We start from the raw sequence: 144179 nt of genomic DNA on the forward strand, positions 1-144179 counted from the left end.
ACAGAAGCCCTTTGTTTCTGTAGATTTTTGTAAAAGTAGTTTTGCTCCTCGAAATTACCCATTAAAATTAATTTGCTGGAGCTTTAGGTATAATTCTGGCCACACTGAGTGAAAGAGGGAAAATTTCATCCACTTGGATAATCCTTTATCTGGGAGTTAAGCTTCCCTGTTGCAAGGAGAAGGACATATCGCTGCAGTCAATCACGGATGAGTGAGCTTTTAGATAAGGCCTTTCCTATAATACACCCACAACACTTCATTTTCCTCTTGCAGCACCGGGACTGACCTCCCCACTTGGATGAGGCAGAGATAGGGACCGTGCCGTGCTGCTTGGCTGACACGCATTTCGGAGCAACACATTCCAGCAGATGAACCCATTTGCACAGTTGAGTGATCTAAACTTAGAAAGCTAATTTCTCTAATTACAAAGTGAGACTGAACTCCTGTAAAGCTTTTCATCACCTGAGTGGAATGGGAATTGCGCTTCCATAATCATTTAATGTTTAGAAACTAATTAGGAAGCATTTCGTGGGGAGGCCACGCCCCACGTTAGGCTGTTTCACAAATGGATCAGGAGGGAAAACTACCTCTGCTGAGAAAGTTGAGCAAGTGGCAGAGGTGAGGAGAAAGAGCACAGTTTACCCAATGCTACTTCCATAAAAGCTTCCATTTCTTCCAAGTCAGGCAATTTCTTAAAGCTGTATCTCCAGGCAAGCTTTTCAAACGTGACAAAAGATTTTGGAGAAGACGCTTTAGTGACCAGATACCCAAATCCAGTTTGCTGCTACAAGCACTTACCTCTTTCCCTGGAGTGTGTTGCTTGAACTAAAATTTCATAACTGTGTTGTGTTTATTGTGCATGTCTTAGGAATTCCCACCTTAGTTTTTCTGTGTATTAGCTCCCAGGAATTAAAGTGAGGCACTAAATCTCTTTGAGAAGATACTCTGAGAACAATAATAAAAAAAAAAAAGACTGGGGTACTCAGAAATTACTGCATTCAGAACCATTAAAGTCCCTGAAAGAGTTAAAGTTGTAGAGCCAAAAAATACATCTATTGTAGAGCTTTTAAGTTCTATCCAGCTGTAATTAAGTGAATCCATAACACTATTGCTTTCTGTCGCAGCTTAAAATTGAGAGCTTACTCCATTCCAGAGAACAGTGCTGTTTCTCCTTCAGTTTCCTTTATTTGTATGCACATAAAACCTGCTTTCTGCTTGTTTCTCTGTTAACCCTTCAAGGATTGGATGCCTCCCCATTAACCTGGCTTTGTCCTTCACTTATCCTCCCCAGTGGTGGGGTTCCTGTGCACCGGTGATTTGATCTCAAATCCCTGCTTTCTAAAAACAGGGGAGAGCTGAGGCTGCAGTTTAAGGTCTGAGCAGGGGTACAGCTTATCAAGCTGGAGTAGCTTCCAGTAGGTGCAAAGACTGTGACACTGAGCAGTGCTGGCACCTCTGTCACAGACAAGATGACACTTTCCTTTGATAAGCAGCAACCTCAGCTATTCCTGTCAGTCCTGGAAGAAGCTGCAGTGAAACCTGGGCTGAGCCCTGTCTCCAGTGAACAACGGGTGCTTCCAACAGAGGTCCAAGTTTCCAGCAGGGTTCCCCTCACAGCTTTCTGCAAAGGTGCTTCTTTGAGTCCATTTTTTTTCAGTAAGTGCTCAGACCAAGGTTCATTTTCTTGTTATGGCAGCATCAAAATGCCTGAAGTTTTCTTTTCATGCAGATCGTTTCCTCCTCATTGTTAATTGCATGTGACAATATGTGTTCAATACGTTCCCAATCACAAACTATCCTGAGGGTGCAAGACTGAAGTACACAGGGGTGTCATTTAGCTAAGGAAATGACTAAAACGAACAGATTAACACATTTAAATTTGAGTGTACAGTATGTAACTTCTTGCCTTTGCCTGCCATTATTCCATGGCTGATCTAATATTCTGGGCCTTGATTTTAGTTGTTCCTCTGGGGGAGATATAGAGGGAGTTGCTTCGTTTGGCCTGAAGAAACATTTGGAGACATTAAAGATGCTAAAATCCAGATTCAGCCCGAAATATAAATGTGCCTAAATCAAGGAACAAAAAACTTTCAGTTAGGGATGTGTATCAACATCCATAGTTAATCACTTGAGACTCTCCAAGTCCCACTCTGGAGGTAGCTATGGAAAAAGTGCCTGCAGCTTCTAGCAGGGCAGTGGGAACAAGGGTAAATGAGAAGGAATGCAGTAGGAATAGGCTTGGGGCCCCATGGAGAGGTGGCAAATAGAGGGCCTTACTCTTGGGGGTATGAGCAAAACGCTCTGTCACCCTGCCTCTCTGGTTAAAGGTTTGTCTTTGCTCTTTCCACAGTACCTGGAGGGTGTTACATTCCTGCCTCCCTGACACCTGTTTTGTCTCACAGCATTTTCAAACACCCTGGAGATGATTTGCTCTTCGATTGCTCCTGATGTCAGGCTGTGAGTCATGGACCACTCCACGTGTGGTGAAGGACACCCCCGATCTGTGGCACTGTGGCAGCTTGGTGAAGACCCAAAAGAAAAAGAGCCTGACTGTAGAACTGGACCCTTAAAACCAACTGATTTCTTTGAAGGTAATGGCATTACCCAGTGTGCATCAGCTTTATGTCTGAAAGGAGCAATAGACTCTCGCAGATCCACAATCTGTGTGTTGCCCTGAATTGCTGGGGGGAGTTTATATATATTTAATGATGATTTTTTTTTACTGTGGCAGAGGGGAACGAATCGGGATCTGCCACAACTTGAATAGGAGCAATTCTACACCTGTCCCTTTAACTGCACGTTTGTGGTTGGGTGCCTTTTATTGTCCTGCCTCCTCTGGGGCTCTGCGTGTGTGTGTTTGTGTGTGTGTGTAAGGATTTCCCAGCCTAGCGGGTGACCCCTCATCTTGCTGCTCCAAGCAGTGGCTTTCCTCCCCTCCTTTCTTTGCAATATTTATTGGAAGCACGTGCTAAGGAATCTGTGAGCCTGGGATGCTAATGAGTGCATGGCACAGAGCAGAGCAGGGCAGCAGATGCAAAGGGCCAGGCACGTTTCCTAATGAGGGAGTCTCGAGACCCATCTGTTGAGTCTCGTGGGCCCTCAATGAAGTTTGCTGCACAAGGTTGCCAGTGGAGGGTTTTTTTTTTTTCCCCCTAATGCTTTTGGTTCTCAACAAGTGCAATCCTGTATAGAGCAGCATGTCATGGGGTTAGGTTTTGTTGTTACTAGCAGATAATGTGACTTTGAAAAGAACGCCCCTGCCCCAGCTGAAAGGAGGATAACCCTCCTCTACCCCCTTCCTTCCCATCCTTCTTGCTCGGATCAATAACAGGTCCCCAGGCACAAAGCCTGCATTCTTTTATTCTCAAATTAGAGCAGCTGCAGCAGCAACACCACAGCTCATTGGAAACCTATTAGCTTTTGAAAGACTTAATCCAGTTTGAAAATAAGTAGTGTTTCTCAATCCTTCACGCACCCATTCCTGTAAGAGGCAATAATCTTAGGATGCATTGAGGGTGGACTGGGCTTATTATTATAACCTGCATCTCTCTCGGTGTCCCAAAGGGGCAACAAAGAAGGCAAAATGTCCTTTTCCCAGCTTCACAGGGCCTAAGAACATTGGATTTACTCTGCCATATCACACCCTATCACTGAGGTCTGCCGCCTCCCATCCTGCCTTCAATGGTGACCGAAATCGTGGGATTCACTCTCCAATTTCATAGTTTTTAAGGCCAGAAGGGACTATTATGATAATCTATTTGACCTCCTGCACAACACAGACATTAGAATTTCATCCTAGGTGGGATAAAAGCTGGGAGCAGCTGCATTCTTTGATGCTGCTCTGCTGGGCAGCAGTGGAAATGTGGGAGATTTTGGGGGGTACTTTTTCTATAAGGGGAATTTGTTCTTTTAAGCACATGAAGCACAGAGCTTTGCAAATGGGAGCCTTGTGCATACTCAGCAAATGCCTTGCTTTGGACTTAGGAGACCTGATTTTAGGTAGAAAAGGTTTTCTCCCCTGTCTGTGTTTCTTGTTTAGCTTTTCTGTCACCCCTTCACTGAGGCTCTCCCTGCAGCAGCCCTGTGAGCTAATTACTCCCATTTTAAAGGTGAGAGTCTGAACTTCAGCAATTGCTCTGCCCTTCAGAGACTTTTAGGTCATAAATGCCTTGTGAAGACCACAGCAATGGGGAAATAAAGTTTTCATGAGCAGGATCCTGTCTCCTGCCCCAAGTCACACTGGAAATCTGCAGATGATCAGGGAGCTTCTTTTCCCATTTTTTTTTTGAGTTCCAGCCTACTGTGTTTGCTGGGACATCTTTCTCTGCTCAGACTTTTCCTGTACTGTGCCAGTCCTAAACCTTTCCTTCATGTGCTGCCAACTGCTATTGTTAGTTTTGGTACAAATATTTTGCCAGAGGTAAGTGGGGTGGGACCACCAGCTGACTTCCCAAAGGCCACTGAACAGCAACAGCTTTTGATTTCTGCTGACCTGGACCAGATTCAGTGTGGTGACCTAGAGCTAAGGGGCTCAGGATCTCATTACTAATCCCTTGAGCTAGCCAATTCCTTCCACCAAGTCAATGTTTTCTAAAGTGTTAAAAGACTTTTCCTGCCTGCCTGCCCATTAAATCCTGCTCTCCTGTCCGTGTCCTTGGATCAGCCTAATCACTGAAGTGGATCAGTTGGAAGTCTTAAGGGTGCAAGCTGTGGGCCTGGCAATGCAGAAGATGGCAGGCAGCACAGCTGAGGCAGCCACTGCTTTGGGGTGACCCTCATGTGCTGCTTTTGTAGTGCATTGCCAGCTGGGATGTGGGGTGTTTTGCTGCTTTTAGCTAATTTATCTGAGGTTTACAATTTGTATATGTTTCTAGATACTTTAAGTATAGAAAAAAAAAAGAAACCAAGTGTTTTCCTGGATCATCCATTGGCATTGCTTTTTGGATGCCTCAAGTAATAATAATTCTTTTCTGGGTTATTTTAATCTTCTCACTTCCTTAGATGTATCACAGAAAGAAACACATAGAGCACCGTCACCGTGTTCTAATGTATCTTTACTATTAAAACCTTATATTTTAAAGATAGAGAGAAATGTGTTTCAAGAGAGCATGTGGAGAAAACCACTGTGTTTTACATTAAAAGCTGCACTGGCCTCATCCACATGCACTTAGCAGGAAACAGCTTCCATTTGCTTTATTTTAGATTGAATACAGAGTAATTTACAAGTTCTATATATGTAAAATATACATATATTTTACATATATATATATATATATGTAAATATGAAGGAGCTTCCAGCAAAGCTTCTTCATAATTAATATCTGCTTACAAGGGTGGGTATATACATTGCACATGCACATATATTGCTCCATGTATTTGCTTTTATCCCCCCTTACACATATACATATTTATATGGAAAAGGGAAGTTATTCTCAGATGTTTCAGTTACTCATCCTTGATAACCGTTTCCTTAATATTTGCTCTGGTGAAGTGGCCATAGCTGTGTTTTTGTGAGGAATGTTTTTCTCCTTGCAAAGTAGGAACACTTGCCCCCATTCTTTGTGCAGCTCTACATGTGGCAGTGCCTGTGTGTGCACGTGCACTCAAATACTAATTTCCCTCACCATTTTTTTCTAAAAACAAAACTTAATCATAGAGAGCACGTCTGCTTTTGACTGCATTTGATAGGCCAGGTTGCAGGTGAGAAGAAGATGAATCTCCAGGTTTTGCCCTCTTATAAAAGCAGTTGGGTATCTATTAAGCACTAAGCACATTTGCCCTTACTTTTGGTCAGTGGATGAGGATGCTCTAATTCTAGGCTGTCTCATTAAGAATCATCTCACAACAGGTAATTAGCCTCCAGAATCATAGGTTGCTTCATTCCAATACTGGTGATGTCAGTTCATGCTCTGTTACCACTTGAAACTAAGTTCTTAATGTGGAGCTTGACATGAAGGCCTGTGTCTGGCAAAGACACAGGAGCAAAATCTCACAGTGTCCTTCCTCTTGCCAGTGCTTTGTTTATCTGAATTGTTTCCCAAGTTAACTCCTGTGGCCTAACCCCATAGAAGAGAAGATCTAATCTCTAGTTGTCCTCTGGGACCATTCCTGCAAGGTCCTTGAAGAATATATCCTGTTTCCCAGTCAGAGAGTCAATCCAAGGATGTGTCCCGTCTTCTCTTCTCATTTGAAGATTGTTTACCTGTTATTTATGAACTGTGTTTTGTCTATGGGCTATTCCTACTGTGGGGGCATTGTGATGCTTCTTAGAGTAGGAGGAAGGATTAAAATGGCTCAGACTTTACGTTCAACATCACATATTGCCTGCAGAAGGATTTACAGTCATATACACAAACACCCCAAAGCCCAGCCAACCCTTGGAGGAAGCAGGAATTCTGCCATGAAGGTAGATTGAGTCTGTAATAAAGAAATACTGAGAGAATCCTTAATTACGTGCTCTGATGGTGTTTTAGAGCAGCATGGTACATGTTGTTGGGTATCAGATGTAGAATAAAATATCGACCGTTTCAGGATGGTGCTAAAATCAAAGCAATTCAAGGATCAAATTGTGCCTGAGTGTCAATACTCCAACTCATCTGTAGCAAACTGAATGCTCTCGTTTATGCCAGCTAGAATTACAGTTTGGGCATTTTATTAAAGCATGAAGAGGTCACTTTTTGTTCAAAGAGGGTTTTCCTGAAAGGAAGGCAACCAGTGCTGAAGAGCTGAAAGCACCGAGCTGTGTTCATTTGGATTAAAAATAGGTGTTTTGGGCCAGCAGAGCTTCAAAATAAGCAAATTCTCAAACCAAACAGTTTTCCTTTTGGTAGCCGAAAAGGAAACCGCACATCCAGGAGGAATGTAGATCAAAGCAAGCTCTGCAAATGATGCAGAAACACATAAAATAACAAACAAGGCTGGTGGGAAGAGGGGAGCTTTTGTAAGTAGATAGGTCTGTTCATGTTACACTGAAACCAAAGGCAAGATTGCTAAAGAAGATACTGGAGAGGGATATATAAGGCTATACATTTTTCTCCTCAGAGGAATTTTTCCAGCCTGTTTTTGCATTTCCATTGTGTTTGCAAAGTAAGGTATAAGGGGCATACTCAGCACCAGATCTCACTGATACCAACTTTTGCCTCTTATCTCTTACTTTCCTTCTCTCTCTGGTTTCCCTGAGCCTCCCTCTGCCTAAGTTGCAGCAAAACATGTTTGTTTTACTGCTTGCCCATAATGCTGTTAAAGCACATCATCCAGTCATTTTCCATAACTAAACTTTCAGTATTTAGGTAGTTTAACTTTCGTACTTTGTTCATACTTGTAGAACAAAACAATTCAGAATGTTTATAGTATTAGCTGTTTGAATTGGAATTCATTTGTTTAGTGTGTTATATATGAGAATACAAATCTACCTCAGAACTGTTTTTAAGGGAAAACATAATACTGCTAGATATTTTTAAACTTGTTGCTTTACTTATATTGAAGTGAATATGTTGCTGCAATGATTAATTGTAAATACTGAATTGATAAGGATTTGGTAATTGTTGCAGTGAAGTCACTCTTTAGCTTAATGACTTGTCCAGTCCTTTCCTGAATGCATCTTCATGAAGTGATGGGCCTGTAATTCCTGAACTCCTCAGGGTCTTGATCCACAGAATTCTCTACACAAGAGGATGGACCTTGCAGAAGGGAGAAGGGTCTTTTGTCCAACAGTGGGATTTTGGGGATAACTGTATTCCCTCCTGTGGGTCCTGCAGACCTCTCCCTTTCTCCTTTGTCCTGCTGGCTCCTTCCATGTGCCTCTCCAGCTGGCCTGTACCTCACCTTTGGCAGGAAACAACCCTTTTCTTGTGCAGAAAGAAGGTACTTTATTTCCTCTAGCCAACAAGTGGAAAGGCAACACTTCTTTATAAGCCACGTTTCTTCACACAGAACTGAATGTGGCTCTTACCTCTCATCCCCCCTCTCTTACTCCTGCACCTTTTGGAAGCACCCTGGTCCATACTGCTGGAGTAGAACGGGTTCCCAGGGCTCTGTAGATTCAAGGACAGGACACAAGCTGGATTGACACTGTCAGGTCACAGGATAATATGCATTGCACCTTCTCATCTTCCCCTGGTCTGTGCCTGCTCCTTGTGTGGAGGACAGGGGACTGTAGGAACTGTCACTGGGATAGCTTGGAGTGGGTGGAAAACAATGCTTTCCCACTGTACCAACAGAGATTTCCTCCAGCATTTTTTTATTTCTCTGGGACTCTGGAATTGTTTGCCGGTTCTTTGAACTTTTTTTTAACGTGGCCACTTTTAGCCTGAATGGAGACCAGTGAAAGTTTGAGCTCTGTATCCTGGGAAGCTCCTCTCTGTGTGAGCACTGGGCCAGTCAATAGGCTCCAAGTGCAGGGCTGTTAGACAAAGGGACAGCCTGCAGCAAAAGGGATGTTTGTACTGTGGCCAGAGTAGGCTTCCTTAAAAATAATAGCCAAGGGTAAACACTATCAATTCCCAAGTTAGATGCTTGGAAAAATCCACCATCCCGTTTGCTAAGCCATTAGGAAGGGAAATAGGACTTGACAGTTCTCTCTGCTGTGATTCTAAGCATGTTGTTTCCCTGAGAAAGAGCGCCTGTGTTGCTGTCAGTGCTCTGCAGTCACTGGTGGCAAGGGATTGGGAAGATTTGCTGCTGCACAGAAGTTTGTGCATGGCTTGGTTTTAGGTTGTTTCAACCTATCCACATCAAGTGACAAAATACAAAGCTGTCAGGCCTGACCTGGGAAAATAGAGGTGGCATTCCAAAAGGGGTATGTCCATACAGTGGCTTCTGTTTTTCTACTCAAACATGGTCTTTATTTTTGGGATTTCAGGTAGCGAAAAATGGGGGGCTGGAGGGTTGTTAAAAGAGGATTATCACAATCCCAACCTAACTTTGCTAAGGGAAACTTGCTATTAGAGGAAGATTTTTGCGAAATTTATTTCCAAGGCGATGCCTTCCAAAAGCAGAATGGATTTACACGTGTGACCTGCTTCATTTTTGGTAGATAAATGGCCAGCAGATCTGAAATTCAGTCAGCACTCTGCATCCAGTGGCTAGCTGGGTGATCCTCATCACCAGAGGAGAAGATGCTGGGCTTGCAGAATTTGGGAAGTTCATTGGTGGTAGAAAGGTTGAAGAGGTCTTGATGAAAGGCATGGAGTAGACCAGCTCTAAGGCAGGCTGGACAACTTCTGGGCAATTTTATACAGAGTATTTCAAAGTTCCTAGAAAATCTCTCATTGAGTCCAAGAGGTTTTATACTGTCCCACAGTGTTTAGCTGGCCTCAGAAATATGGGAAGTCATCTTGGAATCTTTTTAAGACAGCAAACAAACAGCTCCCAGTATGATTGTGGTGGTTGTGCTTTGCACTGATAACTGGTATCAGAAATCAGCTATATTAATTGGGAGAAAATACCTAGTCCATAAAACTGAGTTTAAGCAATTGGGACAGCAAAATGGCACAGAGACATAAAGTGAATTCAAGTGAGTGAGAAAACCTACTTAGGAACAAGCACTTAGCCCAGACCCTACACAAAAACAACCCAGGCAGGAAATGAAATATATACTTCAACATGAAACAGAAGACATCAGTTGTCTGAGCTTCTTTTGCTGAAGTACCTTGCTGTGTGCAAGGCTTTCAAGGCTGGTCTTTCATTCTGGTGACTCAAACAGTGTTGATAAACATAGTTTGAAAACTGATCTAAAAGGACCTGTGGGGGTCTTTATTTTACACATTTTTTGTCAGGACCCAGCTTTCTAAATCACATGATTAAATATTTGATAACTTTGACCACAGTTAAAACTGATTAGCCTTTAATTCAAGGTTTTCAAAAAGTAAATAAACAGTTTACCCCATACTTACAGAAGCTCAAAAGCCTGTAAAGAAGATCCTTAAACATTAGGACCAGCTGCTTTTACATAACTGTTAATTCAGCTATTGCTTTTATTGCAGTGTGGTTCCTTCACAGTATCTCTTACACTTAGCTATGTCAGCACAAGAGTTGTGTTCTCACTCAAAACACTCATTGGCTTTTTGGCAACAAAAAGCTGTAATCACAATAATTTTTGTATAAGCAGCACTTTCACAATTCAAGTCCTGCATTCAAGAGATTTCTAACAACTCTGAGCTGGAAAGGGACAGTTTTTAAGCAAGGAAAATGCTGTTAGTATCACAATATTATAGAGAAGTCAGTGACATAGGAAGGAAAGCACGTCCAGTGTCATGCCAGATAAGATATCCAGTTGGTATTGGTCAGTATAAGGAGCAAAGAAATTAAAAAGCAATACATTATTTGCCTGAATGAAAAAATATCCATTCATTATTGTTAGTCTTTTGGATCAGCATCACAGGGCTCGATAACCCTGTGGTTGTAACTTGTCATAAATAACACTAATTCGTTTTGAAACACAACATTTGTGATTTCTTGGTTGGTTTTCTGGCAGAGACTTCCACGGATTAATTATTCATATTGAGACTTCTCTTAAATCACTTTTACATATTATCTTTCTACTTCATTGGCAGAACCTTTGTCTGATGTTAGGAGAGAGGCTGAAGAGGACACAGCTTACTTGCTGAGTGTTTGATCTGCAATGTACATCTCTGCATGTAACTCTCATATCATTTTCTTTAATAATGATAATCAGTGTGTTTCCAGCCTGTTTTTCCCAGACATTTCTTTAAGCTTCCTGGGCACTTCACTTGCCAATCTCCAGACCCGTCTTGTTTCTGCTCTCTTCTCTCCTTCCTGTGGGTTCAGTATTTTGGACAAGGAACTTACATAGGGACACTATTGTAATAAGGGAGTAATAAAATTTATGCTAAATGCCCACATATTACAAACAACTGTCTAGACAAGATTTTTACAACACTTATCTCATCCATGGCTCTTATTTTTTAGGTTTTAGGCTATCAAAGTGGAAATACATTGAATCCTGCTGCTAAGAAAGCAATGGCTTGGCTAAGCCAGGAAGGCATTCTCTGCTTTTACTGCTTAAAAATCATGGCTGAGTGAAAAATAAAGGTATTTAAATGACAGAGGAGCTGCAGCACCGAATGTGACTTTTCAGCCTGATCTTTCACATTGCTGCTGGAGGTCAGTTCACAGTGAGTCATAGCATGGTGGTACTGGAAATCTGTTGGTTCAGGGCCTGTGGTCTTCCTACAGGATGATCACATTACAATTTTCAAGTCTCCTGTGTGTTTTGGGTGTCTTTAATTCTGGAGTACGTGTTTTAGGAAGGCTTTCACTCTCCATATTGCAGAGTGTCTTGCTGCTGACACTGAGCACCAGGCAGTGTCAATGGCTCATTTCAAGGGATCTTGGTCTGTGGTGAAAAGAGCAGGAACAAGTCCAGTACACACAGAACAACTGGCTTTTGTTTACTGAGTCAAAGCTGTAAAACCATGGAGGGAGCAAAAGCTGAAATCAAGGGACATAGAAATAATGGAGTGGGGATGGAAAAGGAGAATCAGCGTTTGAGGGTTCTCCTGTATGAAGCAGAGATTTGGGGTCCAGCAATGGGGGAAAGACACAAGTCATTCTTCCAAAACTGCCTGATGCAAGGACCTCTTACTTTAAGTTTGGATTTGGGGCTCTTGGAGGGGAAAAGATTATTTATCAGCAAGAATTCCCCAACACCTTCCCTCCCTCTCAACTTTCAGCCTCGTTCATCAAAGCCAAAAAGTAGCTTTACAGGATGAGAAATATACTCTCAGACTGCCTTGCTGAAGGCAGAGTCCTCCCTTGTAAGATGCAGGAAAAGCTTCCTTAAATTTTATTCTTAAAAAAAAAAAAAATGCTTTCAGCGTTCCTGGTGGGGACTTCCCACTCCTTGGAAGCTACTGCTTCCCTGAAAAACCTTTGGTCTTTTAGAGCATTTTAAAACAGATACTCTTAGGAAATGCTGTACTGCTGTGGGGCATCTGGCTTGTAATCAGTCAATCCTTTCCGAGCAACTCTTCCGTCATGACACCGACCCAGAGCATGCCTGGTGTGGTCCTGGGGAGCCATGTGCCTTATATGTCCATTGCAACTTGCAGGAGGTCAAGTAGGGGGAAGCCAAAGGATTTGTGCAAATGGTGGAGCCAAGCAGAAGGTCAGGGATGGCATTTTGTGGCCATGGGAAAGAGACAGCTCCTTCTCCTGGGTCGGGATGAGTCTCCGTCAGTGCCGAGTCTCAAAGAATCATGGGGCTTCCAGGGCTGGCACCCAGTGTTCTTAATTTTGTGGTGAATAAGAGCCCTGAAAGCACATAATTTAACCCTCCTGAAGATAATTGTTGAAATAAATCATCCTCTTGTTTAAAGAGTAAATCTTCAGCAAGTTTCAAGAGAGCCCACAGCACTGCTGATTTTAATCATTGCTCTGCATAGGGAAGTGTCTCTACTGCTCAGTGTTTCCAAACCAGCACTGCTGCTATTAAAAAGTCAGGCCTGGATTTAGAAGCTGTCACAACTCAAACTAAACCTTTTTTTGAGGGGGATTCCTGAAATCCCAGCTGAAAGAGAAGAGGGCTGGTGAGCAGAGACCCTGCTTTCCTCTCCGGGTTTAAGTAACCAGGAATTCTGCAGTGCCCTTTGGTGCCTCAGTTTCCATGTCCAAACGTGGGGGCCTGTAGCCAACACTCTGCAGTGCATTGCCATTCTGGAGGGGAGAAACGCTTCAGGAAACATGGGTATTTTTGTTTTTCTGGTGTTGATGGGATGTTGCTGGAATAGGGGTTGTGTATGACAGGAAATGTGCCGTGGTGTGTCAGACTGTACCACAGAGAGCACTTCCAGTCAGCCACGGGTGATTTTCACTCCACTTCCCTGTGGTCACCCAGTGGGCTCCCCACTGCTCTGCTGGGCAGTTGCTTTTTCTACAGCATGTCCTGCTTTGGCTGAAATTTTTCAGGGTTTGGCTGGTCCACAAGGGATTTTTTGTTAGGGGTGTGAAAAGGATGGGTTTGGGGGAGACGCATTCGAGCAAAGTAGAAATTACAGTGGTCAGCTGAGGTCTGGAGAGCTGTGCTTCCTAAACCTCCCTGGCCTTCCTCTGGGAGCTGGGCTGTGGCAGAGATGGTTCACTGCAGAGGCAGGATGTGGGCTGGAATGACTAGCCAAGGTGTTCCAACCATGGGTGAGGTAGGGCTTGGATACACTACAGCTTCTTTTGAGGCTGGAGTGTTCAATTAGCACTTGGCAGCTCAGTTGCTCTATGACAGCACTCTCCATTCCCTGGCTGTCTGGTTAAAGGGAGTCCTTCTGCTAATTTATGATACTTAAAATAGCAGAGAATTTGGGTCATTTGTACATGAATCCATGATGGATTTCAGGCAGGTTCCTGCCACTTACCTGTTTTTTCCTGACCACTAGTTGGAACACCAGAGAAGGTTGATCTTGATATTCTCTCGTATTTTTGTTAATTTTTTCCTTTTCTTGGAGAGCACTTGGAGATTTTGTTTCTGGAGTTTTCTGGGGGTAGTGGGCACTGCTGTGGTCTTCTAATCCCATTTCTCCTTGTCTTCCAAACCGGGAAGTCCTTACTGCTCTTCTGAAGTTGATTGTAGTGCTAAAAATTAAATTCATACAGCTTTTGGCACAGCACCATTTGAGCAATTTTAAGTTGTTGGGATTTAATTAACACTGTGCCATTTAAGCTACTTTGAAGAAGAAGAGATACATTTTATTTTGGTTGTATTTTGTATGAAATGTGTGGAGTTATTGGAACCAGATATATTAACTTTGTGCTAGGCTGATGTACACCAGTTAAAAATGTATCCCCTGGCATATGGAATCAAAAACTGAGGGTTTTCTCAGGCACAGATGCCACCCAGCCCCCTGGATGCCACCCAGCCCCTGGGTTTGTTACTGTGTCTAATAGATCTGAAAACACTGGGTTCCAGTGCCACTTCCATCAAGTCATCCATTTTAGAGGTCTTAGAACTTGCTTTTGTCTGAAGCAAAATATTTGTCACATGTTATTAGAAAGGACCTCACTGTGGAGTAAATCAGGGTTTGTTAAATGGTTAAATATCATAGAATCAAAGAATGATTTGGGTTGGGAGGGGGCCTTTAAAGGTCACCCAGTGCAACCCCCCTGCAATGAGCAGGGACACCTTCGACCAGCCCAGGCCGCTCAGAGCCCCATCCAGCCTCACCCTGAATGTTTCCAGGGCTGGAGCATCCACAGCCTCCCTGGACAACCTGTGCCAGTGTTTCACCGCCCTCATTTTTAAAAATGTCTTCCTTATATCTGGTCCAAATGTGCCCTCCTTTAGTTTATATGCAAGTGAGGGATCTGTTTAGCTCCAAAAGTGGGATGGGTGTATGTCAGGAATCATTCTGTCATGTCTGACTTATAATAGCATACAGAAATCATACACGTATCATGCCATAAGCACAAGGTTTCATTGGCAATCATCCTTACAAATTTTGATTTGCAGAAAATCTTGGGAGCCCTTGTCTTTTTCCAGAGTTTTTTTTTTTTTTTTTTTAAATAGTAATCTACTTGGAGTATTTGTAAATCAGCCTCTGAAGAATAAATTGTAAAAGAAACAGTGTGACATTTCCAGCTCTCTTTAGAGGGAGGTCTGTTCAACAATACACTTCAGGTGACAAAACACAAATATGATGCACAGTGCCAAATGGAAAGGAAGAATAGACCCTCTGCTGCTGGGAATAAAAGAAGACTATAGTAATGTGATTATGGTAATGGTCAACAAGTCATAGTCTCGTGCTTTTGTTCACTGTAATTAACTTCTCGGAATGGCACAGTCGCTTTCTCTGTGCTCATCAGATGGCCCTGCCTTTGTGTCCCAGTCTGTTATTCCTCCTGCAGGGACTGCAGGCCTCCAAGTGCATTACTAAATGAATTCATTGCTGGGACAAAGATCCAGTGGCAGAATAGAGATTGATATCTTTTGTTGTCAGACATTCAATACCATATAGCAATCCAATTACTTAAGCTGTTTCTATCAGTCTTATTACGGCTCGCTATTGAGGCATGCTTTAAAGCTGGATAATTCTGTCTTGCAAGAATGTAGTGGAACAGATTAGGGCTTTAATGAGAAGGCTTTCTGTGGGCTGGGGCACTTCCATTGTATGTGTTGGGATTGAGGAATCATACCTAGGCAAAGGCCCGGAGTCATTGTTACAGAGACCGATCAAAGGGAAGCCTGAAATCCATACAATTGCTCGGAGAAATTTTATGGGTTACAAAAAAAATAAAATAAAAACTGGCCAAGTTTCTGTCTTGTTATTGCCTATCTGATGAGAATCTGTGGTGCAACAGTGGGAAAAGGAAATTACTTATTGGAATTCAGATTGTGGAATGGATATCTCGTTTTGTGTTTGAACTTTCCCTCCGCTGTGCTATAGGTCAAATTCTGTGCTTAGCTGGAGCATTTTAGGAATGCTGGCAGCATGGATCCAACACAAGGCTCATTCTGCATACAGCTGCCCAGAGTAGATGTTGGGAGAGGAGGGTTTCTAATGCACAGTAAAACAGCAGGAAAGAAGGCTTTGATAACTGCAGGTAGACTGCCAGGTTTGCATCCATGCTCTGTAGCACAAAGCAGGTGTGGAGAATCCAGAGGCAACAAAAAGCTGGAATCAGTAAAACCTCCAGACTGAGGCTGAAGTGTAGAAGTGGAAAACAGTTATTTTTCTGTGAGGGGAAAAAAAAAAGTCAACAGTGTAAATATAAACAAGTTATCTACTTTGCAAATATTTTATATATGGAAAAGACACCTGAGTTTATTGTGTGAAACACAAGCAGAGGCAGAGGCTTGAGAGGTGCCAGACTGAATTTGTTTGTTCAGCAAGTCAATTTGACTGCTCCTTGAATGCAGGATTTCAGAGGGACTTCTAAACTGTGATAAAGCTGTCCCTCTCTCTTCTAGGCCTCGACCAGAAACATCTGCACTTTAACAATTTGAACAGAAGCACCTCGGAATTACTGAGGTTGAAGTAAACTGGAAACCCAGATTAGAGTGCTTTTGTATGGAATACATAGAGGTTGGAGCCATATATGAAAACAAGTGTTTCTAAACCTGTCTGAAATTCCACCTCTCCAGGTCACTACCCTTAAATAACTGAGGGCATGTTTTATTTTTTGGTATGATAAATGCACCAAAAGCAAACACTCACTTGGTGTGAGTAGCAAAGCTGTGTAACTTCTGCAGGGCAACACTGATTTCCAACAATTTGAGGATATGGCCTATTTTTCCTGGATGCAGAGAACTGTATAATTTATAATTTCATTATAATAAGGCTGATTTTCCACTTCTTAGGGTTGTTTTACACTATCAACAGCTAAATATTTCCTCATCAGGGACAAAGTCATAAACTCTTGCCAATGCACACATGTTGTCTGACTGTAATATTTCCAAAGTATTATTTGGAAGAACAGCAATTATAAAGACATTTTCCAAAGGAAATTGTATTTGAGTTAGGATAAGGATGTGAGGGTGTGAACCTAAGTCTAAGGAACACCTGAAAGTTTATCTATGCATTTAGATTTGTTTCCAGAAAGTGTTTGCATTCCTGTCTATAGAACACAAACACTGATTTTCTTCAGCACTAAAGGTATGACCCAGTTCTGGACAGAAGCTAAACTTTATTTTGTGGCTTCAGTTGCCTGGTGGTGATTGAAGTTAATGTTTCATGAGGCAAAGGAGAGCACCTGTTCATTCCAGGAACAGCTACTGCTAAGATATTTGCTTTGGGTCAGAGTTAAGGTGATTTTGTGCTGAATTATCAGTTTCTCTCTCGCTCAGGAGTGTAAGGAGCAATTAAAGATTTCGGGTGGCCTGACCTTTATTCTGCTCATCGTTGACTTGTAACGAGTGATGTCTGCAGTAACTGCTTTCTTGTAATTTATTTACTCTGTTTAGGAGTGAGGGCTTTGGACTTGGGATCTTCCAAGGGGATCTTTTTATGTGCATTTTCATTTATTTTGTCTAAATACATTGAAACCTCCAGGACAGATACTCAGCTGGTGTAAATCAGCTTAGTCCCATTGACGTCAGTGGAGCAGTGCCAGCAGCAGATCTGACCCACTTCTTTAATCTGATCACTTGTCCATCCCATTTATTTCAGATTACATCAGAGTGAGCAGAGCCTTACCTCACTCACCATGAACTTGAGATAGGTACAACCTTGCAAGTTTTGGCAGAGGACTGTCATCAGTGAGAAACATGCAAAAAACAAGAGTAGCATCCAGTCCTCTGCCCTACAGAAAGTCCTTGGAGCCTGTGCCTGACACACCAAGCTTGTCTTAATATGAAATTCCAACTTTCTCAGAAGAAATTATGTTAGTTTACTACAAAACATTAACCTAACACTGCATTATTTTTTTTTATGTCTAAATATCCATTAACTAATTAGCAATATTCATTGAGTGTTCAGAATGCTCTGTGCCACTTCAGCGCTCTGTGAGTCTTCAGAAACCTCAGCACCTCAGCTGCCAAGGCCACGCTGGTGCCCCCTTGGAAATTTCCAAGGGAAATCAGATTGAAGTTTGCAGTCACATCTTGGGTCTGGCACCTCTAACTTGTCCCTTCAGCTTTTCCTGGTTTTCAAATGTTAATTTGCCCTGTGTCTCTTCCCTGCCATTGTCCTCTCAGATCATCGTTGGATGTTTGAGCATTGTCTTCATGCCCCACACTACTCTGCCAGTGGATCTCTCTATCTGATCTCTTCCAGTGGTTGAGTGAGTTTATATTTCCCTGGTAAAGGGAAGAGTTTTACCTCTTTGTTGGCTGTTTTCTATGGTAGTTTCTAATATTGAATAGCAGCATGAGTAGCACAGCTACTGCTTTTTGTGGCATTGAACTGTCTTGCACATTTCTGTCCAATTTGAATGAAGCAATTTTCCCAGCAACCAGCTGATCCTCTGCAGTGTTATCCAATGTCCTACGACCCCTTTGGAACTCGTCACGCAGTGGCCATTGACTCTGTACTGGACTTTCTCCAGTACCTCCCTTCAAGAGTTTGCAAATGCCAAAATGATGGGAGCCATTGCAGTTCTGGTATCTTTTCCCAAGCACCAGATGTTGTCTAGGCTTCTCTTGTTCACAAACTCTGTCTTCTTTTTGCAGACTCTGGTTTTTTTGCCACAGGTCTCTATCAGTGTGTTGTCTCTTACATCTGTCAGAACTGTCCCTGCCCTCTAAGTTTGGATAGAGTGGCTTCCTTTTCTTGGCAAGTTCTGGTTGGGTTAGTCCTAAATCTTTTAACAGTATTTCTCTCTCTCTCCCCCCTCATCTTCACTATAGTATCAGCTTGACCCTCATACCAGCTTGTTTTCACCTATCAATTAATAGCAGAACATTTCCATTTTTTTTCTGTACTGTCTCAGTGTAGTACTCCTGCACATTTAATAGTCTGCCTCCCCTGCCTCGGTGAACTAAGCTCTATAAATCATCCATGGCTCCAGAATCAGACACTCTCTGGAAGGGGAACACGGTCCTGTTGGCTGGGAAGTTGCTGCTTAAGCTTCCCTTATCTCTACTCTGTCTCTCTGAAGGGCTTTGACTTTGATGGGATTTTTAAATCCTTCTTTCTTCCACACAGAATATTGGTTTTATTCACTTTTTTCCTTGTGGATGGCCCATCCCTGGACATGTCCCAAGGCCAAGTTGGATAGCAACCTGGGCAACCTGGTCCAGTGGAAAGTGTCCTTGTTCATGGCAGAGGAGTTGGAATGAGATGATCATTAAGGCCCCTTTCAACCCAAACCATTCTCTGATTTCATGATTCTATTACTCTTCTCCTTGAAGAAGAAACATAAAGCCCAGTTCACCTCCTTTATGTCTCTCTCCAACAAGCTTTTCTCTTCCCTGCAGTTACTGGTGCAGTCCCCACTGTGCCCAGAGAAGCCAAGCTGGAGGGCAGGTTTGCTCTTAGAGGGGGTATCATTGCTAGTGTAGAAAGGGAAATCCATTTTAATGAGAACCCCTAAATGTACTGGGAAAGGAAACCTCAGTGAGTACACAGAAAAGAAGACCAAAAAAAAAAATCCCAGCTGTGAGGGTGAGGTTCAAGGGGTTCTTTTTCCTACAGAAGGCTGTACATTTTGTGGAGTATATGCTTAGGAGCTTTGCTGGGTGAGGGCCTTATTAAATTTGAGTCAACTAAATAAACAGAGCAAATGCAAAAATGAATTAATTTTTACGATATACTTGAGGGAAAAGCAAGCAGGCAGCTTTTCTCTTACTTTCAAGGAAAAAAACTGAGGCAGAAAAATGAAGTAACCCAGCTCTTGGGAGCAAGTAGCAAAGCAGACCCAAAATTCAGATTTTTTTTCTGGGCTTTGTCTACTGCACTGACATTTTACTTTTTAAATGTTTTGCATAAGATGTAGTAGTTATTTTATTAATTTTTTTGTTTGTTTTCATAAATGGAAAGAAGTAAATCACAGTGAAGTTAGTCCAAAGTTGGGAAAATATTGAGTTCAAGAGGTACAGCAGAAATTTAGGGAAGATGCAAATATATCTGCGTCCTGCCAAAAGCTGCTCTTTCGTTTACCAAGAAAACTTCACTAAATTAATGGATTTTAGATGAGAAGGAAACTTAAGATTATCTAATATGACCATATGTATTTTGCATGCCATAGAATTCCACTCAGTTATCTCTGCAAAACTATTTCCTGCCAGATATTGGGCCAGATCACCTCTGCTAACATTAACTACTTCAGGCTCAAAGCACTCTCCAAAGACATCCCCTGATGGCCTGTTGTAGGTTTACTGGAGAAAGACCTAATGATTCCTAAGTCCATGGAATATGAAATGTATGTACTCTTTGTAATCCCACGATCCGAGAGATTGCTCAAGACAGGAGTGAAAGGAAGCAAAGGAAAATCAATGTTTAACTTGGAAATATTTGTCAGTTAACAAGTCACAAGGAAGTGAGTGCCTTTAGGGCCTAGGACAGTCAAAGTAGGAATTTATTTTAATTCTTCATATTAATACTTTTAATTTATACCTTTTTTGGGTTTTTTGGGGGGTTGTGGGGTTGTATTTAAAAAACAAGTGAGCCCAGACAAAACAGAAAAAATCTTCCTTTGGTGTTTTGTTACCACTGAACTTCCTAAGGTCAGGAATATTCTCTAAAATGTATTTGAACATATTTCTTTTGTAGAAGGCTGACTATCTGGACTCTGACCACGCTTAAACACGTACTGAAATCCATCCTTCTTTTGGACAACATGTAATTAATTGTGTGCATTCTGTATAGGGAATGCTTTCCTGAACTGGAGATACAGCTTGTGTGCTTTAATTATTTTAAGGGATCTATTTTCTGGCATCTTGCTGCTTTTCTCCTTTTTTCCCCCCTTCAAAAACAAGTCTGTTGTTGAGTTTCTGGGACCTGGAATTCCTTATACAAGGAAATCCGCTGGAACTATAAAAACTCTAGGTACAATGAATAGGATGCCCACTTCAGCCTCTATTTCTGGAGCTCAGGTCTTTGTCATACTGCAGAAGTGTAAACATCTTAATCCCTGTGAGGGAGGAGTCCCTCAGGTATTTCCTTATGGATCAGTCCCATAAAGAGTTGATCCCTGTCTCGGGGGCTCATCGATCTGTCTTGTCTGCGGGAGCTGAAGGGACTTTATGCATTGAATTTTCTCGGTGGTGCTATAAAATAACACGTCCTGCCAAGTGAAGCCAGCCCGTTAATGCGTGGATTTTCTGCCTTGAGTGATTTCTTAAAATCAATAACTCATTAAAAAGAAAAAAAAAAAAAAAAAGCTCAATTCTCACAATTCATAACCATGCAAATGACAGGCTGCCTTCAGGAACAGCAGCTGGCTGAGTTGGAGCAGTGGGTTTGGAGGGTGGTGTGTTTGGTGTTTGTTCGCTTGCCCTGACTGCAGTTTCATTTTTCCTTCATGAGAAAAACGATTTTAACAACACTATTCATTCATTAATTCTTAAGAGTAATGCTCTGCTGGCAGAATGGTTAACCAGTTGCTAAAAATAGGGTCTGCTGGTGAATCCCTTAAAAATATGACCACATCTCTCTTTTAGCAAAGAGTAAAAGTGTAAATCTTCTTCAAAATCACAATCTCTAGGAATCCTTTATGCACATTGTAATTCCTCAGCAAAGTGTCAGATAACTTGGAAGGGGAGGAAGCTTTCCATTCCAAGTGTGTAAAGCATCACAGTCATTAATTTATTGACTGAATCGATCTGACTTTTAAAAGACTCCCTGGCTTGGCATCAGTGTTCTGTTTATCTCACAAGCAATGAATGTCTTCTTCCTCCCTATGTGTAAATACTTAATAGCTGTAAACTTCAGAGGTCAGACCTTGCTGGATCTGTAAGTATTGTACTTCAAAGTACATTTGGATTGAAGTTTTCTTTTTCTCCTGCTTAGATCTCAAGTTGCTGCACTATCTGCTCTATTTGACTTTCTTGGTGGCTTGGAAACCGTGTCAAATGTTTTTCAGAGCACTAGTCCTTTTTTCAGGGTGATTTTTCTCGCACCCAGACATATTAATTTAAAATATTTAGGGTTTTTTTTTTAAGTGCACCGACAGGATTTAGAATGCTCCACAGGATGCTAAAGTCAGCCTCTTTCCCAAAATTTTTCCATATGATGCATGTCAGCAGCACAGCCTCAAGGAGTGTCTTCTCATCTTGCTTTCCACTCAGCATGAGTTTAACAGGTGTCTGGAACGCCCCAGAGTAGGGCAGGATTAGTGCCTGGGATCTGGGAATAACGAGAGAAAGCCGTGGGGTGTGGGGGGAAGGAAGGTGACTGCAGAAAATGAACTGGTTCCAAAGGACACCCTCAAGCAAAGGATGGCAAAAGAATAAAATTAGGTAGATTTAACTTTAGTGTGAGAAAGAGCAAACCTTGCATGACAGCAGGGACTTATATGGTTTAATGAATTACCGAAGGTTGGGAGAATAAGACATGCCCTCTCTAGAAGAGGCTCGGGAAGGGCTGAGGGAATCCTGATCCCAGTAATAAATTTCTCTATCTCAAATGAAAAATGCAGCCAGTAGTATGACCAAGCATTCCTGAATGCCTGTGCCCTGGATTCCGAGCCCTTGGAGGCCAGTGGAAGAACTGACAGAGCAGGGATAGTCCAGCCAAGGGAATTAAAATCAGATATTATCCTATTTGTTTTGTGAGAGAATTATAAGGAGCTGTTCCAGGAGCAGCAGAAGCTCCGTTTTCCATGGAACCATATCCTTGGTCTCCCCTGCACTTCCTGGGGACCTTCATGAGCCCCCCAGGTCCACTCATGGCCAGAAGGGCAAGAGGCAGCTCCCACTGCACCTGCTGTGGAGCCCCACATGTGCTGATTGGAAGGCTGGAAATAAGCTGTTTGTACTGCCTGGACAAGTAGCCATTGATCCCACACCTTCCAGGAGGTTTTCCTCAGCTGGGGGCACTGATTTAGGTCTCTGTCCTCTGTGCAGTGACAAGAGCTGTAGGAACATAATTATCTCCAAACCTTTTGCTTCTCCCCTGACAACTTGCATTGCAATGGGGCAGTGGGTTTGAATGTTGTCAGGGGCAGACAGGAACAGCCAGCCAGCGTGGCTGCATAAGCCCTATTTCCCTAGGAAATCAAGTGGAAAAGTTTGTATAGTTTTTATACAACACAACACGGTTTGTGTCTGTCCTGTTACCTTGAAGGTTGTTGCTGTAATTCTGTGTTCCATTCTGGTGCTTCATCTCATCTAGAGTTTGTAAAAATACCGCTTTGGACCTTTTGTGATTCGTTTTCCTGCAATCTCAGAGGGATGTAGGACTGGAAGGGGCGTCCTGGGTCAGCGTTCCCAGGCTCCTGCCGAGGTACATGAACTGTAAAAGTTAAAAAGAGAAAAATACTGTATCATAAACTTCTGATTGGTACAGTGGGAAAGTTAATGAGACAAATGAAACCTTCCGTGTGGCCTTTGCAAAGCTGAAAGTCACAGCATGGGGCAGTCCCCTGGCAAATCTTGGGTCATTACCTTATCTCCTGCAGTAACTGCCGCGGGTAAATGTCACAGGATGAAGGAATTTTCCCCTTTACAGCACCAGAGTAGGAAGAATTCACATCTTTCTTCAGCCTGGGGTAAAGATTGTCAGATTTTTTTCATGTGTAAAAGGACATATGAAAACGTTAAACATATTTACAGGGGAAAGATTATCTGATCTGGGGAGAGGAGATAACGTCCCTTAGCTTTTAAATGTGCTTGAGTCACAGTAAGGCATGTTCAGCATCCTGTAGGATTTTCCTAAACAAAACAAGAACCCAGAGGAAAACAAGACAATAGTTAAAAGAAGGTTGGCAGATTCTCCTATACAGGTCTCGTGGGAACAATAGTATCAGTACTTTCTGAAGCTGTATTATAATGATTGAAAGAGAACCTGATGATGTAAAAGCAAAAACCATAAATGCCTGTGTTTCAGAATTTGTGCTGTTCACCTTTAGCTGTGAACTGATTGTCAGTGTTAAATGCACTTCTTTACTATATGTAGGTACTTGCAGATTGCTCAGGACACTTCTAGAATATTTATATTCCAGAATATCTAGATTGTTTCAAATCTCAGTGGTAAAATTCCCTCTACATAGAGTTATAAATGGTCCAGGTGATCAGAGAAAGGTACAACCTGAGAGAAGGAGGAGAAGCACAATAGTTTATTTGACAGTTCCCAGAAAATAAACAGAAAACAAAACAACACTTTGAAAAATCTCACTTTTGCACTTTTTAAACTGTGTTCGAAAATAGAAAGATAATTTTGAAATTGTTTTGGATCATTTCTCTTTTTGAAAGTAAAGTCAATACGTAATTCAAGCATTGACATTTTTAATGTTTTCTGTGGAATAGCTTTAGGATGAACTGGGAAATCCACTGACTGCCTTCAGTGCTGCTTTTGGCTTGATTTTTTAATTTTACGTCTTTGCCCTTTCATCAGAGTTTGATCCAGCAAACCAGGGGCTACTTTAGGCTCTTCCATCGAAATGCTGGAAGCTGTGAGTAGTTTTAAGCCTTCAAACAGACTCTTTGACTTTGGTTTCACTGTTTGCATCCTCGAGCATGAAGTGTACGTTAAATACTTCCTTGGGTTGTCCTGTGCTTCAAACCTGAGCTCTGAGCACTGGTAGGACTGGAGGTGATAAACTGAGCTCCCTGTTCAGAGATACCCAGACCTGAAGAGTGCAGTGAACTCCATTCTGTGAGCAGTCCATGAAATCATGATAAGAAAGATGAAATTTGCAGCTTTATTTCAGAAAAGCCCATTCGCTATAAAAAATTGCATGCTTTAGTAGAATTAGGCAGCTTTAAAAAGTCATTCCAGGGTCTGAATCATTAAACTTTGGACCTTTAAAGGTATTTAACTGTTAAACTCCTGACTGAATGGAAACCTATTTCTGGAATGTTGTAGTTATTTTGTTTTAAAGTGTTCAGAATGAGCCCAGTCTTTTAAACACTGTGTTAATGCTTGCGGTACGTTAATTTTTAACAAAGAGGTTTTCTTCATGAAAAGCACATTTTCTGCCCAACAGAATTTGATAGTGTTTTCCATTAAAACTCTGAAGACCGGTAAATTTGATATTGCTGCTAAGTTTGCTCAGTCAGGCTCAGCCTTCAGAAAAAGGCTTTCTTGTGGAAGGGAGGAAAGGGCTATTTAAAATCTATCACCCAATGGAGGGATCCCGACTGCTTTCCATTAGTGGGTTGCCCTTCATGGCTCTGTGGGAATGGTTTTAGGCAGGTGTGACTCATTTGTGTGACTCTGCTTTGGGGAACCAGCTCACCAGCTGGTTTGGGGCTTAGTGCTCTGCTCTAAGCCTCACCAGGACCCTTTTCTAAGCCCACCTTACCCTTAACTCATCCCATCTTAAATTGCATCCCTCACACCATGACTGATGATCCCAGCCTGTCGCTGCTCCTCTTTGTCCAGCCACCAGCAGCTAAATCCCTTTCCCCAGGAGCCTCTGCAGAACCAGGGCTTTGTCACTACAACTGGGCAGGCAGGTTAAGATTTTTGTCCCAGTTCTTCTTTGGGTAAGTGCATTATCTCCCATCCTTCTGCTGGATCAAGATCAACAAGAAAAAAATATATGTGCCAGTCCTGCTTGCCTCACCTCAGGGTAGAACTGAGTTGACTTGGGTAGAACTAGTAAAAAAGATGGAAGCCAGTTGGCCAAATCCTGTTTTCAGTCAGCATTATATTAACTACTTTTGCTCTGTTGAATTCAGCAGAGGAAACCCAGCACAAATAGTTTATATTGACTTCTGGAATAAGTGCAAAAGCAATTAAAAATTCTTTTTATCGTTAGGTGTTCTAATGCCATATAAAAGCACTTACATTAGGCATCACCAGCTTTTGAAGGAACCAAGTCCCCAAAACAGGTCCATGGTCTGTAGTGTGCCAGAGCTACAGCTGAAAATTCCTGTTTCCCTAAAAATGCCTTTACCTACTGCATTCCATTGCTTTTTGGGAGAAATACTTGCCTAAAGAAGGACCTGAAAAAGTAGTTGTGTGTATGCATCACACTCAGAGCAGGGGAAATTCCTACTGAAGTTTTGTCACCCACGTTTTGGACACTTAAATTATGACAAATAGCAAGAGAACATCACCTTCAGTTTTATCCTTATGTTAATAATTAACAGCCCTATCCCCCACATGGTGTTTAATATAGGCAATACACGGAGGGGAAAAAAGTATATTCACTTAAAATTCAATACTGTATTTACAGTACTGCTTTCCCATGCTTATTTTAGGGTCATTTGGGAAAAAAGCTTGAACTCCAAAAAAAAAAAAAAAAAAAAAAGAATGGATTGCTATTCTGGGAGTTAGATTGTCACTTAATAAATATATTTCTGATAATAAAAATCGGTGTCGTTTTCCTTGCAGGGACTTATTCGGAAGAAAGTTAATAAAAACTGCATGGAAAAACCAGCATCACAGCTATTTTTTTTTTTTTTGCTGCCTGAAATTCCTACAGGGAAGTTAGCTGAATGCAAAAAGTATGGAGAAAGAGAGAAACATTCCATTGGTCCTTAAAGCCCAAAGGTAAGATTCTCTTCCTAAAGATGCTATTAAGCAAGGTAGCTCCCTGTTAAATACCTGTTAAATACCTTTTTTTTTTTAAGAACAAAGACTTAACTGGCCCTGCTGATGGAAAAGTCATAATGTGGCTTTTTTTTCCTGATGGCTTTCTATTTGCATGTATGACAGATGTCAATGAAGTTGAAAAGTGTCCATTTCCCAGCGGGATGCTGGCTGTTCCCCAAAATGCCTGGGCAGTTTATAGAGGCCCTAATATCTCCTGATGGTGATGGAAGGATTTGTAGGGCAAGATTCCTGCCGGGCAGGGGCCTGCTGCCTTTGAATAGAAGGCAGCCAGCAGCTCTACAGGCCCCAGCAAGAGATGCCACTGCACCATCAGGAAACTTTGATTTATTATCTGAGAAATTCACCATCCATCTGCATGAAGGGGTCACAGAAGCAACTTTCCTAATGGGAATCTGAGACCCCCATTATTTCCCACTTATTGCTACAAGCATGAAAAATTGCTCCAACTGAGAGAGTTGGACTTTCAGGACTTGTTGCCATGGTTGGATTTATAGGAATATTTAGGAGCAATGCTTAGTGGTTTTTTGGTGGTTTTGTTGTTTTTGTTTTTTTTTTTTTTTGAACCTATAAACTCCAACAATTTTCACAGGTTTTTGCTAATTAATGCCACCACTGTGGAAATGGGAGCAGTTCTGCAAACAAGCTGCGACAAATGGGATTTTTATTGCCAGTGGAAAAGCCCAGGGAATAATTAGCAGGTCCACAGAGATCTCCTGATTACAGACATCTGCACTGGTAATGTCCAGACACAAAGATCCCAGAGGGAAATGTTTCGGGATTTTCACCTTAGGGCACATTTATGTTGTCAGCTACACCCTTCAAAATGCAGTCGGACATATGTGGGAAAATATTTTGTGAAATGTTAGACCAGGGAACCTGATGTTGACTAATCTGGACTGGGGAAACTGGCTTTGCTTTCCAAAGTACTGTCCAGCAGCCAAGACTTGCAGATGTAATATTTTGATATCTCATTAAGCCCGATTTCACAGAGATATTTCTCAGTGCTGCATCTGAGTTGCCTGAGATGCTTTTGCAGTTATCGCTGCTTTGGTGAATAGGATGAAGAGGAAACAACAAGACTGATTATTAAAACACCACATGACTCCTTGAAAATGAAGCACTGAGAAAAAGAAGTCATGTCAAGACAGGATTTATTAGTTCAGGTTGAAGAGTAACTTGATTTGGGATTTTCCTCTTGCCAAAGTGATTCACAATATAAATTATGGATCTACTTATAGAAGCGGTCGAGGTTTTGTCTTTTTTTTAAGACAGCACACTTTTAAACTGGCTAATAAAATATTAATTTCAGGCCTTTGAAGCAGAACTTTAAGCTAAAGGTTTTTTAAAAACCACAGTTATTTTCATTTGTATGGCATTAGAGCACAGTTGCCCCAGTCCTAGACCGGTTCATGTTGTATTAAATACCATATAAATCCCAAACAAAACTCATTCCTTTCCTGAAGAACTTACAGCAGAAAGGTTTGCTTGCTTTTACCAATTGCGTTTGTATATAGAATTTAAAAATAAATTAAATTTATAATGCCTATGATTCTAAAATATCCATGACAGAAAGTAGACCTGTCTTGCTTAGAATCTCTCTGTGATGGGATCTTCAATCCCACAAGCCTTGCAGCAGAAAATGCCCTTAAATTTGTATTAAAGCCCATCCTTCTCCAGGAAAGCCATTAAGCAAATGATTAATTTTAAGATACATTTCAGTCCCAGTGGCATCATTTATCCTACTCACTGGTCAGGCAGTCACTTACAACAAAGTTAAGTACTGAGCAGACCTAATTGTGAATCGAGGCTGCCCTTCAAAGTGTCATGAGAAGCAAGAATAATTTTCCTGGCTTTTAAGCCACTACATACACAATACACAGTGAGAGCTACATCCAGTAATGCACCAACATATCAGATATTTCCACAGATCTCTCTTGGCTTAGCTTTTCTGCTCTCTCTGGGATGAGGGGTGGGGGTAGAAGGAATGAAAGGTCGGGAAAGAAGGAGAATTCAGAATTGCTGGGGATAGTTTTGCTCCCAGATAACCCCTATGACAAGTACATGTATATTCATGGGCACTGAATATACAGGCTGGAGCCTGTATTTGTTGCTGTCTGACCCAGGATATTTACAGAGATATGAAGCAACCTCAGAATGAGGTTTTTAATAACCTTACTCTGAGTCCTTATGAAGTCTTTCCAGAAGTCCCCAGAGATGCCTGTGATCACATGTTATCTTATTGTCACCGCCTTGGACAGATGGGAAAGTCCCCAGAGGAATTGCTTCAGAGTGATGTTTACTGCTCAGGATGTGGGCTGCAATGACACTGGTTTTGTGGAACATTTGCACTGGTTTTGGGGTGCAGGTGAAAGAACACTGTAGTTTACAGTGCCCTGCAAACAGGATTTGCATTTATTCTGGACAGTCTTCCAAAGCACAGGCTATTTACATGCACGGTCCAGGATGACTTTGAGCTCCAAGTTGGTCCGTTTTTCAGCTGCATTTAAGGAAATGCTTGGCACTGGTTAAAGGGATGAGTGTGTGGCATGTGTATCTGCTGTTCAGAAATATGATATGAATTCCTGTAAATAAGGTATTTAAACATAAATGTGTTTGACTGTTTTCTAATGAGCCTTGTTCACAGGCCCTGCAGGGTTAATTAGGTTCCTAGATCTTATCTTTACTCTATTACACTAAAGGCAAAAACCTCTATACAGGAACTGAATCCACTCAGAAAGAGCAAATAAACTGGCTCTAAATGATCACAAACTGACCAAGCTTTTCTGCTTCAGCTCCCTGTATGCCTTCAGGCAACTGGGATTTAAAAGCACCGAGATTACAGGACCATAAAAAATACACATTTACATTTACGTGTGGTCACATGCAAAATTTAAGATTTAGAGAAAGCCACAAAGGGAATGTTTAACATAAGTAGCGAGGCACAAGCTGAATTAATGACACAGCAGCCCCAGCAGAAACACAAGAAAAACATGTAAACCTTCATCTATTATTAGTTGCTGTAGCCCACACTCCAGAGCACAAGGACTCGTGGTCATTAAAGCCTGTTGTTTTCCAGGAGATCTTTTAGCTGCCTCATGAATGGGAGCTGGGCAAGCCCTGAAGTGGAGTGAATTCACTTGAGAGAGAGTCCTTGCTTTGAATTTTGTTCATTCGTTGGATGATTAAATCACTAATAACGTTAAAAGAGTAGCCAGAACCCTCTCCCCACCACTGCCAGGGTGGGGGCACTCTGCAGGAGGGCTCTCCAGCCTGTCTGTGCTGGACATCCTGGGATGGCAGAAGGATGCAGACAGTGCTCCCAGGATGTGCATCACCTCCTCTAGCACTGACAGGGGTTTGCATTCCTGCAGCCCCTGGCCATGCAGGCAGACCTTTTGTCCCAAGCCTTGCACATCTGCTACAGGCAATTCAGGAGCTTGTAGCAACTACAAGAGCATGTAGTGAATGGCTTCAAACTGACAGGGAGTAGGTTTAGATAAGATATTAGAAAAATCTCTTCCCTGTGAGGGTGGTGAGGCCCTGGCACAGGTTTCCCAGAGAAGCTGTGGCTGCCCCATCCCTGGAAGTGTTTAAGACCAGGTTGGATGGGGCTCTGAGCAACCTGCTCTAGTGGATGTTGTCCCTGTCTGCCTTTGGGAGGGTTGGAATGAGATGGTCTTTAAGGTTCCTTCCAACCCAAACCATTCTGTGATTCTATATTCTGTTCCCTCAAGAGTCCTGTGATGTAATGTAATGCAGACACATTCTGATGGAAAGCTTCAGGAGTAGATTCTGTCTGTTTTTCCACATGTTGGTACCACACCTAGCAAACTGGCTTTCAGTCTGACACGTTGGCTTCCCAATGCAGCTGCAGCACAAGTAAATGTTAAAGATGAAGAGAAACAAATTTGCTTTTAAATTTTTCTTTTTCCTTCCCTTGACACCGATGTCTTTGCAGGAAATATGTATTTTTTTCACAGGAGTGTCCTGTCAGGGAATAAAAGCTAGGCTGGTTCATTTTAAGCAAATCTGAGTTCTGGTTGTGTAATTATGGATCTGCTCACATGAACATGCACTAGGAGAACATGGAGGAGTTCCCAGGGGAAAAGTAATGAAGTCTGTTTGTCTTGCAAAAGCTATGTTGTATTATAATATAACAAAGGATAGCATGAGAATTTCTCATGCAAGTCATTCTTCAGAAATAAAACTTAACTGTCAGATGAGTTTCAGAAACAAGTTGTCCTGTTGGAAATTGTTCCTCCTGGAAAAAGTTTATTTGTTTAGTTCCTTTGCATATTGCAAACTACTCACCACCTTAAGCAGAGTCTGCTCCTCAGCTGGTCCAGCTCAGCACAATAATGGAGATCCATAGTGCTGCTACTTAATACCAGCCCTGAATTTAGAATGCTAATGTTTAACCTTGCCAAGTGGAATGTGGTGTATTTTTGACACCACAGTGGTAGGGAGCTCAAGCTGTAGAGAGGATCCCACCACATCAGGCACTGCATGAGCAAAGGGGGAAAAGGACATTCTCTTATGCATGCACTTATTTTTTTTTGCACCTAATTAGACTAATTGAAACCTGTGGGCCTCCTGATGTAGCGAAAGTTAAGCATTTGCAGAAATGCTTACAGGATGAAGGAATAAAGACATGGATTGTAAGACTGAGAAAAGAAGAAAAATCAGAAGGTCATGTTGTTTTATCTCTCAGTGGAGTTTTCTCCTAGGATTTGTTATGATTTACTGTCATTACATATTATGTAAACAGTCACTGTTTCCATGAAGTGGGAGGTCCTGGTAATCTCCTGTAGCTATTCAGCATTGTTTGTGAATTTAACCAGAAATGTACCTCCTTACTGCACTGGAATGATCAGGGATCTGTACACCCTGTAGCCTCGGGTTATGGCTGTGACCCCATTAAATGTGTAGGTGGAGTCTCCCTATTAAGTCAGTAAAGCCAAGGGAAGTCTGAGATGATTTCCATGCTTCCTGCTGCTGTTGCCTCCTTAGTGGATGCTCTTGACTCATCCAGATTAGCAACTGCCTTGCCTCAGGGCCCATGAAAATACTCTGGAAGGATACTTTCTTTTTGAACTTTAGGGAATGACTGAGTGGCAGGTGTGTTTTTTAAAAAAGCAAATAAAGAATCAAGCCTCCCTTTTTTCCCCCTGTTTTCTTCTAAATCCATTACTAAACTGCATCTTTACTTCATCCCTTTCCAGCAGAACCTGTATCACTTAGTCATACAGGCTGTCCACACTTTCTTCAACAGCAAAGGCAAAGCAATTCTAGCAAATCCCTTGCTCATAGTCTTGTGTTCCTCCTGTTGCAAATCCCTGCCTTCTGGAGTTTGTTCCCTCACCTGTGCCCAAAGTTCCACTGACATCAGTGAGAGACTTCCCAGGACATCTGAGAGTAATTTATTAATTCCTCTTTGCAGGAGTGATTCCTTCAGTGCTGCCATTCCAGTGGAGATTGCAGCAAGGTCTCCTTCCATACCAGTTGCTGCCCTGGTGTAGATCCTCTGGCACCGATTCCTGTCCCTGGGAGTTGCCCCAGCTTGATGCCTGCAAGGATGTGGTAAGAACTGCACTTCAGTCCTGTGCTTGCTCACTGGGCTGCCCAAACATGCACACTTCACTGGGCTCTGGAGAACATTGCTGTTGTGGGAATGTGATCCACCTGACTAGGTAGGCCAGCAGCTGTGGGATTGTCCATCTGCTGGTCCTCCAGATTAAACATTAGCCCTCAGCAAGGAATTTTCTCCAAATAAGCTTCTTAAAGAACATTTCTTCCTTCTCTTCTACACCAGCAATACTGTGAGACAGGTGATCCAGGTGGGCAGGGGGGGAACTTAAGCACGCAACTATCAAAAAATAGAGCTTATTCTTTGGGTGGATTTTTAAATGTAATTGCTCTTCAGTGGTGAATGAAACAAAGCACACAGTTACAGCAAGATGACTACACAGTGTTAGAAGGGGAATCCTGTCACATCTACAGGGTGAAGGCTTCTGGGCTGTGAGCTGGTGAGATCTCCCCAGGAGGCAAATGCTTCACAGAGAACCTCTTCCACGAGAAATCTTTTATCTTCTTATGGCTTTGTTGCTACTTCTGCTCTACACTGACCATAAATATTTATTTATCAATGCTGCTAGAATTTTTAATTTCTGTAGATGGGGATGTTTGAGCTGACTGGGGGGGGGGGGGGTTCCAGCTGTCATAGAAAGAAATATTTGAAATAGATTTAAGAAATAGAGTCATTATTAATTTGTTTCTTTAGGGCTCCATTTTCCTCATGCAAGTTATTCGTAGCTCCCACTGAAGCCAATAATTTCCTAGTCCTTCAAGGCAGGAAAGACACTGAAGTCAATAGGAATTAGTTGTATCCTGCAGTGGGGGAATAAGCCTCCTGGGAAACTGTGGATCTCCTGTTTGCCACAAGCAATCCATAACTGCATTGTCAGTAGTAAGTCATTCCAGGATTTGTAGGAATCACTATTATTATTTACATGTACCTGTGCTGTCATTCTCACTTCTTTCTGATATAAAAGTAACTGATGCAAGTTATGAAATTGCCTTTAATATATAGATTTCTGCTGACACTCAGTTTATGGCTTATCTTTAATTGCCTCTATTAAAGCACTTGTTGCCCTGAGATTCAGTGGTGTGTCCAGGCCTGCTGCAGATCTCTTCTCCTCAGAATTTCACCCATTGCTCGTGAGAATTTCAACTTCTGGATAAATAAATATTTTGGGTCAGGTCTTAAAAACACAGAAGTCCTTATTCACATGTTGTTTTTGGAACGTGCCCATGTCTTAGTGGAACTCTCATACCACAATAGCTGATGGAAGAAATAGAGAAATGTAACTTCATGTCTCAGCTTCGAGGGTCAGAGGGGAGGGGAGGGGATGGGAGAAGGAGTCGACAGATCCAGTGACTGAGCTTTTCTCTGCAGGGGAATAAAAAGAGTTTAGCAGTGACAGAAAGTAGAACAAGCACAGTGTCAAATGCATCTTCCAAAGAGAGCGAAAAATCAGATCAGGCTAAAACAAAGTTATGTGGCAGCTCAGGGGGAGCTGCAACTAGCTGAACTCCCCCCCTCCTGTCCCTCTTGGCCTTTTGTTCTAGGAACAGATGTCCCTTCTCCCCCAACTGTCTTCTAGTTTCAGAATTAAGAACTTGGGCTCTGAACTTTTAATTCGTGATTGCCTTCGTAAGCTTCTCTATTCCTGGATTTTGAGATTCTTTGTTATTCTTCTAATTATCAATCCCTTCCTGTATTGCTTGTATAAAAGAATAAAAAAAGACTGGGCTTTGCTGACTTGTTGGGCCTGTTCTGTACAATCCCCACTGCCCAGATGTTTAACCCTTTATCCAATTTCCAACAGTACACAAGCAGAAGAGGTTTCTGGAGCAGGATACTTCCTGTCTTCAAGAAGAAAAATTATGTGGTACTTTACAGACAGAAACAGTTTGAAACCATCTTTAAATAGCAGAATTGAAAATTGATCCAGAAAAAAAAAAAATGAGAGGAGAGAAAATCTTTGGGATAAAGTGCCTAGTGTTTCATGCCACCAAGAGAGATAAGGTTTTGTTAAATATGTTCATTTTAACAGCTGTTTTTGACAGTGCCAAAGACATTTTCCACACTCATGCTAGTGAACTATGTCTCTGTTATTCTTAATTCTCTTCCAGACCTCTTAAAAGAAGGAGGTACAGACTGAGTGATCAGACACCCAGAACAGGCTTGTGGGACTTGGAAAATGGATGGGAAAAGTCAGATGTGGTTGGTGGGCAAGCAGAGGGTGTCTGGATAGATCTGTGGTCACTGTGGGCTCGGGTTTGGCACTTTCACCCCACGAGTGGGTGCCTTGGTGAAGTCCCACTGGAGAGAGGAACAGAGGTTCATAATCACAGGTGGGACAGGCTGCTCAAGGTGGAGGTTTTTTTGGCTTATCAGCAGAGCATCACAGGATTTTAATGAAGTCAGGCAGAAAGACTTGAAGAAGAGAAACCCTTGAAAACCTTCCAGTTGTACAGGCAGACAAATAGAGAATCATTGCCTGGCAACTGAATACAAAATTATTATAAAACATAGCCAGGTTTAGGTCACATGATTTATAAAGAGAGAGCACAATTATGAAACACCTTGCAATGACTTTAATCATGGGATTTATACACCATTGTGTCTTTTAAAAATACCAAATGAGAGTCAGACATCTGATCATGTCCTTATGTGACATAAACAGCTATGAGCTGATTGAAGAGATTCACTGGAGTTCTTTGGCTCTCTCATCTTGTGATCAGATGCTTCATTTCATAGGACAGTGTGATTTTTCAGCATATGTTTTGTGCAATTATTGTTATTATTTTCCTTCAGGCCCCCTTCTAAACGCTTGCAGGAGGGGATTGTGGCACTATGGAACCTGGCAGTGCCCTGGAGATTCCACACGTGTTGCTTCCCCCCGTGTTATCTCCTGTGAAACACTAACTTGTTCATGGGGATGCTGTAGAATATTGATCAGAGCAGAAAATCATTAACACAAAGTAGTTTTCCACATCCTGCCACATAGCCATTCATGCAGTTGATGTTCAACTTTGGCAGTGCAATGTTGGGGATGTGGAAGCCTTTTTTAATCAAATATTTCAAAACAAGGGCCAAATCTCTCCAAATCTGCCTTGGCATTTGCTAATTTCTGTCCAACTGCATTGATTTTTCACCCCTCTATAGAACCTTGCCCTGTGAAACTTCTAAATTGAGATAAATACTGTCTTACTACAGAGCTTTCCAGTGATCAGCTGGAAGCCTGAGGTCCCCTGGCTCCATCTGGATAATAAACTGCAGATGCTGGATGCCTCTCTCCACCTGATGAGCTGTCAATGTGCTGGATAGATGAGCTGTCAGGAAAGGAGAGAGGTTTCAGGTTGAAACAATTCTTCTTTTTTTTTTTTTTTCTTCTTCATAAAGAAAAAAAGAAGCAAAAATGATTCTGTGGAACGTCTTGATTTCACCAAATCAGCATTTTTTCCAATGAGTATTGGTTCTGAGGGAAGCCAGAGGCCCTACAAGTCCAGCTGAATTTTAGAACCCTGCTACTGTACCGCTTTTGAGTGAGGAGGGTTTTGGGACTCAACAGCTTGAGCTTGGTTTGCTGCATTGCACGGGCAGAATGGTTCAGCAGTGAGTCATGAGGCAGCAGAGAAACAGGGGGAGAGTTCAGTGGGTAGGGTAAAGGCCTGGAGGGTGGAAAAGTTAGTGCTAGCAGGGACTCATTTCAGGATCCCTGAAACGCTTGGCCCTGTGGGATTTTAATGTAGATAGTTCCGAGGTGGGTGTTACCTGGACATCAATGAGTGTGGTGGCTGGTGTAAGGACAGAATGCCAATGTCACAGACTGGGTGTGGGTTTTGGAGTTTCCATTAAGGGAATGATAGTGGAAAATGTGGCACAGAGTAATCTTTGTGTGAGAGGTAATAATTTCAAATGCTTTGCTCCACTTTGATTTCTATCTGTTGTGTTCAGTTAGGAGCATTCCTGGGAAGAACCCTAAGTAGGTGGAACTGAATCCTGCCTTTCTACATGCAATGGGACCTGTGCTGTTCATTTCATTAAGAGTTAGATTGGGCCTTTAGGAAGAGAGAGTTTAATTACTACTAAAATGGAATGGATCCAGCTCACAGATTCTTTCCTCAGCTTTGAAAACCTCTCCGGTAAAGGCGAAGACATTTTAAAACAGAACCAAACATCCACAAAAAGATTAAAAACTCCATCTCCCAACCTCTCCTTCCAGCACAAAGGTGGCCTTAGCAGATATGTTTAATATTAAGGCTGCCCAGGACATGGTCAGTCTCACAGGCAGGCTTTTGGGCCAGTTGACAGCAGAGGAGAGTTCCCGTGTGAATGCTGAGCGCTCCGGCTCTGCCGAGCCAATCCATTTCTTCAAAGACCAGACAGTGCTGAACTTAGTAACGTGAAAAATGCGACTTTTAAAAATTCTATTTTAAGTCCACAGCTGGATTTTCAGTCAATTAGGATGTTTCTTTTCTTGTGCTTTCTGGTTAAAATATTACCTTAAGTCAACCAACTAATGTTTCAGCCCGCTCTTAAAATACGGAAAGTCAAGGTTGCACTTTTTTTGAATTTTCAAGAGCAAACTTTCCCTTCTGATCTTTTAGCATAATTGCTGCAAATGGATGATGATCAAGATCTGAGGTTTCTCTTCTAAAGATTTGCTGTTTCCTGATAGGATGGAATACTCAGCCAAAGTATCAGTTTTAATGTCAGTGAGATATTGAAAGTCCTCCGAATAACTGGAAGCTGCAGGTCAGGTTGTACCTCCACCTAAAATGGTCCTGACTTAGCAAAAAAATTATTAGCATTATGAAAGAGCTCAAAAAAGCTTTTGGGGTCAGAATTAGCCTCTAGAACTATATTTTGATTTTCTATTACAGGGCACATAGTGTTGGTCTGGTTTTCCCAGGGTTTCAGTCAGACTGTTTGCCAGCAGGCAGTTTGAGTTAGACTGCATTGCAAATCACTGCATTACCTTATAAAGCACTGAGGGAAATGTTGTGTCTTCTGCCACAAACTATTATGTCCTAACAATTTTCTAACAGCAGTTGGTTTTTCCCTGAGTGAAAATTAAGGATGAAAAAGAGGAAGATGCCTTGGTAACACTGGGTTCATGTTCTAGTGAGATTGCCCAAGTCCCTTAGGCAGGTCATGCTCCTCACACTCCTCACCTGAGCAGTTGTAGAACTAAGGTTAAAAATCCACCTTCTGCCACTTCTGAAGCAAAGACCCTGTCACTGCCTTCCTTCTCTACTGTTATCTGGGATTTTATTTGGGATATACCTATGGTGTCCTCTCCAGGTCTAGGGCTCCCTGACTTCACTGACATCAGTTTTTTCTTTCATTAATCAGAGGTTATTGCCTGTGCTGAGACTTTGGTGCTCCAGATGACTGTATTTTGGCAGTTTGTTTACACATCCTGCCTGGGACAGTTCTATTACTGATAGCTGAGTGACAGATGGAAGGGTAGCACAGCCTTGGGCTTGAACTATTTAGGTTCTGGTCTACAGAGACTGACACACATTTTGGTGTGTCACACAGGGTTACAGAAAAGGAACTATATTCTGTGGCACTCTGAAGTGATAGTTTGGGGTATTGAGACTGACACTTGCTAGACAACTTTGCTTTGTTTCCTCTTTCTCTGTACATGCCTAGAAATCACACAGTATTTTACCAGAAGCATGAAAGCTAATAGATATTTCAATATCCAGTTACTCCCATGTTAGTTCATGTCCCACAGTCAAGAAACCAAGACAAAGAGAGATAAAGGGAAACAAAAAATGTGCCAAAGGGTGGTAGGGGAGAGAAGGAGAGGTACAGAAACCAACCTGTTCCATGCTAATTTAGGCACCAGAGAATTTGCTTTCTATAATATTTGTTGTCTCAGGCACGTGCACCGACTTTTGAAAGAGAAATGTCTTTGAAGGTAAATCCAGCTCAGAGGTCTGTGTGTGTGTAACAGGAGCATTCTAAATGACCCTTGAGGCAAGGTTAATAGCTACCTGTATTTTGTCATTTCCTCTGCTATGCAGTGGAGAGATTTTAAAGTATGAACAGATTATTATCCCAGGTAACTGATGGACACAGAAAAGGTGAGTTTGGATCTCATCTCCTGTAACATCACTGTAGACAGGGGATACCACAGTAATGAGCAGCAAGAGTAGCTGCTTTTAGACATAGCATTATGTCTAAAAGAATTATGTCTCTGAAACATAGCATTTCTTCTTATGTTTCAGAGAAATAATACCAAAATCTACAGTATTTTCCACACTCTGAAACGCTGAGAAGATTTACAACAAGGCTGTAGCTGTCAGCACAAGTCCAGGGAAAGAATGGCCCACAGGGCCTGTTTCTCTCAGGACTATTCTTTAATGCCAGAAGGTTCTCTCTTTCTGGTCACAGGAACAATAGCCATTGGCTGGCTCTACAACATCACTGAGGCATCATCTATCCAGTTTGGCTGCAGATCCCTCTCAGTCCTTCCTGGAACAGAGCAGGGATGTGCCCAGCCCTTATCTGAACAGAGAGGTTGAGGGCAGCAACCCTTTACCTGCATGTCACATGGTAACAGGTGAATACCTGAGCTGGCATTAATAGCAAAGGAGAGGTTGTCTCTAAGCCCCTGAGTAATTCCCTCCTTCCTCCCCTAAATCAAAGCAAGCTTGCTCAAGAGTTACTATTTTGGTGCAGAGGGGTAACAGAGCAAGACTCTAGAGTAGTAAAAGGAAGTCCCTACTTTTCAAGCATAACCATTGAAGCAGCACAGAGCATGAACCTTTCTACCACTCTTTCTCTGCAGTTTTGGTACTCTTTCTGTCTTTTTTCTGTATTGATAAGACAGATCACAAGTGTGGAAAAATTAATAAGAGTTCTCAAAGTGCCAATGTAACACTTAGTTCTGGTGAAACCAAGGTATGGCAAGGGAGATAATTTCATATTGAAAACCCATGAAGTTCGTAAGGAAAAAATGGCCTTATTGGCCCTGCCTGCCTTTCCTGGGGCTTCCACTCACATTCCTGAGCATGGCTCAGGGCTGCAGGCCAGCCCAGCTGGGGTTGTCCCTGTGACACCGCAGGATGCTCTGTCACAGCCCTGCCCTCTGTAGGCATGGGCCCTGCTGTGCCAGGCCTTACCTGCAGCCTAATGGCCTGGCCTGGGCTCAGCTCTCTGTGAACTTGGCTGGTGGTCTGGGCTCTGGGCTGTCACCCTGGATCTGCCCTGCTCAGCTCTCTGACCTGCTCCCTGGCTCAGCTCCTGGTCCTTTAGGGAGTGACTGGCCCTTGCTGCACCCTGACATTACACTTTCCTTCCCTTGTTCTCAGGGCTGGGCTGGATTGTTCATTCCCAGTTCAGAGCCAATGTTCCAAGATATTTAAGCTGTTAGGTGGCATTTCTTCTTTTGCTGAAGGTGGTGTGGTGTCTTCACAGTCTGTGCATGCAATCCCTGACAGGTACCTCACCTCCTCCTCTGTGAGTCAGCTTCCAGGAAAACCGCATCAGGAATCCCAGGTGCCACGTGGATACAATTCAAGGGAGGGTGTATTTGTTACCTCTTCAGGGTGTTCATCAGAAAACTTCTCAGAAAATGCTTTGGCTTTGTTAATTTTCCCGAATATTAAACCACCAGTGTTTGTAATCCTGTGAGTTGCCAAACAGTGAACAAGCTCTTGGCGTGGTCCTGTGTCGCTTTTTGCTTAACACTGGCAAGTATTTAATTGTTTGGGAGTTTGTCCAATGTACACTGCCCTTCCCATTATTGATTGCTGGAGCAGCCAACATGTTTTGTAACTGCCTGTTTTAAAGACCGACAACTGCATTTGAAGTGTATAGTCTGTATTTTGTCAGCTGCAGCAGGGAAACATCTTTGGAACTGGATCACATAATGCACAGACCTGATAGATGGACTCAATTAAATCAACAATAATATAGTAGTTGGCACACTCAGTGTAGCTACTCTGATCCCACTCTAAAATTTTTCCAAATCCTTTTTATTCTCCAAGCCTCTGATCAAAACTTTAGGCCCTTTATAACCCTAATTCAAACATCACTTCAGAGGTTAACACATTTGAACCCCCGAAGCAATGCTTTTAACTTCTGTCTTGTGGTCAATAAGAGGCTAAGTCTATCTATAAACAGTGTCAGATGGTGTCTCACACGTTGCACTTAAGAAACCTTACTCCTGATAGTTCCTTGACCTTGGTGGCCTCGCAGACTGGCCAGTTTAAATGACACTGAGCAGGGCACCTTTGGAGAGATCACATGCCTGATACTGTAAAGCTGACAGCAAACTGACAGTGCTCAGGGTGTGAGAAAGGAGGCAGAAGAGCATCTGAGGGAAGGGAGCAGTGCAGTCTGCCCCAAAGCAGCAGGTTAAGATAATTATAGGATATTTTTTTCTGTTGGCCATATATTAGCTACGTACACGTGTTCAGAGAATCAGAAAAGAAGGTTTGTTCCTGGTGGTTGCTTTCTCCCTTTAGTGCCTGGTAGTGTAGTGAATTACCATAATGTTAGGAATTACTTGGACCAGAAATAGTATTACTGTAGAGCAACACTGTCATTGGCAAACAAAGCCTGGATCTTCAGCTGGTATAAATGTGGGAAGGGTTTGTGACATCTGGGGGTGTTAAGTTAGTTTGTACTACCTGAGGGTCTGGTTCAAAAAAGCTCAAAGAAGAGTTGAGCATTCAGTTCCTATTGCAAATCCTCTAAAAGAAAAGTGACTTTGGGTGTGATAAAGATGATATTGTATGAGAGGATTCAGGTTTGTTAATTCAGGGTTACTAAACAAAGCTGTTCTCAAAGGAGGGTGAAACCCTTGGTGGGTTTTTCTCCAAGACTGAAGGGAGAAGGTTTTTCATCTTGGTTGCTTTGGTGAGGATGACAGCACAAAATCTGGGGCCAGGTAGAGTCAAGCCCTTTTCACTCTTCAGAGAGTTCTACTGGGAGACTAATGGCTGTAATCCCTGCACATCCAGCCTCTATCCCTAGATCTCATGCCAGATTTGTGCTGGGTGATTCTCTCAGTTGCAGCCCCATGAGCAAAGATGGTCATATATCCTATTGTCAAGAGCTGAACCAGAGCACGGATGGGTTTGCTGCTATAAATAAGGCTGCAGGGGCAGCTTCTGAAAACCAGCTACGTCCTTCAAGATCATTTCTCTTCATGCACCTGATGGATCTGGCTGTGCTGTCACGAGTCTGTCATCCACATGCAGCCTACAATCTACTTTTGAGCTCTTGAGCACATAAGATATTTATTCCACATGCCTCTGCTCCACAGCAGCATACATTTTTTCCAGTTATACATTGTGGGAACAACTTGAACATGCCCCACCTAAAAGTTTACATATGCTGAGCTGGTGGGAAGGATGAGAGTAGGGGGGAGAGACGTTTCTGCCATGCTGACATAATTCAAAGGCTCCCATTTCTTAGTGTTCACAACTGCAAATCGTTTGATCACTGGGTTGTTAGAGTTCAAGTTTGCAGAGAATGATATTATGAATATGATTGATTAAATTTTTTCTTTTCTTCCCTTGCTTGGTTGATGTGAGGCCTCTGAGCTCTTCAGACTTAGTTTATGGAAATTAATCCAAGTATCCAGGGGGTTACATGACAGAGAAATAAGGGTTTGTTTCCAAAATACTTTCAGATTGCATATAACATCTGTCCATTTGTGGGTGAAGGGAATGAATGTGGAAAATCAGACACCCAAGTTTCAGAAATTAATGAGCTGAGATGACCTGGTTAAGGACAGTCAAATTTTGAATCAAAGACTTGTGATGGCAACTATTGGACAAGCTTAGATTGACAAGCAGGAGAAATATGTGGTGATTGTCACCTTTTTCAACAATAAAACGTGAAGATGTTTCATCAAGATGATGAATTCCTAAAGTATTTTCCCCTCCTCCTTACTGCTTCACATTTATTATACACTGAGTTACAATGATTACTATAACTTGGGCTATTCCTTCTTTGAATACAGTTGCCCAGAAATTCTTTGATCCTGTCAGAGGCAGGTAAACTGTTTATGCAGCTGATTCCTGTTTAGTAGGTATAATGTTACTGTTATTTATTTTGTAGAAAAACAGTGAAGTTTTTGTTTAACTCCAAGTTTATTTTCATAGGGAGCAGCTGAAAAGCTTAAATAATAGTAAATCTTTGTTTTTATTCTTTTCCAGCTATTTTTCCTTCAGAAAATCTCACTTCCTAATATCTAATTTTTGTTTGCTTTTGAGAAATTGTTAAAGCTGTAACATTTGACTTTGCTGATGCACATGTCCCCAAAGGTTTGTCAAAATCTTTTTGAAATATTTTCAACTTGTTCCCCAAAACGAGAAACAGCAATATTTTCATCACCTGATTAATTTTTTCCATGTTACTCATGACCAAATGACAGGTTCATTGATCAGTTCTTTTGTCTATAAACACAGTTTCAACATCACTTTTAAATGGAAAAGATAGACCAAACAATCTGATAAGGATTCCTGATTGTGTACACTGCATGTCTCCTTGTAATTGCACAGCTCTGGGCTCACTGGTTGTGGTACCTTTATTAATAATAACATAAATAGACTCTCCATGCGGTGTTTCTGTAATTTCTCTGCTGGATTGAGTTGGACAGGCAATTTTGTAGGCCTTGGACTATAACCTGTATCTAGATCATCTGTGCCTTCACCTCCAACTTCAATCCTTTTTCCTGGAAGGGTGCACGGAGCATAGAGCATGACATTCCCTGTCATCTGGGTGTGCTCTGCAGGGCTGAAATAAAAGGTGTGTGACAGCACAGGGATCTCTCAGAAGATGAGAGGGCTGTTTTGCAAGCTACTCTCTAACCAAATAAAAACCATCTGCCTCTAAACACTGACAATCCAAATGAAAAATGGCAGAAAAGTGTTCTCAGCTCTCATTTATTCTTAAAAGGGCACAGTGAAGAGCTCGTTGCTCCACCTGCCCGTGGATGCAAAGCAGCCTTATGTGTGTCAGTGTTTGAAGTGAAACCCTGGTCAGGCTGATCACTTAATCACAGGGCCACCTTTTCCATTTTGAGTGTGTTTTTCTCAATTCTTCCCTTTTGAAATGACCCTGTCCAGGACTGAAAAGGAACTAGGGAGGTGCAGAACTTTGAGAAAGATCTTGGTCTTTATCAGATGCTTTTCTTTGAGGTGAGCTTATGAGTTTTGAGCTGATCTCTAATGAGCACTGTGACCTAGGTGGAGACAAGAGCTTGATTTTACCTTATCCTTGTGGATGTTAGAGCCTGGATTGGGATAACTGACTCAGTGCCTCTCTGAGCTGTGTGTTCAGTGGGGATGGCTCAAGTGACAGCAACTGCATGAACAGCAGAGATAACAGAGTTCCCCAGGAGGGGAGGGAGGCTTCAACCATACAGGACAAGTGTAAAATGTTTTTCTCACCAGGGAGCTCAAAATAAACACTGTGACAGTCCTTGTCCCATGTTACCTTGCTGCTTGAGAAAATGTAAAGTAAGTACCACCTATAAGCTGGCCTGGAATTCCCCACTTGATGCTTTAAGCATTTCCTCGATGAGTGGAGGAGAGATTTGATTGTCTCTATCTTTGAAAGGTGATAGAAATACTCCAGAAAAGCATGTGCCAATTACATGCATTAGTGTCTCCAGCAAAATCCAACTCTCAGCTGAGGATATTGTGCAGACAACACCTCCAGTCAGAGCACAGAGCATAAAACAGGATTGTGGGGCCTGACACAAAGGAGTGATAACTGAAGGGACAGAGATACCTACAGTGTCTTGTGAACTTCCCAGGGCCTGTCACTGAAAGGCAAAGCCTGTTTGTGGATGAAGCTGCTGTCTCTGAATCCCTGACCTCAACAGATTTTGCCTCTGTTACATAAGAGTGCTGCCTCTAAAATAAGAAAGGGGAAGTTTTTTGTGATCGCTTTTGACGGCTACATGCAGGAGTTACACAGGGATATTTGACCTCCAGTTGTTTTGAGGAGCAAGGACTCCATCTTACATATTGGGCCTTTGGAGAGTACCCAAAATTTGCATTTGGTTGTGAAAACTGGGGTTCATATGCTTGTGAAAACATAGAGACAATATAATTATGTATCAATACATAAAGTGACCAGTACTTCTTGTATTATCTGGCCTTTTATATAACCATAAGAATGAACACAATTTCATAGGAAAGATGTGACTATCCTATCCCTTTTTCTCTAGTCTCTCAGAAAGTTGCACTGGAGATTAACTAACCAAAGGGAAAAAAATCCTGGGATCTGGCCCTTTGTTGGTGTGATGGATGTAAAGAGGCATCCAGCCAACCTGTTCTACCTGTTGCATCCCTGGGAATAGCTCCAGTTGTGGGGAGTGCTCCATTCTCCCTATGACATGCAGAGAATGGGTCAGTCTGAAGAGGTTCAGTGGGCAGTGAAGCACAAATGCACACATAGTGTGACTTGACAAATCCAAATTGCCTCCAGCGAAGCTCTGTGGGTTTTGTAGAAGCTGAAGGACTGGCCCAATAGGACATGAAGAGCTTCCTACTGCAGATGAAGGAATTCACCACCCACTTCTATTATTAGTAGTTGAAGGCTTTTTAAATCAGGAAGAATGGCAAAATTTACTTCCTTTTTATTGGGCTCTGAAGTGAAAAATGGGCTGTTGTCATCAGGAGTGTTGAAAAATACCTCCTGATTTTAAGAAAATATCCTGCTGTTGACTTGTATTAATTATTTACCAACATATTAAGTGGCCTTTACTGATGATGGGGATATGTGGAATGCTAATATACATTAGGCTGAGAGATTAATTTAGGGAAGTTACAACATATTTCTGAAAATGACATTAAAAGTTTGGAGTGCCCTGAACTACAACATGACACGAACTGGGACCGAGAGCCTGAGAATCTGAATTCAATTTGTGACTCTGTCACTGACATCCTGTGTGACCTCAGGGAACTTATATAAGCTCTGTGTGCCCTGTTTCCCTTTTGTCAAAGGAGAAGAAAAGAAAATCTTTCTGTTTGTCATGTTTGCCTGCTTGGAGTTGGGGCCACTGGTTCCTTCTGTATGGCATCAAAAAGAAAGAGACTCAAGACTCTTTGTGAGGGGCCCTGGGCTTTACCATGGAAGTCATTTTAGAAAGAACAAATTCAGTAATATCTGGAATGTTGAATCCCAAAGCCAAATTAGAACAAGACAGCTCTGGGCTTGTACACACAATGCTGTTTTTTTAATTACTACTTCAATCACTCATTATTTTTAAAACTAAATACACTGATGTTTACAAAATAAATAACTACATATTTCATTGTCACCAGCAAAGTGCTAAAAGGAGAAGAAAGGAAATCCTGTATAGAGCTTCTCCAGTGGGAGATCTCTTCGAGAGGGAGCTGCAGAATTGGGTCCAGCATCTACCCAGTGCTGCTCAGTTTGAAGCACAAATGCTCCAAGTTCTCACGGTGGTAGGAGTGAGTGCTGCCTTGCTCTGAAAGCACAAGGGTGCAGTTCTTCATCTTCTGCACTTCCATGAAGTGCTGGAAGTTCTCTCTCATGATTTTCTTGGTCTGTGCCCCACAGGCCCAACATCCCCGCTGGGCTCGGGAGTCGCAGCTCCGTGTCACTTGAAATGGCATTGCCTGTGCTCCAGCAAGTTGGTGCGTGTGTTCCTTTGGGGAGTGGGTGTTTAAGAAACATGTCTTCTGTCCCTTCAGAGATGCAAAGCAGCTGAATGGGGTGACCCAAGACAGTATATCACGAGATTCCCTTGGATTCACAATCAGCCGTCTGCCCTGGATACAGATGGCGAGGGATGAGAGTAAATCCCTGAGGGTAAAGACCCATATGCCCGCGTGTGTTTGCCAGTTGTACAGAGGGTCACCCGCTGCAGCACCTCTTTAAAAACTTATCATTAAGCCTCTCTCCTTTGTGAACTTTCTCATTATCATTTCATTGTGTCGTGCAGCCCTGGCTGGGTGCAATGAATATTGACTTCATGCTTGCTTTTCTAATTGAATTACAGGGGAGCAGGCTGAGCCACTGAAGTTTCCTGCCTGCAGTCCTGCTTCCCTGGCAGCCAAGTGAATAGAGGCTGAAAGAAAAGCTGTTTGCTTGGGCATTATGGATAACAGAGACCTGTCACAAAGCTGCTACAATGATTTATTAAAAGACAGAAGAAAATGAGAGAGAAAGAGTCTTGCTCACTTTCAGCACCAGCTGCTTACTTTGCTTGCCTTCTTTCCTTTTTCTTTCTTCCTTTTCTTTCTTTTGTCCTTCTTCTTCTCTTTAGTACTTTTTTGCTTTCTCTTACATCCTTTTTTCTTTCTGCCTTTCCCTCCTCTCTTTCTGTCTCTCCCTCTCTCCCCTTCCTGATCTTGCCTTATCAAAACCAGAAAAAGTCAGAGAAAAACACATCATTAGAGCAAATGCTTCAAGTGAAAGGCATCATTCTCTAATCCTTAAATAACAGTCCCTGCCTAAGACAGATGTGTTTATCATTATGGCCAAATCATAACAAAGACTGTCGCTGTAACTGCTCCAGTAAACAACACCCCACACATGTCCCTGCAGTGTTAGCAAGTCTTCTTTAGGAAATCATACTGGAAAAACCTCTGGATTCTGTAGTTTACCTTTTCCTCTACTGAATTTAATTGTCAAAGTCTTACTGATGTAACAGGAGTGGAGTAAATCCAAGTCTCAGTGGCTTTGCAAACACATTATATTGTGTGGCTCACCAACAATTCAATTTACAGTGGTGCAGCACAATGAGGAAGCTCTAAGAGTTGCTCATGGAACTTACTAAAAAGAACTCAGCTCATGGTGCTTGATCAACATAGGGATCACACTCTTGTGTTGGGTCATTTTTTCCCTTTCATTTAGTTTGCACTTTTTTTTAACTTTAAAAAAGTTTGATTCTGATCAAATAATAAGATCAAGAAGCAGAATTCTATTGAGTTAAGTGAAATGTTTAGCTCAAGGCTGATGGATTGTGGAAACAGTTGGTTTGGATTTTCATTAAAATCTGTATTGGTTTATATTCCTTGTAGTTTATTAAAGGCAGCATTTCTGAAGTTTGGGTGGGGAGAGAAAAGAGCTTCGTACCCAGCTCTGGTTAGGGCTAGGCCAGGTCAAAAAGCTTCCATCCAGGCTGTTGCCTGCTAAGGAGTTGGGCTTTCCCATGAGAATTTATGAAGAAGGTTGTTCTTTTTCAACATCCACTTCCTCGGATTCGTGTTCACTCCCTCAAACCAGAAGATTTTAGCCCAGAGAAAGCTGTGTGCCTTCAAATCTCAGCTGGACTTTGGAAGTTTGATACACTGTTAATTAAAAAAAAAAAACACAAAACACCCCAAAACAGGATAGAGTTCAGCTCTTTTCAAATGACTTATTCAGACCTGACTTTTCATAGAGGTGAATTTTATTCCTTGCTTCCCGTTCCCAGGTTATCACCTAAATATATCCTTTCTTTGGTTATGTTATCTTTCCTGATTCCCTCTCTATCTTGTTGTTCTGTATTACTTTCTCCATTTTTATATCCTTCCACTTTACATCTCACAGTTTTTTAAATCTTCTTTTGTCCCGTTCTAATTAGCCCCAGCATGGAGAGTTGCAATAAATCACTACAGAAAAATCTCACTTTTCAGTGGCTGGCACTTCCCTTAGGTTTACCACTTCTCAGTGATTAATCAGGATTTAATCTTTGTTTGGAATAAGTTTATTGGTGACTGCTCTCTGGTAGCCACTAAGCTGTTTGCAAATAGGAGGGAGGGTTTTTTGTGACCTCATGGAGACAGGGCAACAGGTGGATTTATTCTCAGGTTTACACGACTCGAAAGGGTAAATAGGGAGCTCCAGCCAATGCTTTGCATTTCAAAGAACACTTCCATGGGCCTTATGTGTGTTTGGTAGGTACACTCCAGGTTGAAATGGAATAACTATTGACCGAAGCTGGAGGGCCTTGTAACTTAATAAATGACCTTCTGGCATTTGAATGATTCATATTTGTTGGGAAACAGTAGCTGGTTGAGTTAATTCTCTCACCTGTCTTGTCCAGTCCTTGTTTTTGCAGCTCTCTGCTAAGTGGCCATCAATGAATCAATTCCTCTTTCTCAGCCTTCTACTATTTGTTTCCCTGCCTCGTCTAGTTTGTTTTTGAGTCTCATGGGATACTGTCCATTAAGAACTTGTCAGTCAAGTACTTGTATTGGGAAGTCACTTTTATGTCTTGTATTCTGGTGTAGCAGCAAACAGCAGGAGATGTGAGGAGATGTGTTACTAAACACAGGCACGGGCACATACACAGCAACAGCCACATCCTGGGGCTCTATTGGGGTGCAGACTTATGTAGCCTCTCCTGAATAAAACTGCCACATTTCAAGGTTGTATTTGCCAGGGATTTACTATCATGGAACAGAAAACTTCCTCAAGCAAGTTAAAGGATTCATTTTCTCACCTCAGTTGCTGCTGGAGTTGGTACCTCCACTGATACTGGAATGGGTATTGTTCCCACAGGGAATTGACTGCCCTGCTGGTTACAGACTCTGCCAAAATTCCTGTTAAATTCACTGGGACAAGTATTTCCTCCACCTGTTTCAGAATTCCTGTAAAGAAAGTCTATTGCCTGTGTACATATCAGGGAGCAAAATGTACTTATTAGCACCTGGGATTTAAAAACCCTGGCATGGGATTTAAAAACCATAAGCAATTAATGAACTGAAAAGTGGCATTACAATTTCTCTCAGCGGAAAAAGAATTTAAGTAAACAATCGCAATTTTTTACCATGTTTATCTTAGCTATGTCATGGGTTGAGGAATTGGATATGGTTTTTTCATGGCTAACTAGTTGGCCTGAACAACAATTGAGCCTTTGAAGCAACACAAATGGTTCTGACCATTTAGATTTGGGGGCACTATAGAAAGGAAGTTTTATAAGCCACCTACACACTATTTCCGCCTGGAATTGGAGAGACAATCTTACTGGACTACAGGCATTTCAAACTCATGAACCAGCTTAACTTTGCAATTCATTCCATGAAGCTTAAGACAGGAAGTGCTTTGTGTGGCATTCTCACATCAGGACTGGTACCCATAAATCAAGATGAATGTCTTTCTCAATGACTTGCTGCAGTTCAGCCCCAAGATTCGGGCTTGAGGCAGCAACCACTAAGTGAAGTGCTTTGGCCTGTGGTATTTGGGAGGTCAGGTCTGGAGATCACGATGCTTCCTCGAAAAGCTGTGAATCTTCACATTGTATATTATTCTGTGTTATGAAAGTGTGCAAGGAGCAGAAGATTTTTAGTTGCTAGTAATTTATTTTCAGCAGCAGAGATCATTGTGAGTGCTTAAAATTTGGTATGTTTTCTGAAGGAGAGAGAAGGGAAAAAAAAAAAGAAAACCTTTCACTTTGAAAAGCTCAGTGCTTTGACTGGTTCTTCTTTTCATTGGCAGGGATCCTGTGTTAGAGTGAGTTCCCTGAAAGGCAACCAAATTGCCCACCACAGACAACTGTGATGAATAACACTCCCTGTCTTTGCAAAAAGCATTGCTTACAGTCCCCCATCCAATCCCAGCACCCTGCAATGTGCAGTGCATTGGGGTTTTCTTTGGGGTTTAGAAGCTATTATTGCCATTTGGCAAAATTAATTCTGGAGAGCAAGGGATATTTTGTCAAGTCAAGGCTCCAGCTGCCTGAGTGGGAGTCTGCTTTGCTCATTCTGGCAGCAGTCGTGGGTTACACCTTGGATAAACCACTCCTGTGAACAGAACAGGGAACCAGGCTGGCAGGTGCTGCTCTGAGCCCTGTTACTGGCTGATCTAAGATATGTAACCACATTTATTAGTTGCTTCCTGTTGTCCTGTTTGCCCACACTGTCCCTGAAGCAGACTGTTTCTCTCTCTATTTTGGTTGTACTTAACAGAAGACTCTTTGTTCATGTCACAGGTTTAGAAGAGGTTCAAAGACAATCCTCCAGATGTTCTGGTCAAACCAATGGCCTACAGGGCATGCACAGCCCTGTGTGCAGGTGCTTGCTGTGTAGGTTCACGTGGCCCCACAGCCTGGACCTCTTTGCACAGCAGGGAGGTGGGAGAACCACCAGAGATGGGGCACCCTCTGCCCATTGCTGCCCCAAAGGGCTCTGTGCTGCTGCAAAAAGGAAAATAGCTTTTTCTGGGTTTCAAGGCTGTTACCTCTGGTGGAACCTAAGCTGGTGCAGCACTTCCAGAATTGTTTGCTGCCTCTTCCTAACGTACAGTAACAGGTAAATCCTTATGTTGCTTCCTGGAGACAGGATGCCCTACTTTGTCAGGCCTCTGGCACGCAGAACTTCCTGGAGGTTTATTAGTCTGACATCATCCAGTAGGAAACATCCTAAGAGGCTCTGAATGACCACAGCAACCTCTCAGTTTCTAAAAATTGAATTTATATTCCCTCTGAATAAAAGTATATGAACGTCTATCAATCCATTAAAATATGTCTTTCTTAATTTAACGAGCTTTGCTCAGCAGGGCAGTGATAAATGCGCACAATTTCACACTCCCGACAGTCATGTTTAAAAAGAAGGAAAGGGAGGGAAGGGGAAAAAAAAATGCAACAGAGCTCCCTAAATGGTAATTCAACTTAATTTTTTAACAAGACTGTTTTGGTTTCAGAGTGATTCCATGACCTACAGCAATGATCAAAGTGACGCCGCCGTGGTGAGTCTCCTACAGCCAGAGCACTACTGAGTGTGCTGTGGCAGCTCTGCCCCGTTTAAACAATCTCTCAACCAGGTGCTTCGTTCTCCTCTGTACCAGAGCTGCTGGGCTGACTGGATGCTCAGGTCCTTTAGCACAGCTTAATCAGGACCAGGAGAGGTCCAGAGAAGGGATGAAAGAACAGAAAGATGAGCTATTTAGGTGTTCAAAAGATTGCCTGGGTGTACCTTTCTGGGCCATCAGTTAAATGTTTGTGGCTGTCCTGGGGGCCTCCACAGTGTTTAGAGATTTTTCAGTCTAATGAACTTGGGTTAATACTGATAGGAATGATGTCTTGCAATCATAAAAGCTGTTCCATTTCACTCTAAAGAGAAGAGCTGGCTCTGCACACTTTGCACGTGTCAGACCAAAGCAAGGAGCTGGAGGACACTCTGTGGCATCACTGCCTTGTTATGCATTGTCAGCAGTGCCCACAGTGGCACTTATGTAATGCACTGGGTGAGCCCTGCAATCAGTTCTCAGGGGAGCGTTTCAAGACACAAAGACTGGAGATTTTTAGAGAGGCTGGTGCCTTTCTCAGTGTACATGAAAACTAGTTGGATACTGGCATGGAATTGCTCCGTGCTTAGACCATTTATTAAAGTCTAGACGCAACATAAAAGCATGTAAATTGGTTCCAGTCGTCTCTAGTAAAAACTTCAGCCTGAGCTGGGAATTGATTGGTGAATCTCGAAGCGTAATTAAAATTGACTGTTAAAGTTTCTCCCCCTTAATTGGTAACACTTTCTTTGGAAGTCAGTGAGTTAAGATCCTTGCTGGATCATTTAAAGGAGTTCCTGTGTATATGATCAGAACTCAAATGCAGTTTTATGGAGGAGTTTACAGTTATGTTCCACCCTGGTGGTCTTTCATCCTGCATCTTTCCTATTTAAGATTTATGCTGTCATTCACCACAGCCTAATTGTGTTTTGATAAAAATGAAATGATTGCTGACGCATTTCAGCCTGAAAGCCGATGACATTTTGAAGCTTTCAGTAAGATGATCTGAAATACTGTGCTGCTCAAAGCCTCTGTCTCCCTGCTAGTCTTCATTTTTAATTCCAGCATTTGTTAGTCGGTTTTGTATGGGTTTTAATAGGCACCTATAACTCCTCTCTGAGTGTTCTGCCAGCAGTGTGTTATTCACTGTGCCTAATAGCTCATCCAGACTGTTTCATTCTTTCTTTAGGAGGAGAAATATGTGCAGTGTGGTCTTCTGCTTTAGATTTTTAAAAAATTATATAGATTTGCAATTACACAGGTTGCTATATTTTGTGACAAAGCCAGTTCAAAAAAGCACATTTTATCCTTTGAGTGACAGACAGCTGGGTCTGTAGTGGCTTTTAGCTCCTTAAGGATATCCTTCCACACTCTTGGTACAGACCCAGTTCTGGAGGTTGGTGTTATTCAGGATGGTACTACCGGACATACTTAGCTCTCTTTAAACATAAGCTGTCTTGTCCTGACTAGCCATGGACTTAATCACAGCATTAACTGCTCTCCTGAATCAGGCACTAGAGATACACTTAATTCTCTCCACAGTCACGGTATTTTTAGTGCATCACAGCCAGAGCTTATCATCAGTAAAATGTAAATGTGTCAGGGGATCACGGATGTGCTCTACACAAGTGTTGTCACCCGCTAGACTGAAGAGGAGGAGCTTTCATAACAGTGATTATTGTCATACAGAACAGGCAGGAAGACACTCAGGTTGCTTGGCTGGAGGTGATGCACTCACACAGTTGGAAATTGTTTGGGAGGGCACAGTTAGGTACTTGCCAACATTTGGTGTTGCGTGAAGAAACCACAGCGCCATAGAAAGTGTTCGCTGAACCTCGTCCGCTCACCACCACCATGAAAACTGAGGCCAGTTAAACTTCTACACCTTGGCATCCCTGCTAGTGATGCATGTGGATAGGAATACATATCCTAAACACTTCCTGTGCCCCCACGATGGGCTCAGCAGTGCTGGGAACAGGAGATCGAGGTCAGGGCTCCATGCAGCTCTTTGAAAGGAAGCACGGTGTCACCTGGACTGGTGCCAGGGCACCCTGAGGTCAAGCCCTGAAAGTTTAAGAGGTGTTCAAGAATAACATGTGGGTCTGATCCCCAAGCCATTGCAATCACTAGGGATATTTTGTTAGTACCACTGGATTTCAGACAGGCAGTGTGGATCAGTCAGGCTTGGTGTGCCACTGGCCCTTGTTTTAGCTGTTTCTAACAAAAGCATTTCAGAGTGATGTAAGGTGTACTTTGGTGTTAAAGGAATGCTTAAATACTCCTGCCAGTCATTCTGCCGCCCTGAACTAAGGGCCTCTGGTAACAGAATTCCAGAGCTGCACTTCCAAATTATATCTGGACTTCAGGAAATATTTTTTGTTCTGCTAGGGTTAAGCTGCCTAAATAGTCCTTGCTAGAGCAGCTCCGTGCTGCAGTGCTTGTATTCCATAGTAGTTATGTGCATTATGCTATACTGTATTCCTTTCAAAGCCACAAAGCCAAATCCCAGCCTCAGCTTCAAGCTATTGAACTACAAACAAGCAATGACTCAAAAAAAAAAAAAATAGATAAGTGTAATATTTGAGGTGTATGTGCCATTTATACAGGTAGAGTCGACTTTCACGACTTCCACCAATTTAAAAAACATGAATTTCTTTAGCAAGCTACAATACCATTTTTACACCTCTCTGTTAAAGGGGATGGAAAGAAAGGGAACCCAGGTATTGCCATGGATAGAATCTAGGGCTGTGGTTTTAACAGGCTTTAAAATCCATAGAGGGGGATTTCTGAATGAGATTTGTTTCTTCTCTTGCTCCTACCATTACAGGGTCATTCCCAGTGGCTGCCTCATGGCTGTCCTTTTTTAATGCACATTTATATATATTTATATATAGAATGAGTTGGGTTAGAAGGGGCCTTTAAAGATCATCTAATCCAATCCCAGAGATCATCGAGTGCAATCCACATACACACATACACTCAAAGACCTGCTTGCACACCTACATATTTACAGCACTGAGCTGTTAAATTGTGCTCAGAATGAAGAATTATTTCAGCTCTGCAGAGGGAGTAACACAAAGGTTGTGTGACGATGTATGGGCCCTGCCATTCTGGACAGTGACCCCTCAGTGTATGAGCGAAATCTTTTTGGCTTTAAAATCCATCCCTAGTATATGAAAAGACATGTTCTTCTTGATTTGGCCATTTTCTCCACTTTTGACAGAGGATCAGTGGGAGAAAGTAGTGATGAGCATGCCCAAAGAGATTGCTTCAAGCTTATTTGATTTTCTTTTCATGGGTGCAACACGATCCAACTCCTTTTAAGCAGCAAGGTCATTTAAGTGTGCCGTGCCACAGGTTTGTCCTTTTCCCCCCATTCAGTCCCTTAAATCTTATTGTCAGCCATGTTCCCTTTGAGTAGCAGAGCAGCTGCTTGGGGTCTGCTTGTGTGGTTATAATCCCATTAAAAAGCCCTCCATTATGTTGCTAATATATTTATAAAGAAACTGGTCACCTGGGATTAACGGTTGATTCTTCTCCCTGGACATACTGTACTGACACGGAATTATTCCCGATCCCCTGGCTTGTGAGATACAACCAGTTGCATTTGTCATGGTGCCAAATTGGCTGAAATAGATTAGCAATTAATGCAGAACATGCTTTCCTGTGTTTGTAAAGTCCTTGTAATCATCCCTGACAATCATCTTCTCATCAGCTCTTTCCTGATAGCGCTGAGATGGCAGATATGCCGGGGCTTTGGGAGATTAATGCTCTTTCATGGGAAATATGAAAGGCATTAAAAGAACATCCTGACAGAGCAGGTGAGGAATCTGACAGAAAAAAAAAAAGAACCCTTAAAAGCCATTTCAGTAGATATTATTCTGTAGGTTTTTCTCAGCCGTTTCTAAGCATGCAAAGCTAAAGAAGACAAAGTAACTGTTGGGGAGGATTTGCAAAATCTCCGGCTGGTCTGTGATTCACAGATGTGACTACAACCACAGGGACACTTCTGAGGTCCCTTGGACTGGTCAGAGTGGGGTACTGATCACAACAAAGCAGAGGCCACACGGATTCAGCCAAGGCTGCAAAAGCCACCTAGGATGGCTGAGTAAGTGTTCAGGCACTGCTCCTGAGGGGAGGTTTGTGCTGCTTCTGTCTTTATTTGTCTGTCAGTATTTTATTTGTCCGGCTGAGTTTGCAGGTGGGATCTTTCTCACTTTCAACATCACTTGAGGGCTCACCTGCAGTCTGCCTGTCCATGAGAGGAATCTCTGACCTGCTGCAAAGAACTTTCTTCTGAGTCCTTAGTGAAGTCCAATTATCATCCCAAAACCTCTCTCTTAATCCAGTATGACCAGCTTCAGAGCAAGAGGCTTTCTACAGCTTCAGCCATCAATTCTGCATCTCAGTTGAAGTCGTATCTGTGTTTCCTTACCTCAGTTTCAGAAGTTCATTCTGCTCCCACTCTTGGCTTCTCTCTGTATTTAAAGCATTTGTGTTGTAAAGTGTTTTTAAATACAAGATCGGGGCATTTTATTTTAATTGATGTTGTAGGATGAGCTCAACTTGTAATGAACTGGACAGGAAGCAGAATGACCTTCTGAAGAAGGCAAAACAATCACTTTGAGATGGTCCTTCACCCTGGGCAGGTCACAGGGTTGCTGTGTGCTTCCCTTGCCCATGTACAAGAGAGGTAATACAGCAGCATTGCCAAAAATACTGATATTAAACGTGCAGTTTTTGTGGTTACTGGGCAGATACTGTGATACACGTGTTTTACTAGTGCCTAGAACCATGTCATGGGCTCCTGACCTAACCAATACTGGGTTGTGGCTGCCTACTGCTCTGAAGGGAAGAGGGACCAGGAAATGGCTAACTCTGCTCTGGGAAGCAGAGCAGCCCAGCCTAAGGAATGATCAGACTGAGGTGGGATACCTCAGGTGGCCAAGGGCTGTGGCCACAAAAAAGGCTCCACTCTAAGAGCACCTGAGCTGTGTAGATGCCAGTACAGCTCTGTCATATGGAAAAAAAAAAAAAAAATCCATCTCCTTTGAATCTCTGCCTTTGATTCCTGGCAACCGTGATTTTCTCCATGCACATTCCTATGTTGTTCTTATAACTGGGCTGTGTCCTTCTGAATTGCCATGACTGAGCCAGGAGCAGAACATCACTTAAATACCTCTATTGTTATTTAAGCCCTGTTGTGATGTGGAAATTTGTGGTAGAAAAGTACAATTTGGAGGATTAAACTAAATGCACTGTCTGTAACCGGAGCAATGAATTGTGAGGGTATGATCCATGCAGGAGAAGAACAAAGCCTTCTGCAAAAACTAGTCATTCCAAAGTGCAGTCTAGCTGCTTTTAACCAAAATGTCTCACGAACGGCTTGCCAGTGCCTTCAGTCTCTCTTTTCATTTCCTCTTAGGGGAAAGTTTCCTTGGAACCGTTCTGGTCTCCTTGCACTGCTCTGCTGGCAGCAAAACCCTCGGAGCCAGCTTTGGGAGCCTCCTGCCAAAGGTGTCAGGAAAGAGCTGCTCATGGCAGCACAGCACAGCGTGTAGGGCTTCAGTTATCTCCAGCTGTCAGGAAGTCCCCAGGATGTCTTGAGTCAGGGACACAGCTCTGAGTAGCTTTGAGGAGTCAGGGACAGAGTTCTGAGTAGATTTGAGGCCGTTCTTAATTGCGCTTGGAGGTCAAACCATCCCTGCTGGCCACCAGGACTTGAGGCTGCACAAAACTGTCTTTTACCCGAGCCAGACACTCTTCAGTCATGGGCTGAATGCAGCTTGGTGGAAGCAAGGGATCCAGCCCAAAGGTCTGTTCAAATGTTTCCATTTCATGTGGCTTGGTATTGTAACATTCTCCCGTGGTTCTAACAAGTTGTGCAAAACTGTGATGCCAAAGCAGCATTCTTCCTTTAAAGTTTCAAAATTAAGAAAAATGGTTGTGGCATTGGAAACTTGGGAGAGATGTGCTGTGGTTATCTACTGGTCCAAGAATAAAATTCCTATGGCTTTGCACAAAAGCACGGAGTAGTTGTCTATTAAAAAATAAAATAAAAAAAAATAATTCAAGACAGGGTACCTTTTTTAGTGGCAGCTGGACAATGTTTAGAGGATTTCAGAGGCCACACATTTCCTCCTCATGTGCCTCTGCAATTCCAGTAAGTGCAAGAAGTGCAAGGCAGAATCCTTGCCAGGGGAACTGGACCAACCAGAGCAGCAGCATGGATGTAGCCTGAGGCTGGACTTTGAAAGGAAATACACCTTGGACATGAGAAGAATTGGAATGCAGCTGTCCAGACTCGAGTGTCAACCACACAGGGCCTTTTGGGCCAGGGCAAATGAGATGATTACCTTTGCAGCCAGAGTATGTTGCAGCATCCTTGAGGGCACCCTAACTGCCTCGAAAGCCTGGACCTGGGCTGGTTATAGCCTTAGTCTGACAGGACATGTTCCAAAAGTGGTCATGTTTTGAGCAGGAAAGATTCAGTGGCTTCTAGTTGCTTCACCCAGAAAGAAGGGGTCAGACTCTTGTCTTTGTGGGATAAGGGAGGTTACACATTAGCTACACATGAACAGGGCAATCCATTTATATAGGGAGAATCTAGGCTCTCTATAGGATTGATAAATGACTCTGAGAATGAGTAAAAATAATTGGGAAAAGCTTTTAAGTTTTGTTTAAATTTAACCATCAGAAATCAAAACATTAGAGGGTGTTTAGAGAAGTGCCTGAAGCTTGGAGACCCTGAAAAGAACCAGAAAGGGAATCAAAGAGTCTGGCAAAAATTAAAAAAAAAAAAACCAAAAAAAAAAGAGGAGGCAAGAGAGAGAGAGAGATTAAGATTAAACAAACTCGTCTGAATAAAGCTAATCAACTGAGATCCTGCTCCATTGAGATCAACTGGATGAGTATTAAGGAGGGCCTCAAAATGTTACTGGGAGGAAGCCAAAAAAAGAGAAAATCTGTATGTTTTGGGTTGGCTGGAGAAGTCTCAGCCAGGCTGGATTGGGTTGATGTAGCAGAGCCTGCTCTATATGAAGAGGTGAAGTGTTGCTGCCTGTAGAGGAAGGGAGAAATTATAAAGGCCCCAACCAGCCATGGTAAAACTGAATAATGGAGTGGCCAAAGGGAAAGGAGTTCCTGGCAAAGTCTGGAGTATTTATGAGGATCCAAGTAGGAGTTTGGAGTATTAATATGTATTGCACCGCTGTCAGTTGTCCGTGCTGAGAAATCCTCAGTTATGCCATGACAAGCTGTCACTGTTCCACTGGCCGTAACTCAACCTGCTGTGTGGTTCCCCTGGTTCTCCACTCACACACGGTGCCTGCTTAACTTGTTCAGTGGTGGCTGCTCAGCTTTAGTCCTGCAGCTGATTTGGGTGAAAAACGGATTTTGGCTGCTACAGAGCCTCTTGCTGAGCCAGAGTTTCTCCTTCCCCATCGCTCCTGCTAAGAGATTCCCGGAATTGCCAAAGAAAATAGTGATAATGTTAGGAAACAGGCACTGTTTGGCTGTTGGGATATTTATTACACTGGCTTTCTTTTTGTGTAAAATTATAACAAACGAACGTGAGTTTGTTTTGTTAAGCCTTTGTTTGTAATTTCGGTGTGATTCCTTCTGTTATCCCTGCTAACACTGACCACTGGAACCTTTGGGCAGGCACTGCTTCTTTCGTGTAGGGTCCTGAGCTAGGTTTCCTTGACTCCCAGATCAAACCCTGAGCGCTGAGGAATTCCTGCAAAGATTTGCATGTGCCTCATCTTACATGCTGGGCCCAGCTGTTGAGCCTGGTGATGGCAAGGAGCCCTCTTTCTCCCCTGCATGGGATTTTCAGGCAGCCAGACACTGCACAAGGGAAGAGCAGATTTGGCCGGGCTGGTTTTTCGCGGAGCGGGGAGCGAACGGTGCAGCAGCTCCGCCCTCCATGGCCAGCCCAGCCCAGCCAGTGCGGGGAGCTGGAAGTTGTCTGCTCAGAAACCAGCAACACATCATCTCACAAAGGACTTTGCCCTTTCCATCTTCTCCTTGCTTGTGCCTTGCAGCTACACAGCACCCTCCTCATGGGCTTGGTCATGGAGTGCCTGTTCCACCTGCTCTTGGTGTTCCTGTTGGATCGGGAAGGGCTCCTCGTGGTGTGTGATGTTAAAGATGAGTGTCAGTCTTCACAGGCGTGTTACACATCGTAGGTCTCCTCTGTGCTATATTCCACAAGTACAATTTATCTTGGAGAACCAAAGGGTTGGCGGCGCCAAGAAGACATCAGATAATCTGAAATGTATCTACCTTTATGAGGAGACCTTTGTAGACCATTGTAGAGGAAAGAGCTCCAAAAGTAATTCCTCATTTCTCATCTAATGAATGGCTTTAATTAACCTGAACAGTTACGCTCTGGAGCTGTGCACACTTCAGGGAGCAGCTCGATGGCACCCTTCCTGCTGCTGGGAGAGTAGGAGTATGACAGTTCAGTTATTGCTGTGCATTGTTAATATGGTTGATCTTGGTCCTGCTCCAAGAGAACCACTAAGCAATCATGGAAAATGAAGGGTAACACATTTTTAGAAGGATTCTGGATAATTTTGGCTATAAAACAGGCTGCATAATCTTGGCAAAAAGTGGATGAATTCATTATCTGCAAATAGTGGAAAATATTATAAATGGCAGTAAATGAAATAAATGGGTGTTTCCACTGTAATATGCTATTCTCTGAGCCACCCAGAAAGAATACAGCTTGGTTTACTGGGTGGGTAGTCCTAGATGAAGTGAAGGATCATGTTCATATGCTCAAATACTTGTTTGGGACTGAGATATTTTATGCCTTTGTTGCAGAGGGAAATCCATACATTTTACATTTAAGAGGTTGTATTTTATGGCCACAGATGGATGTTGGAGTGAAGCTAAAGCTCTATATGTGCTGTATATCTGTTTGCATTCCTCAGCTAACCTCAGTTTTATTTGCTCTGCTACACCTTAAGGGTTTGGAGAACTTGGTGACTCACCCTAATGGAAAGTCACTGACCCACCTTATGTGAAGAAATTGATCTTCTGTATATTTTGGATTTGTTTATGGGCCAGCACTCTTGCTGTGAACACATGGAATAAAGTCTTGGCAATTTTTAGTAGAAAAAAAAAAATGTTGTCCACTAATGAACAGGACCTGGCTGGATGTTCTTCATTCCCACTTCTTTGGTCTCCTTTTAGAGAGTCCCTTCATAACAAAGTGCCTAAGCCCACGAGTATCTCTGAGCACATGAATAGTCCCAACATTCCAAGGTTACTCGTATCTGAGAGCGTTTTGCTGGATAAGAAGCTCATTTAGGCCACATGGACTTTCCTGTTGGCAATAATGGTGATGGCAGCGGCCTTCCAGGGAGGCAGCAGCCCTGGGATGGAAGCCCTGAGCTGTGTTTGGGGAAGGCAATCCCAGCTCCCACACTGTGTCATTCTCTTCAGCGAGGTCGAGGTCTGACTGCTCACCTCAGCGTGCCACTGGGTCACTCCACTGGTTTTACTGGGAGCCAGCACCAAGGATGAATTGGTTGGCTCTGCCATATTTTTGTTATTAACACCCCAAGCCTTTATCAAACAGCCCCATTGGTTTTGTCCTCTTGCCTTGCAGTGAGGCACAAAGACAAGGTACCAGGTTCTGTTGATTAGAGGGTTGTTTTGTTATAGTATTTGTAGGTTGTTATTTTTACTTCTTAATCAGAGTTGCCTCCATAGTGCCTGTATTATATGCCCGTTAAGGAAGGTGTTTCCTCACATACTTGGATAAGATCATGGATATGGCCACAGCAGATAAGCTGCCCCGTTTCCCAGGAGCAAATACTATTACAATTAACTGTTTTGCAAAGAAAAAAATGCACACAGAAGCAAATAACTGTCTGCACCCATGTTCACATCTGGCTTTTTATAGACATGCATATACTTTATATATGCATATGTATTTATATATATATTATAAGTTTGTGCACATGTATATTTGAGTGTGTTTATCTAGTTGATTTTAACTAGGTGAGCTTCAGAAGCTCTCACTGGCCTCAGAGGTATTACTAACTCTACTGGTATTTTTAGTTTAAGGATGGTTTGAATGTATGGCCACTGCTTGTATACATTTATTTAGTGTGCTGTGCATGGCCAGATCTCTGTTCTCATGCCATGTCTGCTTTTGCAACCTCGCTCCTGCATTTATAAACAGCTGTGCTCATAATCCTGGGAGTACAAATAATTGCGACTAAAGAGGTGAACATTTATAGCTGGCCTTTTCAAAGGAGTCTAAGGGAGTTAAGTACCCAAATCTCATTGCATTTGGTTACCTAATTCCTGTGGCCTCTTTGAAAATTCCAGCCTTAATTAACTAATTCAATCAACTATCTGTGAAGCAGCGGAGACATAACACACTAAATCCAGGCAGTTTTGGTTGCACAGGAGCTACCTGAAAACTTTTCAACTGAAACTTTAAAGGCTTCGTTATTGGCTGACGTTATCCAGTGATTCCAGTGAATCAAACTGCAGCGTGTAACAAGCATTGCTATCCATCCTCATGTTTAGTGTGGCTCTCAGGGTCGTTGGGTTGACTACTTTATGTGTTTAGACTTGCTAACAAGGGTGGATGGTAAAAACTTCACAGGCTTTCTTTAGGCATCATCTCCACCTTTAGATGCTCCTGGGAATTCCTTACTGAGGCTGCAGGAGAGATAGCTCCTGTGAATGTTCCCACAGTGTTGGACAAACACTGAGCCACATCAGTGCCACTTTCAGTCTGTGCCTTGGTGGCACCTTAATCCATCTGTGTTCGAGGAGATTGGTGTTCAGGGAAAAAACAAACAGCAAGGAAACAACATGGAATGAAAAGATTCTGAGTCTTCACATTACCCTGCCCAGTATTTATTTCTATTCCATAATAGCTTTGCTTTCTTGCATTTTTTTTTTTAAATCCGTGTTCCAAAAATCTTTGATGTGGTTTATTTTTTTTTATTTTCTTCTTTGAAAGCCTATTCAGCTAAGTATGGAAAGCCACAGTTTTAACAGTTCCCCTGTTTGTTCAGAAATAGTATCGTTCATAGTTGGCATCAGAGGGAAGACTATACTGAAGTCCAAATTTACTCCTATTAAATTAAACCTAATTGAAAAAAGGCAAAGACATTCATTAACTAGTTAAACAAACGGTATTAAATTTACTTTTTTGTTTAAAAGAAGAAAGAAAACAGTTTTAACTGAAGCAATGTAAGTGGAAGAGCAGCTATTAAAACGTGATGGAAGAAGTACGCGGTGTTGAAAACTTAAGAAGAAACCACAGACATGTATAACAGTAAAAGAAATGTACCTTCTTGGCCATTTCTTTTCTCTGTTATTGTGTCAGATGTTTCTGATTTGAATAAGAGCTTTCCTTCATGTCCCTGAGCTTCTCCTTCCATTTGACTTTACACTGAAGTCATAAACCTGTTGTCATGGGAACCACTGTGACATCACAGATGTAGCATTAACTTCACCACAGGGCAAAATAAATGAGTGTGATGGCCTGTGAGGAGAGAGAACCTTTGTTTGAACCAAAAGCCAAGCTTATCCGAGTCTTGGCCCGGAGCCCGGGACCCCAAGAGGCTTCAGTGGGATCCCGGCCCTGTGCTGGAGGCACAGAACAAACACCGCCTTGTAGCCGAGACCCTCTCTTGGAGCTGGTGGTCTCTGCAGACAGGACATGACACAGAAGAAAGGAAGCATTATCAGCTGGGCTTCAAGATTGGAAAACTAAGGAAAGGAGAGAGTAAGCAACTTTACCCCAGGTCACAGAGAAGATTTGAGGCAGAGCCCAGAACTGCGCTCAGATAACTCAGCAGGAGCTGCTGGAGATGCCGAAATGCAGGAGTCAGAGCCTGTTTTTACATATCAGTTCCTGGAAGTCTTTCCCAAGCTGTCTTCAAAACTGAGAAAATATGCAAAAGGCAATAGAGCTTGGGACAAGTTGAAACACTGCTGCAAGCCTTCTAAACAGTTCAAAATGTCTTTCCCCTCTAGGAAAGTTTGTTTTAGGAATCTTCACCACCACATGTGGGGCAAAGTCTTCCATGGCAGTGTTCCCATGTTCTTCCATGGGCCCAGGATTCCATCCGTGGCTTTTGAAGAGCAGCACCCAACACCTTGAGCTGCATTCAAGTGTAAAGAAGGAGCAGATCTTTTATAGACCATAAACACAACAGCTCTTATGGCCAACCTGACCAATTAAATGGTCTCAGCAATTCCTACGTTTTGCTAATGACCTTAAGAAGTTTGTCTGAATCATTGATTGCTGCTGCTGTCAGGGGGTGACACTGATCCCTCACAGGTTATGGGTGCACAGGTGGCCTGTTTCTGAGGATAGGTACAAGCAGTGGATTATTCCACTTGCTCCATACTTCCAGGGGGAAATCACCATTTGGATACTAGCCCACCAACCTGGGCACCTTCTGGTTTGTAGCTGGCCAAGGTATCAGGTCAGATGCTCCATAAGTCAGTGTAAGGGCAGTGACCCCACTAGACAAGGTGTTTTTGCCCACCCTCTTCCCCCCCCAGACACACAAAGGCTCCAGCTTTACAGGAGTTGGGTGGGAAGGTGCCACACCACACCCATGGAATTGAACTCCTGTTGACTTTAACGAGGAGCTGTGTGGCTGAATCCCACGCAGCTCTCAAACTGGAGGGGTTAAATGCATTTTGCTTTTGCCTGTTAGTCTGTGGTTGAGAAAAAGAAATATCCCATGTGTTTTAAATTGTTTTAACTGATAAGTCTGGCCAGCAATTGAGAGTAAATCACAGTATCAGTGCACACCCACAGCCTGCGTTGATGTATGTCTACATTTTAAAGTGACTTGAATGAGTCATGGGAGCAGAGTTTTAATTAGAAGGATTGGAAGTGTCAGAATTTCCTTAAATCTTTTACAAAAAAAGACCTGCCCCTCCACTACACTTTTGCGGGTAATAAACAACTGTGATTTGTGTGATAGAATTTCAGGGAGAGTTTGGCTTCTGCAGTGTAATTTTCGACTTTGGATGCTGAATTTTTATTAAGATACGCAAAATGTAAAGGTGGTACTTTTATCCCAGTAGCTGTTTTATCATCTAAAGTTATCAATCTCTGTGACTGCAATAGCCCTTATATTAGAAGAGGCTTGTGCAACACATGACAGAAAAATAAAGGCATGTCAAAAAACACAATCAGAGTATCACAGCACTTGAGGCCAAACCACATATTCATTAATCTAGCAAAAGTCTTTATGAAGGTGTGTAAGCAGTGAATTGGTGAAAGCTGAAGAGTCATGTTAATTCTTGATTAAAGGAAATGGTGGCTGGAATAAAATCCTATTGTTTAAAGTCTAAATTCTCAGTGGAGCCACCTTGTCAATGTATGATAGCCTGATGAAGTGTCAAACAGTGAAAGGTATCAAACACAAAGGCAAATAAATAAAATAAAGACATGGTGTTAATAGACAAACCATAGAAAAAAGGAAAGAAATTCTTTAAAAACTAATTTACATGTGCAAAACTGAGTTTGAGTTGAGTGGTTTCCACAATTCATTTATATTTGGTTTATGACAATATTTAGCACTCGGGGTTTAGCAGAGAAGATTTGCTCATGAAGAGCAAATGTTAAACTGAAAGATGTGGACCAAAATCCAACAAGTATGCCCATTTGATTTTAATATTCCACATTTAGAAATTCCTTATCTATATGGACAAAAATCTTCTCTAGATTTAGAATTGATGCTGACAACATTAGAGAGGGAACACTGAGCTTCCAGTCTTAAGGCAATACCTGACTGTAAAGACAAGGATGAGTTCTCTGTGGGAATTAATTTCCTGCATGTTGCAGCAACTGAGACTTATCAGTTCCTCAGAAAGATCTGTGTTGACCTCTCTAGGAGATACCATATGATGCCAAGCAGATTGGGTCAAATCCTATGGGGCAGCTGAACTGTCCTTAAATTATTCAGCCTGGAAACAAACACAATCCCGGGTAATTCGGGTCATTACCAGCTCCTGGTGAAGTAAAATGATGTACTGTAGAGATGAGTTTGTCAGAGAAACTTAGAATTTTCCAAATCTTAATGAGAAAGATGCATTAAAAAGCTTGAAATAAATACCATGTGAAAGTTTAAAGGGAGAGACGCTATTATGAATTTATTTGCTCATCTATAATTAAGACTTACTTTTTCCTGCAGCAATGATTCTTTCTTTAACATGCATAATCATTGTACTGTGTAATGCATTTTCTAGGGCGTGGTGATATTCCTTGTCAGCCAGAAGAGCAGTGCCAGCATGAGCAGCCACCTACCAGTGCTGGAACTAGCAAAGGGTTGTATTTTCCCCACTCCTTATATGACCTGCAAAACTGTGTGAAAGATCAGCATAAAGAAGTACTTAACCAGTTCAAAGTGAAAATCTGTTTTGATTGTGTTGGCTTTTGGGAAATGTAGCTTTTTTTTCCTGGAAAGCTGGGCTGATTATACACCCACAGCTCTGTAGCCAGCCCTTCAGACCAAGCATTTTCTTTATGTGCCTGTCTCTGAGAGCCCCCAAACTGTGTTAATTTTATTACTAAACAGATACATCTCAATTTATGGGGTTTTGCAGTCAGTTCCTATGGAAGCATCTGTGTGGATTGGCCATAAATGAGAACATTGCCAGTTGGATGGAGGAAAGGAGAGGGTGGAAATGTTTCTGCTGGGTTAAGAGCGGTTCTTCTTTGCTCAGTTTCCCTTCCTAGTCTTTACAGAGGAACTAGAGGAGTCTGTATTTTATCATTAGTGTGTACAAGGGAAAAGGATTCTCTGGAAGTTGAACGCTTTTTCTAAAAAGCTTTTATGACTTGGAGCATCCAATGCCAATATTTGTGAGAACCAAATCATGGTGAAGGACAAGACAAAGACCTTTCAAAAGCGGGAAACTCGTTTCTTGTATGCTATTGGCTGTGCCAGCATATGTGATGGCCATGGTGTCCAGCCCAGAGATTATGATTCTTGTAGGAAAATCCATGTATTTCTATAGTAACCATTGCTGTGCTGTCTAAAAGTACTTTAACATGTACGACTGTGCAGTTCTAGCAGCTGGTAGCAGGCAGTTTTCTTGTAGAGCTTGGATTTGCATGTAGCCACAAGAAAGCCACTTTTATTTTTGTTTGCCATTTTCTGAAATGGAAGCAGGTATTGCATTCCCAACTTCTTGCTGGTGCCACAGATTTATCTTGGTTCATCCCGGGGTTATAAAGCCCCACCTTGAAGTCTGGCCTGTGGCCAGTGCTAGAGGGGAGCTGTGGAGCAAACCTCAACAGCCTTCTTGAGGTGTTTGTTTTTCTTTGCAGGCAGAGGGGCAAAGAAATAAATAGATGGGAACCCAAAAGGACGTGTTGAAGGCTGGTTTGGGGCACCAAAAATTTCCTGATGGCTCAAAGGCAGTGATTTTTGAAATACAGATCCTGAGAGGAAATCATGGAACTTTAGTCTTGTGCAGAAAGGTGATCTGGTAGGAGACACTTCCAGGGAACAGAGAGAAAATTGAAGAGCATTTAAAAAAGCCATATGTGAGCCTTAGATTTCAGGAAGAAACCTTAGGTCCTGTGAATAAGCCTGGCTAACTTTGACTGTTTTGCTAAATAATGGAACTAAAGAGAGGGACTAAAATTGTTCTCAGGCTTTTGGATTGACATATAATTTTGAAGACTAGTTTGGCCTTGTCTTGTTTCATAAGCAAAAGGATGGCTGTTATCACATTCAAATACCATTTTTAAGAAACATGAGATAACTCAATTTCTCTCCTTTCCATTTGCTTTTTTAGCAAAACAAGTTTCATATGGCTTCTGTAATGAATGAGCTGGAGTGAATCAGTAAAGGTGGCTGTGTTTTGACTACTGCAAAATGTGTATTGACACCCTGCACTGTGCAGAGCTGGGTCAGTTTGGCTTTAAAGACTCTTGGACGTTTTCAAGGTAAGAAAGAAGAATCACTGCTTCTGACTGAGAACCAGTTTGGACATTCTTAATACAAAATCGAGGTATTTGTATATGAGTTTTGCTCTGTTTTAAGTTCACTCTGCCTTTTCTGTGAAATAGCTTTTATGTGTAGAAGGTCCCTAGAAGTGTGTGAATCCAAAAAAACCCAAAAAAGAAAAAAACACACCCCAAAAGATTTGTTTCCTAGTTTGCTCCTGTATAGAAGAAAAACTTAGGATAAAACTCCACAACACTCAAGCCTAACCCTGCAAATAACAACATAAAGAGAGAAGTCCACATAAGGGCTGATCAGTTCTCATCTCTTTTTTTTGTTCTGTTGGCAAATGCACAGTTCAGGGATGGGTGTCTGTTGCTCCTGAAGCAATTACCTGTGCAGGCATGGGAAACCCTTCTTCTTGGAAGTCAGATTATCATTTCAGCCTTCCCATGAAGAGAAAGCCTTTGTTGCACATTCTCAGAGCCGAGATGGAGACGATCAGGTGACAGTTCACTCTGTTGACACAGATCCTTGGACATGTCATTTAAGGGCTGTCTGGAACCTGAATTACATGAATGTAAATCAGGAATTGCCCCAATGAAACACAGGAAGCAAGTACAATATAAACAGCCTGCCTTTTTCTCCTACATCGATTTTCTGTCTCTAAAGTGGGGGGTATTCATGAATCTTTTCTTTAATGGGTTCTTGATTGCTTGTGCAGAAGAGAAATGCTATGGTGATAATCTTCAAAACAAAGCCTACAGCCATTTCCACTTTCTTTGTTATCATGCTAATAGACTTATTTCATTACTGTAAGTAATGAGAAGTTCCCCTGGCTGTTTTATCCATAATTAATCACAGCGTTTCTGGCTTAAAAACGACTTCCTTCGTATGTTTAGCTGTTCATTATTGCCCTTTAGTTAGCTCCATACAATGTTTTAAATTCTGGGTAAGTCAATGATTTTTTTGTTTAGCTAAAGGTATGCTTAGACCAACGCCCTGAACTCCACAGAGACACCATCCCAAATTAATTCTCCAGGTTGCAGCTGCATGATCTTGCTAAAGAAGTGAGTAATATTTTGACATTTAATATTAAATGAGTTATCTTTGAAAAATGCTTCCCTGCCCCTGGTGTACCTCAGGCAAATGGAAACATGCTTAACGTGCATAATGAAACCTTGGTAATGGAAAAAATGGGGAACTGGGATGATCTATCAGCATCCAGAATCTGCAGGACACAAAAACTGATGGTTAAATGATGGTGAGGTTAAGACATAAACTACTCAAACTGATTGCATTTAATTAAGGCCCCCTTAACAATACAGCTGTAATTATTCTTAATCCCCTGCAAGTGTATAAAAAGATTTGTGGCAAATGTTTGATTTTTTTCAGCGTTGGAAATTAGTTTATGAGACTTTCAGTGGCACTGAGCACATTGGATTTTCCAGCAACTGACTTAAGAGAGAATTTCATGCTCTTCATTTCCTTTTCCTCAAATTATCTCTCCCTACTTTGGCCACCAAGCTGCACCATTAATTCCAAAATTTACTTTTAATTTTCAACAAAAATAAACAATCTGCTGATGTTGCTTGAGGAGTTTTCTGGAATTGCAAGCCCTGAGATTATGGTAGGAAGAGTTTGGACTTCATTACTTATCTGTCAAGTATGTGCTTGGCTTGAAAGGCAGAGGTTAGGTAAAGAGTTGAGGTCTGAAGTAAGCATATAACAATTTTTCTGAAATACATCATCACTCCTTGAGGACATTTTGCATAATTCCCTAATTGTGAGCAATTCAGCTTTCCCAAACCTTTGCCAGTGAAGCCTTTACACCATCACATGCCATCTTTTGTCTGCATCTGGCTTTATCTGCACGTATCAATGCTGTGTTTCCGGTAAAGAACATTATTGCATATGCATCTGCCTGACTCAGAAACCTGTGATCTGGACGTTATTAGCAACTCTCTCAACAGAGCAACTGATTCACCTCTTAAAAAATGTTTGTATCAGAATATCTGAAATTGTCACGGGGGCTTTAAAGACATTTAAGGGCTAGTTCCATCCGAGGTGCCCAACAGGCTTTGTCTGAGCAGGTCTAATTCCCATTGTTTTCCTGAGTGGTTGTGATTGTTGGCTACTAAACCACTTGGGGCCATTAGGGAGTTCAGCTCTTCCTCTTCAGCTACTCCGTGCTAGATAATTTTCCCTCAGGTTAATTGATTGCCAATCAATTTGAGGTAATTCAGACGGTTGTAGTAACTACTCCCCAGATGCTTGTTCGAAGCTGTAAATATTTACTGCTTGTCCTAATTGTCTTACGGGCAAGCAGCTACTTTAAGATGGAAAAAACACCATATAGGAAATCTTCTAAGCAAAGGGTGTTTTCAACAGGCAGGAGGAATAAATGGAGTAAGATACAAAAGGATAGTCACCACCAAACAGGAAGCTGCTTAGTCTGATCCATTTTTAAAGATTAATGTTGCAGAAAGAAAAAAGAAAAGTTTCTCAAGTTGTTCCTATTAAAAGGAAATTGCCTTGCTGGGACACACTTTTATCCAGAATATTTGAAGTAAAGCAAAGGTCCTGTCACTGTTTGCTATGTCAAATTTATGATGTCTGCAGTATAAGTCTAAACAAGGAAAAAAGGCTGACTGAGCACAAAATTAACATATTGTGGCCCTTATGGATTATATTAGTCAGGAAATAAGAGAATTACATAGACCAGTGAGTAAATTGCTTGGCTTTCAGGCCTGGAACTGTTCATTTTTAATAACAACAAAAAAAATTAGAAATGTTCTGGGAGGATCAGACCCTTGGAGGACAACCTGGAGCACTTCACTGCCCGTGTTCTGGCCCACTGGGATGCACATGATGTTGACTGGGAGAGCTGGAGCCTCTCAGTGAGCAGAGGGGAAAGAATCACACAAAGAGAAGGGCTTGTACTGCCACTGCCTGCCCTGTCCCTCCCAGGGGACAGTCAGGGATCCAGTGCTGCCAGTGCCTCCAACTTTGAGAGCCCTTTTGGAATTTCAGACCAATGGGGGAGAGCGGAAATATTCTGAGGACACCGAAAGCAAACTGGGTCACTCAGGGTCTCAATTTAAAGCGTAACTGGTGGTGAACATGAAGATGTGCCCAAGTCTTGGAGTCCACAGCTCTGAATCCTGCTCAAGTACCACTTCTTTGGTGATGCCTGTGAGAAAGGATCGAGCTAACAGAAACAAAGTGGATGCTAGATAAGACCAGCAGCGGAGAATGCGTATTCTTATGTTACACAGTGCCCAACATGCTGCTGAGACATTGCAAAAGAGCTAACATATCTCCAGGTTATTCCCTTCAAAAATAAAACCCAAATAGCAGAGGATGTTGTTTGCTTCAATACCGGTCAATATGTAAATAATTTCAGTTTCATCTTCTGATTATATTTCTGTGGTCAAGGACTAAGCGGGATTTAAGAATTTAATTTTGTGATAACTAGAGCCTGTTTTCTGTTTTTCTTAGGATGAGTTTGTTGCAGAATCTCTTTTTACTTAACTGCGATGGAATATGAAATTAGTAGGAACAGTGTGCAGAGAAAGTTTTCCCTCCAAAACTCACTGCCTATTGGAAAAGTAGTTTGGAACTTTTCCAACCCTAGTTGGAAAAGCAGGGCTAAGGATAGGACAGTACATCATTCAAAAGCAAAGAGAGCATTAGACTTCCTAAGTCACCTACAGTTGAAGCAAAGCAGTACTAGGAAATGCATCTTGAAACAGAAATCTGGGCCAATTTAATAGCAGAAAATCAAACATCGGAGCTGATCTGATGGGTGCAGTATACAGCTCTGTCACTGATTATTTTCAGCCAGTTTTTCATTTTGATTTGTTTTGAAAAGTCTGGTAGAAGTGGTAAGGATTCCCACAGCAGGTCTTGGGTTTGGAATGATAATTTCAATGGTACCAATTCGATGCCAAACCTTGGATCCACTAGAAAAATGCATAATCCTTTTGTTGTGAAAACAGCCTATCTGACCTCTGGGCCTGCTTGTTAATTATCACACCAGTTAAAATTCTGCATTAATTTTCAAGAACCCCCAGCTTTTTCATGTTTGAAGCACAGCTGTATTAGGACAATGTGTTTCCTTCCCACCCTGGCTGGAAAATTCTGCCCTTCCATCCCAACAACACTTCAAATACCGGTGTGCTCATTGATGGCTTTTTGATGGCTTCACTTCCACCTTGTGGGTTGCATGGACAGGGTCTCCAGAGCCTGACTGAAGCCTGAATCCCTCCTGGATGTGAGTAATGTGCATTGCCACAGGTCGTCCCGCTGACGCAAGTCCCAGGATCCGGTGACGCCGATGAGATGTTTGTGCCACAGGGAAAGTTGTCCGTGCCATGGTCAGGACATGTTGTGGTTTGTTGGATATCATTAAGCCAAGAAAATTCAGAGAGGACTGGCAGGGTTTCAGACTCACCTTTTCAATGCTAAATTCCTTCCTCTTGTCTTCACTAAGCCTCTGCTGCAATGTTATTGTGGGATGAGTGAGTAATAGCAGCAGTTGATTCAAAATAATACCAAATCAGGAGCACGGGGTTTTCATTCACCAATTGCTTCATACATTATTGGTACAGTTAAGCACAGTTATCCCTTGCTTTTTGTCATGTGAAGAGTGACATGTACCTGGAAGGAGAAGGACTCAAATGCTGATGTATAAAAGCTTGTGTAGGAGCTTCTTCACTAAGATAAACTTCATTAAGATAAATTTCATTGAGATAAATTTCACTTAAAACTATCGCAGAGAAGTCTGAAATTGTAAACATGAGTGGCTATTAAGAAGTATTTCTTGGTCATTTTATTTAGGTCATGATTCAGGAGTTTTGCACTCCTGAAGGTTCGTCAAGAAACCTTTAGAATATAACTATTGAGGTTTTGGTGTTCCGAGGGAAATTTTGTTTCTGATTTTCAACACACCAATTTGAGAAGTGTGGAGGGCTTTGCTAAGTGTTTTGATATTAATACATAGGCATTTTTATATATATATATATATTAATATGTAGGTTTAATAATTTTTTCAGTCCAACAGAGAGAAAATTCTCCAGCCCTCGGTGTATCTTCACTTAAGGAAGGGGCACATGGTCAGTGATTTAGATGGCATTGGTGACACGAAACAAGCATTGACAGAAACAACTATTAATTTACTTTTATCAGCTCCACATGAGAAAGAACAGCCTTTCAGTGGGTGCTGTCAGGACATGTCTATTCTGTGCAATTCTCTCATTGCTCTTGAAATCATAAAGCTGCTGCTTTCAGATCATCAGTGTCTGGGGACATAACATCTTATAGTCTGGATGTGCTGGAGGAAATCTCTTTTTTAGAGGTGAAGAAATGGATGCCTTTCTGCTTTGTATTTTGTTAACTGAACCAAACTATTAGAAAATAATCTGGTTGAGCAGGAACTGAAGCAGACATTTTCTGTGTCTTTCAAGAATATGTGAACCTCCCAAATTACATCCACATTTTGGCACGCAGTGGAATATATATTTTGGATTACAATATGACTTTACCCTGCACTTTCTTTTTGTTCTAAGGATATTTTTGAAACAAAAGGTAGTGTTTTGAAATGAAAATACATTGAAATTTCATTACTTTGTTTTTTTCATAAGTATGGCTAAATGAAATATTTTGGCATTTCTGGACTAGATCTTCTAGTTTTGAAAATATTTTCCTCTGGTGAATCCAATATATATTTTGAAAAAGACATTTTGGATAGTTATATTCCTTCTATTAATCACTATTCAAAATCATGCAGTCAAAATTTTAAACATTTGCCAATTATTCTGAGTCACTGAGCTATGATAATGGAGTAGTAGATTAATACTCATAATCCTTTGAAAGGAAAATGATGTGTGTCTGTTGGCATATAAATTTTTTATGCAAGAGTTAAGGTAATAAAAAAATATGTAATAGGAAAAATGGAAATTTAAAAGTGCCTGAAAAAAAGAGATTTTCAGTGAAAACTTATTCAGCCTTCAGGAGGAAAGTTGTAGAAAATGGAGTCACTTGAAGTAGCTTTATTTTCAGGTAGGAAGAGCAGAGGCCTAAGCTGGACTTTGCTTGCCCACTGCTCCACGTTACATTATTCCAAATATTACTGAGAGCTGCTCGAGCTGCTGTTTAGCTGCTGTTAGCTCATGGAATATCCAGGCAAGGTGTGCCTCTGGATGTGGTCTGTCACCTCCTGGTAACTCAGGGCCCTGACCCAATGCCAGAAGGGAAGAGTCAAATCAACATCACTGAACCTTTCAGGGCCCATTGCAAACTCACCTGGACAATAACAATAGTATCTTATGGCTTACAGGCTCCAAGTAGGTCCTGTTTGAGATCCACAGTTTCCTCTTGGCCCCCCCATTTATCCTGACATATCCCATGAATGGAAGTTGGCCCATCTTCTTTTGAAGGGCTTAGTTCATAGTCCTGGCCAAGGTCTGGCATAATTTCATGAAGTTGTTAGTTATGCTACTCTGCATTTTAGAATTTTTGATGCATTTGCTGCCATACTTGTTCTGTTGCTGATTTCCATCCTGCAAAAGCTGAGGATCAAAGAGGTGGTGAGAGACTGTGGAGGAGCTGGGAGTTTGCACCCTATCTTTGCAGTGGAACTACCCTCTGTAGTTCCAGGCCTTTGTAGCTGAGGGTCCAGGAGTCGTTCCTTGGACAAAGCACCTGGATTTGTTAACAGCCATAGAATCACAGAATGGTTTGGGTTGGAAGGAACTCTAGAGATTATCCAGTTCCAACATCCTCCATTAGACCAGATTGCTCCAAGCCCCATTCAACCTGGTCTTGAACACTTCCAGGGATGGAGCATCTACAGCTTCTCTGGGCAACCTGTTCCAGTGTCTCCCCACCCTCACCCTCAGTAAAGAATTTTTTCCTAAACTATAATCTTAATCTCTCCTCTTTTAGTTTAATGTTGTCCCTCCCTTGTTTTGTCACTATCTGCAAATGTAAAAAGTTGATTCCCTCTTCTTCATAAGCCCCCTTTACATACTGGAAGGTGTTGTAGGGTCTCCCCAGAACTTCTCCAGGCTGAACAATCCCAGCTCCCTCAGCCTGTCTCCATAGGAGTTATTAATAGTGTTGAGAGAACTTGGGCTGAGACAGGACTCGAGGAACTGGCACAAGAACACTAAATCTTGCCTGAGCAAACTAAGAAATGTCATTGTGGGAAAAATGTTATGAAGGCAATTACTGTACCTGCTCATTAAGTGCGTGTGTGTGGGAAGCTGGGCCAGGCAGCAGGGCTGGGTGTGACAGGAGGCTCCCAGAGGAGACATGCAAGGCCAGTGGAAGCACAGAGGGGAAAGCAGGTGCAGCCCTAAAGGCTGAGAGATGTGACTCTGGCACACCTGAGAGGCGGGCAACCTTGAAAGGTTGAGAGGGAAGAGTTAAGATCAAGCAACATTGGCAGGAAATTCGCCCCCAGGGCCAAACATGCAGCAAGGGAGATGGGGGTGGCACAGACATGTTTCTTTCTCTACCTTCCACCCCCACCACATACCCTCACTGCATGTTACAAGCTATAAACAAATCTATTTAGACTGAAAAATAGATTTCTTTTGTCCATCCTGAAATTTGGTTGGGTTTAGTTATTTTTTTTTTTTTTTAATGGTAACAAAGAAGAAAGAGTCACATTCAGGAACACTTGGCACACTTTGAAAAGTTTTACTTTTTTAAAAAACCCCTTCTTTTACGTGTGGAAAGCTCTTCAAACTACTAAAAGCCATGACCTTCTCAAGGGACTTTCATTAACACCCTTTTACCTTTACTGGACCACTTTATAATATCTCTCCCCAGAATTTTCAGAATGATTTAGGGCCCTGACCCAAAGCCAGTGGGAAGAGTCATATCAGCTTCAGTGAATTAGGTCCTTAGAGTCCTTTGCACAGCTGCCAGCTCACTAAACAGGGTGTAATATGCAGGCTAATAAGCTACTTAAAAAACATAATGTGAGCATAATTCTCCACTTCATTACCTTGGTTTTACACGCCACTAAAAGCCGATGGAGTTCCACTGGTGGAAAACCAGGGTCAGAGAGCGGAGGCTCCCCCCCTGTGTAAGCCTTTTAAAACTGGTTTCAAAGATCAGAGGCAGTTAGTCCGTATCATATATGAGCTCTGGGCCTGATCCAAAGCTCACTGTACTCCACTGGAGCTGTTCCATCAGGCCCTAGGGATATGTATGTCTATGTGCACAGATGGGGATGTGTCTCTGTGTCAATCTATCCCTACAGTTTATCTGTTTTTACCATCCCCATCTCTGCAGTGACTAAGAGCCTGGGTGACTGAGGTTAAGCAATATGTAAAGTCCCCAAAGCCTTGATCTAATATATACTTGCTGATCCTGTAGTATAAAAATAAATGTAGGTTAGCCTATGATCAGTGGGACATATACATTCAAGCATGCAGAACACACACACAGAAAGAGCAGGGCTGTTTTCCATCCAGTTGGACAGGTTGTGCCATTGGCAGGACACAGCAAACTGCTGCCAAACAGGCATCTCCCATTTTTTAATTCTCAGGCTCTGTTTTTATATGCTGCTGATGGATATCGGATGAATTGCTCATTGTAAATCAATAATACTTCATCTTCAGATTAATGAGGAACTAAAACTGTTTCTAATAAATGTTTAAATGCTTAGCATTTTTTAGAAACCAAGCCTTTTACGAGGAATCCTTTTTTTTTTTTTCCTGTGAGGCAAGAATGGTATAAAAACATTTGGGATAACCTTGTGAATTGATGAAAAGGGAGAGAGCAAATGGACAGGCATGTTTTGTAGCTCTCTGCTTTGTAATTCCAGCCATGTTGTGCAGACAACAGAGTTATAACAGTCAGTAGATAAGATGCACTATCTGTTTGGGTGAAAATGAATGCTTTTCAGAAGAGCAATCTTACTATTAAATAGTATATTCTCTGTTTCAGATTGTGTCCTACTGGAAAAGTTCTGTGGAAACTGCAAGGAGGAGAAAAATTTTCATGGTTTGCCTCTTGGGAGTTTCTAAGCCTGAAGTTTTGCTTATTAAAAAAAAAAAGGTGTCAACTTAGGGGGGTTTTTTCCCCCTAGTTTTGTATTTAGGAATTCTCTCTGTGAAGTAATGAAAGATGAGGGTGAGGGATGAACTTGAAATGAATGGGACAGAAACAACTGATTTTTATCAGGAACAAATGTTTTATCCTTCTGAGGATCGATATGAAGTGAAATTGTGCGTCAAAAGTAGCAAAGCGATACAGTGGTCAGTTAACTGCAAACCTTTGCTGTTCATCAAACAAAGAAAAGCAATGAAATGTTCTTAGAATTTCCTCTTTACTGTGTGAGGAATGAAAATTGCCCAAAATAATGTGGTGGGTGAACTGTATACACCAGGCAATAAACTAAACTTCCTGTCTCTAACAAAAGGCTTCTCTTTATAAAGTGCCAGCACTTTTAACTGCAAAACATTGGTATCCAATTCTCCTTCAGCTCTTCAAGAATGTCTTCTGAGAAGTTTGTGATTTGGCATTTAAATTTTTGGCTATTTTCTTCTTTTTTGGAAACATAATCTGCTGATAGATGAAGAGCATAAGCTGTACTGTTCGGAGCCCTGGATTCCAAACGTTTTGGAGAGCAAACCCCTGTCAACCTTTGATCCATCATGCAGACCCCCTGCACAACTGCACAGAAATGAATTTATAGATTTTGTTCTTTTGTGTGTTTTTGTGGGCTGATTATGGACCTACTCAAGCACTCACATTCCATAGTTTGAGTTATATAAGCTTGGAAGTTCTTATCCCCCTTCCTGATCCTGCAAATAATTCATATCTCCTTGTCAATCATAATTAGTGCTAGTGGAGTCTCCTAGTCAAAAAAACCCTCCATGTGTCTCTTCCACCAGTTCCCTATCAGTGTTCCTTTACTTCAATGATAGATTGACCTTTTTTTCCTGAAGCAAAGGCTTTTAGATTTGTGCACTCATGATTGTGTGTATAATTTCCCCTCAAAAGATGATTCTTTTTTCCTGGAATAACACAGGAGAATATACTGCTGAAGACTGAAGCCTGCCTGTAATGACCAAAATGTTAAGTCTGTCATCTTGCAGTGATGGTTTTGGAGGTGCTGACACCTGTCTTCTGTAGAAATTTATCAGTTTTCGTCACCACAGCAGCACAGATGACAAGAACTGTTAGTTCTGTAGAATTCAGTGGGCAGTCGAGTTTTGCACACAGGCCTAAATTGGATACACATGAAGTTGTAATTCTCCGTCTTCAAGAGATGCCTTGAGCTGAATTAAACCCTGAATTGGCAAAGGGTTGTCAGGGGGCACTGGGGAGGGGCAGAAGAGCTCAATCAGTGGAGAGTGGCATCACCTGGAATGTCTAATGGTTTAAATTGGCACAGCTGGAGGGGAAGCTGCTTTTTTTCCTCCTGAAAATGCACCCTCCAAGTTGCTCCTCCAAGAGCAGCTTTAGATTGTGCTTTGGGAATGAGTTTTGTGCTGGAGAAAGGCCCGTTCCAGGTAAGCAGTCTTCATCTTGATAATTTCTTGCACAACTAAGTTGTTTTAAGATGGATCTATATGAGGCTGGAGTACATGGGAAACGTTTTGTAGTTTCACAGACCTGTGGGGGAGAGAAACTGGAAAACGCGTCTGTATTGTGTCTGGAGTGGCTGAGGATTAATTATTTTGTGGGTTTGTGTGTTGTTTGTTTGTTTGTTTGTTTTTCCTTGTGTGGCTTACACTTAAGTTGATACTCAGGGGTTGTTGGGTTGTGGGTTTAGTGCTGGCTGGAGCTGCAAAGAAGGAGGTTAGGGTAGACCTGGAGAAGTGGCTGCTGGCAGGCTGAGGTCAGGTTGGCCTTGAACTGCAAGGATTGGTTTTCTGGACCTTCTCCAAAGCCTGGGATGCTTGCAGAAAAGGTGCTGGGCTTGGCCTGACTCTCTGAGGAGGGTCTCTGACTTGTCAGTGGGATCTGTGTTCTCTTGAGAGTGTGACCATCATGAGTAGATCTGCAAAACCTCTACATCCAGACTGGTGACGTCAAAGTATTGCTAACTGGTTGTGCCAGTGCAGTGTACAAGATGACTCCAGGTAAATAGCTGTGATAAAAATGCTTAAAATTTAACAAGGGTTTTGTTTGCTTTAAAGGAGATATTGGGGTGGTGTTGCAAAAGGGGGCAACAGATGACTAATGAGTGCTTAATTACCATGTGCTCTAGGAAGGAGGCTGCTTTAAGAGAAGCACCCTGCTCTGCTGTGTCTGTTTAACTTGCCCTTTTGCTTCTTCTTGGTTATTCTCCGTTTGTATTATCTCTCAGTAGTTGTTGAGAGGAGGCAATGCTCCCCTCTGTTCCCTCATCTGTCTGTGATGGGCTTAGAGATATTGGAACAAGGGAATTATCATTGCTTTGAGGGGCCGAGGGGAGTCTCAGCAAAGAGTTTTCCTTCCCATGTTCAGATTATACATAAGGGTAGAAACAGTAGGAGCTGCCACCCCTCACAGAGGTAAGAACATGCCAATATGCTATTCCTGCAAGAGGCAGCAGATCCCACTGAGTTGGGAGCTGGTGGGAGGAGGGCCATTTTCCTGAACCACTAATTCCTGTGTAACATCTTTGGGTCTGTAAATAGTGATGCCTGCCTGGGCCCTTGTGTTGTAGGCTGCTGATCCTGCCTTGAGGGATGCAAGGCTCTGTCTTGCAGCCTGACCCAATCGATTCCCCACGTGTTCTATCTGGGCAAGGCAAGGCCCTAAATGAGTATCCTGAAGGCTTTTTACTGACTTGTGAGTTTGGGTGCTGTGTCTATCCTACAGTACATGTGCTGTGTGTGGACTTGCCGGGAGCAGGGAACGGACATGGGCACTTGGGAGCACTTCCAGCCCTTGGCTGTGCTGGGAGTGGAATGGTTTCCTTCTGTCTGAAGTCCAGTGCTTTGAAATTGTGTGAACAGCATATGCAGCTGCAGGATAAAGAGGGAACACCTCGCTTCCCTATGCAACTGTATTTCTTCAGACAGTGTTTAAGGGACCCGATTTTGATCTCCCAAACACCCGTGTTAGTTGACACTGGTGAGAGTTACTCTTACTCTCACACGTGTGAGACCAGGTTCAGTTGAAATCTCTTGGTTTAACAGCAAAAAAAAGACTATCCAGCACCATTCCTGCTCGCCTGGAATCTTCAGAGATTCATGTGCTTGGCTCAGCGTGGCTTGACATTATTCTGCTGTTGGAATATCCATGGGAAAGAACAGCCAAGTGACTGAAGAACACAAGAAATCTTAGTTTGTCTGCCACCATAAAAGATGAAAACATAAGAGGGGGGAGGCAGGAGGAGTCCACTCAGCTGTTTCAATTTTCAACATGCAGTCTGGGCTGCTTTCCTTTTGATTATCAGGGAAAGCTAAGAAAAGTAAAACAGCATTGCTATTCTGTGAAACAAATGCTTTAAAACAACTTAGGTCAACCAGTCAAGCTACGGACAGTTGTGAAAGGAGTTGATGTGTCTGTTAGTGATAAAGAGATTGCATTAATACAGTTTCAAAGTGTTTCATACTTAAATGTGGCTCCAAGTTTGTTGTGCATAACAGGACAAATATAACTAAAGTGGAGCTGAGCACAAGAGCTGGACTCCAGCCCGTTTTAGGAAGCCAAAATAAACACTTAAACAAATACATTTCACGTGGACTTTTGTGCAAATTACCTACAGTTTCTGATGCTGGCTTTTAAAAGGGTGGGGGGAAGACAGTGACATATCCAGAAAGCTGATCAAAATACGGTGGGGTTTGTCCTGATCTTGCTGTGTAAGTCATGTCTGACTCCTTAGAAGTTCTGGATGAGCGTTGCCTGGCCTTTCTCGCTGGGATGTATTAGGCTAGATTTGAATTTTTGTAAAGTGTAATGCCAGAATTCACTGGGTGGATGCTCAAGTGAGGATCTGGCTGTGAGGCTTCTCACTGCGAGTTGCTCTGTGTGTGATTTAGAACAAGTCTCTCTGTTTCCCACTTGCTCTTTGTCCTGAGGCTGCCAGCTCAGTACTTCTTTATCTGTTTTATTCCTCCCTCTCTGTTACACAGTTTATCTTTTCCCAACTCTACATATTCTACACTTGTCTAATGAGCTGTGTCTGTGCTTGGCATTCTTGTTTGCTTAGGCTATAAAGTCCTTGGAGCAGATTGGTTTACCCACTGCCATTGTTTTATCCCTTGTAATAAACATTATTGCTAATAATAAGGGATTATTGTTACCTTAAATAGCTTTTTTTTTTTTTTAAACCCAACTATAGTGTAATCCCATCCTTTACTGTAGCTGATGACAACACTAAAGGTTTAGGATTTGCATCTTTGAAGCTTTTATAATGCCTCATGCAGTAGGGTTCTGTTTTTTTGCAGGATCTCAAGGTGCTACTGTTGTACTACTAATAAAGTGCTTATAAAACAAAGTTATTTAAAGCTACTTTCTGTTCTTGGTGTGTTATCTCCTAAAAACCCTTACCAATCCTCTGCTTCTGCTTTTTGGTTTTTTTTTTTGTGGCTGTAAAAGCTCACTGATGTGTGTTAAGCTCTGAAGAGACACTTTAATTACTGTACATCTGAATGGCTGTCACATTAGGAGTTAAAGATCTCTATTTCAAGGAAAGAGGGATTTTTATGTTTCTAATATAAATGAGTATGCTTCAGCCTTTTTACCAAATTCAAACTGCATGGAAGGGTATTTTATAATAGACTAAGAAGGCAACATAAAATTAAGTAAAGCTGGGTCTGGTGCCTAAAAATATTTGGCAGAATTCCCTGGAAAGCCACATTTGAACATTTTTAATATATATTACAAGGCAGACAAGAATAATTATCTTCTCTTGAAGTTCCCCAAGTGAGAGAAGTGTATTGTAATGCCCTTTGAAAGAAAATAATATAAGTTGCCAAATGATTATGTTGTGGAACTCTTCCCCTCCCTGTCTCTCTCACCCATCTGATTGTATGCAAGAGAGGAAGAATATGGTACCAATGGAGCAGCTGTGCTTATGTTCCTTTTTAAAAGACAAAACTTAACACCTTAAAGTAGGTGAACCTGCCAATGCACAGAGGAGTCCTTGTAAAAAAGTAATTAAGGCAAATATTTCTACATGACTAAAGCATAGCACTGCTACAGATGAGGCAATTTTCTTACAGTTCTATTTAGTGAATAATTGGGAAAAGTCAACTTGTTCTTTTTTCTCCTCCCTTCTATGTGCAGTATTCAAAAACAGGGATGTTAAAGCAGTGGGAGCTGAGACAAAACAGGGTTAAATGAACCTTCAGCAACCATTGGTATTTTAAGGGACCTTAGTGAATGCCCAAGTCCCTCAGAAATTGTTTCCATGAAAATCCCCACAGAGGTAGATAAATGGATGTACTTTTAGATGAGGCAGAGAACTTTCTTAAAACATGTAGATCCTTTTAGAGGCAGTAAAAAGACTCTTAGTGACAGATATTATGGCTTTCATTTTCTTTTCAGTCTCATTGTGCCCGTTAATAGATAGTTATGAAAAAGAACAGTTGTACCAGCCTCTCCTTGTGGAGCTTATCTTGTCCATCATAAGCTGGTGATGAGGAGTGCAAAGGTAGCCAGAGTTAAAAAAAGAGATCCCTGAAAATCAAAATGTGATTCTTGGAAAGATAAGATGTAGAATTTATGGTTAATTTCAATGTGTTTGTGGTCAAATCTATGATGAATGAGGAAAACTTGAATCCTGATACTGAATTCCTAGAGGAAAGGAGAAGCATGGGCTCATGAAAGGAACATGGGGATGGAGGGGCTCTGGGAGAGGCTAAATTCTCTGCTGTTGTGGGCTGGAATTGCTGTTACTTGGATAAGAAAAATTCCCTCTGATTTAGACCAGCCAAGAAAGGTCCTGCAGGGTCTTGAGAGCACTGCAGATATGTGAGCCTGCAAGTGAGGAGAGAAAACTAGGGATATACGGAAGAGCAGTGAGAGAAGTTTTGGCTGCAGGATTTGAAGTGAGAAACAGGGTGGGAGGCAAAGCTGTGATGGGAGCAATGATGCTGGACAATCCCATCCTGGGGAAATCTGTCTGACTGAGGGGCTGCTTTCTTAATTATTTATTTTTGCAGACCAGAGTATGTGAAATTAGACTGCCTTATTTCAAGTGGGAGGTGGGAAAGCTGAAGAGCAGTGTTTATTTGATTTAGTGGAATCTTCTATGTGAATATGTGCACGTGGTTTGTGTATAATCTTTTTCAATGGAGATCATTCAGTTAATTGGGTGTTCAGGAGAGATTGTTCAGGTCAGTCAGGAAATGCTGGTATACTGTCTTTCAGATGAATGTCCTTGTGCCTGGCCCGTTGCACAGAGATGAGGCACTTGGGAAACATCTGCAAATTTAACTTTTAGAAGTGTTCTAATTCAATCTGGATGGGACCAGTAAAACTGTGGTTTCATTTTATGGGTAACAAATACATCCTCAGCATACTTCTCTGCCACACTCAAACGTGCTGCTGTGAGGGTGTAACTCTATCTCCCTCTGCCACTGGTGACAATGTTCCTGGACCAGCCCAGAGCTCAGCACAGCCTGAGCACCACGTATTTATCCTCCTTCTCGGGCAGGTTTTGCAGTTGGCACCCAGCTCCGTTTTGCAGCTGTTCTTCAGCACGTGCCGCAGTCGTGTTCTGAGCACACACAGTTGTGTCGCCTGGTAATGTTTGTTTGGGAGATGGGCTGAGGCTTGTCATTCCTGGTGCTGGGAGAGGACTAACTGTCTTCATGCAAATTGCAGTGATTTATGTTGTACCTGGCCTTAGAGGTGCTGCAACTGCAGGGTGTTACTTGCTGTTATGGACTCAGCTCCACAAGCTTTCAGGGAAGTTGGTTCCTGGAGGCTGCCAGCACTAGGAAAGGTAAGGGATGATGCACTGTGGTTGAGAGGGAAGGCTTGGTGGTGATGACAACTTCATTCTTCTCTTCCTGTCCTCTCCCACTCCGTTGGCAGAGCACAGTGTATCAGGATGGATCTAAAGGCTTTCAGCAGTTGATCAATGCTACACAAACCCCAAGATAGCCAAAATACAGCACAGGAGAGTTCAGTCCTGCAGAGAATCGGAGGAGGAGGTGGTGCTTTCCCTATCTTTTGGGATGCTGAAGCAGTTGGTTGCTTTCTACTGATGCCAAATCCTCTGCTCCACCTACCCCTTGCTGCTCCCAAATTTTATTGGCTTTGGGAAGAGGGATTCTCCAGTCAGCTGACCGTGCAGGAGCTCAGCTGCCTTAGCGGTGCCACCATGTCGGCTGTTGTACATTTTTCGAGTCCTTTTCTTTTTTTTTAATGTGGCAGATCAGAGCTTGCAAAACAGGATGCCTTGGAACTTAAACTAGATGAAAACAAGCTACAATGAAAGTGAAAAAAACATATCATTTTACTACCAATTGAAAATTAGGACCAGATGAAGCCTCTGAAGCCCTGGGCATTTAATTTGCTGGAGTCGGTCACTCCTCTGTGAAACCAGCACTGGTCTGTGTTCTCTGCACATAAGTGATATCTTTTGTTTGTTTGTATTTGACATAATTGGCTGAAGAAAATAATGAGATGGATTGTTTTGGTTTTCTTGTTTGCATCAACTTTACATACAAGTGATTTACTTTGCAAGCCACTCTGATAGGGTGTCCGTAGTTTACATGGCTCAGAAGTCCTGCAGGACAAAGCTATCTGATGGAGTGCTGCTCTGGCTGTGGAGACAAGCTTTCTGAATAAACAGGTCAATGCAGCTTGGCAAAGGCTGGGTTTTTGTTGTTGTTGTTGTCTTCTCCTCTCCATTTGCATGCATATGAGTTTTTATCAGTCAGAGCCAGAAAGAGAAGTTGCTCTGCAATCCAGCCTACTTGTTTGGTTTCTGGGAAGTAAACACACCTTTTCCAAGGGACTCCTCGCCCAAGACTTTCATTGTGTGGTGCTCACTGACCTTCTTATTTCGTGGTCATATACACATATCTCTGAGTTTATTTGGTTGTCAGGGTTATAATGGGCTTCACACAGCTAAACGCCATTGTTCTTTGAAAATTAATAATTATTTGACTTTTCACGCTGACAAATTGATTTTTCCAGATATCAAACTGAACTGCTTTTTGTACTGTCTGTTTTCAGATTCGCTTCTGCCTGAAAAATTTGGTTTCTGGTCTGAATATTGGTGACTTAAGAGACTCAATCATGGTCACAGAACAGGAGAAATCCTCCAGTTCTGCATTTGCTTGTAGTGTTTTGTGTAGAACATGTTTTGAGGCAAGGTTTTGGTGGTGATCTTCTAGGGGAGTTAGAGTCTCAAGCTATTATAAAAACGTACCTTCACCAGACTTCGTGAGGATTTTATGCACTTAAAGGCAAACAAACCAACAAAACCCCCTCATAGATGTAGCCAGTAATAAGAAATGGAAATACAGGTATCTGTACAGGAAATGTGATTTTCATACCATGGGTAATATTGACTTAAAAAAAAAATTCTTTCTCCAAATGAATAAGTTTTTAATTATATCTAAATAATAATCTTGTCAAATACATTACAGTAAAAATAGTGATTCAGAAGTGCTAAAGCTTTTTATTTGCATGAAGTAATTTTGCTTTGTTTAGTGCAACTAACAGCCAAAGCATGAGTCTGCTTTGATTTAGGGCAAAAATATCTTGAAATAAGAAGTGAGAAGGATCCTACAATAAGGCAATTGGGCTTTTTGGTATTACATACTGTTAAAATGGGTACCTCCCACCCCAAAAGGGGACAGCCTTTTGTTCTGGAGGGATGTTGCTTGCTAAGATGCTTGATGAGAGTTAATAGCAAATGTTCAGTCTTAGCCTGGGGCATTGCCAGGTTTTTGCCAGCCTGGTTGCCTGGATGAGCTGTGGTGGGATTGCCCAGCCTTGGGAGCTGAAAGCTGGCCAGACTTTGAGGACTGAGGAGCTTGGGAAGTACCAGTGAAGCAAAGCACTCAGTGTGTGTCACTGAGTGACCTCTTCCTTTGCTCCTGTCTGAACAGTGTGCGGTGTCGCTGATAGGACCTGGAATAAGTCATTTATACTGGGAGAGGGGCAGATATAGAAGGGGAAAAAAGATATTGAGAGAAAAATAAGTGATATTAAGGGAGAACCATGAAAGGGATCCCCTCTACCCCTGAAGAAGCACAAAATAAATGCTCTCTCAGTCTCGGTGCAGTTGTTCCATGTGAGCCCTGCCAGCGGACATGTTCTACTCCTGTCCACAATATGTTGGTGCCTGCACTGGGCTACATAAAACCTGACCAGCAGCAGATTGGGTACATGGTCCTGGGCTCTGTGTGGAGCTCTCCAAACAAGCAGGCAGGTGGATGTTCCTGTGCTGAGCCCCTGGGTACCCAGGAAAGCTGGAGCTGCTCTCTAGAGCAAAGGGAGAAGGAAGAGGGTGATGCCCACTTGGCAGGTGTCCAGACTGGGAAGGTGCAGTGGGAGCTCTTCATCCTTCCCGCTGGAATTTGTTCCCAACTGCTCCCTCTGATGCAGAGTGTGAGCAAATTGCACTCACAGGACAAAATTAAGTCCGTTCAGCGTGTGTTTTTGTGTGCATAACACTTCTAAATGGAAAAGCTTGAGAACTGTTTTCTTTTGGCTTTGTTCTGGGTAAGTTTAATGTGGTCCTCTGTAAAGAAAACAAGAGTCTGGAAACCCAGGTCTCCAGGAGACTCTGCTCTATTAGATAATTTTCAGTCTATAGTGATCCCACACATAGATCTGAGGGAGCTCAGGCATGCAGCTGGAGTTTGAGCACTGGCTGGATTTGCCATCTGTCTCCAAGCAAGCAGATTTTGGCTGGATGCTCTGCTTCATATAGCTGAGTGTGACTCTGCTCCTCATCACCTCTGCACTGGGCTTTCCATGAAGGTTAATGGAACATGGGAGCTCTTTCCCCTTCCTGAGAAGGCACTATAATGTCATGCTAGTTGTGTTAGATCAAGCTGGTGGTGTTATAATATTTGGTGTTTCTTTTCTGGGTTGAAACTGCTGTTCAGCTTGAAAATGCAGAGGTTTGCTTCTGTTTAAGCAGTGTTAGAATTGCTTATGTTTTAACCCCAAATCCATGCAAACTTCTCACTGGTGAAAAGGCACAAAGAAGAGCCATGTTGGTGTTCTGCTTGCTGACATGGCACTCCTAGAATGCCATTAAACTGTAAGGAAAAAAAAATAAATTAATTAATCATTGTGAATCTCTCCTCAGTCTGTTATTTGCTAGTGGGTTAAAGCAATGTGTATTGATTTGGGCAATGGAGGAAAGTTTTGGATTTCATTAGAGCCTGTAAAAAGTTTGGACAGAAAGCCTCAACGGTACTCTTATGTCCTACCACATATACATGCTCTTTTGTGATTTTTTTTTTTAAAATGGAGATTTTCATGGTTGTGCTTATGGCATTCAATGAAATCAGGAATGAGTGGACAACAGGAGGCCAAGTCTTCCCTCCTTCTAAGCTGAAGTGTGTGCATGAAGTTTGATGCTGAGATTTTTTTAATTTGTGTTCGGTTTTCTAACTTTTGCTTAATTTATTCATCACTGTGACATCACTAGAAAGGCAATTTCTTATCTTGTTTTTTGTGGGACTAACTGTTGATGTTAATGGGCTAACACTGACAAAATGCTGGCTGGGGAAATGCTGAGGCAATTATGAAGGTATGCATTTATTTGGTTTTAGTTGGGGGGGTAGTTTGTTTTTTGGGTTTTTTTTTCCAGATTTTGGGTGAATTATACAGGGGAAAGGTCTGTGTGTGGGATCTTGTGCTTATTTCCAGGTTTTGAACCAGCTGACACTTCTATAAGGTAGAAATACTTACTCTGTTTCTCCTTTAAGAGTGTAGGTGATAATTTTTCCTTTTGTAAGAGGTTCATTATCTCAAAGATTAACTTGCCTGTAAGTCAGAATAAAAGCCTGATATGTTAGTAAAGCAGAAATTCAAGCAGTCTGACACTTGATCTAGATAAAATGAATACCTAATGGCTTTCATTGTTCGTCTTCTGACTCAAAACACTTCATGACTTCAGCAAATCTTCTACTTCTGAAGAAGTACAAAAAGAATTGAAATTTGTATTTCTGGAGGAAACATATCTACACACAACCTGTTTTTTTTAGAGGGAGAACTGTTCTTTTCTATGAACAGAACTCTGCTGTTCTCAAAAGACCACCTTTCCTGATGAAAGTCATTCTCGCAGTAGTTCAGACAAGACTCGTGTGCTGTGCCTTGGTTATTACATTTTCAGTTTCCTCACATTGCCAAACTGCTCTGACCGCAGGAATCTTTCTCTAGTTTGCTTTTCACTTTTATCTCTTTGCTCATGGTGATTATTTCTTATTAAAATGCTCACATCAACAGAGCAATTAATTCTCCGTAATTTCCAAGTTGCATTGGCTTTGACTTTGTGAGTGGTTAATCTGGTGCAGTATCAGGAGATCAAAGCAGTCAGGGCTGAGCCCCTCGAGGCTCTGCTGTGGGTGCATCAGTGCTGGTGGGGAGGTGTACTTTGGACTGAGTATATCCCAAAACCTTGGAGAGAAGGTGCCTTAGCTGATGTGCCACACCAAACCACACTGAGGCAAGCCTGGATGGGATCTGTGGGGACAGTTGGTGGATCTGCTTCAAAATTGTACTGTTGCTGTGATTGCACTGATGCTGAAATGAATGCAATGTTTGGTTCTCCTAGATGCTGTCACTGGTGTGTAGACCAAAGCCTGGTGGTGGATATAATATCCTGTGTTTTCTGAAAACTAGCCTGTAGCTAACTAGTGATCTGCTTGATTTTGGTGTGCTGTTTGTTCTTAAAGGAAAGCCCTCCTTGCTTGTCAGAGGCAGGGAACTCTGGGCTGTCGGTGGCACTATAGATGTTACCTAAAGCTTGGTTGGATATCTTTTGGTTTGGCATCCTGGATGGAAGACAATCAACCCAGCACTTTTCCTGTGCATTTGAAAACCCTGCAATAGTAATTCTTAAATGCTGCAGTTGCTGGGACTGCCTTGTGCAGGCACACAAGGTGTCTTCCCTGTGCAGGAAACCCACACAACTATCCCACAGGTCAGTGTGGAATGAAGACAGATCTTATCACAGTCCTTGCCTCAAGACATTTATGGTTTGAAACCAGTGAAGGGGAAGGGTTGGAGTGATTTTTCCCAAAAGTAATGCAGGGATCATCTGCCCAGCTGGACTTAGATTCTGCAATTTTTTAGCTCCACTGTCTTCATGTCGGCCTGTGCTGATCTTTCTCTAAAATAGGCAGAATTGGCCTTTTAAATTGCTTATTTAGGTGCCTCCTGTTCTCCCACTTCTTCAGCATCTGATGTTGATCAGGAAATGCTCACGGACTGTGCTTCCCTGTGATTTTTTTTTTTCAGTGTGGTCCTTACTGAGGATTCTGTTGCCAGCTCTGTCTCCTTCCTGGAGCCCAGGGAGCAGGATGTGAGTGCTCTTATACACTGGTCCTTTCTCTGCTGGACTGATTTGAGAGCTGCAAATGGATTTCTATCCTTCTGCACCTGTGAGGACATGGGCTCCTCTGGGTAACCACCATGCACAGTAGCACTGACCCATAGAAACTTTCCCACAGCTCCAAGAGTGGAGACTTTGTATGCAGAGAGGAGGGAAGTGGGGTGGAGTGAGAAATGTGGATTCATGTGCTTGCTCTGCAAGAGTCTTCCTGGGTGGCCTTGAACATATCACTTACATCTTTCCCTTTTTTCCTGCCCCTCCTTTGCTTCCTTGTGCTTCAGTCTCCCACCTGTAAAATGAGGATGGTTAAACTTCCTCTTGCCCTTCCTCTGGCTTAGCCACTGAGGGGATCAGCTCTCCACAGCTGATGGTCTTTCTACAGCTGAGAGACTACCACTGAAATCAGTGAGGTTGACCTTGGTCATGAGCTCCAGTGTTAAAGTAACAGATGTAACAGAGGTGTCCAGAAGCCAGAATTTACTGTAGGTTTCTAGGATGGGATTTTCCCAGTTCCTGAAGACCAGTTCCTGAAGACCATCCCCACGTGTCAGGAAAACATCAGACTGATCACCTAGATACCCTAGGAAATTCAAATTTAAAGGTCCCTGAACCAGTGGTTTGACTTCAGAAGTGCTCAAGACCCAGCAGTTTGCTGTGAATATGGTAGTCATGAGTTTGGGGCACTGAACACTTTTTCAGTTGTCACAGATTTAGAAGGACTTCAGAGCCTTGCTGTGGATGTGTGAGGTTGTGGAGTGGCAGTGACTGTGTGTGTGTTTTCCCTTTAAACCACTGATTCAGTTCAAAACTGTAGCTTGTTCACAAGGACCAAGTACATGTGCTAAGTGACTTGGTTCATCAGTAGATTCCAGACTGCCAAATGCATTTGGTGGTCTTGGTTATCTTCCAGCCAAAAAACTCAGAGGCCTGACAGTGTGTATGTATTTTCACACATAGATATTTTGGCATTTTAGCTGTCTGTGCTCACTCTGTAGAAATGTGGACTGAGCTGTTGCAGGAGTGAGGGGGTGGTCCCAGCAGGTCAGAGTTGAGTCTAGTGGTAGGGCAGGGTGGGGAAGCTTGGATTGCAGCTGCCTACACAAAATTTGACCTCAGATTAACCAGACAGCTTCAGTTTCCACTGCTGCTGTCCCAAAGCCTCTGTGAGCAAAAATAACCCAAGTACAAGAAAAGAAAATAGATTTTTGGAGTTTGTACAAAATGGGGAAGAAAAACCTCTTTTATTGTTCTTTATAATTTATGAATTATGTCTCTCTTTGACTAATACCTGCTGACAGCAGAGAGCAAATATTAGATATTCTGAGGTTACTACCACACGAGTGCACGAGTTTGTTGGTGCTGAACAGGTTGGACAAGACCGTGTGCTGATGTTAATCAACAGGTCTCTGTTGAAGTTGTGCCAGTTTACATCAGCGAAGGATATAATTCCTGAATGTAGTAATTTACTGCATTGTTCCTTTTAAAGTTTAAACTCCTTTTCTTTATCATTTTACTCTGCGGGCAGAGCTGTTTTTCATTAGATAATGGGTTTGTAGGAATGGGGTGTTTTTATTAAATATTAAAAAATCAGCATTTACCTTAACTGAAAGCCTTGTCTTCATTTAGTCCTGGTTGAAGCTGACAGTGAAGAATGCAGGCTGCTCTTGCCAAATCCTCATATGGTCCAGCAGCAGTGTTTTGTGAGCGGTGATGAGTCTCCCTTCTCAGAATTGATCTTACTGAGTTTCCATAATCAAGGACAGACTTTCAGAAAGGCTCAACTATGACTTGTTTTTCATAAGCTGCTGAGTATTTAGTGCTCATCTTCCTTTGAAAAATTTGTGTTCAGTGTGATGCCAGAAGCTTCTGAGTGCCAGGCACTCTTAAAAGCCAGTCTTTGCATCTCTGGAAAGATGTTCCTGCATAAGCAAACTGTATACATTTGCACACAATCCTATTTAAAGAAAAACAAACAAGCAGTATTGTTATTGAGGATGGCAGTGGTGTGAATAGTCTTAAAGAAAAGAGGAATTATACTAAAACCTCACTCATTTCTTCCAATGAACTTAGCTGAACTCTGAATATTTTGAAGACCTGTGTGCTCTGCTTTGTTAAAAATGGAGTAAAAAACTATTTTCCTGAAGAACTGAACTTTCTGGCCTTATCAGAAGGAAGGTGTATCATGCATCTAATTAGACCAATCCAAAGGCCCCTACATTTAAGGTCAGAAGGCTTAAATTTTTTGAATAAGACTTTGTGAAGCTTCTAGAACTCCTTTAGGAAAATTAGACATTGATCCCACAGACTTGCCTGTTTTAGCCCTGCTGACTTTGTTCATAAGATATTCAAATAATACTTTTTGGAAGATATTGTGGGACAAAGTATGTATTAGACCTGACCTTTCCTGTTGGCCTTGCTCTAAGAGCGCTCCAGGTGGTGTTCAGACTTCTGCATCTTCTGACAAATTAAATTTGGATTTGTGTTTGGTTTTTTTGTTTGTTTGTTTTTGTTTTGTTTTGTTTTGTTTTTTTTGTGCATAAGGATTTCATTATTTGACCAAAAATCTAGTGAAACAAATTCTTCCTTAGGCTGTCATAAACAACTGTTCAAATGGTGCTGTGGAGTGAAACATCTTCAATTTTATGTAAACAGTTTTCTTCATTGCAAAAGATACTTGTAGGTTGTAGAAGCAATGAATTACAGGAAATGTCTGATAAAGGCTGTCAGTAGCCAGAAAATGAAATATCATTGAATTCTGCACTTTATCTTTAGATATAATCTAAACACTAAGTTCTGCTTTCTCTAAACTGGAGGTAAATCTTCCATTCAATACACAGTTATAAAAGAAAAATTATTTTTCTCTTTTCAAATCAACCCTTCCTGATTAATACTCAGTATGGAAAGAGTGAGGGAGAGAAGTATTCAATCAGAAAAGCTTAAAGGTAAAACTGAGTTTGGTTTCTAAGAACGTCTTTTTTTCATTGCTATGGCTGCAGGCTTTTCCAAAATTTCAAAGTTATCTTCAGGAGTCATCAAGGAGAGTAAGAGTGGAATAAGTGCACTGGTGAAAGATATTTGAGTGAGAGTTTGCCATTCCCACAAAGGAAGGATTAAGTTAAGCTTGAGGTACCATCTTCTTGGGTAGGTGTGGGTGATTTGTGTGGACAAATCTGGTTGGGAAGAACATGGTTTCATCTTTCACTCTTCTGCTTCTACAGTGCCCAGGAATGTCCGAGACAAGAAAATGTTCTTAAAAGAGAGTTGCAGCTCTTCTGGTGCTCAGTCCCATAGTCACCCAAAACAGGATGACTCACTGGTGCTGGGTTGTCAGGGAGATGGATTTTGGAGCAGGGTTTGAATGGATGTCCCTGAGTTACTAAATTGCTGAAATACAAGTCTAGAAACAGGTTTTCAAAACCAGTTTGCACCCAGCCGTGACTCACTTGAAGCCCATATTAAAGCTGCCTTCTACTCATTTCACTGGAATACTTTCAGATACTCAATCTCTTCTAACTAGTTCTTGTTACTTATGTTTGTACTGGATGGTACAACCACAACTTGGGGTTAACCCTCCTGTGTCTTAATTATTTGTAAGTGGAAGAATTGATTTCTGCTCCCCTCTGCTTCCTCATCTCCTAATCTGTCTCCATTTGTGATTGTGTGCAGCCAGTTTGGGGGGATGAAAGGGCAAAGGTGATGTCCATTTATTTTTCCACAGATGGCAGATAATTTGTAAGAATTATACTCTCTGCCATACTCCCACTTTCCAGACAGCCATGTTGGTGTGACAAGGTGCCTTTTGGGCTTCAGATGCTGAGCAGTGAAGGGAAATAAACAGTTTGTTTTGACTGACATGTAGAAACTTATTAGTTTTTAGAGCACAAAAGCTCTTTCTTAATATAGAAAATGACCACATTTTTGAAAGCTGTGATGTTGAACTGTTAAGTTTGTTTGTATTGACTGAGACAAAGCTAGAAAAGTCCTGGGTGAAAAAAACACGATCTGAATAAATTACTCATCTCAGTGTGATGACATAACCTTCCAGAGTATCTAAAACAAAACAAAGAATTTTGCCGCTTTCTCCCTCGTTGCTTTTTTAGCTCAATAACATCTTCCTTCCCATGACTTGCTCCATTATCTTCAGCATGGCAAGTTTAGCATGAATTTACTCCTTTCAACATGAGCAAAATGATTAAATCTGCTCTGATTAATTGTTTCTGTATGTTGGAGGAAAGGTCTCCCTCCACCTTTCTTCTCCCTCTCCTTACCCACATGTTTTTTGTGCAGTTGCTGTAGTGGCCCAGGCTCTTAAAAGCATCCTAAAACACACCTGGAGAAAGTATATTCCTATCTCAGCACTTCCCTACATCCCTCACTGTTGCACTGAGACTCCTTACTTCATCCTGGTCTATGACACTTTATTTTCTTCCCTTGATGGAACAGAAATGAATTCTGAACATGCAGCCCTCTGAGTGAGGGCCCAGGGCCACAAACCATCCAAGGTAATTCCCAAATGTGGTGCTGTGGAAGTTACCACATGGGAAATATCCATAGGGTGAGGTGCACTGGCTGTCTGTGTAGACCTTTTGCCCTGCAAAGCTCTTGGCAGCACAAGGTGAGTATCTGACAGGTTATCTCAAGGTTTAAATTGATGTAAAATCAAAATTTATCCTCTCCATGTGTGTGTACAGGAAGTAAAGATTTTGAGACAGTCATATAACAAACTATAAAATTTCTCCTGTTTAATTGTTCTGACTTCAGATCTACTGATCCATTTTTTTTTTTTGCTTCCAATACCAAGTGCACTTGAATTTTTGAAACTGAAGTTTTAGTGGGGTTGTGATTTCAAACAGACATGACTCCTCTGTAAAGGAAGAATCATTATTATTAATAAGCTTTCAGTATTGTCTTTCTGTCTTTGTTTAATGTGCTTGAATGTTGAATTATGCTAAATTATGTACATGTTAAGTGATAAATTTTGTAATGCTCCAATGTGGTGGGAATGAATAGTGAAACTGCCTTAATTTGCCCTTTTGTTTTTTTCTTAAAATCCATTAAATCTCTCTGTTATGTAGATGTCTTTGTCAAATGGTGCTCATAAGAAAGGAGAGATGGGAATGGGGGGGGGAAAAATCCCAAGCCCCAAAGCAAACAGAGCCTTGCTCCCTTCGGACAGATGGTGGGGGCTGAACCCTCATGAATTTGTTAGCGACCTAATTGAGATCCCATCGGGGTATTGTTCCCAGGCCATGCCAGGGATGCTCTCAGGGATGGGGAGAAGAGTCCCACTGCAAAAATGCAGAGCTGTGAAAATCCTCCAGGAGGGTTATGAGGGATTCCAGCACCTCCTGGGCTGTTGGTGCTGACCCAGGGTCAGCCCCGGGCAGACACCTCACAGCTGCAGCGCTTCGCCTGCCTGTTCCCAGTGGGAATTACCGCAGGGAATGGATCCCCCCCAGACAGCGTAGCTGAAGCCTGGGAAAACACGTGCTGCTTCTGAGCAGCAAGTTTACAATATGGTAAATTAGAGGCAGGTCCTGTAGTCACAACACCCATTAAATGAAATAAATGAGGGCTGAGTTTGTGCCGTGTTTCAGTTTATCGCTGCTTGATGAATTATGAAGGGATGTTAGTGGTGGGTGGGATAAGAAAGGGCTTTGATTCCAAGGGTAAACTGTGGAGGTGATGCTCTAGGATGGTCTTCTGATTTCCCCATCATTCCCAGATGTGCAATGTGGGTTAATCCTACATGCTGGCAGAACTCCCAACAGCATGATAGTAGCAAGTGCATATATCCATGCCTGTCTGCTGCCTGGATGTGGAAGGAACAGTTTTACAGACAACACAGAGGATTTTTTTACCCCTCTTAGTTAATGCTGTTTACCTGCAATACCTGTGAATTTTGACTTTAACCTTGAGTGCCCTTTCAAAAAATGCCAGCGTTGAATAAGTTATTTCCTCATGATTCTGGTGTGCATTTGCAGCCAGAGATGAGATTCTGGTCATGATTTCAAGGCCTGTGCAAGCCAGAGAGTTCAGTGGCCTGGGTTTACTTCCTTTCTCCTCCAGAATGCCAGGAAAAGTTATTCTGTAAGTCCATGAAGTTTAAACTTTGCACTTGAACATTTTTTTTTCCTCTAACTAACTAACTGTCTTTTGATCATTAATCATCAGGAATGGGGCTATTTTATACTCCTGCCAAAATAAAGTGAGCTTAGGTTTAAAAACTATTAGAGGTTCTGGTGTCTCTGATTGCAAAATTTATTGCATTTTTCAGTCCTCTAGAGTGCAAATGGTATGTCCAAGGAAAGAGCAGGGGAAGCAAATTGTCCTTTTATCTCAGGGATAAGAATGCTCTGACTGACACTTCTTATTTTTCATAGAGAACTGATGCATTTGATGTAGAATCTTCCTGTACTCTTGCATTTTTGAGATTAGTAAAAGTCAAGAACACACATTAGTTAGGTAAAAGTGATATGGTACTAACAGATCAGGTGTTTTTCTATCCTAAAAAGACGCTTTTTAGTATAGCACATATTTTTATATGTGCATGGGTTTATATCACACTTAATAGTTGTTGAGTCCTTGGTGATGAATGGCATTGTAACAAGCATTTTAGTACTAATAGTGCAGATTCAGGCATAGAAAAGATTTTCACAATTGAGAGATAATAAAGTACTTTTCCTTTTTACAGGAGTTCAGACCAGGAATGGTTATACCTTGAAAAATTACTGATAGAACTTCTAGGTTCTGATTTCAAGTTTGCAAGCTATGTTTTCTTCCCTATTTTTCTTTTTTTAACTTTTATTCCTGTCACTCTTTATCCTTTTCTACTTAGTCACAACATGGAGATAGAAAGAAAGAATAAAAGGGCCTTTCAAAGACTCAATTTTCCACTTCTGGGGATGGGGGGGGAGGGGGGGGAGGATTTCCTAAAGATGGATGCAAAGATTTTCCATGCTTTTGCTGGCATGAACAGCTGTATGTATATACATATCCATAAAACCATGATGGCAGTGTGGAAATGCTCTCCCCAGTAGAACATACAGTTATTTCATCTTGCTTTCCTTAAGAAAAACCTGAACAAAGCAAAGAAACAAACAACCCCCCCCCCCTAAAACACCCAGAAATCAGGAATATTAAAGATGAAAAAGGCATCTAATTCCCAAGTTTAAGTAAAAGGTAATCCTGAAATTACTGGAATGGAATTGTTATCCATGGTCTTTCCAATCCAGTCATCTTCTATGCATGTGAATATGCAAGTTGAGAATAAAACCTTGTCTGATCTGTACAGAAACCCTTTCAATGTATAGATGGAAACAAGGGATGGAGGACAAAGTTATTATCAATTAATGGAAGTGTATATTTGAGGAATATTTTGAACATCATTTCACCTGCTGAGTAATGCTCATGTGTTACCTTTCTGTCCCTTACGGGACAGACCTTTTGATGCCTTTTTGGCACTTTTATCATAGTCTCCACAGATCTGCAATCTATTGATCCCACCTCTAATGGGATGGTACATTACTCTTGAGGTAGAACTGCGCCACTTCTTTATTAAACATGTGCCAGAAGATGCCAAAAAGCTCAGTTTCTTAGGCTGTTCTTCTGCTAAAAAATGGCAAGAAAAAAACCCTGGTGTGGAAAGCTCAGAGGGATCCAGTTCAACTCATTCTCTGACCACATCCTTGGAGTTTGCTCTGCACCCTTCAGTCTTGCTTTGTGTGTCTGAGTTATTGGTGATGTTGAGGTTGCAGCCAATTCCATGCAGTGCCTGTGAAGTCTTTGAGTATTTTACATCTTTCCATAAATGAAGCTTTTTTAAAAATGTCTTTGGTGTAGGCAAGATCCTGCTCCTCTCAGGAGTCTGCCAGCTTCCCTTTGTGTTCTTTGCTTGCTACCTAACAGCTTTAGATGGACCCATCTTGCCCTCTGGAATCTTCAAACTCACTTTGTGCAGTTATTCTCAGGAGGGACACAATCTTTTCTTTGCCTGGAGGACCCCACAGCCCACAAAGGAGCAAGATGTGCATGTTTTGACTGCCCAGTTTGGTTTTTTTCAACAGCACATGTGATGCATAGCAATGATACAACAAACTGGAGACAAATTAAGCTTTTTTTCCATCTGCTGCACCATCTGAAAAGACAGATGAGACTTTGCATTTGGATGGTGACTGGGAAAGCAGGCAGTGAATTGGCCTGGTGCAAATGGAAGTGTGAATAGGTGCAAGGATGCGAGAATAAGGCGGAGGGGGAGTCAGGGGCCTCAAGTGCTACTTTGTCCAGGAAGCACTGGAAGAGCTCCTGTGCTGGGAAAGCTTGCTGTGGGAGCTGAGATGATAGCTGAGGAAAGGTGGCTGATGATACAAAACATGGCACACTCAGCAAGAGGTTTAAAGTGGGAGGTTAAATGAGTGTCTGCAAAACCGGCCTTAGGCTCCAAGCAGAAATGAGGGAACTGACTGCTATCCTGAATTTCCTGACAGCTCATGGAAAGCTGGAGATAGGAGGGGGAGATCTCTAGGCAGATTGCTCTCTGAGCTGACACATGCACTTATTTTGAAGTTACTATGAAAAATATGAAGCTGAACTTACTGTGCTGGTTGTCAAAGTCACCGGCACAGGAGGAGCACTGGGATTTGCTGCACCGTGTGCACATGTGCTGCTGGAGTGGCACATTCCACAGGGAATGCTGGTGTCATCCAGCACACTGTGCACTGCTGAGGGTGTTGCTGAATGTGACCTACTCCTCTTTTAACACTCAGCTGGAGCCTTGGGTGCTCTGTTCTCTCTGTCATGTAGAAAAGTGTGCTCCAGGTTCTGTAGGTGAGACGGTTCATGTGGCCCTTGGAGTCAGAGGCTGCAAAATGTCAATTCAGAAGTTCCCATGGAAGAGCCATTTATTTTCAGGTGCTGTCACCTGGTTTATTATTAGCTCCTGGATTTTCAGGGTTGTTCTCTAGCTATACATACACACAGATGTATAGAAAGAATAATGAACTCCAGCTCTATATTACTATTACCGGTGATATTTTTGTCTGGGAAACTACTGTTCTCAGGAATTATGGATTGCAATGACTCAAATCTTGGCAGGAACTCCTTAATGCATAGGAGAACGCCTTAGCATTTGCTATCAGGATTTTTTACTTCAAATTCCAACTTTTCTGCATGTTTCCTTTTATGACTACAATAAGTCAGTAGACATCTATCCCTCCTTTTCCTCTCTCAATTCCACGTGGAGTGGAGCTTATCTTGTTCTGCTTATCTTTTTGAATGCTAGTCCATACTGAGGGTATTCCAAGACAGTTTGTCCTCCCAGGAAATGAAACTGGTGTGGGGATGTAGGTGTGTGTTTCTCCTATTACACAAAACACATCACTCGTCTCTCAGGGCCCTTGTAGGGTGTCTCTTCTGCAAAACTGGCAGATCTCTGTTCCCTGCTGAGCAAGAACTCCAAACATCATAAACAGAGAGAAACCTTCCTTGCTGCTCCCAAGAGCTTTCCCACTGGAAATGGCTTAAAAATCAGACCAATGCAGATTTCTTAAAGACTAGACATGACTCACTCAGAGCTTGTGAGACTGTTTCTAACAGCTCCATCCAGTGGCTCCTGCTGTAACAAGAACGTGGGGTTTGGCTCACGGGGGTTCAAGACCTTCAGGGCTGGAAAATGCTACTTTAAGGCATGAGATGTGACAGTTGTCACCTCGCAGAAGGAAGTCTTATTAATTTTAAGATGTGGTGTTTACATGTTGCAATTGCTTGTGAGGAATTTCTCTCCTATTTTTTTTATTCTCCTTGCATCCAAATGGCTTCCACCCCTTAGTGTGCAAAGGGAGACTGTCCCTCTTCAGTGGCTGAAACACAAATTATGCTTGTTATGAAGATGAATAGAGTGCCTGTATATAAGGGATTTCTATTTTAAAGAGCAAAATAGCCCAGGTGAGCTCATTCATGCAGGAAAGACCTGCCCTACAGTTCAGCAGAGAATGTTGGAATTGTTCAACAAGTATTTGATGTCACATTTTTGTTGAAAAAATGCCAAATTCTCTATGCAAAGCCTTTGATTTTGAGAATATGAGATTTAATTTCAGAACTTAGTCTTTTCCCTTCACTTTTAAACGGAATATTTTAATCAGGGGTTTTTTTTATTATTTCTTTGTATCTCGTCTCTTTTATGGGAGTGGTGCAAGTAGATATTCAGGTTGCAAAAATTTGAGATTTCAATTTTTCTGCCTTGTTCAGGATGGGAAAAAGCTTTCAAAATCTCAAAAATTCTCGTGGGTCAGGGGAAAAAAAAAGTTTCCCACAGAGCTCTAGTCAATGGGAGTGTTACCATAAACTTCCCTGTGCCTTGGATCAGGCCCTGAGAGCGTATCGGAGATTTTGTCAGCCTCATTGATTGCACAAACCAGCCTTGTTATGAGGAAACATTCCTGGGCCAGACAACATTCTGACATTTGTCTGTAGCTTTCACATTTAGGAGAGATTATTGTCTCCAGAGGGTCATTCTTAATGATTTAAATCTGAGGTAGATCGTTTTTTCTGGCAGCGGGTGTGTAATCTAATCCATATATTGTTGAAAATAATTGGCATGGGCTCTGAGTTGCTCTATGGCTGTGGTCAAGTCACTATTGACTGCCTTGAAACTTGCTGAGTAGGTGGTATAAATTATAGGAGGACCTGGAAAACCAAAGCAAAAAAAAGAAAGATATTCAAAGTAGGGAAATGTGGAAGTAGAAGTGCTTTCCACTGGGATCTCTTTGGAAGCAAACAGTCTGAGCTAGAGAAAATTTGCTCTTGATAATTACATGTTGGATAACATCACATAGGCCATATGACCAAGCATATGTAAAATTTGTGTTTGTTTCCTTCCCAAGGAGCTCAGTGGTGACTTTAGGCTCATCCTCTGAGCAAGAGATGGTGTGTAAACTGTACCACCCAAGGAGCAGCCCCGGGAGGCAGCGTGACTCAGAGCCACGCTGCTGAGGCACAGATCCCTCCCTGCTTTCCCCCTGCCTCTTCAGGCCATAAAATAGAAAGAATCTGCTGTTTGTTTGACTTTTTTTTTTCTATTTTTTTTTTTCATAGTGATAAAGTGCCTGCCGTGGCACAGCTGTCCCAGTTAGCAGTTGGGATTGGAGGAAGGATGCTTGGAATTAGAGAATCATAGAATGGTTTGGGTTGGAAGGGATGTTTAAAAATGGTCCCATTCCAACCCCCTGCCATGGGCAGGGACAGCTTTCTCTATCCCAGGTCACTCCAAGCCCTGTTTGACCTGGCCTTGGACACTTCCACAGATGGGGCATCCACAGCTTCTCTGGGCAACCTGTGCCAGGGTCTCACCACCTTCACAGCCAATAATTTTTTCCTAATGTCTAATCTAAACCTATTCTCTGTCAGTTTGAATCCATCCCCCCTTTCCTGTCAGTCCAGGCCCTTGTAAATAGTCTGTCTTCATCTTTCTTCTAGGCTCTCTTCAGGCACTGGAAGGACGCAATTAGGTCACCCCAAAGCCTTCTCTTCTCCAAGTTTAACAATCCCAATTCTCTCAGCCTTTCCTCATGCTCCTGGCTCCTCATCTTCAGGAAAACAGAGATGCTGGAGCAATTCCAGTTCATACCCTACCCCATTATCAGAGTGACTTCAGAAAGGGAGTTATTTCTTGAGTGTAGTTTGGTAAAACATTTCAACACACTTTTTAATTCTTTTAAATGTTGATTGATTTTTAAATGCCTGCTTAAAAACAAGTGCTCTAATGCTTCACCAGAGAAAAATGTTGCTATGACATTATGTACCCTTGCATATATGTCCTGCTCCAAGTTGCAGTTCAGCACAGTTACTTCCACACCTCTGAATTACTGCCCTGTCCTGTGGTAAAAGGGCCTTTTGCTGACTTCAGTTTTGGACACCTCACTGTTTGCTAATTAGAAAAATATTTTAGATGTTGTTTATTAGGACTTGGCACTATCTATTAGCATTGTTTCTGTATACTAATGACATGCTTGGATTAAAAACAGAAAGAGGTCTGGGTGTGTGAAATATTCTGGGTAGTACCCTTCAGAACAAGAAATCAACAGTGGGGCTTCCCCCAGAGGTACAAGGTCCAGTTTGAGACACATCTAACACGTTGAACTGATTAGGCAGGTATTTTAATAGGAAGAAAGCCAAATTTCAGCCAACATGTTGAATTTCATTTCAGCCCCAAGAGTTAATTTTGCAAAAGAAATCAGACCTCCCGTTTCCCATCCTTTGACACTCGTGTTTCCTCCTTTTCTTTCCATGATTGCATTAATTGTCAGCTGCAAGAGACATTGAATCCACAGGTTAACTTCTTCAACATGAGTAGTTTTAGGGGTACTGCTCTTAAGCATTAATCTTCCTGTAGGTTTAGCATGAACCTGTGCAAAGGACAGGAGGTCCTGTCAGAACTACAGTTGGAATTATTTCACTAAAGTCAAACTCTTATAATTTGTTAAAAGTTAATTTTTATTGCCTCTGATTTTTAATCAAGATTAGCAAGCTGAAAAAGGCCTTATCCTGCCATTTGTAGAGTGGGGACCCCCTACCCATTTTAAGTCTTCTCTTTGTTCCTGAATAAAACAGATGGTGTGATATCAGGTATTAGACAGAAGGCATGAGGCACCTGAGATCCTGTTAGTGCCTTGAAAGCCATCTTTTTATATTTTCTTCCTGAAATTTCAATGTTTCACTGTCAAAATTTCTTATAGCATGCCAAATGGGAATAGAGTGGTGGATCTGTGTGATCCGTGTGTGTTGTAAAGCCTTAAAACTGTAAATGAGACACTTGTGAGGTTGAATGTTATGTATACACCTGATTATATATATCTGTATTGCTGAGGGACTGCATCCAAGTGTTGCTTATCAATCCTAAACTGGAAAAAAGAGAATATTTCCTACTCGTTGAGCAGCTTCCAGTGTGTAACTGATAAAATATAGGCTTGGTTTAGCACAATAAGAAACTGTGCTTGCGTTGGGAAGTGCAGAGAACTCTGGAGCTTATGATGTTCTTACAGGAGAAAGGAATTATTTCAAGTAAACAAATGTAGCTCTTTCCCTGTCTCACAAAGGTGAAGACTTAGCTAATGCATTCCACCTGCCAGAGTCACAAGGGGAACTCCAGAGACAAGCTCCAAGCTGCACCTAAAAGACTTCTAGTAGCACATCTATTGAACTGATAAACAGCCAAGTTATGTGCAAGACAGAATTAGTGATTGTATTGATTGATTGATTTTTCAGGTCAGTTTGCTCAGAAAAGAGAATCTGCTCTCATAGTTGATTGAGCATTCCCAATTTTCTGGTATCGCATTGGAGCTAAATGTCACAATGTTTTTTTCACTAACATAACTTTCAGAGCTAGTTCAAGTACAAAACCTTGCACTTTTTTGTTTAATGGAAACTTCTATTTTAAAAAAGCAGTGCAAGGTTTTTAAGTACCGAACTTTGCCTCCCTCTTCCCACCCCCTACCTTCCATAACCCCTCAATAATTTGAATCTGTGCCTCTTTATGTGTGGGACCTCCCAGAAATGCACGTCGTGATGGATGTTACAAACTGGGCAGTGCCTAAAACTTACACATTTTGTATGTGAGATTTTTTTCTCCTTCCCTCACCTTGTAGAATTTTGCTTCTGGGGGTGAAACTCTTCCACAGCCTCATCAGTGTTGGGAACACCCAGCTGATAGCAGAGTTGCAGAGCTCAGGCTGAAAGCAAAGTGACAAAGCTGCCTTAAGGAAGACAGAGGGAATGGAAAGAATTAAGTTTGTGCTGACTGCTTTGTGGGCATCTCTTAGCATGAGGTAGCAGTGGAGAACAATGTTTATTCATTAAGATTTAATTGCCTGGAGCTTGATGCATTTCTGCCTTCCATGCTGGTTTTCTTTGAATGCCTTCTGTTTAGATTTTTCTTTCTCGTTGCTGTCATTTGCTGTGCACTGATGGGGAGAAGTGTCATCAAAGGTCTGGAGCTTTTGATGTTTCTCATATAAGATGCAAATGTTTAACAGATGAAAATTATTTGCTAATAAGTGAATAAGTATCAAAAGCAGCAGTACAAATAAGAACCCCTTTTGTAATAGTGCCTAAAAATTCAAGTGACTTATTTAAACACTGGGCAGGCCCTTCTTTGATGTATGTGAATATTTTCAGGCAGAGGCATCCTCATATTGTTAGAGCACAACTGTAATTTTTGTTTTCTTTTAGACCTCACTTGAAGCATTCTGGGGAAGTGTAGAACCAGTGAGTCTCTCTAGATATATTGGAGCTGAGGGACACAGGCAGGACAGAGCCTTGCAAATGTGAGTGATTCCCATCCACTTCTCTGTTTAGTTCGGAAGACTGTTCCTGACTCGCAAATCTGGAAGAAAGTCTGTTTTCTGTACAGACTCCTACAAATTGCTGTTCAATATTAAACTTAAGGGGGTTCTCATGCAAGTCTGAAGCTTCTGCAGGTTGCTGTGATAAACACCGGGCAGCTGAGCATCACCTTTCAATTTGAGATCCTGATTGTAGACAAACTTGCCTTGACTAGATCACTGCAAGACCCATTTTGCTGCTAATCATTGCAGCAGAGCAAGCCAGAAGAGCTGCCTTACCATCTGACAGCCTGAGTCTTTGTAGCACTGCAGCTGGAATCTGGGAAAGGATGTTGGGCTGGACATATTGTATCTTGACTGGTTTTTGGCTGATCAGTGTTTAGGGGTCAAGGTGCTTTGGCCTTTGGGTTTATCCACTTGCAGCTTGGAATGGCTGAAGCATTTAAAACCCCTAAGTGCATTTCTTGTCAAGGACCTCTTAAATCAAACACAGCTTAAAGGAGTTAATGAAAAGAAACAGTTTCCAATTCTTGCTCAGTCTGTCTCCCATGCTCAGTAATTGATGTCTGGTTTCATGAGTCACATTAACCAGCCTCAGGTTAAATCTCTTACAGCCTAATCCTGCACATCCTTCCGTAGTCCATGTCTGTGCTGGGAGCTGGGGAAGGTTTTGCATGAGCTGAGGCTGCCAGATGGGTTTCTGCAAGGACTTGAGTTGTTTTTACCTAGAAGGGAAGGAAATTTCAGGAAGAAACAGCATCTTATACTCTTTGCCTCTTGGGCAACTGGAGAGGTACCCTGGGATGGTCCGGGGACTCCCAAGGAGAGGGGTTCTGCTGTGTGGACATGCCAGATATGGAAGCTCTCAGGATCTGGTGTTATAACACATGAAGGCAGCCAAAAGCACATTTGAGGCTGGTATCCCAAACAGATTTCAGCAGGGCTTGAGTTAAAAGCAGGAATGACAGCCAGAACTTGCTGATTCCTGCAAGTGAGTGTGGACTTCCCTATGAAGGAAGATGGAGGAGGGAATGTGCGAGTTATGTTACTTTGGTTTCTGTCACTGCTGTGGAGAGACTCTCCTGAGCTGTGAAAATTATGCTCGGAATCTATTTTTCAAAAGACTCAACAGCCATTCTCTTCCCTGATTTCTTCTTGTCTAGTATTTTCTTATGGAAAAGGGAGAAAAAACAGGGAGAAAAAGGCATCTAGTAATGAGAATTTGCAGTTTTGTTTGATGCAAAACTGCAAATTTGACTGTACTACCCATTTCCATTACAAGCTGAACTTTCTACAACAAGAAAAATGTCACATCACGGCTGTTTTCATTACTGCTGCTACTGAAGAAACAAAATATATTGGAAGGCAAAAGACCATCAGAATTTTCCTGACTACTGTCAGCCACTAGTTAACAAAGAGGAAGAAATTTGTGCCCTTGTCTTTGCTTGGTTTGTTGCCTCTGTGTTATATATGGGAGAGAGTCTGTAAGAGTCTTGTCCTTTTGTTTGTTTTTTTTCCTGTTGTCCCTGTGATTGTTTTCTTTCATAATCAGACCAATTAATGTGTCACAGAAGAGAACCACTTGTGGATATTTTTATTTTTTTTTAATTCCCTCTGAGTCTGGAGCAGAGTTTAGCAAATAAATAAACCTGTCTCTAGTGGAAGGGGGGAAATTGCAGAGGGGAATTTCGCTGGACACGTATCACTAGTTCCTCCCACGAGTCGTACAGGTGTGACATTAATCAGGTTGTGGGCCCTGTTCCTGGAGTCTCAGAGGGATCTGACACCATCTGCGTGGCTCCTGTGTTCAGGGTCACTGAGTATGCAGAGCAGGATCACTTCCTGAGGCATCCCTGCCTTTGAACAGGGCTCTTCCACCCTGTGATGGATTCCTCCAGCAGCCAGCACCTGATGGGCATTTCTTTTCCGGCATTGACACTGATGGATGTGCCCACAACTCACTGAGCACTTCCTCCTTTTCTGAAACCCTGGCTGCCCAGCTGTGTGTGGGCACTGTGAAATGGGGAGTTAGTGTGGCTGGATCCAAGGAAACCAAGCAGGTTGCCAACCAAGCCAGTGGTCGTATTTAAAGAGTTCTCATTTTTCCTGCTTTCTTAGAGAATTTTCCAAGACTGTTATAAAGGGGCAGCAAATAAAAGCGTGGGACTTGGTCCTCAAGTCTGCCATGCCTTGGCAAGACTTGGAAAATAAATCCCTTTAAAAAGGTATTGCAGGGCTTGGTTGTAAAGATATTTCTCTGTGTTTACATCACCTGTGGTATTGGAGCCAAAACAGACAAAAATTTCCTGCTCTCCCCCCCCTTTATCACTCTCTAAGTGGAATATCAGTTGTAGGGTAGATAAGTAATAAATCGTGTTCTCCCTCTTCCTTGCATATCTAACTGTGTAGTCATCCCTTTCACTTGAATCTGGCTGTCAAGTTGTTGGGGATTTTAAATCAAGCACCTGCATGTTGGGTACATACTCCTTCCTGTGCGGGGTAATACAAAGGGTCCATCTTTTGGATCATGATTCCCATCAGTTTTACCACAGCTAGATCCTTTAGGGAGTCATGTGCATCCAACCCTAGACTGCACTGTGGAGGGAAAACCATCTCTGAGGTAGTTATCTATATTTTAATTCAATAAAATGCTGTATTTCTTCCCTTGGGAAAATATCCCCTGTTACAGATTTGATTCCAGCCGAGCCTTGCAGTGTTAGTATCTAACAGAGCCCTAGTTTCCTTCAGGCTTGTGAGTCTAACAACTTGGGAACTGTTTCCCTCCCTCCTTCCCTTCTCCCCAAGAGATCCTGCTTGCTAGACGGGCTTTCCCAAATTCTCACAGCTCTAATCTGGATACCATTTAGTGTGACAGCCTCTTTCCCGGGTTCCCACAGCTGGTTAGTGTTTTGAATTCCAGCCTCGTGAACTCATATCAGGCCACATGGGCTAATGCTCCGAGCACAACCTAGAGCAGATATCTCTGATGACAGAGTAATGGAGAGAACTGCAGAGCTCTCTGCCTGTTTATTAATGCACAGTCATTTGTGGTGTTCTGCAATTTCTGCCCAGAGTAACTGATTCTAATGCCTCGCTGAGGCATTTAAGCCTTAATGGAGGTGAAAATAAAACAATTCAAGTACGTTGCCTGAAAGACCAGTAAAACAACCTGCTGCACTGGGAAAAGTTTATCAAATCCCAAGGGGGACAAATGTGGCTAAAAATATCACTTAAATAATTATTGTTATATCCAGCTGAGTTCTTATAGAGGGAAAACTTCAGGAAAAGTATGTCCTAGACTCTCTCATAACATTCAGACTTTACCTTGACTAAACAGTGTTTCAAACTGCGAGAGAGAGGAGTTGTCAAACAGTGCAATGAGCACAGCACCCCCTCTTCAAGCCTGATGGGGATAATGCCAATGGATTCAGTGCCTTGGAATTGTTTAGGGCTGGCTTCAGAAGCAGCCTCTGATTCAGGGATGTGCTGCTCACTCTCTTGCCCCTGCTGATTTCTGGGCATCACCAGCCTGTGGTTGGATTTGGGGAGATATTTGGAACCCCAAACTACTTGTCTATTTGAGAATCCCATGCTCAGCACTGCTGTTAATTAGACCCGTAAGTCTCTGACAGTCCAGCACTTAGAACATTCCTAAATCAATGTCCTCTTTGGGAACATTAGTTCTGGAGTACAACTGAGTTGAGGTATGAAAGAAGAAATTCCACAGAGTTGGCTCATTCCTGATATCAACCACAGTGGCTCTATTCCAGGAGGGTTTGCCAGTCTCTACCAGGACAGGATCTAACCCACCTCCTCCTCACTTGGAGTCTACAGTTGTTTTTTTTCTTAAATTAAACAACAAAATAACCCCCTCATTTAGAATTAAAAGCAACTATACATCAAAATGGAAATGATTGGTGGCACGTGTTGAGAGCTTGGGAAGCAGTGGGTGGAAGTCAAGCATTTTGCCTGCAATTACACTGCTCAGAATACTATTAGGAAACTGCTTTACTTAAAATTTATGGGGGTGAAGCTGCACTCAGGGCACATGAGAAAAGGGATTTCACTCTGAAGCATTTTCAAAACACTTAAATGTTTGTTTTTCCTTTGATGTTGACACAACTGCATTTCATGACTTGCTCATCCTAATCCTGTGAGTAGCAGGCAGGAATTTGAGTGCTGTGTGGATGGGAGGTATTTTGCTTTCCTGGAGAGGATGCAAAGATATCCTACTAGGAATCTGTAGGTAGATCTCTGTTTACCATACAATCCCACTCTGGGAGGAAGTCAGATACTTAGGATGTTGTTCATTTTTTGATGGGTAGACAGGAGAGAAGATGTGGCCCAATAAAAAAAATAGTGGATTTGTCAGAATTTCAGTCTGACTAAGTGTAGTAAAACCCCAAACTTAGAGCAACCAAGTAGACTTTTGTGCCTTAAAAGAAAAATCTGCTTCTTTAGCTGTGTTTTTCTAGGTCAGTAGAGACTTTTCCATATCATGCTCTCTTGTGTAATCAGGTGGCTCATTTTGAATGATTTTGCATGTGAGAAATAACTTACATATGGAAGCTGAACACAGGACTGAAAGGGATCTGTATACAAAAAAAAATTAAAATCATTTCACAGTAACTGACCTGCTCTACAGTCCCATTTGTAAGTTTTTCAGGCTGTTTAAATTTGGATGTTGGCCATCTCTTGAGGGGCAGTTTAGGAACTTTTCTCCTCTGCTACTTCAAAAATCTCATTTCCCCTCTAACGTGATAGCGCTCAACCTTTTCCAGGTGCCACGACCATCCCGTTAAAATAGGGATGTTTAACCTGGATATCCTCTTAAATGTGATACGTCTCCTCAGCATTTGTGTCAGAGAGGAAGAAGGTGGCTGGTTCCAGTGCTGAATTCTAACCAGGAATTATTCAGGCCTTTAGGAAACATGGGAGAGCAAACATTTACTGACCGTGTAATTAGCACGATGACTTGCTCTGTCTATTGGCCCTTAGCACCACATTTCCTGTCCGAGCGGTGGAAAGAGAAAATATTAGTTGCTGTTTTACTAGAGGAACAAGTGTCTTCCAAATGAGCAAATGATCTATTGCCAGTCTTGCAGACTCTTCCCATGGGAATAGGCATTTTGCTTCTTTTTCTACAGCTAATTTCTTTCATGCAGCAGGTTCCCAGACACATCAAATGCCTCTCATGTTGAGCTGTTAGCGAAGATTTATAGCCTCTGTGTTATCAGAGTGAATTAAACTATGACTGGCAGTCAGGCTTCTTCTCATGGACTTCTGTAAAAATGCATAAATAGATTAATAAATTGGGGTTTGATATCTCATATCTTCCTAAAATGCAAGCCATTCCCAAGACCCCTCTTCTGTTCAGGAGCTTCTTGCACTGCTGGGCAGCCAATATACTAATCCTCTGCTTGCTGGGAGAATAAAACACAGAGCTTTGGTGGCTCTTCCACAGAGAGACAAAGGCTGATGAAGTTTGGGGTGAAATTCAGTGGCTGCACATTATTTTAGTGTTAATAGAGCTCAGCTGGAGTCTTGATGGGCAAACATAGATTTAGCAGTTTGAAGGAAAAACACTTCTTACATCGGTTTTCTTTAGTCGAGATCTTCAGCACACAGTGGCAGAGTTGAAAAGATGTTACTGCTTTTATACTAAACTAGACCATCTGAGCCTTCATCCAGTGCTTTCTAGTTGTAAATATGTCATGGAAACTTATTTGTGGTAGAACAAAACAGAGATTAAAAGCAAAATTTGCTGTTTGAAAAGTGAAATGATGTTTTTGGAAGGGCCACGTGAGCTTTTTTAACATTTCTGGGAAATTTTCTTTAAACTGATTTCCTAATTTATGTTTAATTTTTTGGGACAGCTTGGGGTTGAATGGAATGTCACTTCTAAATGTGAAAATGAAGAACTGGGTGTTGAGATTTAAGCAAATTATTAGCTGGGGGGAAATGGAGAATGGAGTCCATGAGGCTTTGCAGTTCCTCAGGCTCTGCAGCTTCTTTTCTAGCTCTGTGATAGGCTAAAAGGAATAAACTTTCTTAAAATAAGGGAAAGCAAAGCCTGCACTACTTTTCCCTCACCTGTCCGCTACCACTGTCCACTCTAAATGGAAATCCCCCTACTCAAAAAACAAAACCAAAACACAAACCAAACAATCTCAACATCTACAACTCTTTTAAAGGGAATGGTGAGAAAAGGGGGAAGACACTTTCAAACCAGAGATATTCTACAAACTGTGACCATCACAACTGGGCATTAATGCATTTCATAGCTGACATCTCAGATTTTGTGTTTCAACCAGAGGAATGGATATTTCTCATTAATGCTGTTCAGCAGCAGCCCTGATGCTACATCACATCTACCACTGCTCTGAGATACCTCTGTTCTCTGAAGCGAGACCACGAGATCTGTTAGACCTGATAGTTCATCTCAGGTTTGAGCTGGCCCATCATAACAAAGCCTAAGTGCTGATCCTTTGGCCACTGATCCACACAGCCCAGGTGTTTGCTGCCGTTCTTTTCCTCAGGGGAGATTTCACACTTGTTTCCTTTCTAAGAATTATGCTGTTCATGTAGTTCAGGGCTATTGCACAGTCTACACACTCATGTATCTCTAGTTCTACATATTTGTGTATCTTTACATTACACCTGCTGGCCTTGTTCTTGGTTGCTTGCCCAGTGACTTGAGGTATTGATGTGACAGAGCACTAAAACCCCCCTGCCCCTGGGATGTTCCAGGTAGTTGTGTTGAAAGCCAGGCTGCCACCAGTGCTGTGACAGCTGACGTGATGCTGTTGCACAGGATTGGAACCCTGTAAGTTTACAGCTCTTTAAAACCTGGGATCAGCAGCCAAGGTTGAAATTATTGCTACAGGCTTAGGCACTGAATGTCTTCCTAACTGCAAAAAATTAAGAAATAAAAAACACTAACACTGACTTATTTGGGTATAATAAAATATTTAAAAAGTAAATAAACTAGGCATGATTTTTATAAAAGAAATTGGTTTATTTCTGTTTCAGTTGTTTTATGGCTGATATAAAGGCAGAGCTAATTTTTTTTTTTAAAGATTGCATGCAGTCTGATCTTTCTGCTTCTCTGATCCTTGGGGTAATAATGATTTTTACTTATATACTTTTATTCTTTTTCCCCCTGCAGTTAATCTTTAGGATGCCCTTCTTAAAGTGAATGTAGTTTGAGGGCTTGCTTTTTTATATTGGAAATACAGTAATATTTCAGTCTAGTGATGTTTGCACATGGATTTAAATTTTAATAAGTGAGTGACCTTGTGTAGAAATGATTAAATTGTGTTATAGAACTTTTTAGGTTTGGTAAATCATAGCCTGGACAAATATTTTATATTGCTGAAGCCTCGTAGCACTGCAGAACTAATTCTGCAATACACAAAGTTAACAAAAAAGAGATATGCAAACTTACTCAGGATTTATGTTTGGATAGGCTGTATTTATTAGTATATTTATCTGCGTTCCACATAAGTCAAAATTTAGATCTCTATTTTCCTATTGACTACAAAACTAAGCAACTTGGTGTAATGTGCATGCTGGCACAATTTGACAATTGCATGTACTTTTTCATAACATCAATAAAAAAAATCTGTATTCTATGCTTTGCTGGACTAAAAACCAGCAGAAAAGCAAAAAAAAGCAGTATTTTTGTTGGTTTTGGAATCTCCCTGGACTAATAGTAGACAATTCTGTTGCAGTTTCTTCTGAGTTGTTGCTGCTGGATTTTAAAGGGGGGCAGGATTGAAAGGGCAAAAACATCTGCCTGACTATCCAAAAGGTGCTTTAGCTTTTTGGGATCTGAATTTCTAGGATTTGGGAATTTCTCTGTGCAAAAGTATGTGCTGTAGGGAAGCATTGTTTTCCCTCCCTTGAGCAGCTCTGCTGTGCCTCACAGAGCCTGACAAGCTTATGGGCAACCTTAGAGGAGAGTCTTATGATGAGAAGAGCTGGGCAACCCTAATGCCACCTGTCACCTCTCCTGGAGAGGTAGCAACTGAGGACAGTGCTCTGCCCCAAGGTGTTGTGATGTATGATTGATGCAGGAGGGTGACCGGGAGTGAAAAAGAAGGAAGCAGTTGACTGCAGGGGAGGTATCTGCAAAAAGGATAGCCTTTATTTCAAGGAGCACCCAAGGAAAATGGGAACAAGGGCAACACAGAGGACCTTGAGCCTTGCTCTGCTGCGAACATGAACCTCTGTCAGCAACAGTGTTCTACATCCTTTAATTTATAATGGTTGGTTGCTGATACAGGAGAATGGCAGCATTAGTGTGATGTTCCTTTAACTTAGAAACAATGACACTGATCAGTTTAGGCGAGGCAGTGTGCCAAGTGTGAGCCATTAGCAGTTTTCCCATTCACACCAGCCCAGGCCAGGTTTACCTCACTGTCAGACAAGATAAACCACGGCAGAGAAACCAAGGAGCACGAGCCACTCTGTCTTGTCAAGCAGCTTCTCCAACACATCCTCTGGAGTGGGATTCTTTCCCCGCAGCAAACCTACACGTCATGTGTCAGGCTCTTTCCAGAGGGTGGGAACCTTTCTCCCCCGCTCCTTTCTGGTTCTCAAACAAGGCAGACACCCAGTGAGCACTTTACACATGTAGTTAGCTGGTGGTCTGCCCGCTGCCTTGCACATTGGGCCCTTTCCAGGGGGGTGTGTTGTCAGCATGTGGTTTCCATCTCGAGAGCTCTCAAAGCCTTCTCACAGTGCCACATGAGCACGCTCGAAAAGCTTGGGAAGAGTCCAGTTTCCTCTTCAGGTACTTGGGCTTTGGTAGCCCTGCCTCTACCTGGCTGCACCCCTGCAAATAGACCTTCACAAAAGGGGCATAAGGCATTTAGATTCTCTCTTGAGTGCTGCTCTTAGCTGGGGCTGGTGAGCAGTTTTAATCTGTAGCATCTGGTCTGCAGTCTCCTGAGTGTACTCCTGCAGCAGAGGCTGTTCTGACATCCCCTTAATGTCTGTGTTGTTGAACCTCCTTTTCTTACTTTTCTTTTTTTCTTTTGAGGTGATGTGGTTCACTGGGGAAAGGTTTCATGCTACAGATAACTTGAGACAATCATTTACCTTCCTTTTGTCTCTACCACCACCTTCCCTTCTGTGTGTGAATAAAATAAAACCATGCCTAACCCAATAGAAACAGAATATTTATTGAACATACATTCATTAGGAGACACCTTCTCATCCTACTATGTGGCAAAATGTCCAATAAATGTTTTTACTTCAGCTTTAATCCTGGAACTGGCCCTCAACCAAGGATGTCAGACCCCAAAGAAAGGCACTGCTTTCAGTTCTTGACTCTTCTGTGGGCTGCTTGGTCCTGTTGGTGAATCTCTGCTCTCGTTGCTCCTCTTTAAGAGACGAAGAATAGTTTTTCTTTCCTCCCATCTGTGGTTGCTCATGTCTGCCTTGACTTGCTGCTTGTTTACATGTGTAATGCCAATCACTGCCTGTCCATCATTGCATGTAATCTAGCTAATTGCTCTGATATAAGTAGTGTTTTTATGGATAGTGCTTCTTGATAGGAGAAATACCGGCCCTGTAAAAAATTCAGGCTTTCAGAATTATACCTTGGGAAGCACTGGTGTGCAGCCTGGATGATACAAATTGTTATGGTCTTAGCCAAGATGTCTCTGAGATTTTGCCATACACTGAAATTACATATTTTTTTTTTCCTCTCTCCCCCCAGTGTTGCAGCTACATCATGTTGCCTCTCTGGTTTTATGAATGGAATGTCACAATCTGCATAATGGTCCTTTCATTAGAAGCTCCCTCTGTTCTTAAGACGTTTATGGAGGTTAATTTGGGGAAAAAATTCTTTGCAATACACGACATTTTCTTTCCATTATATTTCAGCTAAATATTTCAGATTTATATGAAAAGATTACACATAGCATCTTATAAATAAGAACATGTACACTCATCATTCACACAGACAAAACTATCACAATATATTCTTTCTAAAGGGGAGAGCTCTAGCTCGCCAGCCCAAATTACATCATGAGACTAAACAGTTTGTATCAAAATCCTGAACTGACATAACTAATTTGCAACACTTATACGCTTTCCAAATCAACATAACTGAAAAACCAGATGCACAGCTCAAATCATTGCTGACTTTGCCACTGTCTTTTGCCTTCACCTCAGTGTTTCTGGTAACATAAACATTTGCAGCCCAAACCTAGAAAGTCTTGTGGGAAATTGAACCAACATTTTTTTTTTTTAATTTATTTCGGCAGCAATTCGCTCATCCTTTTTTTTTTTTTTCCTGTTCCCAACATGTTAACAGATGTAAATATGAATCATATTTCATTCTCAGACTCCTTATAAAAATACACTCAGAACCAAAGTTTCTGAGTAACAAAAAATGTTGGATGCATCTCCAAACCACAATGAAACACCCTATCCCCAAACGAGTCAAGGCTTGGCTTGCACACCTCTGTCTGAAAAGGGGAGGAGAAACCTTTTCAACAGCATTGCTGTTTATTTGCGTGTCTCTTACTTCTCCAGACAAGCAGCACTTACACACTGGTGCATGTGTGTAGCTGCTTCTGTGTGTGTGTGTGTTTTTAGGTGTGTGGTTTCCTGCCCTCCTTATCTCCCCTGTCTGTTCTTTATGACTGATCTGCACTGCAGACATTTTTGTGGTTTTGATGGCTAAAAGGAGCTGATATTCATTGTTTTCAGTCAGCCGCCGCCTCCTCCATGCGCTTCACACAAGGTTCAGGATTAGGCTTTCTCCACCAGGAATATAAGGATATATTAGTGACCTGGGATTATATTTAGGATACAGAATCTGCTATGAATTAATGTATTGGCCAGTGCTGTGAGCTGGGTGTGAAGGTTGTTTGAGTTACTAGAAGGAATCTTGCTGTAACGACCTCTAAGATAAGATCCTTCATTTAAGCTCAAAGTAAATTATTTGCTTTGGTTAATGTTCTTGGGATGGATGGGTTACATACCATCCCAATAAATTGAAAGAGGCTGGGATGTGAGTCTGAGTCCAGGCTCGGTGGTGGTTGCTCATATTGTTTGTTTGACAACTGAGCGGAACTCTGGGCGCAGTTTCAAGTACCAGTCACCCAAGTGACTTCTGGTCACCTTTTGTGAACAACGTGGCCAGGGACTGGTCCCAGTGGGTAATGTGAGTGAGGACACCATTTTGGGAAGAGAAAAAGTATTCAGCTTATGTGGATGTGAACTGTAGTGTGCATTCACTTGGCCTGAGGGCTGGAGGACAGGCCCAGCCCACTCTGTTTGGTAGTGAAGACGTAGCTACTGATGTTTTCAATTGGAGCTTTGTATTCTGAATATTCCAGTTCTGGACTCTGCATCCCCTTTCCTATGTCAGCAGTGCACACAGCGTGGACACCCACGTTTAAGGGTTTTAGGTTTGATACTCTGAGCTGGCAAGCTTCAGTCTCACCTGCTGAAAACATCAGCTGCTTTGAACAGAAAACTCTTAGAGTGGCCTTAATTAAGCAGGGACTGTTTGACTTAACTGGGTTTTGATTGTAATGGGTTATTTTTTCTGGCAACAAGCCAAGGTAGCAGAGGTTGTTCTTTAAATGTAAGCGTTCGCTTTCATCCTCCCTCACCAATTCACAAGCATCTTGCCATTGTGCGTGATCCTGCTGCACTGAAAGGTTCTTGCTTTCTCTGTGGGCTTTGCATGGGCTAAATGTGCGTTTTGTGTTCCCAGAGCTCCAGGAATCCAAGTCAATAGTGGGAACAAACAGCAGTAATGGGATGATGGGGTGTGTGGAAGAATTTCTGAGGTGAGGAACAAGCTACTCCTCTACAGTACTTCCTTCCATAACTTAAGCCTCCAGTCTTTGTTTGGAAATGAACCTTTAATTGCAATGGGATTAAGTGAAAACTCTTTCAGGAAGAAAAGGGTATTGCTATCACTTGGCTGTAAATGCTCTTGAGAGACTTTTTGTACATATGTCTTAACCAAGAAAATACTCACCCTGCTTCCCAATGCAACTCCCTTAGACTAAAAAACCTCCTTAACTCCCTCCCCTGCATTTACACTGTCAGGAATAGTGAAAAATGGTCTCTGTTTCATTACGATCTTTGCCTGGCCAAGACAAATCCATATATGCTGCCCCTACCTTCTAGGTAAAATATTAAAAAAAAAAAAGAGAGCAGTGATTCACTTCCATGGGAAATACACTTCTTTGCTTACTTAGGGATTTAATGTTACTCTGAAATGTGTGTCTGAACAAAGAAATAAGGAGAGAGAGAGGTTTTAGTCTTCCCAACTTGGTTTTCTGGGTGCAGGGCCCAGATGTGAGATGTGGCAGTGTCATGTCTGCTGACATAACAAACTGGAGTAGAGCAAATGCGTCCTGCTGGTTTTCTTTTCCTATCAAATCATAGTATTCTGGGAATGCCCAGGATATCCCCAGCTTTATGTAATAAACTGAGTCATCAGAGGATTTTTCTGCTGTAACTATAGAACATTCATATAGAAAGCTCTCTTCAGAGTGTTTGTTTTGTGTTTACCATGAGCAAACAAGCCAGAGGAGTGTGTGGTCAGCGTGATGATGAGGATTTGAAGTAAAGAGAAAAGCCAAAATGAGTGCAGACATGATCAAAGCTTTACTCTAAACATGCACACTGAAAGCACTTTCCCAGTATTTATGGGAAACCTATTTAGGACCCTGTGTTACCGGGAAAAGTGTTCAGTTCAGAGCCATGTTAAATCTGTCCTTATGTTAAATTACTATCTGGAAGTGAGGCCATCAGTATTCCTTTGCTTCTCTGAGCCTGTATGATGATGAAAATGTGTGTGTATCATACATCTAAATGTATGATGATGAAAAACTTTTGTAGTCTTCTACCTATGGATTTGATTTTTTTAATGTTTCATGCGTCACCTCATTAGAGCAGGGGGATGTTGGGTAAGGAAGAAGGGAAAGTAGTTGGAGATTCCCTTCTGAAAGAGCTGTCTGGCTGAGCTGCAAGGGCTCAAATGCTGGCACAAGTTGTTTTTATAGGGAAACAGCAATTATTTATTTCACTGTGAACTGGAAGAAATAGTCCCTCAGCAATGTGATTCTTAGTCATCATGTTTTGCAAGACCGTTTTTATAGAGCTTTTATAACAACCCTGTTTATATCCAAAACTAAAATCTAGTGTTACCGTCACTTTGCCTGTGAATGGGTCAATGTGATGATGAGTTGGTTTTCTTCTTCCAAGAAAAAGATTTTTGTTTTGATTTATTTTTTTTTTTTACTCACTTGCTGACTTTAAAATCGGTGATTTCCCTCTCTAATAGGGAAGAGAGGGTGTCAAAACCAGGGCTGAACTCTTTCCTCTTAGCGTTGCCCGTCATCGACTTCTTTTGCAATGAGACAAAATTTCCTCTGGGAATGCTTTTTTCCAGGGTGATGAACTTCTGGAAAGCAAACCTCTTCATTAATGATACAGTCAAGGAGGGACTGTGTGTATTACTCTCTTCATCACCTCCCAAGCTCTTCAGCAGATCAATTTATATACCAGAGGCAGTAAGGATTAGAGAAAGATTGCAATCTAGGGAAAAGTTCTGAGTGTAGCAGCCAGGTCAATGGTCTCTTCCCTTTCCACCACTCAAGATGCTGAACAGATTTAAAGCATCTTTGTCCAGGTTGTAGTTGATGGTTGGAAAAATTGGTGCTCTGTGCTGCTGGCCTGGCCTGTGCAGGAGGGAGCAGAGCAGAAGATGTGGTGACAGGTACCCTGGTTTGTCTTTCATCCCCTTTCTATTGCTTCACCAGCAGAATCTGTGGAGTAAGAAGTAGCTCTATTTTCTATTAATTGAATATTTTTCCTCCACCATTTAACCTGTCAGAATATCCCACCTTGGGGAGTGGTGGGAATTTTCCTCTCCTCAGAAAATCCAAAGATTTGTGAAATCTTTGTCTTCTTGGAGATCTTAAGCTATTACAGGAAACAATGTTGGGTGATGTAACAAGGTTCAGTCTTCACCGTGCTCATGAAACACTGATTGTTTTTACCTTGGGACACAATTTAACAGGGAGCTTATTCAAATTTCTGTCTGGAAAATCTTGCTCAGCATCTGTTTGAGGCTCTCACAACTCTACAACCCACTGTGTGGAAGAGGAATCTCAAAAGGGCCACCTTTCCTTGCAGAGCTGAAACCTGCTTTGATTCTGCTTTGGGGTTTTGATGGGGTTTTTTGTTTGTTTGTTTTCAAAGTCCACAGGACAGCAGCTCCCTGCAGCTCAGCTGCTTCCCCTTTGTGAGGTCATTCCATGGGTTTCCCCTGTCAGTAGGTGAAACCATCCTACACCCGAGACAGCACCACTGGTCCACTTTGCCTTCTTTTGAGGCCCCACAGCTTCCAGCCCATGGATCCCTCAACCTGCACAGCTTCCTCTGTGTGGTTTCCACACATCCTGTTCTTACACAGCAGTCCTCAAGTTGGGATAATTCAAATTCTCTGCAGAGTCCCAGGAACTGTTGGGAAACCTCTGCCCTGACATGGGGCCTGCATGACCCAGTGGGCCTTCCTATCCCTAATTACTGGGATTGTTATTTGCATGTTTTAAACCAAATAGCCTGAGGGAAGTGAGGCAAGCCCCCTTACTGTTCTCTGGGGTAGCTAATTAAGACATCCACTCTTGTTCCTGAAGTTGCAGGGCAGTCAGATATTAATGGAGAAAAAACAGTGGAGGAAGGAAAAATATATCCTCGCTAGAGCTGTGTATAATTTTCCATGAACTTTCTTTTACACTTAGAAATGCAAATTTAGGCCAATGAAAACTTTGGACTCGTTTTAAATTCCCCACATTGTTCCACATAAAGAGGAATTAAAATATTAAGAGAATATTTCATTTTTAATGACAGTAATATGCCAAGCAGCTTTTACTCTGACAACATTAAAGTCAGAGCTAAAGTCACACTGTATAAGTGTCCCTTTTTTCTGTGTCAGTAATCTTCTAGTAAATGCTGTGTAAGCAAACTTTTTTTGACTCACGTTATAAGACTGTGCCTCCCCCAGCTACTGTTTTGAGTAAAGTATTGGAACACGAACACACAAATCTTTCTCCTCTGCAACTGTGAAAAACCTTTGTTACCTTCTATGCAAAGTAACTGCACAAAATATTACACACTGAAGTGTGTAATAAGCACACCAACCTCTTTGGCCCAGAGGGGAATGTACAAGTAGTCATAAGGAGAGGCTTTATTTTAACCTGAGCAAGCAGACTGACAATACAGTAAATAATTCGGATAAAGCCAAATATTCATAAGGAATTAAAAATAGCTGGACAATAGGAATCCATCTCAAGAGCAGGCAAAGGTTTTATGTGAACAGAAACACTTGAAATAAAAAATTCTTCCCTTCTACCCTCCTCAAACCAAAAAGCATTCTCTGAACCTGTGTGTCTAGGTACAGACATTGTCTAAGTTAACATCACTAAATGGAACAAATGAGACAAATATATATTTCTTGTTAAGGGGAAGGAGCCAAATCACACGGAAGAATTGTGAGGAAGGAAGGATTTGAGAAAATTCTGTTGAAGATGCACAAATTCCATTAAAACTGTGCAGGGAAAGAGCAATGTCCTACTGTGCCAGGCGAAAATGTTCACTGCAATGCAGGACACGTTCAATAGTTTGTGTGTAACTCCTGCATGTTGATGGCTCTTGCACCTGAGCAAATGACTTGTTCATTTAATTGGCCAAGGCTAACAAGCTGTGATGATACATTATTATGTCTCATTAATTTGATGCTTTGAATATTTTTTAAGATGTTTAAACATGCACCTGATCTGTGAGAGCTCACAGCACCCCAGTTTCTGGCTGGTTCACTTTAACAGTATTTTCCAGGTCAAGTTTTACAGGCTTTGTCAAAATGTAGGGGGTGAAAAGAAGTATTTTATCTGGGGGGTCAGGCTGCAAGAGGTCATGGAACTCAATGCCCTGATTGACATCTGGGCACTGATGGCTGCAGGGTGTGATGTGTCTTGTGGGTGCCCAGGGTTAACACATAGACTTCATTTATGGCAAGTCCTTGAAAAAGGAGTTCAGGAAGGCTCTGTCATGTTCTCTGTCCAGCAAATCCTCTTTTTGTCTTGGACTCTGCTTCTTTTCTTAAACCAAATGTGCCTATGTTTAACCAGATTCCCCAATAGCTTTGGGCAGTTTTTTGGGTGCTTAGTAGAGACAGAGACTAGGGATAGAGCTTACTGCAATTTGGGCAGTAAAATTTGGCACAGAAGTCCATCCATCCACCTGAACATCCAAGCACTCACAGTGTCTGCTCTTGTTCACATATTCCATGAGTGTGATGGACAAGGGCAGACAGTGCTGACCCAAAAGAGATGGTTGCAGGTGTCAAGATGGCTATGAAGAAGCAAATGATGCACCTGGAATGCAGCAGGTCTGATCTGCTCCAGGGATGTCGGAATTCAAAGGTTCTGGGACCATCTGCCCCCAGAGATGTGATGTGGCAGCTGAGGGCAGCCTGCTGCTAAATATATCCTGGGACTCTGCTCCCATGCAAGGGATGAGCAAACCCTGCGGGTCTTGAGGTTTTTCTGCTGCATGACTTGAGTTGTTTATCAGGACAGTAAAGACCAGTTTGAGCTCAGAGACCTTATTTTTCCTATAATTCAAACCCATGGTTAGCTTAATTTTCTTTTTCTTGCCTTGAAAAGTGATTCAACTTCAAAATAATGTAGCTTTCCTGTGTTTGTATTGAGTTAGGGTTAGAAAGGTCTCCACAAAGGTAGGCTGAGAATGTGCCCAAACCTACCTATCCACAGGTTTTTTTTCACTGAGTTTGTATGTCTTTCTTTTTCCACCTCCTATTCTTACACTTTCTTGCCTCTCTTCTCATTCAATTCTATTTTTAATTAATTGATTTGTGGCTTAGACCATGAGAGAGTGTACAAAATTAGTGGAATAAAGAGTATTTCTGCTTGTTATTTTATAACTTTAACTAAGGAATCCTTAGTTATCCTGCAGCTATTTCTTTGGTTTTTGTTTTGGGGTGGTTTTTTTTGCATTCTGAGGAGCAGTTCTCCATTATAACTATTCTGTGTTTTTGTGAAAAAGATGACAGACTCCTTGGTTATTTTCCTCAGAAGGTTCATATAAGAACTGTATCAAACTCACGTGGAAAATCTAAGTAAATTATAATTCCAGGTTCGTCCATATTTTTACTTGCATGATTTTTTAAAAAGAACTTTAATGTATTAGGAAGGAAAGGTTTGCAGAATTTGTACTGGTTAGGAATTTAGCTGTTGTACATCTCTGTTCCTAGGAGGAACTCTGGTTAGCTCAAACTCATAACATTGAGTAGTTACAAGGTCTTTGGTTTTTTTTATCCTCAAGTTCTCTTCTCAGGGGAACTTCCCACTCTTCAGCAGCATCAGCTCTCTTCAATTAATTTTGCTTGTGATTTATTTGAAGGTTTGCTGGTCCTTAGAGCAATGTCTGATATGTTTACATTTCTAATATTGTCTGTGATTTCTTGAAAGCTGCTTCATTTTTCTACAGAAGTGATGGTTTTTAACTGATTATTCTATGGAAAAATCCTCAGTGGAATATGAATTTTTCCTAAGGCATTCTAGAAATGCAGAAGTTGTACCTCATATCCTTCGAATTAGCTTTTGATACTATTAATTCAGAATTTTGGAAGGACTGGAGGCTAGTTCAGAGCATGTCTCTGGACAGCTAGAAGTGACCTCTCTGCCTCTTACTGCTTTAAGATTTGTGTGCCATCTGTCTTAGTGTCTTGGGACAGTTGTTCTCCAGGTTCTTTGAAGCATCTGGCTACCTTTTTGTTTTTCTCCTTTCCCATGAACTCGGCAATATTTGCATCACATGCTACTTAAACTCTTCAGGCCTGATTGCCATTTTGTATTTAGACGTGAATACATTTGTGTTCTTTATCAGCCAACCAGATTGGGTTTATTTTTTCAGCCTCTCCTTTGTGGCAGGGCCTGGGGGATGTCTGGAAGGAGGGCAGGGGAACATTTGTGCTCCTCAGTGCAGGAAAACAGGAACCCAGTTGCCAGGACCCCCTTCAGTTGTGAACCACAGGGGGATATTTACCCCTTTTTTCATGGAGTACTTGGGTATTTGGGGGTAGGAGAAAATATAAGAAGGAAGTGTTATATAAATGTTATATAAATATGTTAACATATTAGGTACTACTTTCTTATCATTAATGATGCTGAGGGTGATGTTTACCTTCCATTGAAAGCTCTGCTTAACTTGTTTTCCCAGTGGCTGGAAAATAACTGCAGATTTGAGTACTTACCTAGACTACAAGTACATTAATCTGAATTGAAACACTTGAAGTCCTTGCAGCTGAAATGCAGAATGACTGGCTGATCTTCAGTTTCTTGCTATGAGATTTTGATGAATTTGTGAGTTAAACTGAGTTTTAGATCACAGAAGTTGCCTGCCATGCACTGATTCCTAGTGCTGGTATCAACAATCCCAGAGGTTTGATTTCTGCTGTTAATTGGTATTGGCTGTCAGCATTAATGACTTGGTTGTTCTCTGCTGCTGTTCTCTATCCCAACTGGGATGGGTAAAATATTTTACCTACCCACTAAATAGTTGTTTCTGGATGTTATTGGTAGTTGCTCTGTCAAGGTTGGTTTTGGTAATTCTCACTTGCTTTTTCATAGTGTTTCTGTCTCACAGCCTCTATTTCAGCTGATAGGAAAGACAATTTCTGACTTGACAATATTGCAACGTTCAGTCAAAAAAAGCCTTGATCCTCACTGATATTTCTGCATTACCTTGGATGACATTCCAATTATCTTCTGTCCCACCCTCCAAAAATATTTGACGATCCGAAGGTTCCCTTTGGCACGAATCTCACTGAGAGAATCCATACAAAAAGCTTTCCTGCCTCGTGATCCGGCCACAAACACTGCAGACTTGCCAGTCTCCTTTGCTTCCAGCTGTATTCTGGCAATACATTGTGATAATTACCAGCACAAGATTGTGTTTGCCAGGATTTGTAGCGCTGGTTGGGCTGTCAGGACCTCCTGACTTTGCAAAACAACAGACCTACCAAAAATATCAGGTGGGCAGGACCAGGGCAAGCCTTCTGTTCTAGAGGGCCCTTGAGGAACCTGAAGAGGTGCCGGGATTTGCTGTAGTCAAAAGAAGGGTCTCTTGAATTTTGGGAGAATTTCTTCAGAATACACCTTAAAATACACCCTAAAGGAATTTGGTTTCGGTGCCCTATCTGCTTATTACTAATTGTAATCTTGGTTTTTGATCACAATAAAACTTGTATTCCGCATTTAATTGTTCTGTAAGGAATGTGTCCTCCATATTTTCTACATATATCACTTTAATTTCAGACACCACTTTTTTTTGGGAGCCTGATATGTAATGCACAGTGTTTGCTTAAAACAAACAGGTACAGATGATTCAAAATTCTTTCAATCTTGTCTCCTGCTGATGTCCATCTTCTGACATTTGGAATTTAGACAGGGAGGTGCAGTCTTTCAGAAATGGCAAAGTTGTAAAATAGAAACACCTCTAAAAAAAACTCTATTTCTTTCCTTCTTCTGGCCTCTTGCAGTTTTTCTCCTAAAAGCGAAATCAGATAAAGGAAAAGTAAGTATTTAATATTTTGAATCTGAATGTTTCTTGAAACAGCTCCTCTAATGTAGTGTGAGTTCACTTGTATGGCCTTAGACATAGCTGGAAACAGATTTTGGAAATAAGTGTATTGAAAAACACCTTAAGAATTTTATGCAGGTTTGCAGATTTGTCCCTAAGATGATGGAACATGTCCCTGTTTTCTGTTCTGTGCCAGCTGAACCGGTGTACAGCCATGGATGCTGCTGGCGTGTCTCTGCTGAGCCTTGTACCCCTCTCAGTGACCTTCATTGCTTTTTAATTTCCATTTAAGCTGTTATGTTCTAAAATGACCTGAAGACAGAACAAATGATCCTCATAGAGCAGCATAATTGTCCTGAGCACCCAGTGGAAGTGCTGACTGGAGGCACATCTTGCCTGGAAAAGACTGAACGCTTCTCCCATAAGGTTTGGGTTTTGGTGCTTCTGAGATGGAGATTAAAGGAACGTATTTGGGTGCCTAGATTATCTTCATTCTGTTCCTCACTTAATTTCTCAAGTGGCAGGTTGGTGTTCAGCAGGGGCTGGATTTAGAAGTCCAACAAAGTAGGGCAGCTTGGTTTGTGGGTAGTGGGAAATGCAAAATCATAGAACAGCCTGGGTTGTAAAAGATCATAATGGTCATCCAGTTTATACTCCTTCAAGGAACTAGGGATGTCTTCAGCTAGATGAGGTTGCTCAGAGCTCCATCCAGCCTGGCCTTGAATGTTTCCAGAGATGATGCAGCCACAGCTTGTCTGGGCAACCTGTTCCAGTGCTTCACCACACTCACAGTAATGAATTTCTTCCTAATATCTAAACTCTCAGTCTCTGAGTTTGAAACCATTCCCCCTTGTCCTATCACTCCATGCTCTTGTAAAAAGTCCCTTCCAGCTCTCTTGTAGCCCCTTTAGGTACTGGAAGGTGCTCTAAGGTGTCTCTTCTTCAGGCTGAACAACCCCAACTCTGTCTGCATAGGAAGGGAAGGTTCCAGCCCTCTAAAGGCCACGGATGAAAATAAGTGTTCTTTAACTAGGAGTACCTGGAACAAGTGTTTTTGCTACCACGCTCTGTGTTTAGGAAGTATAAGGCAAGTGTGAAAACATTTTAAATAGTCTATGGTTTTTATGTCTCTGAAGTGATTCTAGCATGGTTTGGGCTGTCCTAACTGCTAGAGGCTTTCACCTCAGTTGGCTGTTATCTAGCTGTGATAGTAACCTTAGTTAAAACCTTGTCTTAATGCTCAAATAAACCGCAGATTCTTGCTACATGAGATAACCACAGGCTGACTTGCAAGTCTGCCAGCACAGCAAATCCATATTTTTCTCTACCCCTTCCCCACTCATCTGCTCATATCCTCATTACTCAAACTGATAGGAGCTTTAGCCATAGAGTTCCTCACACCAGTCAGCAGTCATCCTTCATGGCAAGAGAGCTCCCTGGGGACAAATGAACTCAGGCAGTCTTTGCATCAGCTCTGTTGAGGGCTTGTTGATCCCAGTCAACTTCCAACTGGTTGGATACAGCAGACCAGATCCTCAGCTGATATGGAGGAGCTAATCCCCAGCTCCCTTTCTCTTCTTGGATTTCTCCGTGTTTTTATTTGAGCACAGCGTTCTTCTGGAGCATCTTAAACTTTTGGGTAGTGGATGTCGCAGCTGCCAAATAGATAACACATTTCCAACCTGAATGCTTGCCAGGTTAACAGGTTTCTGGCAGACTTTCTAAAGGTCTTGTTGATGACTTAAATAAAAGGATGTGATTACCAGGAAAGGAACACCCATGCTTAGCATGGGCAGTGACCTTGAGATGCTTCTTTGTGTGACATTAAACTCCTGAAACTTACTGATATTCAGATGTGTTTGTTGTCACAACCCCTGAAAGACCATCCATCCTGAAGAGCACAGCCAGACTTTAGAACATGTGTTGTTCTCAGCTTCCTTTGCAGATAGAAAAACTCCTGATAATTCATAGGTTTGCTTATTACTTTGTAAATATTCCATATTATGAGATTTGGGCAAAAATAATCTGTATTTGGTACTCTTGACTGGGTGCTCTGGAAGAAACATCTGTTTCACTGACTGCAATTTTTAATTTTTTAATGGAAATGTGTTGCAGTTGCCCCACATCTTTTTCATTTCTCTTCCATTTCACCAAAATGGGAACTTCAAATGCCTGGACAACTTTAAACAAGCTTTGTCCCACCATCTGTGACCTGTATCTGCTAGAGGAGCTGTTTTGTCTACTCTGGTCACCCTGAATATTGACTGAGTTGTTATTTCACATTCTTGGTGATCATTTCTAGTACAACATGTCCCAAAATACTTTCTGTAATTCTGGAAGCTCTGCTTTTAGGGTCTGATCCAATAATCACTGAAGTCAATAAGTCTCCCCATTGATTTCAGTTGACTTTGGATTAGATCCCTATTTAGGGGCTATAAATACATCACTGGAGGGAAAAATCCCAGCCCAGACTTCTTGATAGAAGAAAATTCAGGGGGAAAAAAAAAATCTTTCTCACTCTCTTGTCAAATCTTTGGTCAAATGAAATCTGTCAAGCTCAGTTGAATTTCCTAATCTTCACTCTTCTGACAGACTTCAGGCCAGCAGAAAGCCAAGCTTAAAATCATGGAAATTGAGTGCATTTTTTTCATTATGCTGTCTAAGATGTTTTCAATAAAGCAGAGGGGGAGAGATCACTTTGCCAGATTGGTGTCATGGCGTTCCAAAGGTTTTGGCTAGTTAGCAGACTTCCAGTAAAAATACATGTTGCTCTTCAGACCTCTTGTGGGTGATCCACACCTCTCTTGGAGCCTCCTCTTATTGTCTTGTGGCTTCAAATGGAAGAAAGCCTAAATTATTTTGGACCTGTATTAGGAGTTCTTGGTATTATTAATAGCACGCTGAGTGAACTTACTGTGTAAAATGCTCCCATTGCCTCTCCTGCCTTTCATATACTGAGCACTAAAAAACTCAAATATTGGAGAAAACATGACTTGATGAACCAGCTTCACATGGAGCCAAAAAGTAGGTGAATATCTAAAAGAGGGAGGCATTTCTGTGAGGAATAAAGAGCATGTGCTGTTCCTGAATTGTGGCAAACAGACCAAAGCCCTTTTCAAATAACATCCAACATACATTGGCATTGGATTCGTGCTGATTCTGTCCAGCTAATTCTTACTCTTTTTTTTTTTCTTGGAGAAAGTGACTTCTCTATGTTGTTTTGCCTTCAACCTCCTCAAGATGATTTTTTTACGGTTCTACCCAGTCCACTTTTACATTTTTATGATCTGGAAACTAATCACCAGAAGCTTTGCAACCAGCAAATTATTTCTATGACTTTTTGATGCTATATAGTAAACCAAAATACCTGTTAAACAGGGTTTATTTTGTAACATTCATAACACATGTACTAACTGTGTCTGTATTTAGTTGTTCTGACAATCATATTATCAGTATGTGTAAAACCTTTGGGGTTTTAGGTATGTGACTACTAATCACGTGCTTTTTGATACATGGTTTATAAAGGGGAAGGTGAAAGCAGAGGAATGTAAGTGTTGGAATTAAAAAACAGCACAAAACAAAAACCCGGACATTCCTCTGTCTAACTGCTGTGCTGGATGGATTTAAAACAGAATTTTCCACCATTATCCAGGGAAAAGAATCTGAAATGTAATAATACTTCTGGCACCACCTTTCACAAATAAGGCAACTGCATCCAGTTAGTAGGCATTTAAAATTCTGCAATAGGATACTTGCAGCACACTTCAGAGACTGCAGCTGACTTCAGAGACATCCTCACTGGAGTCTGGAAAGCAGCCAGGATCACTGGAAAACATTTACAAAGAAAGCAGTATTAGTATGACTTGTTAAAAAACCCTAAACAGCCCAAACAAAATGCTCAGCCCAAGGCTCCTCTCCCCATCAGTGCCTGGGGGCTCAGCCAGGTCTTACATGGCCTGGAGAGCTTTTGGTGTGGTCAGCTGGAGTTGGCATTGAGGAACCTCAGCACAAGCTCAGCTCCTTCATGTCAAAGGCTAATTGTGATTTTGAGCAGTTTGTAGGTCTCAGGTGTGAATGATAAGCTACTTATGTGTGAAAGGAAAGTTGACTCTGAATATTTTGATGCATCCCTTGATTGCAGGAGTCATCCCTGTGCACGTGTGAAAGAGATGCAGAACATCTGTTTAACTGATAGGACCTTAAAACCATTGAAACTTAAAGAACTGTACAATTTTCAAACTATAGAATCGTAGAATGGTGTGAGTTGGGAGGGACCTTAAAGCTCATCTAGTTCCATCCCCCTGCTGTGGGCACTAGACCAGGTTGCTCAGAGGTTGCACTTCCAGGGTTGGGGCATCCACAACTTCTCTGGGCAACCTGTTCAGTGCCTCACCACTCTCATAGTAAAGAATATTTTCCCTTATATCTGATCTAAACCTACTCTTTCAGTTTGAAGCCTTCTCGTCCTATCCCTACAGTTCCTGGTGGAGTCCCTGTCCAGCTTCCCTGTAGGCCCCCTTCAGATACTGGAAGGCCTCTCTGAGGTCTCCACACAACCTTCTCTCCTCCAGGCTGAACAGACCCAGCTTTCTCAACCTGTCTTCATAGGAGAGCTGCTCAAGTCTCCTGAGCAACTTCCAGGCCACATGTATTTGTGTAGAGTGTCCGTGTAACAGTTTGGAAAACTAAAACACTGGAAAGAGTGGAAGTCTGCCTCCTATCAGGGGAGCCAAGGCAAACAACATAGATTACTGCAGGAAATATTCCCCAATGCTGAAAACCATTCCATAAGCTGTACACGAAATCACAAGGTCCCACAGCCCTCAGTGAACCAAATTCAGTTTATTGAGGCCAAGCCAAGTTTAAGAGCCAAGAAGCAAAGATGAACCTTATCTAAGTTTTCAGATTTGAAACCAGTGTTCAAGTGCTTGTTGAAAGTCCAAGGCTGGCTGCCTTAGTGTAGCTGTTGGTGAATAAACAGAGCACTTCAGTGCCCAAGCACAGCCTGGGTCATTTGTGCAGTGCCCATGGAGTACAGGAATTTCCGAGGTCAGGAGAGGTGGATGTGAGACCTCAGCCTGACTTGACTCTGATTTTACTGTACTTACTGCAGTGTAAGTGCTCTGCTTGAGCGCTGACTGAATCACAGACAAACATTTTTTTTTTTTTTAGAAAAATGGTGGAAGAAAATGTTTTTGACAATTGGATGAAAAAATGAAGTGAAAACTGTGCCTTTAATTTAAGAGAAATTTGGTTTCTTTCTCTTTTTTGGTCTTTAGAGGCTTTTAAAATTCCTGCAGAGGAGGCAGTGGGGTGGTCTTTATTTTTCAAATTTTTTTAATCTATTTTCTAGATTTTTCTATTAGAAAATAAAGGAAACATTTTATTTAAAGCTTCTTTTTGCCAGAAGTTATGTAAACCCACACTTTTGTAGAAAAAAAAGTAAAATTTGAATACTTCTTTATTTGGCTTGATTTTTGTCAAAATTTCTTCTTAGAGGTTTGGATTTTTTTTTCTTAACTTTCTTTGTATTTCTCCAACATATAAGAGAAGAACTTTTTTTGATAAAGCAAGACTAAGATGTCTATCCTGTTCGGTTGTCCCTTGCAGAGTTACCCTTAAATTGTGAGTTTTTAGATGTTGAAATCAGCAGTAGTTTGTGCATCAGGTGTGACCTGTAAGAAAGAACAGTTGGAGCAGTAATTTGCTTCTTACAGGCTTGGCTACTTTCGTTGTTCAACCTGAGTTTTCACTCCTGGATGTTTTCTGATAACTGCATTTGGAAAAAGTTAGGGGTTAATTGCAGCTTCAGATGGAGAGTTTAGACATTTATTAGATGCTTAAGAGTAGATAAAACACAAAGCCACATTGACAAAAAAGGGCTCAGTGACATCATACACACTCGTGACATCAGCAAATCTTCAGGAGTGAATGAGCATCTTTGTCCCCACTGCAGGAGCTTGGCTGTGTGTGTGTAGTGCTTTGTGTGAGAGAATGAGGATTGACTTTGGGCCCAGTGGATCCTCACTTTGCTGGAATTGAGTTTTTTCACTAAGTCTATGGAAGGCACAGGCAGAATTTTGTTGAGTTCCAGTGTGATATTGAGGGATCTTTACATATAGTGAAGTTCTGTGGTTCAAATACCCTTCTCAGCTACACTGGCATTCAAATATAGTGTTGCACGAGAGTACTGAGTTATTTACTACCTCCTAGTGAAAAGTATATAAAATAGATGTTAAGAGACTGTATTAATTGCTCATTAGGGAGAAAGAAGATAATCCTTTAAGGCAGGATATTCAGAGAAATAAAAGAACTTATATTCATCTCCAATCACCCTGTAATCTTCCCAGTGTTCAGAGAAGAGCAAGTATTTAGCAGAAGGAAAATATTTTAGCACTTCAGGAAATCTGGAGCGTGTTTGAAACATGGGAGGGAATGATGGCGTTGCAAACAGTATTTTGACTTGCTGCTGCTTGTTAAAAGAAGGTGTCTTGTTAAAATACACCTTCTAGGGTCTACCTTTTTTATTCTTTTTCCCCTCTTTAATGCTCATGTGATGCATTGTTCAAACAAATTCAGTGTATTGTGGTTTCAGGAAACTCAGAGTCGTGAATGTGCTCGCGAATATTGAGCCCCTCATATAGAAAATTTTACCCATTCCTAAAACAACGTATCATGAAGCAGTATGAAACCATGTAGTTACCAGAAACACACGTGAAACATGAAGATTAAGCTCTTTATTTACAGGTTAATCAGAAGCCACATCAAAATAATGATGTTATTACCACAACGGCTGCTACTAATTGATGTGTGGATCACATTGCAGGTGCTTTAAAATGCAGCTGTAAAATGACACACAGCCACAAAGGCATAATAAAACATAATTAGGACAAACAGTAAATCCAAGAGTTGTTAGAATAGTCACTTGGCAAATAGCTGTAGTTTTAGGAACTACCTAAGATCAGTGATGGGGCAATGGGAGCTGAATTTGCTCCTTTTTTGTGTCTCCAGCTCTCTCCATTTCTGACACTGCTTAGCGATATTACAGCATGAGACTCACTGTCAGAAAGCTGGAGACATTAAAAAGGACCAGAATCAAAGCATCTCCAGGTTCATTTCTGTTCATTTTTGTGTTTCACAGCTGGAGGCTCTGTTTACAACAACACTTTGCCCGAATTTAGGTAACTAATTTCCATTACTGAAGGTCACAGAAGGTGTATCTATACTTTGGGATTAGTGTGCAACATCAACCCTTTTTCTGTTTGAAATCTCTGTTTTCTAAACACTGGATCTATTTCTCCTTTCTCGTGTTTGTTTCCTGTTGTGACAGGGTTTATAAAAGACAAGAACTGGAGTGGAAGTTTTCCTCTTAATTATCTATGAAAACGTTGATATTTGGTTGAGTACTTTCATTTTTCTTGTTTCATCAAAAATTTATTTTTGTTCGCTAAATAACCCAACTATTTTACTACTGGAAGTTAAAATCTTTAAATTTGCTACTTGTTTGTTTGGTTTTTTTTTTAAGAACACCACAGAAGTGTAGTAAGGTTTACACTATCTTAATAAAAGGGTGCATCTTAATAACCTTTTACACTATCTTGTGATACTCTTCTGCACCTACATGTCATGTCTTTCTTCCTTTTGATATTTTGTGGTTATTTTTTGATCCATGTAAATATTTCAGTGCATCATGACAGCATTGAGATCATATTATTGTAGTTACAGTTTTGTCCTTAAGTTATCAGTGTTTCCAGGCAGTGTTTTATGCAGCTCTGCTCCTTCCTCAACCCTGATGTGGATTTGCCAGCTCTTCCTCTAGCTAGGAAAAATCCCTATATTGGGCCAACTGGGGAGAAAAAGTGCTAATAAGCAACATGGATGGAAGGAAGAGCCAAGTTCCTGAGCTTTGAGATGCATCTCTGAGTTTTGATTAGTTGTTTTTGTATTTTGAACACCTTTAAGTTTTATGTTGGTCCATCTGATAGTTCCAGTCTTGGATATTGAACCTGAATGTTTCCATTGGAACACAAGAAGAATTAGGGTTCAGGATCATTTATGCTGTCACAGTGGTGAGTTGACAAAGCTAAACCTTAAATATTGTGAAATTTCATCATGGGCTTTCCTGGACCTAATTCTAAAGCTGGAATTTGCATACAGACTTGGAGCAAGAGGAGAATAATGCCAGTGGTTGAAAGGGAGAAAATGCATCAAAGCAAAAATAATATCTATTCTGCAATAATTCACTTAATCTGAGCATCATTATCTTTGAACTGGAATGAAGTCCTCAAGTAAATGAAGACCATGGCACATTTCTTTTTGGTACAAATGCAAAGCTTCCCTTTTTTTTTTTTTTAATTTCTTTAATCCATGTAAATCATAGTGCATGCCCTCAAAATTTAAATAACTGGGACAGAGTAGTTTGATGAAGTAGTTCATCAGGCACACAGCTGTTCCCATAAATAATAAATTTTATTTAATATATATAAATCATAGTGTAAGCACTGAAAGCTTAAATGAAACTGGGATGGAGAGCAGTGTGTTGGAGTAGCTCATCAGGCACACAACTGTCCCTATAAATAAAAAAACAGAGAAATAAAATAGCTGGAATTTGAGATGTTCTTGTCAGGAAATGTCACTCCATGTATTCAGGAAGAGCCATAGCAATGGTAGCGTAGAAACCCAAATCAGAACAGTCTTTCTAAAATGCTGATGTAGTAAATAGTTAATTTATTTTAAAAAAATAAATCTCAAAATAAAAAAAAAATCCATTATTTCCAAGTACTTTGTGAAGGCAAAAACATCTCTTGAATTTGTTCTGCTGCTCCTGATGACATGTAAATTTTCAACCATCTTTGAGAAAAAGCAGGACCTTGCAAAATCCCAGGAAGGTTATTATCTCGTGCACTCCATTCTTCCAATCTGGTGGGGAAGAAAAATGCTGGGTTACTAAAGGTTTATGATTCAAGTCAAAGACCTGACAGCAAATGTTGTGTGATTGCAAAATGCCCCAGTTCTTTTCCTGTGCTGTGGTTCTTTATGAACAGGCTCAATATATCTGTCATAAGTACCTGCTCGAGCAACGCTGCCCAGGGCAGGTCTTGAGACGCTGTGGAATCCATGGAATCATTCCTGTCTGCTTTCATGAGCCTTGGACCAGCAGGCTGAGGCTTCATATGTGTTTTATGTGCCTGGTTTTGCTACCACTATCAAAGGGCTGTAATTAGATGCTCAGATGAATGAAGCAGATGATGGACAGATATGTTGGAAGGATTCTTCTATTGGGAGTGTTGGTGAGGTCCCTGGGGGTCCTGATGTGGTCAATCCTTGAAGTCATCCAGGTGGACACTCTGTGTGCCAGCAAATAAGCTTGTTATGAGGGTTTGGATAGTATTAGAAACTGTCTTCTCATTCTGTGATGTGCGTGCTTCATTTTGTTCATTAATTAGCTTTTCTATGGAGCATAATAAGCCTTTTACAGTGGTTGAAGAAATAAGTCCCTCTGGCAAGGCAAAATGGGTTAAAAAACCAAAACAAACCCGAAACAAACAGCACCAAAACAGACAAACAATCCTGCCCAGTGGGATGTCGGCTGCTGGGATGGAGCTGTGTCATCTAAAGAGAGTCACACATTATGCCATGACTGTGAAAATACAGCGGTCCTCTATGGTAAAAACATTCCTTGGGATCAGGGAAACAGATGAAAATAGCTCAACCCACTTGTCTGCTGATGGGAGCCGAGTGTCATTCTACCTTTTCCTGGTATGTTGTGGGAGCCATTAAGCTGGGAGAGCATAGATTAGCTGGAACATTGGATTATCTGTGATAGAGTGTGCAAGTTCTGTTGATCTGTGGTCAAGATCTCTCCCCTCTTCAGCTTTGAACCAATATTTAAAATTCAGAGGCTTTTGTCTTTTAGTCCTTTTGACCTGTGCAGGGTTTTGTGGCTTGTGGGGTTTTTGCTTAGAGTTTGGTTGTTTTTTTTTTTTTTTTTTTTAAAAAACTCTGTAGATTTGGGTCCTGTAAAATATTAGGTGCTTTGATTAGAACTAAGCCATGTTTGCCTTCAAGCCTTTGCTGAAGGGTTTGCCCGGGGGAGGGATGAGATTATTCATGTAGTCAAAGGTGAGCACATGTTGAAACACTTCCTGAATCAGGATTGTAACTGGATATAGGGGAGCACAAAGAAAGGATGAAATCAGTACAATTGACTCATGGTAATTTTTTTTACCTAAACATAGAGCTGACCATAAAGCTGTATATCAGAGGTACTGGAAGGAGATGAGACTTAATTAAAATCATGATTTTACTGACAATGTGGTGGTTTTGAAAGGTACTTTGACAAGAAACTATCAAGGCAAATAGTTATGACATTCATGTTTCAATTTATAATATTGTCAATTATAAAAACAAATTATAATGTTGTCAATTATAAAAATAAACCAAGAAGGATTTAACTTTGACGTATCTTTAAATTTGGTGTCAGCTTGTAAGAAGTATTTTGTTACTGCTTTAGATATCTAAATTACATTTTGAGTTTCCTGTAGAATTTCAGATGCTACAATAGTGTTACTGCTTTATCCTGTAACTTTCCTGATCGATTCTATACCCTTGTTTCTCTTACTAAATATTAGGGATTCTAAGTAAAATATTCTGATGTTAAACAAGTAATAGAACATATTGGGATCATTGAGTCTAGGCTGTTGTTTTCTAGAATAATGTAGAAAGATGTTTTGATCTTAATAATTTTGGGATAACTTCCATTTTTTTTCCAACCCAAAGTCTTATATCCTCATCATGCTCAAATCACTGTATTTTCTATTAGCTGTAAAGAGAGAACATGCCCAAATTTCTTTGTGTAGTCCTGTGTCTAGAACTAGAATCAGATGTTTTGTTCTCACTCCAAACTTGTCCATAGTACCCTTGCAACATAATGCTTTGCCCCTTTTATGTCAAGATGTCAAATCTCTCTCTATTTTTACTTCCACCTATATGAAAATGTCATCAGGGCTAAAACTGAGCTGTTTTTCACACCCTGTGCCCTATAAAACACAGAAACATTATGCTCATTAAAGTTTATGAAAGGAATTCTTCGTTCTTATTCCACCTCAAGTAACGTTTTGTGGCGTGTTTTTCATGGTTAAGAGGCAACAGCAATTTGAGGACTAACACCCCATTCTTCCATCACTAAATCAGGGGGATTCCACTTGTTTAAAATTACAACTTTGTTTTATACTCCAGGAGTGCCTTGGAGAATACTTGACTTGAGGAACATGGAGAATGTATATACGTGTATATATGCATTTAGCAATGAGCAGGGCATGATGGAACATGTGGAACACAATGAAATTAGAAGTACAGGATGTATAGTTAATTTTTTTTACTGCATAAATAACGTGGAGGAAACGGAACAAGTTTGAATAACAGAATTAAGAAACTTGGAAAAACCCTTCAATATACCTCGGGAAGAAAGCAAAGAAACATCACTGCAGCACTGTGAGGCTGTTTATTGGAATGTCAGCTTTTTGTGATGTGGAGTAACAGGGAAGCTTGAATAGTTATCACAGAATTCAGAATGCACCGTATTATTTTTATTATTATAATAATAGAAAATATCCATTGATGCAAATATAATATCCATTTTAGAATAAAATATATAGAAAAAGTAGTCCTTATTCTGAATGTTTCACTTTTTCTGCTGTCAGGTTTGAAAAACATAATAAGTATGATGACCTAATCTCTGTAGGCATTTTGGGAATAGTACACAACAGAAACAAACTCTATTCTTTTCCATTAGAGGATAAGGAAGAGCAGTGTTATCCTGGACCCTAAATTATCCAGTGGACTACCTACAGCTTTTTCTCAAATGAAACAGTGGCTGAGTCAGTGCTCTGACTCTTAAACATTTCCATAACTTTGGTTATTATTACTGGTACTATGAAATCTGGATTTATTCAGAGCTCCAAATAGTACAATTTTGAGACTCCCAACCTGTAGTTATGACTTAAAAATGCTGGGATTTGGAGAAAATTGGGAAATATAATGTAGATGACTCTAAAGGACCTAAATACTGAAAGGGGAATAAGAATCCAGGACACTTGATTTCTGCAATTGCAGGAGGTGTATGGGCTTGATTTATGCAGATTGGATATTAGGGAAAATGTCAAACTTTGGAGAAGGCTACCCAGGGAATTAGGCAGCCTGGAGGTAATTAAAAAACATGTATATGTGGCACTTAGGGACATGGTTTAGTGATGGACTTGGCAGTGCTGGGTTAAGGGTTGGACTTGATGATCTTAAAGGTCTTTTCCAGCCTAAATGATTCTGTGCTGTTCAAATGCTTCATTTCAACAATTCTAGTCTGTATTTGTTAGAAAAGGTGTAAATAGCATCCAAGCATTAAAGACCTGGAACCCCACACTCCAAGGAGTAAAATCTCACCTATAATATATAAAAATACCAGTTTTTCTTCCCTGAATGTTGAAGAGCCTTATTGTCTCTCTTAGACCTGGCAGTTGACTCGTGAATGTGGGGAGTGAATGGAGAATCCTTGGCAGATTGATAAAATGCTGAAAGCACAAGATCAGGATGTTTGGCCATGTGCCATGAGGTTGATCCCATGCAGGAGGTGGCTGAGACATGCAGAGCAGGCAGGGAGTTCCCTGCTCCTTGTCTGGCTGTCCCAACATGCCTGAAGAGTGTGGAATTGCTGCAGCTGCTATCCCTGGAGGTGGATGCTCTTTGGGCAATGGCTTGTGCTCAGGGCAGGGCTTCTGGATTCTCTGCTATCCGGTGGAGGAGTTGTTGGACTTATATTCTCTGCAATAATATTATGAGAAAAAAGAAATCTTAGAGAAGCCAGTGCATCAACTGTTGCATTTGGCTGTGAATCTGCTAATTTAAGAAAAGCACTTCCAGGACTTTAAGTTACTATTAATACTTAATTCTTTAAAATTAACTTGGTGATGAGGGTGTTTTTAAGAGCCATTAGAACCTATTGTACCTGGGGTCTGTTTGTTATTTTGGAACACTTTAAACGGTGTGTTGCTGACCTGGGGGACTCTATTGGGCGCCGCTGTAATGTTTTATATTACCTCATCAAACTTTTTTATATAGTTAAAATGTTATTTGCTCACAGCTAAATACCAGAAAGGTTGCCGACATGGCAACTGGAAAATATTACCCCTCTGTAACTAGCACAAGGAATTGTTGGCTTCCCTATGAATCACTGACAAGGATCTTAGTTCTTGGGGTGTAAAAGGCCAAGGATCATTGGGATTTACTGGGGCAAGCTTAGGGCATGTCCTCAGTGGCTGGATGTTTTGTCTGCTGAGGGTCTATCCCAAAGCTGTTGTATCCCTGCAGATGCACAGAAACCTGTGTGCGTGTAACTGTGTGTGAAACACATAAGCAGGGTACAGTTATTGCTGCCAAGCTGGACTGAGACACTTAAGTCTGTGAAGGGAAGAGGTGGATGACTCAAAAAGCATTATGCAGTCATACATAATATCTCCTTTCATGGTGCATGGAGATACTGCATAAAACCATTGCTGCACATGTTGATTATCCATGTAGTGCTTTGAAGAGCTTCTCAGCGTTGTTTTCTCAGAGGCTGAAAGTGCTTTAGAACACTTTCTTTAAGAGTAAATACCTGTGCTGTGATTTTTAAAGATCACTGGGTGTGAAAGCAGAAATATGAGCTGGACGTGTGTTAGCACAGAAAAATTACATGCCTACATTTTTAGTTCTCTAGTGTGGTTTCAGCTCGCAAGGAGGATAAAAATGCCACAGCAATGCAGAAGGTAAAGGCCCCTCTTCATATCAGTGGGAGAAAGAATACTATCAACTTAGAAATAATTCTCTTCCTTGGTCTGCCAGACAAAGCTTGTGTAACCTTTCATCTTTTTGTACTCCACCAGAGCCTAATGAGAGATTTATTGAGAGTCCTTCTACTGACTTCAGTGATCTTTGGATCACTGCAGCTTCGTGTAATGCAAATTTATGCAGCGAGAGCAAGATTTATGTTAAAAGTTATGCTCTGTTCTAACATTCAGTCACTGGGTTTTATGTGATTTGGTGACTTATTTATGCAAAATGCCAGACTGTCTGATAACACTATTTTTTTGGACCTGGAACTCTGTGAAGAACGAAGAAGAAAGGAATAACAAGGCTTAGTTTCTTGCACTAAAGGTATTCTAAAGCAAATAAGGGCCCTTCTGCTTTGTAGATAACTAAATGATTCTATTGTGAATTCAGCTTTCGGATATTTATTTTAAAAGCTTCTGCTGCTTAAATGATTTTCAGTCTGTGCTGGTGCATTGTTGCTTTATCTGCACAGTTTATACAGCTGTCAGATACCTGTGGAGGGTCCCTTATAAATCAATTCCCCAGCAGTAACGTGCAAGTGGCCTGAAGGGAGGCTCAGGTCACTTAATCTGAGAGGTGCAAAGAGGCATCTTATATATTGTTTGGCTTTATTTATTTTTGTAAGGCTTAAGGCTACTTGAAGCTTTTGTGAAGTAAAAAGAGAGTTTTTAGCCTGAAGGAAATACTATGAACTGTCATTAAATCACTTTGTGTTTTCCCAAAACGTACCTTTCTTTATTTTGAAGTTCTCCACTTTTACTCTGGTCATGTGCTTCTGTGTGTGAGGAATCAGATTCAGAAAATACTGCAGGAACATAATTTTACAAGAGTCTGGGAGAACAATATTTGATCTCTCTACTTCCTAAATAACTTAGTTTATGTATGTCTGTCTACACGTGAGCATATGTACAAATGAAAGGAATTGAAAGGAGAAGAGGTAGGAAGAACCACTTGAAAATTCAAGGCTTTCTGGCATTTGCTTTCCTTTTTGTGACAAGTTTTGTTTTATTTCGTTTGGCCCAGTATTTGCCTGAAAACTGTTGTTCAGAAGCAGCATTTGGTTTTAGTGATGCTTTGTGTGTGTGTGACCATTTTACAGATGGAGAAATGAAGGCACAGGAATATAAAGACTTTCACAAGGTCCTGCAGTGAATCAGTGGCTCAGCCAAAATTAGGACCTGTTTCTTCTTATTATTACTCTTATTAGTACTTAGATCAACTTTGTCCCTGCCTCTCAAGCTCTTGCCTGCCCAGCAGGTTTTTAAAAAGAGGAATGAAAGCCCAGGTTTAAAGAATGCAACCAAGACCTCTATTTAATTTCTGGTTGGACTTGTCAAATGTGCTGTCATTCCACACTTGAGCAAATTGTGTGTGTGTGTCTCGAAAACAATATTGATGTACTTCAGAGCCTGCTGCAAAGCTCAGTGAGGTAGTGGGAATTTTCCTGGTCTGGGATTTGGACCAGACCTCAGAGTCATATATAAAAATTATTTCAAAGGGAGAATCATGATTTAAACACAAATCATTTCACATTCATGTGTCACAGGAACCTTAATGGGCTTTGAACTTGAGTATCTATTGTTCAAAACTCTTAATGTTTTTCCTTTGTTTCCATGGGTATTGTTTATACTTTGGAGACCGTATGGGTGGATGAAGCACCATCAGTGAAATGTGTGCCTTTTAGGAACTGAATCCCATCAGAAGTCCACAACTTGTGTTAATTTGGCCCCATAAATGTCTCCCTGACACGTTAAAAAGCCTGTAAAATTAGGAAAACGTACGTACTAAACATGAACATTACTTGACATACAAATACTAGAATCTACTCCCACACCCTGTATAGAAGATTTTATTGTTATCACAGTTTTCTTTTAGGAATATTAAATCCAACGGTGATGAAAATAGGTTCCAAATTCCTTCCTATAAATAAATTCACATCCACTGGCTGGATAGTTTACTGCTTTGTGGTAGGAGAGGGTTTAACCCTCCATGTTGAAGTCCAATTGCTCTTTTGCTACACTCTATCAAATGGGGCCAATTCTTACTCATAAAGTTGATATATGTGAGAACATTGGGGTGACCAGTGGCAGATCTTAGTAAGAAAAGAAGGTTTTCCATCTTTAAACATGTTTCAAACACACACAGCTCACTGTCCACCTTAGTGACCTCTGTCCTTTGAGTAATGCATTTAAATACACAAGCATGTTTTAAAAGGCATTAAATAACATGTGGTATTAGTTCTGCAATTTTTATTATATGAATTGATCTAGCAATGTATCTGAACTGAACTTTAAGTATGTGAAGTCAATTAAGCTGCACACACCCTTATACTTGAGAGCACACGTGTTCTGGTAAACTAGAAACATAATTTGAGGCAAGAAGGGCAGATCTTGAGTTTGAAGCAACTTTTCTCTGACCAGTGTTGCAAAACACCCATTATATTTTTCCCCTCTTTCTTGAGGTGCTTTTGTACTTACTGCCCTACTGGAATTGGTTTTGGCTTTAGCAAGCTCTTGATGTGGACTTCTTGCTGCTGTCGTGCAGAGCGAAGATGTTTTCAAAGGGCAGCTACACAGAAAAAACACACAAATAAATTCAGAGCTGTTCACAAAAGCTTATTTTGATCCTTGGTAGAAACCGTTTCACAACTTTCCCAGTCAAGGTCTGCGTTTTTCAGCTGATCTGGTTTCTAGGTATTTCAAATAGTCCAAAAATATTACAGCAAACTAATTCTTTCTGACCTCTGGGGAAGGAGTAGGGATGACTAATTCCAGTATCCTTCAGTAGTGAGTCAGCAAGTTTCTTACTCACTTGGTTTTTATATGGGATTTTATTTTTTTTTTTTATTGAATGGGAATTTCCTCTTTTCTCCCTTCTCACACACCTTGTGCAAAAGCCCATAGTTGGGCAGGATTCTCTAAATTCCTTGGCCAGTCCTAAAAAGCCCATAATAAGTCATCTTTTTCCTACTCAATTGCCTAATCCTAAGGAATATCAAAACATGTACCAAATCCAAGAAAACACTCAGGTGTTGAGTCCATTGTTCTGTTCACTTTTATAGTTCCTTATCCATTGAATTTAGATGCCAACTGTTTTTTACCCAAGGCAAAAGATCAATCCTGGTTTGGTTATTTATTTATTTATTTATTTATTATTTTAGTTATTTCCTAACATAATATTGTTGTGGGGGATTAAGTCCACATTCACTTTCTAGGCATCAGTTCTCGATACCTCCCTGTGTATTATTTTCTTGAATGGAATAAATAATCCTTCATAGTGCTCTTTACTGAGGTTGTTGCTGCTTTGAAACAATTCGTGTGAATAATGTAAAGTCTCTTGATCTTCATCAGGAGTTCTTCATGAGTTCTCTGAGAGAAGCACTGACTGCAGGAAATGTGGTGATAGCTGGAGTTACCTTCAAATATTAAATCCTGTGATGCTTGAGAAATCATTACTGACATGTCTAACAATGTTAAAAATGAAAAGATTGGATTTTTTTCAGAAAAAAAGCTTGCAAGGAAATGTGGGCACTGGATATGCTCACTAGACTTCCCTTGTAAATGTGGATTGATGCTCTTGAAGCAAAATGGCAAATGAGATTATAAAATGGGATAAAAATTCACTCCATTTTGGGTTTATTTTCAGTAATAAATAATGTAAATTCTTCATTTTACCCAAGGAGATGTTTGAATATACGTTTGATAGGAAAGGTTATTTATGTAATTGGCAGCTTCATTAAGCCATGTAACAGCTTTATTTGAACTATTATTTACCCCTCTTTCTGTATCTATTTTAGCAAAGGGTTGTCATAATTATTGCTTTTACCCAAGTAAATTAATGTAAGGTTTTGTTAGCAAATGGCTTTTTTCCCCTGCCCACTTGGACCCATTCCACAGTGCAAATTATTATTATTAATAATCATTATTATTATTACATGACAACAAACTACACAAAACCTAATTCTGGGAGAAATTTGAACCCATTTGAAACCTCTCCAGGCTCATTGATCAGGGTTTGTGTGTATATCCTACATGACCTATAGCTTTGTTTGTGGCTTGAACTTTTCATCTGAATTTGAGATGCCTTCTAGATTCAGGATATTATATATGTATATTATAATTCTGGATCTTAAAGGTTTTTCTACGTACTTTTGAGGTGAGGAAAAGGAAAAATCCCCTGTGTTTTGAGCTTGGTTATTTCATTCTAGATAAAGTAATAATATTGAGATTATCAATGACTTTATATTATGCCCATCATACCAGTGAATTGCTGCTTGAAAAGTGAAATATATTCTACTCATTGTTCTGTTACAGCCATATCTAGAAGTGTGAGAAGGGAATTTATACAAGAATAGAGAAGTGGTGTAGTTCATTAACACCTCTTTATTTGGGATGAGGAAAGGGACAAAGGGAGAAATTTCAGGGAAGGGAGATTTGTCTAGTGGTAGACACAATAAATATGTTTGTTTAAGAGAAGAAAGAAACCAAGAGGACACGCATGCCTGATGGCAAAGAACAGCCAGTGTGACTAACACTGGAGAGACTGTTTCAGAACAATTCATCCATGGGAAAATATGACCCTCATAATATTACCAAGGTCAGTGAAACCTGTGGTGATTTGCTGAGCAAGGGGTTCACTGGGCAAATGAAAGATGCCTGTGGTGGGATACTGTCCTGGGGCCCACTTCCTTTAAGATTTTAGAATTAAAAATACAGAGGTGAATTTATAATTGGTAGCTCTTCTTTGTTCTCTCTTGCAAAATCCTATTGAATATCTAGAGGAAAAGAAATAAATCCAGAGAGAAGTAGAAATTGTTATATATGTACTGAATAAAAGGAATATTGGGGGAGATAGCTCCTCAGTAACTTTTAAATTAATTTTATGTAATTAACAGTAATAAATTTGCCTTGAGGAAATTTGGCTGTAGCAAAATCTGGAATTAGGACAAGTCATGGACTCTTTGCAGGCAGTGAAAGGAAAAATCTTCATTTTTATAAAAGCAGAAAGATCTTTTCATGGAAAAACTCACGATGGGAAGCTAGTTAGATTAGAAAAGTTACATAAATGGCCTTTTGCATGTGATAGAGGATGCAGCTGAATAGAAAAAATAATAAACCTTGCAGAGTCCATTGTGTTCTGGTGAAGGGTGGTGCAAATTTGCTTTGTGGCTCTTTGCTGTGACCTGCAGCCAGTTCAGATCTGTAAGAACATTAGAGAAGAACACCAGTTTCTGGTCTCTTCTATGACATGGAAGAAATCCAGAATTCCATGGCAAAAACAAAGAATCCAAATCAAAAGAAAACAAATGAAAAAACCTTAGCATGTGCAAAAACCAGGATTTCACTCAAGGGAACTGTGTAGAAAGTGCACTATTATCTACTGTGAAAGTCGCTGCACTGAATAATTGAAGCCTTGCAGCTTTAATCTACTTTAATAATTAACTATCTGTACTATCTGTAGCTGCCTGTAATTCAGTGTAAGCCCAGAAATGTGAGTGTTTGGATGTATTTAGTCTATACTGGAACTCTGAGATAAAGTTTTTGAGATACTTTGAGATAAAACATTACCATCAGTTGTACAAGGTGGATTTTTGTCAGTGCTTGTAGTTTTCCCAAGCTCTGGCAGTGCAGAAGTTGGGATTGACCTGAGAATGTTTTTTAGGGTCACCTGATGAACCTCCCACCTTTCTCCTTAGTATAACTGAAGTTATATTGGCATTATAATGAGCATGTGGACTATTTTAAAGCTGGCATGAGGGTGGCAGGGCCTGGCCCAGCAGGCTCAGGCTGGGAATTTGGGAGGCTCTTACTTTTCCAAGTGAACCCTCGTGGTGGCAGGTCTGTGGAGGTCAAGCAGCTCCAGACTCTCCAAGGATTTCTGTTTAAATCAACAGATTGCCCATGTGTTAGCATGATCAGTGTGGGAAAGAGGGCTGGAATCTGGCTTTTGTAGTAACTAGCTAGTGGGAGAATTCATGTGGGGAAGTAAGACTTTTTCCAGGATTTGGCCCACAATTAGATTAATGAACACTTTTTAGCATGTGCTTTGCAACAGTTTGAGTACTGACCACGTGTCTGTGTATTCAAATCCCAGGGATATTGAGTATTTTCTCCTCTTTTGGTGTAAATATAGAATGTCTGCTAATTTCAACACAGAGGTTTTTGGGTTCAAATTAAAGGTGAACCAAGAATCTGACTTATACTCTTCCACTTCTTATTTTTTCAAGAAAACTGTTTCTCAAGGGAAAAAAAAGGAGTTTTTTGCGGTGGTGAAAATTCAGGCTGCAAGTATTTTCATTTAGGAGGCTGGTTCAGTTACTGCCCATCAAACCTCTTGTTATCACCAAGACCCACTGCTAAATTCTTTTTAGACACTTCCACTTCTACAGAAGTTTCCTTTATCAGGAAAAGGTCTTGGCTTGAAACCAAGAGGGCCATTTGGATTTAAAATTTTGACAGGTTTCAAAAAATCTCAGTTGGAAATACATAAACCCATAAATAAAAGATTATGTTGCACTTTGAACAGCACTTTTCCTCCAGCTGAGGTGGGAGAGCTGGAGCAGCACCCTTGTGCTGCAGCTTCAGGGATGGAAATCATAAAATGTCCTGGAAGAATTTTGCTGTGGCATTAAAAGGAAATGGCTTGGGAGGTGTTTGTGCCACCCTGAACTAAGAGCTGATGTGAAATGCTGGTACCATGACAAAGTTGCCAAGTTATCTTGCCATTAAGAAAGGTTTTTTGAAAGGTTTTTTTGAGTATCAACCCACTGATAAGGTATCACAAAATAAATGCCATCTCCACCCTTTGCATCAGCAGCTCTGGCTCAGTGGCTCGAGAGAATGCAGCAAGTGGAGGGAAAGGTGAGCTCCAGGCAGAATGATCTCTGATAAGAGAGGTGGGAAGGAAAATCATGTGGAGATGTTGTTCTGGTCTTTAGGTGCCAGGGTTCAAAGAGCTGAGATGTGTGAAGGCTGACACTAGGAAATGAGTGTTTACACCTCTCTGGGGTTAGAGAATTGGACGGATAAGGTGGCTTCCTTTTGACGTGGAAAAGGCTGAAAAGGGAGTTGCTATTTTAGACAATGAACAGCTGTTCATCACAGACCAAAAAAGGTGGGGAAGAAAACACGAAGTCATAGGATGTGTTGTAGTTTCCCTCCAGGTTTTCTTCATGAATCATATAAAATATTCTCCTAATTTTTTAAGCAAGGAGGATGAAGGAATACCACATGAACCCAAGCAGCTTAACTGACACATTCATTTATTCATTTGGAGAGTTTCTTTTTCATCCTGTATGTAAACAGAGTGACATTGTTTTCATGCTAAGTGTTTGCTTTGCTAATCTGGGTGAGATTGATGCGTGAAATGCAGAGCTTTCTAGCCAAGTCCTCTTGAGGGAAAGAACCATGGTCCATGAATAATAAATTTTAGGCAAGACTAAAGAAATAAGATGCTGTTCTATCACGGGCCAAAAGATTTCTCCGCCCTGAAGAACAGCTGTAAACATAAAGTGTGGCTTCACCCGCAGATTTTGGAGATTTAAATTACACGATTTATGCCTGGGAATTTTGGAGCCGTGGTATTTATGTCTACCTTCCCCTCCTCCTCAGCAAAAGTCCTACCTTTTATCTTTGGAATTTTAAAATTACGACTTCCTAATAATGCAGAGAGTTCAAAGAACAAAATCTTGACCTTGCAGAGCAGTTGTCTAGAAAATAAATATGAAGACTAACTAAATAGTCTGCGTCCTATGTTCATTTTTCTTAGTGCCTTATGTGAAACACTGTTGAAAGTCTTCTCTTTCAGCTCATGCCTGGGGCAGTCAGTGCTCTGTGTCCCTTGTGGCTACAGGCTCAGTGTCCAAGGCACTGGTAGCAATAATTACCCAGGTTTTTCTATAAATTACATTTTGGTGATCTCTCCAGTGAGGTTCCCATCAGAGCTACTGGGTGCTGCACTTTGGTCCTTGTTTTGGATCCAAACAGAAATTCCATCCCGTTGGCATTTGCCTATGTGCGTATTCTGTGTGCCTTTTTCTTTTCATGTTGGGAATTTTTAAATAATCCAATTTAATATCCAATGAAAGGGCATTTTGTGGCCCTTTTAAAGTTTCTCCTAGGGTGCCCACCAGAAAAGGTATCGTTGGCTTTTCTAAATTGTTGAAATAAGAAATTCTAAATCCTTCCTATTACAGTTTTATTAGGGTCTCTGTGGTTTTGGTTAATTGTCACAGCCTTGTTTACTGTAGGTGGAGGAATTTTAATGCATAGAGCAAGATGGTTTATTAAATCAAAAATATTTTATGGGAAGTTGCTCTGAGCTGAGGGAAGCAGTGTAAAATGCACTCTTGGGGGCCCAGCTTTCTTATAGTCTCATGTAAGAAACAAAGGAAGAGCATCTATAAACTAAGAGTAGAAAATTCTGGGTCAGAAACCAGGATTTCCACTGGTCTTTAGGATTGCTCATGTACCAAAACCCCTAATTTTT

General features: G+C 41.4%; 2 long non-coding RNA genes across 2 annotated transcripts; both read left to right on the forward strand.

Annotated features, from left to right (window-relative positions):
* Window positions 1-300: 300 nt before the first annotated feature.
* On the forward strand, window positions 301-64802 carry LOC114002189. Its single transcript, XR_003545788.2, has 5 exons — window positions 301-385; window positions 2403-2591; window positions 25887-26045; window positions 31549-31688; window positions 64645-64802. It is a non-coding gene; the product is annotated as an uncharacterized LOC114002189 (long non-coding RNA).
* LOC120324942 lies at window positions 61946-62656 on the forward strand. The gene is made up of 2 exons (XR_005566672.1): window positions 61946-62158; window positions 62410-62656. It is a non-coding gene; the product is annotated as an uncharacterized LOC120324942 (long non-coding RNA).
* Window positions 64803-144179: the final 79377 nt, after the last annotated feature.

This window comes from Pipra filicauda, unplaced genomic scaffold, assembly GCF_003945595.2.
Source record: "Pipra filicauda isolate LSUMZ 115617 unplaced genomic scaffold, ASM394559v2 scaffold77_size3566232_pilon, whole genome shotgun sequence".
Classification (NCBI taxonomy): domain Eukaryota; kingdom Metazoa; phylum Chordata; class Aves; order Passeriformes; family Pipridae; genus Pipra; species Pipra filicauda.